General features: G+C 39.3%; 7 protein-coding genes and 1 pseudogene across 7 annotated transcripts; 3 read left to right on the forward strand and 5 right to left on the reverse strand.

Annotated features, from left to right (window-relative positions):
- Window positions 1-25617: 25617 nt before the first annotated feature.
- ergic3 (ERGIC and golgi 3) lies at window positions 25618-42435 on the reverse strand. The gene is made up of 13 exons (XM_085354452.1): window positions 42305-42435; window positions 40660-40730; window positions 39663-39750; window positions 39441-39560; window positions 38100-38196; window positions 37842-38007; window positions 36917-36974; window positions 30875-30906; window positions 30620-30716; window positions 27004-27068; window positions 26707-26843; window positions 26340-26395; window positions 25618-26220 (listed from the first exon to the last, which is right to left on the reverse strand). The coding sequence occupies exons 1-13, from the start codon at window positions 42390-42392 to the stop codon at window positions 26141-26143; spliced, it is 1155 nt and encodes a 384-aa protein (XP_085210578.1). The 5' UTR covers window positions 42393-42435; the 3' UTR covers window positions 25618-26140.
- On the forward strand, window positions 27848-31019 carry romo1 (reactive oxygen species modulator 1). Its single transcript, XM_085354451.1, has 3 exons — window positions 27848-27963; window positions 29568-29698; window positions 29996-31019. Exons 2-3 carry the CDS (start codon window positions 29568-29570, stop codon window positions 30102-30104), a joined length of 240 nt encoding a protein of 79 aa, XP_085210577.1. The 5' UTR covers window positions 27848-27963; the 3' UTR covers window positions 30105-31019.
- A 1777-nt stretch (window positions 42436-44212) lies between the features above and the next one.
- On the reverse strand, window positions 44213-46453 carry hesx1 (HESX homeobox 1). The gene is made up of 4 exons (XM_085353523.1): window positions 46351-46453; window positions 45416-45525; window positions 45185-45286; window positions 44213-44398 (listed from the first exon to the last, which is right to left on the reverse strand). Exons 1-4 carry the CDS (start codon window positions 46451-46453, stop codon window positions 44213-44215), a joined length of 501 nt encoding a protein of 166 aa, XP_085209649.1.
- A 2827-nt stretch (window positions 46454-49280) lies between these two features.
- Window positions 49281-49970, forward strand: LOC146632524 (E3 ubiquitin-protein ligase TRIM17-like). The gene is given in 2 exon segments (XM_085353524.1): window positions 49281-49291; window positions 49352-49970. Coding segments are annotated over 2 exon segments (630 nt in total).
- A 214-nt stretch (window positions 49971-50184) lies between these two features.
- LOC146632525 (zinc-binding protein A33-like) lies at window positions 50185-50735 on the forward strand. The gene is given in 2 exon segments (XM_085353525.1): window positions 50185-50434; window positions 50437-50735. Coding segments are annotated over 2 exon segments (549 nt in total).
- Window positions 50736-51853: 1118 nt separating this feature from the next.
- cyc1 (cytochrome c-1) lies at window positions 51854-58360 on the reverse strand. Its single transcript, XM_085354453.1, has 7 exons — window positions 58252-58360; window positions 56509-56699; window positions 56132-56258; window positions 55784-55941; window positions 55533-55693; window positions 54570-54670; window positions 51854-52638 (listed from the first exon to the last, which is right to left on the reverse strand). Exons 1-7 carry the CDS (start codon window positions 58330-58332, stop codon window positions 52534-52536), a joined length of 924 nt encoding a protein of 307 aa, XP_085210579.1. The 5' UTR covers window positions 58333-58360; the 3' UTR covers window positions 51854-52533.
- Window positions 58361-75398: 17038 nt separating this feature from the next.
- LOC146632527 (uncharacterized) lies at window positions 75399-77054 on the reverse strand (annotated as a pseudogene).
- Window positions 77055-95721: 18667 nt separating this feature from the next.
- LOC146632528 (uncharacterized) lies at window positions 95722-139710 on the reverse strand. The gene is made up of 7 exons (XM_085353526.1): window positions 139586-139710; window positions 138861-138939; window positions 138509-138553; window positions 137446-137575; window positions 137100-137246; window positions 136862-136949; window positions 95722-95830 (listed from the first exon to the last, which is right to left on the reverse strand). Exons 1-7 carry the CDS (start codon window positions 139708-139710, stop codon window positions 95722-95724), a joined length of 723 nt encoding a protein of 240 aa, XP_085209652.1.
- Window positions 139711-144179: the final 4469 nt, after the last annotated feature.

A 144179-nucleotide genomic window follows, 5' to 3' on the forward strand; every position in this document is an offset into this window, starting at 1 on the left:
CAAAATGTGAAAAGGGGCCGCCCTCAAAGGTTAACTATTGCACCTAAAGTGTGGGTTTGCAGCCACGTTGACATTTAATGCAAAAAGCTGGAGTAATCTTTAAACTTGAGTTCGATTTTGACCACTCCTTACTGAATACGTTTGAACCGCCTGCAGGGCAGGTAGTAAAGACGTGCCTTTTACCAAGATGTTCCATTTACCGCAAATTCCCTGGTAACAAAATATTGTTACATTACTGATTATCAACAATAATGAGTTCATGAGGTTGCCAGTCTGTCACAGACCACTATTCACACTTAACTGGTGATGATTAATCGGTAATTTAGAATCACCAATGAACCTAACCCCTGTGGACTCTGGAAGAACATGCAAACTCCACACTGAAAGGCCTCAGCCAGGTGGAGGATTTGAACCCAGGAACCCAGTGCTAACCGCCATTTCACCATTCTGCCCAATAATGGACATTTAATAGGCTAATTGCGTTTATAACAAGTGATACTATAGTTAAACTGCAGCTCAATAAATGAAATTTCTGAGACCTTCTACTGTCTTTTATCATGTTCTATCCTTTATGTTCATAAATACATGTGGTTTGAACATGTCTCTTTTTCTTTTTTATTTAATCTTTGGATAAAAGCATGATACATTGCCTGCATCAGCTGACACTAGTATAGATCAAGATAACTTTTTCCCCACGTGCACACACATGCACACACACCACAATCCATTTGAAGGGGACGTGTTTGGATGCTTATCCATCCTCTCCATATTTGGCGGCTTTTTGCAGTCACACACATTCCCCTGCTGCTCCTTCTCACCACGACTGGGACAGAACCCAAGAACCTGACGACCTCCCTACCCGCCCCTCCTTATCCTGCTTCAGCAGGTTCACTGGGTGATCTTCTGGGAATCAAAAGCACCAGCACTGTTTTTGGACAGCTGGGCAGCGGGAGTATTTCTTTCTCCCTCCAGGAAAAGTGACGAAGTGTTCACAGAGTGACACTGAGCCTGAACTGTGTTTGGCCGCACAGCCATTCTATATTTGTAAGGTTAAATGCCAGCCTGCTCTATATCATATACAACTTATGGAAAAAAATACAAAAAGAATGACCTTTCTCTAGAGTTTACTTTGGAGAAAGTTCCTGTCACAAAGCCAAAAACATGCACCTTTGTAAAATAAAAAAAACGTATTTCAGTGATCCACACGGCACTCTTTCACTCATGATCATGTGTTTAAGCAGAGGTGGCACCAACACTGCTGATTGGCCGGCTATACTGTAGCAACTGGCCCCACCTTCACTCATGCAGCTGTAGCATGCCTCATTCAGAGTCCTCTCCAAGAATAAATGTGCTACTATGTCATCAGAGAGAATATGATGTGTCCAATGCAGCTGAGTGGGTCAGGTCAGTGAAATCCTCCACTCGCTCTATTTCAGGCAGGAATCTGCTGGCAGGAGTTTGCTGCCTCGACACCCCGGAGACCAAAAAAAAAAAAAAGGCTTCGTCACAGATTCTACACCTGACTCTGCTCTCTAGATAGCCATCCATGCCTACTCCTCTACACTTACATACATAGCTTTGAAGGGCTGTACTGTTCGAGGCATTTGGAACAGTTCCAGATGTTTTTGACTGCTTTTTGAATTGTATTTATATATGAATGAAATATTACATATGGGTGCTGTCTTCCTTAAGCTCCTGTTGTCTAGCAGAGGCCAAGGAGTTGCGCAGTATCTTAGCTGTCACCAAGGACTACACTCTTCTAGACAGAAACTTCAGATGTTGTGTCTGGAAACTGCTGCAGCCAGTCGCCTAGTTTGAGGGTTACAGCTCCTAATGCTGTACCACTGGGACCACTTTGGACTTCCACATCTGCTCCAGTTGTTCCTTCAACCACTTACTTCTCAGTTTTCTCATTCTCTTTCTTTCTGATATTGCTGTCAACTGGGATCTCCACATCTATCAGTACTGCTCTCGTCTGCTTCTTGTCAAACACCGACATTTGCAGTTGGTTCGCCAGCAGCTGCTTATGTGTCTGGAACTGAAACTCTCAGAGGATATTAGCTCTTGTTGTTCTCGGCCACTTTAGGAGGTGTATGCCATCGGGACTTACAAACTTCTCATCCATAAGCAGCACAGATGTGGCAGACTCTCGGGGGAATCTTTGCACAGACAGTCCTGCCATTTTCACGTTCTTAGTCCTAGTCTATGTGTGTCTTGTTCCAGTAGCCCACCTCTTATTATGTATTTCTTGGTCCTCGACATCTGACCCAGTCCTTGGTTATGGCAAAAGGGATAGTTTCAAACTCAAAATCCTTTGGCATCCAGGGATTTATTTTAATATACTTTTTTTTTGAATGAGTCGCCCAGTTTTGGAGAAATGCAAGCCTACTGTAAAATATAATGGAACAACGTGCCACTTTCTGTGTGGTGCTCAATAAGCCAAGAAATGCATCTGAAAAAAAAGATATTAGAAAATATCTTGCAGAAATGATCATGGGCTTTTTTTCTTTCTAAATGACACTCAGTAACTGTGGCACCGTGTCACACTGTGGAAACAAACATCCAGCTACTTACAACGCAACTGTATTCAAACACTCAGCTGACCTGTAATGTTAGCTGCAGGCTTTTACGTCAAACTGCTACCAAAAAAGATTTTTTGTAGTAACTGAGTCATGATTTCTGGAAAGAGACGCTGCTGATGAGTTTTTAAAATGCATTTTTGGGCTTTTCCACTACTGTCGGTAGAATGCAGGCTATAGTCAATGTCTCTAAAACGGGGTGCGCCACAGTAATCTAGATGGATAAGGAGCACTAAAGGCCAGAGGAAAAATGCTCAAATTAACTCCTTTTAACTTCTCATAGAAATTTACTCAGTGGCAGCACTTGTTTGGGGCTTAACCAACATGTAACCAAAAGCACACCATGTTCCCTAGCCTTAATCAAACTCATTGAATTTAGGATTGGTCTGTGTCTCCTGTTATGTGTTCTGACCTTTCCTTCTTAAGGTCTCAGTATGTTTAAGTTCAGTTTTCACGGAGTACTTTGTTAAGTTGTTGAACGCGATTTTTATTTGATTCCGTGGTATTTATTGCAGGAAGCCTCACAGGTTGTAAACTCAAGCAGTCGGTCCTTCAGAGCTCTTTAAACACACACACAGACACACACAGTCAGTGCAGAGTCAGGCTGACACAGCTGACGTGGCGTCCACACAGCATGTGGAGGAATGTGTGGAGGGAGGTTAAGAAAAAAAAGGGCTGAGAGTTTTCAGTTGAAAGGATCTGAAGGGGGAGGGCCACATTTAAAGCGCTCTTTCTCACTGGCACACATTTTGAGCCCTTACACAGGCAAAAGCACTACAACCTAAAGCTCGTGTGACAACCCTGTGTTTGTATTTTTGAACGCTTATGTGAGTGACTGAATAGGTGGCTGCAGAAAGCTGATTGGCCAGCATGACAGCTGTGGTGTCAACAGCCAGCTTGTGGGCTTTTCTCTTTTTCAAACCTGCCCCCATCATGTAAGCAACACCTTTTGTGCAGCATACTATGTGCTTACTATGTGCGTCATAGTAAACATGAAAGTCAAAAGTCAAAGTGCATGAATTCAACACAGTAAGTTGTGCTTTTATAAGTTTTCAACTTGGAGACAAAAATGTAACTTCTTATTTTTTCAGCATCTCCCTTTAGGGGTCACCACAGCAGATCATCTGTCTCCATCTTTTCCTAGAACCTTCTTCTATTAGTTGATGATCCGCGTGTTTGATTCAGCAAAGACTTTACACTAGATGCTCACCTGATTCAACCCTCATCATTTTTCTGAGTTTTGGTCTGGAACTAGGAGCACACTGGCTTGTGGCCCCATGTGGGTGGATTGTTTAACATCTACAAAAAATCTCCACCACACTAGTGACATATTATTAGTATCAAACCTGAAGCTGCATCACCACCATCTTCCTACAAGCTCCAAATTGTTTGGAGGGGCGTGTTGCGGTCCAGTCTGACCACACTCCCACATTTTTAAACATGCGTACAACAAATCAGCCTGGTTCTTCTCTTTTGGTGTGTGGTAGGTGTATAGCTTTAAATAGTCAACTAATCATTATGAGTACCTCATCTGGGTACTTGTAGCGTAGTACATGTAGCTATGCTTGTTAACATGAACATGTAGGTACTCGAGTATGCGGTATGAGGCAATTCTAAATACCCTCATGGAAGTAGTCAGAGCTGCATATGGAATGTGTAGCATTTTGTTATCTCTTTTCTCCTGTTTTTGTATGTCAGGCTCTGTGGTTTTAAGCTTTGGTTTGACCTTGGAGGTATTTTAACATAGGCTGAATAAGCCACATGCCCATAAATCTCACAAATTCTGCTGGAAAAAAGACAAGTAATAAATACTTGCATTAGCTTTTAAAAGCTATGAAAAATGGAGTTTCACTTCCATATTGTGTAAAATGCACAAATGATTCACCTCTGGCTCCTTGAGAAAATATGCAATGAAGTTGCAAAGTTTTATTGTTGCTCAGGAGGCTCATGTTCCTCACACCCACAACCAGGACTACATTTACATATGCACTTATGAGCCTACAAACATCATGACATTCAGAGGTGTAAAATGGAAGAGAAAAACAATATTCATGGCCAGAGCCTGTACATTCCTATTGGGTTAAAGTAGCAAATAAAACATAATCTGCTTCACCATACAAACCAGTGAAAGCTGCTGAATAAGGTCTAATTTGCTCATGATACCTATGCGCTGGTTGGAGTGCTTTCACAGCATGAATCTGCCCCCCTGAGAAGAAGCTGCTGGAGCCACCATGTCTGCAGATTGCACAGGACAACAGGAGCAACATGTCAGGATCAAACTGCATGATAGGAGTCTGATAATGGCTTTAGTCCAACAGACAGTGTGTCAGAAGCATGAGCGAGCATAGACCATGACATTTATCCTCTGGAGACAAAGCTTGATGAAGATTAAAGCACTCCTTTTTTCTTTTTCACTACTCTCCCTAGTCAGAGTGTAGCCTACTCAATCAAAATCATTTGTAGTTGCCAGAAGATCGCAAAAAGCAGTTTGTAACAGCTAACAAGTTATATTATGTCACAATATGTCTAAAATGCCAAGTTTTAATGAATACATAGAAATCAAACTTTTTTTGTGCATGCCTACACCCATCATACTCATCACTAGATTTGAAGGTGGTAAAGAGTGATGACATCTCCAGTCAGCTCTGACTTTAATTGGAGGGGGAAACTGCCTGTAGGTCCCATAAGGTCTGTTTGACCACTGAAAAACAAGCATAAGAGGGTGATTTTGAGGTCAACTTGGAGCTTTTTTTTAACCTCCTGTAACCTGATCTTAGTGTGAAGCACTTTGTGATTTTTATCTGTAAAATGTGCTATATAAATAAATTTTACTTACTTACTTACATGCAAAGTGTCACTGCTGAATGGCAGGTTTTATTGCCACTGCTTAAACCCTGACTAACTGCTTTGCCTCTCCCCATCTTTGTGCTAAACTGAGATAGCTACTTGCTGAAGAAGTGTCAAATTTAGGGTCATGACAGTGGCACTGGTATTCATATTTCTTGTGAAATAGTAAAATGATATTGAATGGTAGGGTCACATGGTGTGTAAGAGGGAGAAAAAAAACTACAGGCTGGTTTTCTGTGGTTGCCAGTTTGTTTGTAATTGGTAAATCATTTGTTTTTGCAGCTTGTACTATTATCATTCAGGTCCGCCCACTTTCATCTGTCCTGCAGCTCTTCGTGCATTTCTTGATCACACGAGTCCAGACTCACCGGTTCACCTGTTCTCTGTAAAAATGTCTGAAATGTTTCAGTAGTCTTGTCATGTTACTATGATCCCAGATCCTTAAGTGTGTTAAAAACCAGAAAGAAAAAGTAAATCAATGTCAGAATTTTAATATTACATGTAAGACTATCTTAACACGAACTTGGCTTTTGCAGTGTGTGGATGTTGCAGCACACACCTCTAGTTATGGCTGTGGCATATCTTTAAATTATAAGTTGTTAGGGTTTTTTTTTTATAGCTGACATTAACTGTGGGGATTTTTTAAGCCTCAAGGGTTCTTTAAAGTCATGAAACTCCTGCACAACCTCAGTTGCATTATTTCAAAGACACTTGATCTATTATTGCATTTTTTCCATCCATTTACACATGGTTTTATTGCACTAAAATATTTTCCAGTTGCATATCGGGAAAAATGTTTCCCCTCCTATGACTCTATCTGCAACAAACAAGTCCTCTTTGTTCTGTTTCAGCTTAGCAGCAACACCATTCAGCAGACCATGACTTTCTTAACTTGCTGAGAAACTACACCAGGAGTTTGTTATCTTAGCTGGCGTACATTTCTCCAGACATGTCTTTGATTAAATAGCTGTATTTTTCAGTCATTCTCCAAGCTAGCGCTAAAGGTCCTTCTTCATTACAGACACCAGCACACTTGCACTCTGACCCAGGTTGTTTTTTCATCATGAAAAGAACAGCCCTTTCGTATGCTGTAGCTGGAAGATGGGCATCTGCAGCATGAATCTTTTACCAAATCAGGCTAGCATAGCGTGCATAAACAGTAGTAAAACTTTAGAACTTATAATTTGTACAACCACTCTTTGCATTTGTTACTCCCTTATTAAGGTTTATGCAGAGCACCGACCAGGATCTACTCATGCAGCAGTGTTTTAAAGTGCAAAAAAGAATCTTATGCTGTACTCCAGGTATTGTTAGCAATACCAATGGCTAGGAAGCAACACACTGACAACCTAGCAAGACATTTTCAACCTACTGATTCTGGAATATGGTCATAAGTGGGACATCATTCCCAGCCTTAACACTCAAGATGTAGCATAAAGGTTCCCCTCTTTGGCTGTTTGCTTCACCTGGCATATTTAAATGGATTTGAGCAGAGGCAAAATAAGGTTTTCTGGACATAGACAAGACTTATGACCCTAAACTTAATAGGGTGTTGTATGTATGTAAAGTGCAGTGCTGGACGATGGGTGGCACGGTGGTCAGCACTGTTGATTCACAGTAGAAAACTATGAAACTCTGAGGCCTTCTCTGTGGGAGTCTCTATGCTCTCATTGTGGCTGTGTGGGTTTAGTTCCTCAATCCAAAGACATGCACCTTAGGTTGCATAGCAATTCCAAATTGGCCGTGGCTACAAGTTAGATGTAGTGCATAGAATAACTAAATGTATTGGTAAATTCCAGTCCATTTCCATAAAGTCAAGTTTATTTTTGATGGAATGTTTGAGACCAGGAACACGCTGTTTACTTTACATGGAACCTCGTGCATTTTTTGGTGCCCATATTATCAGGTTAGGGAAGCCACAAGGTCTGCATGACTGGGTCTCACCATAAATATAAAGTAAAACACCTGGTAAGTTATTTAACCATGTATGTTATTAGATCAGAATCAGGACTGTCTGTGGATACCACACGTTTGAGCCACAGCAGTTCAGTGAGGTGGCCTGCCACGCACAGTTTAAAGGGTACAAACCCTGCTTATAAGGTTTCACATTTTCTGATGAGTTTAAAAGACCACACCTCCCAGTGCAGCATCTTTGAGTTCAGCAGATTCTGTAGTTCTGCTGGCTTCATCATACTGTGACCTTCAGCTTTTTCATTTGAATATCCCAGTCTGTAGTCTGAGCTGTGGTGGGAACATTTTGCTGATTTGAATCACTTAATTCAGTTTAAAGCTCTGTAGCTGTTGTGTCTCATTGTAATGGATTAGCCTATACAATGTGCACAAAGGTAATTGCTCTCATACTGACTTTTTAAATAGGCTTTTAATGAGTAAATAAAGCACAGTGACTCACAGATGAACATGGTCCTTTATAAGTCACCATTGAGGGAAGCTCACTGGTGATTCATTTCAGTCAGCTGAACAAAGACAAAAGACACAAATCCATCCACAAATGCAGTCCAGATGCAGTGGAGTGTTTTTAACAAACACGTGTTTGGAAATGTAAAAAACAAAAACAAATAAACCAGCGAGGATTGTGATGAGGTAATGGAGATCAGGTGTGGTGAATCACATTAACTGATTCACCTCCTGTTTGGAGGAGGTGGGCGGACTGAGGGAATCCAGAAAGGCAGGGAATGTCGGAAAAACAGGGAGGGACCCTGATGCATTAGCATTTTAACAATTTTGGGAAGACGGTGCATGATATAAAGTGGCGCACAATACGGTTTCAGGTGCAATTCATAACAGAATGTTGTAATGAAAAGATGATTGTCCTAGGAGTACAATACGTCATTTACTGAGTACTTTAGAGCTGTGCTCATCACTTTCAAGTAGCACCAACAGGAAACCTACACCCCCACCTTCAAGACAAGTGGTAATTTCATATCCCACTTGTCTTGGTGCCTGTGCTGTGAGGGAAGCTCAGTATAGCCAGGATATCATTTCCTTATTTGGTTTTTCTTACATTACCTTATCAACTCAATAAATCAACTTGTGGTCTCCCAGTGCATGCTCTTTCCCAGTGCACGTTTGCGCAGAAAATCCAAAGAGGTTTCACAGTGCAAATGAATAATACTGGATTAAAGTTGGTGAGCTTTAGACACTGTGGTCAGTAGGACTGGAAAGATAGCAAAATGTCAGCTATAAAAGTGTAGAGCTAGGGATGTCCTGTTGAATTATATTACTATTTAAGGCCTAACATGGCTTTAGAGTTGCCATAAGACTGTATGCTGTATGCTATCAGCACACGCTTGATTTTGGACATGTTTACTGATGCCACGTTAGTATAACAAACCCAAAGTATTAACAAAGAACAACTAATTAATTGTAAAGTGTTTTATCCTAATGTCATTTCATCCAAAATTGTGAAATTACAAGAAAGGGCCTCAAAATCTGACTTTTTGCTGGGTTGACTGAATGGAATATTAGCTTAATATTACATTACGGCACGTAGTTGTCTGGCCTGTTTAAGCAATGTTATCCACTCTGAGTGTTAGCTAGTATGATAAAATGACTAAATTAACAACAATCAGAGAAATAGCTATTTTTTTGTGATATATGGCTATAAATATAGAGTCAGAGAGAATATCTGAAAAAGTCTATAAAAGAATGTTTTTGGGCTTTTCTGTTGAATGTTAGCCTCTGTATTATGTCACAGGTCAGCTGATGGCCAAAGCAGACGGGAGATGGACTCAAATGAGACTGAAACCATGCAAGTTTAAAATACGCAACCAACTCTGAATGTGTGCTATCATACTGACCATGTATTACTATAGTAGAATATAATGATTGCACAAATTCATAGTCACTAATGACACTTGTCACTAGTGCTGGGAGATGCTGCAAATTTTGGTATAGATCTGATACCAAGTAAATTAAGAACAGTATTGCCGATACCGATACTTTTAACCTAAGGGAGCTTGTGTAGAGGAGAGGAATCTGTCTTGATGTATTCTGTCATTTAAATCTGCCATAGGCTATAAAGAATTAACGTGATGATATTTCTTCATTTTAAAAAAAAAGATAAAAATGTATTTAACACAGTTCAGTGGGATACAGTGGGGTTAGGTTAATTGGGGATTCGAAATTGTCTGTAGATGTGAATGTGAGTGAAACTGACTGGCTGTCTCTCTGTGTTAGACCTGCCACAGACTGGCGACCTGTCATCGTGGAATTGCAAAAGAGAATGATGGACAGTGGGATACATACTGGACTTTGAGGATAGAAACAAAGTATCGATTCACTTGCGGTAGTATTGATCCGATACTGATACCAGTGTTGGTATCGATACAATCGATATTTGGATTGATCTGCCCACCTCTACTCATCATGTTTTGTTTAACAACAACAACAACAACTAATAATTTCCATAATTTAAGTTGAACAATAAAAAAAACCCTGTAAATGCATTATGAGATAATGCATTTACAGGTGCCTACACAGGTGTGTCCAACATTTTCTGCCTTTTCTCTCTCCTAACACTTCTCAACACCACAGGATCCACAGGAGGATTTAGTGGAGGCTGAAGACTCTCTACAGTAAGACAGTATGCTGACCTTGGGTTTTTCAAGTATTACCCGCTTATTATTTGTGTTGTTTCACACAAATGTGAAAGTGTGAATATTTCATGTTTAAAGTATTACCAGAGAAATGTATTTCCTTTTGAAACACTTATCCTCATGCTAGTCCTCTTAATTATTTTGCTGCCAGTTGACATCACTGATTGTCACCTCTCAGTCTCCTTCTGACCTATCAGAAAGTCTTACATTTAAAAGTTGATTTAATTTCTCAATTACAAAATGAATCTCACACATCCTGTACATCACCTACTCTGGAGCAGGTTAGTTTTGCAGCAGAAGTTGCCCTTGTAGTGTACAGTGTACTCTGGTAAGCACCAAATCCATTTGTTAAGTGAGAAAACCCAGTGTTAAACCTGAAGTAACCCCTCCAAGCCCCTAATCCTGTTTCGAAGTACAAAACTCTGTTTTGGCTGCTTACACTAATATTTCTCAAAAAGCTGAAATGTGACCTGGAAACATCCCAGTGTGTAACAGAGGGTGTGTAACTGATTTAACAATAACAGTTTTGTCAGCAGTCTGATCACAGCCAGCCAGACATGTGCAGACTGAATCCATGCTATTTAAAGAACACTGAATGTAGAACTTCGTAATTATGATTATTATTGTTTGAAACATGTATGTTTTGGAAAAACCCGAAGTTCCTCCTCAGAATAGTTGATGGTAGACTGACTCATTAGACAGCTGTCTGTTGCCTTCAGTTCCTCCTTAACAAAAGAAAAAAATAAAATAAAATGAAAAAGAGGGATATTAAGAGTCAGGACTGACTCCTAATTCCTCAAGTTTAAATATAAAACAGCTTGTTAGGATATCATGAAGTGAAACTCAGACAAAGCAGTCTGAGATATGTTTCACTTGGGTTTTTTTTTTTTCTCATCAGAGAATTAAGCAAACCAGCAAAAAATAATAATACTTTGGTTTTAATTAAATAACACCAGTTCTCAACAGCAGTCACTGCAAATGTGTTATATTGTAAGTTTATACCACACAATATTAGTATCAGAACCCTACTGACTACATGATCCTCTATGAGCAAAAACCTGGCAAAGGTGGGGAGAAAAAACTCCTTTTAAACAGGAAGAGATCACCAGCATACCCAGGCTCAGACAGAGGCAGCCATCTGTTGTGACTGGTTGGAGCTTGAAAGACTATGAACAACATCCAAGTCAAAATCCAAACTACGAGAGCAGAAATAAGAGGTGCACGCAAAAAGTCTTGGGTAAATGCATGGGGTGAGACAAAGAGGGAATTGAGAAGAAGTGTTAAGGGCTTCATGGGAAGACCTGCAGTCAGAGCACATATCTGATTATGGATGTGACAGTTTTGACAACAGGAACTCAAACTCAGAATAGGAGCTGGTTTAACAGGAGACGGGCCTGAAAACTAAAAGCTCCATCTCCCATTGTGCTTATAGAAACCAGAACTATATGTATGGAAAATGATTTTCAGCTCAATTCTGGATTTGACAGGGAGCCACTGAGGAGCAGTTAATAAAGGGGAAATGTTCATGTCTTTCTGGTTCTTGTTAGTGCTCTCTGTTTTTTGGATCTACTGAAGGTTTTCCAAAGAGAACAACAAAAAATGACAGTACTGTAGACATATGTCTGTGAAGGTTCTCAGTCATCCAGGTCATCGTAGTCAAAGGAGCTTGCAAAGAAAACCGTCTGGACTTCTTTAAGTTACATGAAGACGTTTCACCTCTCATCCGAGAAGCTTCTTCAGTTCTAAGGTCAAATTTGACCTTAGAACTGAAGAGGCTTCTTCAGTTCTAAGGTTCTAACGTCTGGACTTCTTTAAGTCCAGACGCTTTTCTTTGCAAGCTCCTTTGAGTACTGTAGACAGTATCATTTGTCAGTAACGACATACTAATTATTTTAACAATACATCGAAGACTAAATCTAAGATAACTGTTTAATGTGTGAGTTAAAGGACGTATCCTGATCAACACACTGACTCCAAGGTTCCTCACAATGGTGCTGGAGGCCAGTTCAATGCCTATTAAAGTATATTTCTGAGATTTTGGGAGCAAATGCAATGACTTCATTTTGCTTTGTCTAAGTCTAAGCATTGGTATGCCATCATCTTGAACCAAGTGTTGCAGAATAAGCACTATGTTATAATAACTTCACAAACTATAGAAACAGATATAATGTTTAACTTGTCTTAAACCAAATATCCACTTATACAACTCACAGGAGAAACACTGTTAATTCAGGGAAGGGAAGGTGCACAGATGCATACTATTACGGTGGTCAGGATATAGTACTAAAATGAAAGCACAGTACATAAATGATAGTCTATACAATGGTACAGAAGGGATTTGTAGATATGTTGTAGAAATGAACAGCACGTTTTATATTTACAGCACATTTTATAGATTGTTTGGCCCCACTGGATATTTGACTGGTGCTCTTTTAATATCACCATGTAGCATCTTTGTCTTAAGCAATGCTTAGAAAGCAGAAATCAGGAAATGATCAATTTTTTAAATTTTATTTAACAATATCATGACATTTTCATTACTGTATAGTGGGATTGGGGTGAGTTATTCATATGAGTCAACATGTTAACTTACACACTTTCCTGCACTTAATTCTTTATCAATACCTAGTTGACCAATAACCAAATTCATATACCATAGTAGTTTATAAAAATCAACAATGTGAAAAGTGACATGCTATAAACAGTTTGAAAATCTATAACACTGAACATTTATTTGGTATTTACTCATGTTAAAGTAATGACTTTTTTAACTACCCACAGGAATGTTGGAAATCAGGATGTTTTTTTTCCATAAGCTGAAAAGCCCAGAACAACCTCAGCGTGAGTCATTACAGATCAGAGGCACAGTAATGCCTGAAAAATTAAGAATAAAATGATGGTCAGCTTTTTTTTTTTGGTGCTATTTGGTGCATGTTTGATATTTTCCTTTTCGTTGTGGGGAGAAATGAACCAGCTTCGTACGACAACCATGAGTCAATGAAGCTGTCTGTTCATCAAGGGAAGTATGGTCATTTTTAAAACTGTCTGCATCTAGCTGGCAGAGGAAATCGGTAAAGGAAGTTCATCAGTCATCTTGTCCAAAATCCCTTTGGTCCACTTTGTCGCCTGTTACCCTGTGTGATTGCTGTTGAGACTGGACAAAAGTGACAGGATACCCAAAGGAGGAAAGGTCCTCCTGTCCATCTAACGTTCACACCAATTACCCGTTGCACCCTTTGTTTGGCTGCGTTAGATGCATATCGTGTTTTTTTATCTAGAACATTGTCTTTTATGAACACTGGCAAGAGGACTTTCCTGAACTTTCAGGAAAGGGGAAGTTTGTGTACAATAATTTTGTTTCTTATTCACTAAAACAAACAAATAGCCAGTGAAAAATGAAAGAAAGCTAAACAATAAAACCCCAACAATCAGACGACCCTCTGTTAGCAAGTACTTGGTGACAATATAATGGAAAACTCCCTTTTAACAGAATAAAAACCTTCAGCAGAACCAACATCAGGGAGGGGCAGCCAAGACACACTGTGGGAGAGAGCCAGAGATTAATAGTAACTAATAATAATTAAATGCAAAATGGTTTCTAAACACAAGTAAAAAATGCATCACTGGAAGCTTCCAGTCTGGCCTATTTTAGCGCAAGGTTCAGCATCAGCTGATCCAGCCCAAACTATTTGCTTCATCTAAAAGGAAAGTTTTAAGCCTAAAGGTTCCACAGAAGAGAGGAGTCAAAGATGAAGGCTCTGCCTCCTAATCTACAACTATTCATTCATATCTCATGTTGTTGAGCTAATGAGCCAAATTACAGGAGACCACATTATGACAATCCAGAGGACCACAGAAGTAAGTTCACTATGCAACACCATTGCTTTGTACTTGGAAGTTACTTTTGACATTGCAATCTTGCATCTACATTTAGTGTAAACAGAAGGAAAGATTCATGCCAGATTACACTAAAATACAGACTCACATCCTTATTGAGGATCACATCTTTTAATAGCAAGCATAAATGAGAGTAACTAACAGGGCTGGAATAATCCAGAGAATGTTCCACCTTTAGTTAATAAATAATTAGGTCCAATAGGTATTTTAATGCAAAACAGCCTGCTGTCAAGAAAAATACATTTTCATGGGCTCCAGCCTGGCAGTCCTCATAGCTGATGCCACACAGGCAGTTAATGGTTCAGCCAAATAAAACAAATACCAAATATACCAAATATAACAACTAATATAACAAAAAAAAAAAAAAAAAAAAAAGGTACAGATGCTGTAAAACATAAAACTACAGTTTTTATTACATTTTTATTTTAAAACGTACATCTGTATGACGTGTTAGTACTTGTAAGTTATCTGGTTATGCATCTCACAAAAAATAGAAGATGTTTATATTGTCCAGGTTATACAGAAAAGTAAATGCAGGTAAAACTGGACAGTTTTACTGTGGTGCACAGTTTACAGTGATGGGCGTTGCACTCTGGTGATGTTTTGGGGTAATTTTCTGGTCACACCTCCAGTGCCTTTTTAGCTTCATTTAGCACATTTAGGACATCAGCGGGTAGTTTTATTTCAGTGAACAACAATGCTGTAACAGTACCAGTGCTTTTTGTATTCTGGGAAGTTAATAGAAAGCCAAACTTAAAGCTTGTTGTGTTCTACAATAGTTTTCAAACACCCAGTGTAAACCTGGCTGAATTGCCTGAAAGGTGGTTTTTTTTAAATTGTCTGTTAAATGCTCTGACTCTTGTTCAACAACATTAAATGACTGTATTTAAATTGTTAGGTGTATCCTAGACATGCTAAGAAATATTCAATTTGCAGCTCAGTTTTAGCCTTAATGTCTAGACACTTGTGAATCACCAAATCAGTGCTTTGCGCTGAGGGAATTCACCACCTGCTGAAGCAAGTAGATGCGGTTTATATTGAATGTGTAGTAACTTGGCAATTGTGTAATAAGAGATAATCCCACCTGTTATAGATTATTTGTAATTCATCAGATTTTTCTTTTCTGTGTAACAAACTGAGCTCTGCTCTGTCCATTTTCATTCCTGGTTTCCAGACAGAACATCTGGTCCCCAGAACTACTGACTACGCCTTTCATTTTTCTACCAACAAACCACTGTGAGAGGTTTTTCCTGTGTGTGTGTGTGTGTGTGTGTGTGTGTGTGTGTGTGTGTGTGTGTGTGTGAGTGTGTGTGTGAGAGAGAGAGAGAGAGAGAGAGAGAGAGAGAGTGCGCGCGCGCGCATCCCAAATCCCAAAGCTAACATCCGAAGCTAGTAGATCCCAGCTGATAGTTCAGCGGTTCGCTCTGATGGCATCACAATCCAGAGACAGGAAGTTGGTGGATGAGTATGTGGAAACACACAAACACACACACAGCTGACAAAGAAAAGAGAGAAAGTATGGACTTGATGTGCTTTTAAACCTCAAAGAATCACTGGTGTTCATCAGTTTTGATGGTTTTATGTCATTCAAAGCTTTATACTAAAACACAGACACAAGAAAAAAAAAAAAAAAGACCCTTACAGCCCTGCTGTTGTATTTAATCTAAGAGTACAAGCTGTACCGTAGTAACAAAAATATAACCATAAGGAATTGTACCAATTTAACAGCTCTACACCACGTTTGGCATGTTTGGCTTTTCATAACCTACAATTACCAGCTGAACTGGCACATGGGAGGACTTTGCTCTCAGGGCTTTCTGCCTGTCAGACTTAAGAGATTTTTAATAGTGCTGAATGTGTCCATTCAAACTCAAACCAAGATAATTTTTCTGAATCAAATCAAGTATTTTGATGCCTAACCCTAACTGTGACGGAAAACTTTATTCTTCTAATAGCAATAAAGGTTGCTATTGATTTCACTGAAGCTTGTTGCCCAGAGATTGAATTCTGGAAACTATTGTGATTCCTTTAATGCCATCATTGGGTCAAAATTAAAATTTATTAGCTTTTATGACCAAATACCTATGAAAATGATTAAAATCAGATGTATTTTTTAGTGTTTAGCTCAAACAAGAAGGAGATTGCATATTATATAAGATAGTACAGCACTTGAACAGTTTGTTTAGCATTTTGTAATTTATTTTATTTCCTTGATCCCAGTAAAATGAGCTATCCATACATTACCCAGCACAAAAAAAATATTTAAAACTACTGTCACAATCAGGAAATATGTGCGCTGCACTGTGCAAATGTTCATGAACCAAAATGAATCTGGATTAAGAAGGTAGTGCAGTCTGCATCGTATCTACCTACCTGTCACACCCCCATTTCACAACATGAGGAAACAGCTTTACCTGGAGGTGAATTGGAGAAAGTGGTGAAGGTGTTTTGAGAAAGAAACCTGCAGCACTACGCCAAATAAAGCAGGACAAAATCTCTTTTTTTTGTCACAGTACAATATGAGCCACACTCCACTTTTCCAGATTTTACTGGAAATGTGTTCTTGTAATAGCTTATAAAAAGCACTACATGTACATGGAAGTGTTGAAGTATAGTGACCACAGCACACAAACTATTCCAGGAATTTTGTCCACTTTATCACTGATGCAGTCAAACTTGATAATCACAGTCTAAAGATCACAGGCAAACCTCCCCGAAGAGGGAGGAAGAAGAAAATCTAAGGGTAAGCGAGAGCAGAAGTGGGAGATGTTCTACAGTAACATTTAATCTTATCTCATTTGTTTATAAAGTCGTTCCAGTGCATGCGTCAGTTTTCTGGAAGCTGCAAGGATGGGAAATGGGAAGGCAGAAAAAAGAGAAAACTATTCCTTTTCATTCCACACAGGGTGGGAGACATAATGGTTTAATGGAAGTGAAGTAATGAGATCGTTTCTAGAATAACAGCGACTGAGAACAGTTTTCCTTTTTTTCCTTTTTTTTCTTTTCTTTTTTAAACAAAACAATCAGACTCTGTTTCAACCAATTTCTTTGTTTCTATTCTTTACTCCCTTGACTGTTACAAAACATTCTGTACAATTCCAGATCTGGGAAATTTTTCCTGAATCGTATCTGAGGTGTTTTCAATAATCCGAGGGCTAAAGGAAATGAAAATGTTACCTGGTGGGCTGGTGTGTTTGCTGTGTGGACCCAAAAGTAGACACAAGAGAGAGGTAAAGAGGGAAATGGAAACACCTGGGGAAACACAGCTGATAAAAATCAACATGATGCCAGAGGGGAAGCAAAACTAAACACACTGAACATGGAAACACAAGACTTTCAAAATAAAGCAGGAAACACAAAGAGAAGTAAAACGGGACACACATAGGAAGGGGGAAACGGGCAACACCAAAATAATAAACAAAACAAAGCTAAACTGATTAAATAATAACTGAATAAAGACAGTATGACCTCCTTAACTTACTCAAAAACAGGAGAAAACGGGTGATTAAAAGAAACGGCAGCTCATTCCTACCCACTCCACTTCCTCAACTGTCACCAAGTGACCGCAGCCAGCGGCTGCCACAGGTGTACTGCTTGGACGTTGGGAGAAACACAAGAACCTCTCTCGCCGCAGCGCTCCAGCCTCCATTTAATGGGCGGGTCCTCCAGCTGGAACCAGTCACTCCTGAGCTTGATTGCACAAAACAAAGACATACAATGCAGGTTCGTAACATGGGCATACATGGCATGGCTCTGGCCTGGGAGCTCCTTGTCATTGTATGTTTATATGTGGGAAGCTGGAAGTGGTGAAGGCAGCAGGAAGTGCCAATCAGGCCTCACTGACAACAGATCATACTTTAATTAGGTATAATGAAAGGGTGAGCTGGGGTAGAAGTGGGTTGCAAAGCATCTTGCAGATGCACAGCAGCTGTAGGCAGGCTAAAGCTGCTTTCTTTCTTTCTTTCTTTGTTTCCAATACCACAATAAGGCCATGCTGCTTGAAATATCTTAACCCTGCAATGTCAAGTGTGTCATATTTTATACATGTGGTTTCTAGACCTGTACATTATAATTTTCCATTAAAAAACCTGAATAAATTGCACAATATATTGTTATGCAATACACAAAACAGCCAGTTTTAGCAAAAAATATGTAAATAAAACCTCCATGCATCCATCCATCTATCCAGGGTCATGAGGGGGCTGGAGCTTTTTCCAGCAACTACAGTGTGAGAGAAGGGGTACATTATGGTTCAGGCTTTACAGGGTTAAAGTTAGATTTCTTCTTTTTCTCATCTTTGCTGCTTAATCCCACAGACAGAAAACTAGCAGAAAAGGTTTCAATTTTTAATCAGTTCCAGCCTCTACAGTTTGAGCGCAGCACACATCTGGCATTTCCAAAGCCACAAAATACCCTAAACACACGCAAACTCTGTCTGACCTTTTGTCTCTGTGTGTGAAGATGAGCAAAAGTCGATAATGATAATTTAAGGTTATCATAAAATGTGTCTGTGTGCTTGTGCGAGTGTGTGTGTGTGTGCGAGAGGTTTACAGCATGTGAATTCACAGCCACAGAAGGGTGTGTGCTGAAGGGTGGGACACCGTATGAGGTACTGCGCGCGTAGGTGTTTAATTAAGAAGATTTGTTGTAATCTGTTCTCAGACTTCACAAATAATAAATCACACATGAGCAAGAAAGACGAGTTGGGTAAGAGTTAGTTTGTTCCCTCAGTGGAAATGCTGTTATAGCACTTACTGCCAGCAAGTGGAGACCTCAAGTGACTTCATCCACACTGAAAAAGTATGTGAAAAAGTGCACAGATGAATACAAACGTTTCTACAGTATCATAACAGCTTATTTGGCCTGTTTAATTTCAGTATTGGGACATAAATGAGTTTGCAGGAAACTCATAACATTACCCAACACATTAGAGTGTATGAAAATTTCACTCTTTCCTCATGAGATCCAGACAGATGTAGGATATATGCCAGATCTGTCATTTCAACTCAAATTGCAGATGAGATGCAGATGAGGAGTTGCAGTGTGAAAACGGCCGAGCTCAACCCTTCAACTGCACTGAAAAAAATGGCAATACCATGCACACATGGTAAATTTTTTGTTTGTTTGTTTTTTGGGGGGAAATTGCAAAAATAAACAGCTACATTAATACATATTTTAAGAGGTCATGTGATTGTCTTAGATTATCTCTGAGCTGGCAGGATTATTCTGAAAGTTACTGACAAAGTGATTCAGAGCCACATGTGGATGCAGGACTTGAGATGAAATGAGATTTTTAATCTCAATGAGATTTTGTACCTGGATAAATAAAGGACTAATAAAAACAACCTGCCAAAGGAGCATTCTCCAAAAGTCTGAATCTCTGCTGTAGGGACGGAGCCCACTTTTTCAAAGATATTCCCGCATTTGGTGTTTTGATGATGCTGGTCTGGATGCTTAAATAGGGCACGCCTACTCGAACAATTTAGTAATCCCTTGTGTCTGGTGGATCGGGCTTTTGAATTCATGGAAGAGACCACTCCTGCCAGGATAGAAATGTTTCATCATCGGATAGAGGGGATTATTTTATGAAGAGTTCAGATGACTTAAAGTAAATCACAGATGCAATGGGCCATCACAGTGTTAAAGCACAACAAAAAGTGACCAAAGGTTAATCTTTTCAATAAAAAAAAATTATGACTGCGGGTCATCTGACAACATCTGACCAGTGGTAAATAATCTGGCACTTAAATATCACCTTTTTACTAAAAATCTCATTCACAGAATTACACACAGATTAGCAGACAACCTGCTCTACTACCTGACCCACAGCCAAAACCCGCAAATCACCCACTATAAAAACAAGCTGAACCCCAGGCCAGCCATAAACTCAACCTAACATAATACATCAAAGCCTGAAAACAATCCCTAAACTTATCTTGATTTTACATCCACGGTGCCACCAGCTGTAAGTGCTCTTAAGCTGCTGACATTTCGCAACTGCACCAGGAGCTGTAGTCAAACCTGACCTCTGAACCCTCTTCAGAAACCAGTCTGACTTGACAGCAGCACTTAATGCAGTGTTAAAAGGTTGTGCTCATTTCAAGCATTTTTTTACACCAGTGTAGGACTTTCCACGCCCAAAAGTCTGAGAGGATCCACTTGGGCATAATGTGATGTCAGTTTAACCATCAGGGCAAATGTTGGGCTCAAATGCGCCCTCTAATTCATTAATTTATTCTGACACATGCAGATACTACATTACAAGGGCACCAATAACACATGCGAAGTCCAGGCAGACATCAGTGAAACAAACAGCTACTTTTCAGTATAATCCAGGGAGCAGAGATCAGGACAATTCAGCCTGAAAACACAAACAACAACGCCTTAAACCTAAGACCTTTCAGGTGTCACATCGTCCCTCAATTTAAACCCAAAGATGGCCTCAGGTTGATGTCTCGACCGCCCAAGACAGAAAGCAGGTAAGCCAGAATAGTAAATATTGTAAGATAACATCCTCCATCCATTCTCTTCTGATTATCCGATTCACGGTCGCGGGGGACCATATTGTTCTAAGTATACAGCTCTCGGCTGTCTGGATCAAGTTGGCCCTAAAAATACTATTAAACACATAATACTTCAAACTGTTAAGCACTAAGCAAGTCTTTTAAGGCTGCAGTGTTGTGTTTGTCATAGAAAACTTGAAAAAAATAATTTTAAAAACTCTGCAATTTAAAATAAGATCATCAGTTCATTAAAAACAGTTGAGTTAATTAAGAAACTGCTTTAAATGTTCACAGATCTTCACCAAAAACACAGTCATGGGTAGAAATCTCTTACAACCACATCTGGATGGGAAATGACCCCACATAAAGTCACGACCCAACAGCTGAGGCAGGGCTTTATGAACTGAATATGCACTTTTGTTTCCTCTGGGGCTCATTAGGTACATGCGACTGAGTTCACATCACTCACAGAGCACTATGACCCAGACACAGTTATATTTCCAGTATCCAACTACTGTCTGTGGACTGTAACACTGAACTGCTCAGCCTTGCGTGGCTCTGACACACTCTCACACACACACAGGAAGTTACTCAAGCAAGCTGTAATTTCATTCAGATGCTCCATCGCTCTGTGTGTGTGTGTGTGTGTGTGTGTGTGTGTGTGTGTGTGTGTGTGTGTGTGGACAGTTGAAACAAGTGGACTGGTTGAAGTATATAGTCGCCATCTAGTGGCTGATGTAACTACTGCCAATTAAGAAATAAGAAGGAAAGTATTTAATACTTTATTATGTAAAGATGGAAAAATAATAATTCAGCAGGACAATTAAAGTCACAAATCCCAGCTCTGCTATGATAAAGGCAAGCCAAATATAAGATGCTCAAATCTCAGGAGTAGTAATTTAGTGCTTTAGCACTGTGTGTCTTGAGCATCTTCCAGGCTTTTGCCTTACTTTGGGGTCAAAATGTTATAATTAAGAAAAAAATGTTAAAAAAAAAAACCCCAAATAAAACAAAACAAATTAATGTATAAAGGCCAAAAATAAATAAGGAGGCCAGTCTATGTACAAGCAAAGCCTACCCACCAAAAGTTCAGGCTTCAGCTCTAAGGACTCGGTTTCAGATATTTAGTTCTGCTCATCTCCCTGTATGATGTCTTTGACAGCCAATTAGTTGAAAGCCAGATTAAAGGGAGAGGGAGGTAAAACAGCTTGTTTCAGAGGACAATCTGAGAAAATGCACCACAGATGGTATGAAAGATGGATGTAGCTCCATCACCTACTGGTTTCACAGGTTCTGGTTTGAATCCTTTGAAATTTTTTGCATGCCCAATCTCTGAGTCCTTGCAGCCTGTCATAGGGCTAATGCAGGGATTCAGAGATTTTCAATTGGACATGCAAACAGTTTGATGCGACAAATCATTAGCCATTGAGTGTTTCATAGCACAGATAATCCTCCATTTTTTAAACATAGTATGACAAAAATTTATATAACAGGCTTAATTTCTCATTCGGGATGAGTTCAAATGAGTAACTGAGCCCATAAACAAACAGAGGTCAAGATAAGATCCACTTTCCCATAGACTTCTATAAGACAGGAAGTCTTTTTGGAACCACAGCTATCACCATCAGGTGGCTTTCAGATAGGATGCAAGTTTTAGACACTTCAGCACTGGTTTAATTTTTCGGACATGGAGGCTGTGCCCATGTTTGTCTTTAGGATCTCCACACAAGAACACCAAGGCATAAGATAAATAAGGATTATTTTGAACTGTTGACCATGTAAAGCTAATCTAGAGTCCAAGAACCAAACCATGGAGCTGGAAATAAGTATAATAGCTCCCTATGAAAGATCCAAACTCTGCTTCTGGTTTGATTTGATTAATTGTACAGATTGTACTAAGATTACATTACAATATTAAAACCAGCACAGTGATGCAGTGTTGGCACCGTCCCCTCTCTCTAGGCTTTCCGGCGTCCTCCGCGCATGTTAGATCTAAATTGGCTGTGGACGTGGGGGTGTGTAGTATAGGGAGTACCCTGCCTCTAGCATCAACTCTATCCCTCCACTCCCTTCAGTTGGATAAGAGGTTAGGAAAACGGATGGATGGAATAAAAAAAAAAAAACCAACAACAACAACCCACACACAGTGGAAGCTGGTGTATTCAACATTTATTGTCTGTCATTTTAAAAACTGTTTGAGGACAATCAAAATATAAATACATTTCTCTCTGTCACTCTCCCTCTCTCTCACATACACACACAAACACACACACACACGACCCCTGCCCCTGATTATGATGTTAAAAGGTGCAACAAAACAACCATCAACAACTGAGAACAACCGGGATCTTTCAAAATCAACCAGATTTCAGAAGCTTTTACACACAGAGAGATCCTTAGAGTATACAGTCATAACAAGCAGGACCCACCACACTGACATGAGCTTCAGTCACAGATTCACACCATGTTTTGCCGTCCTCCTAAGACCATCATGACTCAATATGTGGAACAGTTAAAACAGAAGGTGGGTATAACTTGAACCATATTTGAGAACAAGTTTAAACTTGGACAGTTTGATCAGATTTGATCAAGTAAGAACTGTGAAGAAGTTATTTGCATAAACAAACATCAATACTGGGAGGAAATCTGGTAATGACTTTGCAACTGACTTTTTTTGGCCAACACTGCATTGACAGAAAACTGAACTTTGAGTTTAGAGGTCCAGTGAGACTTTGAGGGTTTCCAGCTTTCCTTGAACACAGCAGGAGGGAGAGCTTCTGATTCCCAGTTCCAAGCTGCAGAATCTAAAGCTAAAGATACCCAACACTGGACTGAAAGTTGGTCTTCCCCCAAAATTATGAAATGAACTAAAACCTCAGTTCAACTCAAGGCTCAAAAAAGCTCACAGCATGTTCTTGAAATTGTTCATCATTGATGTAAGCCGAGCCTGAAAAGATCGTTTCCAAACCAACGATTTCAAACCCAGATTTCGGTTCAGTCTGATGATCTTCAGAATAAACAACAGGGGCGAAGTTCAAACTGGCAGAAACATCTGGACACCACATGGTGACTCAACATGTGAGTCAGGAACACAGTCAGACTCAACCCAACATTTACACGCTCTCTTCTTGTGGTTTGAAGCTGCCTGCTGACCCCTCTCATTTAATGACTGAAGCTTTTGGGTGAGAATAACACTCGGGTCACGGGGATGAGGAGGAATATCGTCATCTAAAGCTACTGGCTGCACCAGATTTTTAACATCCGCATTTCACAAACAAACAATAATTTAACCGCAGTCTAAGTGAGCAGATTTATTTTTAGTTACCCCGTTGTATGAGAGAAATAGACAAACCTCAGCAAATCAACCGCTTCCCTCGGTATTCTAATTCAAGAATATCGTTTTTTGTGTTCAAAGTGTTGAACTGTTGGATTCAGCCCCTCTCCTGAGGCAGTGATCAGTGCATCTGCACATATCCCGAAAACAAAAAATGATGGTAAAATCATGGGAAAGATTTCATTTCCAAGTCACATTATGGGAAGAGTCAGGGGTCATTTTGGCCTCTAGGGAGGCAACTTCCTCTAGAACCGTAAACGAATTACAACAATTTTCTGTTGACAGTCGCTATAAAATGTCATGTGACCAAATCTCACTGTTCAGGTTTAGGGGGAAAAGAAAGCTGAATGACTAAAACGGTCAAGGGAATGCTGAGGAGAGGAGGATATGTAGAGTGCAGTCTGGAAGATGTGTCATTAGAACCACAGACCACCAGTCAGCTATTGTGATTCATCTTTGTATTTTCTTTCCAACCCGGTGAGATGTCATAGCGTCGAGTTCTTACACTAACCTCAGACCAGTAATCCTCAGACTCAGATAGTGTCCCTATGTGTGTAAACCTGATGAAAGTCAGACAGATGGAAACGGTGCAATTAAACAAATATTCCAGCAGTAAATCCGAGGGAGTTTTATTCAATCCCCATTAGTTTTCCCTCCTCGGTTATCAGGTGGGCAGAGAATCAGTCCTGACATCTGTTTTTTAGCCGCCATATGTAGAATTTTTAAATTAATGACTCCTTCAACTTCCAGTAATAGTTTTGAGGCATTAAATGTTATAACTGTTAGCAAGAAAGTAAAAATTTTAATCACGTCTTTGAATTTATTTATTGTTCAGCAATTCCAATAGTTCTAATGCTGTGCCGAAAGAGGGGTGAGTATCTGAGACAGCTGTCTCTGATGGTGGAATAATGATGGAGGACACCGACATGAGGCTATTTTAAGTCAACTCAAAAAAGCAGATTGAAAAATCAGACGTCTTTACATAGTGTCTTTAAATTATGTGGGAATATTTGTAGTGCTCTGATTTTATCATTTCGTTTTTTCCCAGCTACACACAGATTGAGGGCTGGGCTACACAGCTTTCATTTATACAACACTGAAACATTTCTGTCATCTATTTAGCACGCCTGTGTTTTACTCCACTCAGGTCTTGCTTGGTTTATAACATGGCCAGGGTATTTATACAAGCTCTGATAAAGACCTGCAGGCCACATCGCCAGAATAAATTGGTGAAAATGACATTTTTCATCTTTTCACCGGACATTTTGTTTATGCGCTGTATTTGAACTTTTAGACATTCAACACAGGAACAACACTGAAACTAATATACTGGGAAAGTGCATCTCAGGAATCAACTAGGTGTTAGCGTGACTCTTTTTTTTGGAGGGACAGAGGGGTTAATTACATTTTAGCAATATTTAAACACTAAATTCATCTTCTCACTTGTACAGAAACAGACATAAAGGGAACATGTGATGAGAATTTCCAAGTCAGACTAAATTTAATATTTTTCTTGTTAATAAATCCCTTTTGAAAAGACCAAAAGCAACAAATGTGTGACTATCTAAATATAAAATACTAAAAAAAAAAACCCAACTGCCCAGTTACTTCTTAAAATAGCTGGTTAGTTAGCTTCATTCATTTGATTTACAACTGTTATTCAAAACAGCCAGTTGGCAGCAATGGAGCATGGTTGGTTTAGCTCTTTTTGTGGAACTTGCTGAGAGTAAGAAAGATAAAATAAGACAAACATAACCAAAATAATGAGTTTGTAATCTCAAAAAGTTTGAAGACCAAGACCACGAACTGTATTTTACATGATTGTGACTTTTAAGGCCTACTGGAGCTTCAATTTTATAAAATGTCATCAGTGAGTCCAGGTTACATGAAGTGAATAAGTGATAGATGGCCTGTCTTTCTTATTCCTCTAGACACTGGGGTCAACCACGATTCTCTAACAATCATTCGGTGTAGTGATCTGACAGTGGACCGGTGCGCAGGTCCTTTTTCCCCCCGGAGGCTGGGTGTGCATCTGCTGCTGTGCTTGTAATCAATCACAGAAAAATCAATCTCTGATTCTGTCTCTGTCCTGTGTGGAGAGGAAAATTCAAAAACGCGCAAGTTCCTCTCCAGACTTTTTCAAGAACAAAAAGAGAGGCAGAGAAATTTAAAACCTGGACGATTTAAAACTTCTGTCTCTCTCTGCATTTCTCTCCCTCGACCTAAGAGAAGACAGAGAGATGGAGAGCTGTGCTCCCGCTTTCAAACTTCTCCCTCCACCTTTCTGCCCTTCTTCTCTCTGTCCTTCTGGCTCTGTCATTGTCTTGGTCTGTGGTGCACCGTGGAGGCCACTGGGGAGCGCTGTTAGGATGTCTTCCCCAGCTCTATCTTCTTCTGGATGGCACGAGCTGAATGGTAGATGAGCGAGTCGATCAGACCGGCCACTGCACAGGTCAGGAGGCAGGATAAACACAGAGACACAGTTTGATTACATTTTTAATAATATATACATATTTTATTGCACAGGTAATAACACAAAGCATATGTAAATAGCACCACTGACCTGTAAATACTCCTCCAATAATGGCACAAACTCCTGTTAGGAAGTGTGTAAAGGACCTGAACAGCGAGAGAGAAATTATTTGGTATTTAGATTTGGCAAAAAATACATAATGATATCCTGGTATTCTCGCCAGCCTATCTGAAGGCTAGACCGTCCCCATTTCACAGCCTCGCACTTACAGCCTTCCCGGTCTTTGAAGGACCCGGCCCACGTAGACTGTGAAGGCCGGGTCCTTCGAAGGATGCGGCCTATGAAGGTAGCTTGAGTCTTATAGATGACCTTTTTACATTGTGGCAGAGTCACAATGTAAAAACTTATCGTGTTTGAAAAACGGTCAGCAATAATGAAAGCTACTGTTACAACTTGCCTGTGTTTCTCTGTGAATTTAACCATCATGGGTGACAGCTCATATAAAACAAAGACGCCTGGCAGCCCCTGGTCTCCTATTAGCCCGTTGGCCACTTTCTCGTGCCTGGTCACTGAGAACTGGTTTGTTTTTACCACCTGGTGAAAAAAGTGAAAACCGAAACACAACAAAAACCTGAGTAATCCAGGCTGTAATTTATGTGTTTGTTGTTGTTTTTTAATTAAATAACTTCTTAAAATCACATATTATGCTTTTGGTGCATTTGAAGAGTAAACATAAAGAGACAGTTCGACTAACCTCGCCGTCAGTTTTCACGTAGATGGTAGGAACAATTTTCACAAAATACTGGTACATCATCGATGCTGTGAGGAGGAACGTTTTTACCATTAAAATATGAAAGCAGTCACATTAAAAAACATAATAAAAAAATCTAGACTTCAAACCCAACCACAGCTCTATTCTATTGTCTCAGATATTAAAACAAGTGTTCATGACATGTTTTATATTTAGGACTATTTTTAATTCAGTTTACAACACAGTACAATCTGACAAACCCTAAAAACAGAGTCACACACACACAGTGAAGCTTACAAAGCTGGATCACAGCATGTCAAATAACTTCAAATGAATGCATAGAACTAGTTGTTTGAAGAGTCCTTCTCCTGACAATATTTTTATATTTCAGCTTTGTGCCACTTCTCATCTATACCTCAGGAAATGAGACACTTTCTGCTGGCTGCTAAGATTGATTTCTGGATCACAGGCACTAAGGACAGGGAAGACCAGGAACCGCAAATCCATTATTATATCCCAAAGAACCAAAATGTTTTTGATTAGTAAAGCTTTTTGTCAGAATCTTGAAAATTACAGGAGGGGGTTCTGTACTCAAAACATATTATTTAAATTTGGATTAAATCTACATCACAGGTTTTAAAAAACTGACCTTAAAACAAAGGAGTAACAGTGATGTGTTAAAGAACACAATAGTGTGAATGCATTCACACAATTAGCTGCTTAATGGAAATAAATGGGAAAATTGTATTAAATGTTGTAATAAAACAACCACAGGATGGCGCTGTTTGCTCCCCCCTCCACGTTACTGTAGCTCTTTATAACCTTCCTCTATCTTTTCCTTCTTCCTCTATCCGGTTATGGAGGTCTGCTTGAAAGGCATTTAAAAGCAGCTGCGCTCAAACTCACGAGAAACCTGAAGTTTCAAATCTAAAACCCCCCTCCGTTTTAAACACACAATTAAAGGTAAGCGTGACTTCGGAGTCATTCTTTTTAGAAATCACACAGTCGGTGGGACCAGGCCTCGTCTATCTGTCAAGGCCACAGGTGACGTTAGCATGCTAAGCTAACATAACAAACCACACGGAGAGAAAAAGGTGAATTTGACAGGTTTCGCAAAAAGGAGACCACACTTTCCTTTGTTATCTTTGCTTACATAAGCGCCCTTAAACGGCAAACGTTAACACGCATGGACAAGCTATGGACAAGCTAACATTAGCCTAGCATCCCAGCTAGGGAACAGAGTAAGTCTACGACCTGATTTGTATTAATGCGAGTCAAGGCAACAGATTAAAATGTCTTTAAGCTGTAATGGTTTTAACTTGAGTGACTTAAATTACAGATTAATCTCGGGTATGTTTTTATAATATTTACTGGCAACGATGCACAAGTGTATCCAAAAAGTCAGTAAACATACAGAAATGCGCACAGCTGGAAAGGGTGACGACTAATTGCTGATGGTAACTGCAGAGTAGTGGAACGCGTGTACAACTGGGATCACTGGGTTAACTCTGTGACCTTAAGGCAAAGAAACCCAAAACACAATGTACATAATTGTTATACTTGAATACTTTCATTCCAAAAAACTCAAGGTTCTTGCCGCACTTTGTGAGCTGTAATGACGACCCTGCAGTGATCTGAGATTGTTTACAAGCTTCAACCTGAACATTTACCCCTGACAGCTGCTCACCTACATCCTTGCAGCTATTCTTAGATTTATATTAATGCAGTTTGCACTACTCTTATACAATCTCAATCTTTACTCTTCTTTAACACAATTTTTAGTTATTTTGTTATCATTCTTGTGCATAAATACAATCTGTTATCTTGCTCTTCTAGCACTAGTTTTCTTTCTATTTTGACATAAATCAGAGGTATTGAAGCCTCTGACACCTGAATTCACAAGTAAAGTTCAAAGCCCTGGTTGTGCCACTTAAAGAATAATATTCTTCAGAAGAGTACAACCCAACATGTAATTTTCTCATATGGGGATAATATTGTTGGCTGATATTGCCAAGAAGATTACGTTTACTGACAGCGCTGGCTGAGATTTATTTCACGATGTTTACATTTTTATGGCTAACATGAGGAAAAAACATCTTGAACAGTTCATGTATTTGGGTACTGAAGTACTTTTTCTCCTGGCAAAAAGGGGGAATGAATAGCTTTATCAGACAAAACATTTGAATACTAGAATCAGCCCTGAGTTTCAGAAATGGTGAATCATAAGTTGCAATCTAGAACTTGCATTGGTTAATCTAATCAAATGGTCAACAAAAATGATATGCTATAAGTTTTAGTAATTGTAGTGCATTTACTTATATGGCTTTGTAATCTGGAGTGTTTCTGTTGCCACTGTTTCTGCAGATAAAATAGCTAATATTGATGAAATTAGAAAATATTATAATCTCACAAGTCATCATTTGTAGACCTACCACAAGCCGCTTTTCACAGAGTGAATTAAGGATTCCAGAGGGTCTGTTTTACAATTTTTGAATAAGAACAAATACATAAGATGATAATTTATCTAGCTGGTCTTTAACCTGTTTTTTTGTTGCAATCCTCTGTAGATGCCGGTGGCTGTAGGTCCATATGGCCAGACCCAGCCAAGTTGCTTTGATCGGGTCAAAATGGGCTTCATGATGGGTTTTGCAGTAGGAATGGCTGCTGGTGCCATGTTTGGTACTTTCTCCTGTCTCAGGTAGGTTTGAATTTGGTGTGGGAACAAACTATTTATATAAGATGTAACAGTATTGTGCTGCTCTAAGTGGTAAATACAGACAGTGCATTTTGTGCATCAAGATGTTTTGCTACAATAATTGAAAAGAATCTTATTAAAAATGTGTTTTATGGAATTTTTAAATTTGGTGTAAATGCTGCTTGCTTCAACTAGATGAAGAAATGAAAGCTTTAACATTTATCAATCTTGGGGCTAAATATGGAGTGTCTCACTCTAGGTCACATGAATAAAAAGTAAGACTGTTATTTCTCTTTCCAGGATCGGCATGCGTGGCCGGGAGCTCATGGGAGGAGTAGGAAAGACCATGATGCAGAGTGGAGGGACGTTCGGCACTTTTATGGCCATTGGTATGGGTATTCGCTGCTGAAGACAAGAGGAAAGACCTATATACAAATATTCAACAATGAGACTCTTCAACTATTTCCAGTCACAGCTTTCTGTCCATTCAGTGCTGCCATGTTCTCAGCCAACAGTCTAGTTTTGTCAATAAAAGTTCAAATTCGTGAAATGGTTTTCAGGGGGCATGTGATTTACTTTTTGATGCCTTTAAAACAAACAAACAATTTGTAACACAAGTAATTATATTTAGTTCAGTGACACAACAGGGAAATACTTTTTCTTATCAATGCTGGTTTCTTTCGGTTACCAGCCAACCTTCTATTTTAAACATGAGCGGAAACCTGGAAGTTCACAAATGGCACATCTCTAACCACAGTTAAGAGTTTGGAGGAGTTGATCAATTTGTCACTGAACAGTTGTTTGACAGGTTAGTCCAACTTGGAAACATTAATCTGAGAAGTAAACCCTGAATCGTTTGAGAGCAAGTGCCAGGCTGCTCCTGCAGCACTATTGATATTAAAAACAAGAACTTGTATCACTCACCCTGTGGTGCTGTGACATCAGTCCCATCCAGGGGGTTAACAAGACCGGGGTAATCTTTACCAAACGACAGGTGTTTTATCAGATGGGTCATGTTTATCTGTAGAAAGAGAGATTACAAGTTAGCGGATCTCAGAAATTTCTCTGAGTAACTAGAAATAAGCATAAAATTTCACTGCTGAAACAGCCAGATAGCTTGGACTGTAACATACTTGCAGTATGTATTATGAGAAATGATCAAGAAAATATGTTACTTACATTGTCCAAGCCAAAACTCTGCAGGTCGTGTACTGCAAAAGAAACAAAACCACTTTAAATCACTTACTAAAAAGTAAAAAAAAAAAAAAAAATGCAAATACAGGCCATGTGTAGTAAATGAAATAAAATGTGTTCAAATCAGCTTGTGTGATTGAGTAGTGCCCCTTTGTTCAGCTGTTTGACTCAATTTGTGGATGAATCTGTGGCTCCCTGGCACAAAAGTTCATTCCAGAGTTGGTAGATATCTGTCAAATACTGGAGTATCTAAAATGGGATAAATTTAGGGCACTTTTATGGTAAGGAGGTTGGATTTAGAGGGACTGACAAGCAGCAAGTTCTACAATGGCTCCACAGACAAACTCGTCACCTTTTTGGAAGAACTACAATCACACAAACAAGTGACAGCTGCACAGTGCAGAAGCTGATCAGGGCAAACTCTAAAGCAAACGCCAAAGGTTTGAGTTCACCACATGCTTAGCAGTAATGTATTACCCCTTTATTGCAATTAGTACTTGTATGTGCAGTAATAAAGGTACTGGTTTAGTAAATCTTATGACAAAAAAGAAAGTAATACCTCTTCTAATTCAGAAAAGCATATTTAAAATACCTTCTTTTTTTTTTCTTATACAAGCTGTAAGCCTGGTCCAGTATAATAGGTGCCATTATGTATTTGATCAATTTGAAATTTTACTTCTCATACACAGTCAGGGGACTAAAACAGCACAGAGACCAGAAATGTTAGGTCCACAGATGCTTGCCATTAATATACACAATGTAACTTGGAGCTTCGATCATCAAGCAAAGAAGAGGAGCAGTCTACAGATGTCGAGTTATGTTGAACCTACACAATCTTTCCATTTTCAAACTTTAAAGATGATGCTGACTTAAAGGGAGCCGATTCTGCTTTATTCCTGCTCCATGTGTTTTTTTCTTGGACTCTACTGCAGTAGTTTTGCATTATTTACAGTCAAAAATAATTCATCTTATACTGAGTGCAACTCCTCAGTTCGCCTTCTCTGTGAAGTTCTCCCTTCCCGCTCCCTGTAAGCCTGTTGTGCTCACAACTAAAGTAAAAGGACTACATTAGGGACATCCCCCATTTCTAAACACAAAGCCAGTAGGGGGGAAAAAAGTGAAACTGAGTGTTTAGAAGGCGGATCTTTTGTCTCACACCATTACTTGTGTGCTGATCTCATTATTTTAAAGTTCAGCCATGTTTAATAAGAGCGTCCACCAGTGGAGCAGTATATACTGTCATACACACACACACACGTGTGTGTATGACAGTATATACTGTCACACACACACGTGTATGACAGCCAATCAGAAAAGGCATAATAGGTCCCCTTAGAAGTAACAAAAGGCTTTACACAAATGCAGCCGGACTCCCCAACACCCATCAGCAACACTCCCCTTGAAATCCAACACTTGTGTTTTTTAGCTCCTGCTTTTTCATCACGTTGCTTAATTATAGCATAGGTGTATATATATATATATGTATATATATATATATTCACAGTAAGTACACTGCTCAAAAAATTAAAGGAACACTTCTTTAATCAGAGAACATCATCAAGTTAGTAAAACTCCAGTTTTAGCTGCTTTGGTTTGAATGAAATTAACAACAGACGCACTAGAGGGGCAACAATGAGACAACATCCAAGACAAGAATGGTCTTACAGGTGGAGGACACTAGCATTTTTCCCATCTTTTTCATTTCTGACAGTTTTTTGTTATATTAGTGTTGCATTTAGCTAGAGTCAGCATCACTGCTGGCAGCATGAGGAGACACCTGGACCCTACAGAGGTTGCACAGGTACTCCCAACTCCTTCAGGATGGCTCATTAATACATGCCACTGCCAGAAGGCCGTCTCCCAACACAGCCTCAAGAGCATGGAGGAGATTCCTGGAGACAAGCAGTTACTCTGGGGGACCTGGACAGGACTATAGAAGTTCCTTAACCCATCAGCAGAACCGGTGTCGGCTAATTTGTGATGAAGCAGGATGATGACAGCCAGAGCTAAAAAAATGACCTCCAGCATGGCACTGGTCTGAATGTCTCTAGCCAGGCAATCAAAAACAGGCTACCTGGCACCGTGGAGCCTGACTGGCATTTGCCATAAAATACCATACTTGGCAGACCCATCACAGGTGGCCTGTGCTTTTCACAGATGAGAGCAAGTACATGCTAAGCACACGTGGCAAATATGGAAAGGGCCCAGAAAAGCCACACAGAGCTCTACAGGTTAGGCAAAAACACCCTGACTGCCCTTGGGTATGAGGATGAACTCCTTGGACCCATTGTCAGACCTCATGCTGATGTGTTGGGTCCTGGGTTTGATTTTGGAAAAATGGTTGAGCCTTTTTCACTTTTGTTTTTCAGGGTGTCTTTAGCTAATGTGTTTTCCCCACATTTTTTTGAGCAGTGTTCTTCATTATGTGCAACTATTTATTGTAACAATAACCAGGCTAATAAACTGCATTAAAGCTGTTCTTCAAAAGAATAAAAAAAATAAAATCTGCAAAAAAGGATGGACTTACTTTCCACAGCGTGCACTACAGAAAAAAGAGAAAAGAGTCACAATAGTAATGCAGGTAGACAGCAAACCATGTTACATTAATGTGGTTGGGCATGTCAGTAGGGGCTGCACAACTTTGACAAACTGAGTTTTTATGCTTAATATTTTTAGATTTATAGCATTAAGAAACTAATAACTTAACTCAGGCAATGAAAACAAGCTCTTTGTGTTTGTGGTTTGGCTGTTTAGGAGTATTAAAAGCTTAACTCCATTATACATTTTGATTTATAAGCTTGAGATTTACAGCACAAAAAAATATCCAATTGAGGAGGATTATATTTGTCAGCTCTAAAAGGTTTGAGCCCCTTGTGATTTAGAAAACAGTTTGTATCCTGTCGGAGTAATTGTGCAGTCCCAGACACACACAGTACAGAGGGTTTAAGGTCAGTCCAGGCTGGAGATGATTTGGGACCAGAGTAAGGATGAAGCTGGTTTATTTCAGCCACAGCCTCGCTTACAGTCCTCAAGTGATTCTTGTCTCTTGTTTCTTCTGATAAGCATTTAATATTACACCGTTGAGATTCAGTCATGATCTCACATTAGCAACTTAAGAACAAAGGTCAGTGTTTTATGTTCCAGATTAGAGCTGGGCGATATATCGAGTTTTTAAAAAATATCGATATATTTTTATACGAGATATAAGATGTGACAATATCCTTTATATCGATATAGTCTATGTTACGTTATAATTATACTTGCGGAGCCGCAAGTTTGCCTCTCTTTCGTCCACTTTCGTCTTTACGCAACGTTACTCGGCCTCGCCTCTCCTTCACTGAACACAACTCCCCCTCCTCCCCCATCGCTTCACCTGCAGGAAGCGACAAGATGGACACGGCAAATCCGTTAACGAGTTACTGCGCATCGCCCCGTGCGTGGGGCTGGACGGCGTCAACGTGTTAGCTAGCTAACCACGCTAACGAGCTAACCACGCTAACGCCATGCAGCCCAGAGGGGCTGCACGGACTAAAATCCTTTCATTTTCTCAAAAGTTGACAGCGCGCCTTATGTATCAATTCTGGTTGTGCTTGATGGCCGCGCACCGATTTTATGTGGAACACGGCGCTCAGCAATCTGTCAAAAAATGTTTTAGTACGACTTTGGTAAGCTACGGAGCTGCACCGCTTGATGGATTGTCGGAGCATTACGGCTGAGCCTCGCGGAGTGATACGTACTGTGCTTCAACGTAATATTACCTTACTGTGTATAAGGACCATAAATGGCACCTGTTAAGAGACGTGGTTGCGAAGCGGATTTCAAACTCCAGGTTGTCAGTCACGCAGTACAAGTTGGGAACAGAGCAGCTGTGAAATCTGTCCTTGTTATAGTGCTCGTCTTTTAGTTTACATTTTGACCGCACAATGATGAGCTTTTTGTTATGCACAAAAACAACATTGTTTTCTTTTATTTATGGAGCATTATTTAATAAATGCTCATAATTTATTTTTGAGTAAATTTTATGTACATCTGCTCTATGTTAATAAAAGTGCCTGTGTGACATCTGGGACACAGCTTTGACTAAGAACTCTCTTTTTGTTCTTACTTTATGGCTTTAAAAAAAAAATATCGAGATATATATCTTATATCGCCATCCAGCTAAAAAATATCGAGATATGAATTTTGGGTCATATCGCCCAGCCCTATTCCAGATAGGAAACTAAAATCAACAGTGGAAAGTGCAGTAAAACGTCAGCTTCCTTCACTGTTTTACCAGCCAGCCAGGTTTTTACTAAAACACATTCTTTATACTTTTAAATTTGGTATTCAGACAGTTTTAGAGTCAGATCAGAAGTAGTGTTGTGGCAGATTTGCCAAATAAAAATAAATGTTTTTAGCATGTGGTAGCTGGCTACTGTTAATTTCCTGCTCTGGTACTCCATGAGGTCTAAGTCATCAATGAGAATAAGAAATGCCCTAACCCACTGTTATTGTGTCTTAGCTGAAGATGTCCAACTTCCACATCCTGATAGTACACATAAGCAATTTTACTAAATGAACCAGTCAAAGCATAAATAGCAACAAGTGTCTTAGACCTCATGGGGTGACTGTACATATGAGGGAAACATTTAGCAGGCAGACAAAAAAAAAACAACAACTTCCAGTCACAATAATGAGCAAAATGCATACACAATGATGGCAAACACAACAGAAACACAAGGAAGAAATGAATAAAAGGAATAAAAATGTAGACAAACACTATGTGAGAGGTAAAATGATGAGAAAATTGCACTTTGGCTGAAATAAACTTGCTACGAACAGTTCAGAACAGCTTTGTTAGCTCCAGAAAAAAACTTTGGTTTATCTACAAACTCAAAGTTCAGCTATCTTCTAAAGAGAAACCTCTGAGTACAGAATATGACCCCCATCAAGAAACACTGCAGTCAGCTTTGTAAAACCTGATGTGGGTTCAGTCAAACTCCCAGGCAATGCATGAAAAACAACACGAATGAGATGCAGTGTCACTCGTACCTCTTTCCATTAATTGCAAAGCACGAATAACAGAATGTATTGTTTTCTGCCTGTGAAATCATAAAACCTTTTCAAAATAAAAGACTGAAGATTTCAGAACTTAATGGATTTTAGATAATATAACACACTGACCATTGCCTTTTTCAAAATAAAAAAACCAGCCTAAATTTACATTTTGTATCCGCTGACCGGTGAGTCCGTGTCTCAGATCCTGTATTGGTAGACATGATCAGCTGACTGCACTGTAGCAATCCCAGCTACTGTATGTCAAAATCTTCATCACTGAGCTAAAATCAGTATTCTCAACAAAGCAGTCTGAATAGTGACAAATTGCTGTCATATTTATTTCACAAGTAATAAATACTAAAGCCAAAATGATTTATATTTATTGTTATTATTTTACATTTTTCAAAATGTAAAATAATAAGCAAGCTTATTGTGCATGATTTTCTGTTTTTAATGAACAGATTTAGATGTGTGGCTCAATGTGGACATTTGATTGATGGATGGCTGGATAAATGAATAAATACAGACAGAGAGACTGATGAACAAACATACCCATCAAAGGTTTATAAACACCCTTATGATAGCGTCGTAAACTTGTCTGCTAGTCACTCCAAATTTATTTGGAAAAATATAGTCACAGTGATTCTTTCTGTTTAATTTAGGTGTCGTTCAACAGCGCAGTGATGAAATCCAGGTGAAACACTCCAGACTACAGTGTTCGTCTCAGATCACTGCTGAATTGTCTGTGATAAAATATGTTGGGTGTCTTTGCCTATAGAAACATCAATTCATCAAAAAGCTTCTTATTTAGAAGCTTTATGCTTATCTTAGATCCCAACAGTTCTATAGATTCTGGCTTTTTAAAGGTATTTTGGGCTTCTGACTATAATTACATACAAAGCTCTGCCAATTAGTAAAATAAAAATAAACTAAGGGTGTTAAAAACCTTTGGTTAGGTGTGTCTGTGAGCTGAATGGAGTGGCAGCTTACCGTGGACATGAGACTGCTGGAAACTTTTTCCTGGAGCGAAGTGGAAATTTCCTGCCACCTAAAGCATAAAAAACCCCACCACAAAACATGAGACATATGTATACATAGATATATCCATTTATTAAATTCACTTTGATAAAAATGTCAAGTGATAGCATTGCAAAGGAGTTTTTGTTTAAACCGCAGTTACATTTATAACATATTATTCCTAGTCAAGTCAAGTCAAGTCAAGTTTATTTATAGAGCACATTTAAAAACAACCAAGGCTGACCAAAGTGCTGTACAGTAAATACAGATAAAAATACAATAGAACACAATTTCGTAAAACACCTCGCTGATCAAATAAAAAATAAATAAACAAATAAATTAAACCTTTCTAAAAGCCAATGAAAAGAGGTGAGTTTTAAACTCCTGTTAAACTCTTTCTTGCAAAAACGCTACAAAATTATTATTTTTTTTTCAATATTATCTTGTTATATTTTAACTTTGCTCAAAGATCATCTCAGATCATCTTCCACACAGTGGTCCCAATAACAGGGCACAACATTGCTGCATTAGGCAAATAAGGCCAGCTTATGACTGAAACTGGTGCTCAAGGAAACGGCGAATTAAAAGCCACACAGACAAATAAGAGTGACATTTACTTATGTAAGTCTATTAATAACTTTCAAAACAGTTTCTTCATAGGCTGGAAATTCTGGATCTTGCAATACAAGAACCAGCTACGTCAACATAAAGTTACACAGTTGTGTATCATTCTGAGACTTTCTGAGTTGTGTCATCCCAGGTATGACATACTACTGATGACTACTCATCTCAGTAGTATTCTCGTTCTGAACACTGGATGTCCTCCCGAGAGATAACAAGCCTGCTGATCTTTGACAGCCCTGCCATGTTATTAAGGATGACGTGTAAGACTTCATACCTTGTTGACTTCCAGGAAGCCGTAAACCTGACAGCCTTCATTCTTCTGCTCCTGCATCTTCTGAGTGAAACCCTCTCTTTTACATTGCTCGATGGTGTCTGCACTCTTGAACGCCCAGCCTCGCCGCCGATACGCTTCGCGCACATCATCACAGGTGTTGCAGCATCTGGACACACACACCAAGAAGAACCAAGGCGAGTTAACACAGGGTCATACAGTAAACAGAGACAGAAAGAGCAGCCTGTGTTTGTGTCTTACTTGAGATCTTCAGTTTCAGCTCCGTAGCAGCTCTCGCATCTGTCTGGGTCCAGCGTGCTGGGATCAAACACTTCGCCATCATCAGCCTTACCGAGCTCTGAACAATAAAACACAAAATAATCATGATGATTAGCAGCCAAACAACATCCCTACTTCAGCACATAACTCTGAGGAAGATAAACCCTTTCTAAATTACATAGTTGTGTGTTTTTTTATATATATATGTCAGTAAAGAGACCCAATATCCTGTCAGTAATGCAAATATGACAATATTATAAAAAATATAAGAAATGCTCTTTTTGTACAGATTCTTGTCATCTTCATATATTTGTATTTTGAGGTTAATAATGAGACCACATAAGCAAAGTTACAGATGAAACTGACAAATATTTCCAATTGATCATCCTTGATCATCCTCAAGTTGAAATCTGATATCAGAACAGACCTGAGCAGCATCTAAGCAAAACAAAAGGTTCAACTGCTCCCATATTATAAGAGCCACAAACAGCTTTTAAGTAGCGGTGCCTCCTGCATTCACAGTATTGTTGACTGAGGTCTTCTATAGAAGAAATACATATGAGCTTATACATCAAAGAACTGTAAGACACTCTCTTTGTAAATCATTTTCAGAATGCTTTCATTCTCCTGGCACAATAAAAGAAAGAAACACTCCCAACAAGTTTCACCATGCATTCCTTTATCTGGGAATTAAAAACACTCCATGCAAACATTTTTCCCAAGTGGTGCTTCCCCAATTGGAATCTTTCATTTTTAGTGTTCTGCCAATAACAGATATCCACCTTAGTGAGAGTGAAACAGTCGACCAATGATGCTCCATTAACAGGAATTTCCCAAAAGTCCCCACAGTCAGTGGTGCTTTCTATACTAGAATGCCGAGAAGCGACTTGACTTCTGGATTTGTGAGCATACGTTTCTTAATTTTCTTAGGGAGTGACAAAACTATAAAATTCCTCAATATTTCTGACTCTGGAAACATTAATAAGTCACAGATCTTACGTGTGTATCAGTGATGCATGTTGATCACTGGAATGTTTTTATGTTTGAGAAGCAAAAAAAATAAGCAGGAAAATGGAACGAGTTTGCTGACTCATCGTCTGTTTTAAAACTATGCCCAGAGAATTTTACAATGCAGAGGCTCTGCAACAAGAAAACAAGCAAACAAACAAAGGAAAAAACTGAACAAAAACAATCTAACAAAAAAATCATCACATTATTTGTTAATCCACTGCGCTGCCAAACCAAATATGCACACCTCCACACACTGTCCAATCTGCTGAGCAGTATCAGCACCTTAATGGTGAGCGTAACATCAGCTTTTACCGTGCTTTTCTGCCTCCTGGGTGACAGGTTTGAGCTCTTTGTCCAACCGCTGTTTGAACAGATTGTGTTCAACGTCCAGCTGCTGCTCACCAGCCACGTCCATTGCATCTATACTAAGATCTGCCAAGAGAAAAAGCAGATGTAGGTCTTTATCATTAACATATGTTATGATTAGCATGCTAACTTCATCAGTCTGGAGCTTCTTGAGAAAAGAGAACTTACAGGCACACGGCATGTGAGGGAAAATAATATCGATGTTGATTTTGAGTTTGTCTCCCCGTGACGTGTCGACGTACAGCTCAGGATGGACCTGCCGGGCACAGGTGATTGTTAACTTAGTCATCCACGTAAAACAGAAACACCAGTAAAAACAAACGTATTTAATCAGTCAGGGAACAATTTATCTCTGATGCTTTTTGTTTTTTTAAACACCAAAGAAACAGAAAGTTAGTCTTCATTTCTGCACTAAACACAGTAGAGATTCTGAGAAAACCCTGGAAAAAAATTGTTTTTGTTTGTCCTTCACACTTGTGTGTGTAGACTTTTAGTCTATTTCACTGTTTACATGTGCAGACTCATCAGAGCAGTCTAACAGGTATTTCAGGCCATCTTTATCACCACAGTCTGTACCTTTAATCATCGGGAGAAAAAATTAACACAATCAGGATCTTGGAAACCACGTCATCAGTGTCAGTTAACTGGTATCAGAGGAAACCAGATTTATGATTATGGTTCTTTGCAGATAATAAATATGGATTCATTCATAATGGAAATTTAATTGGAAATTTACTTTATCAAGGAGAAATAAACTGAGACACTGCACTAAGCCCCAGTATGAGACTTAAGTTGTCTGCTGTAACCAAAAGTATTCGTTTGGTATCATATATGAGAACAAGAACAAAAATAATCATCATATTTAGAGACAAGGCAGTAAATATTTTCTTACATTTTACTGAAAAGATTTAGCTCTAGTTCTAGAATATTATCTAGAATTTGCACATTCAAAAATAATTGTGAAATTTCTACTAATGAATTTTCTGACATGTTTGATTAGACCACTGGCCTGCACATGTAGAAGCTCAGAAACAAGTGTAAAAAAGCAGATTTGGAACTAAAACCTGTTATTTTTTACTTTGTGTGCCAGGTGTTGGGTTTAATTTCACAGGGTGGAGGATGACACCATCTAAAGAGGACATCAAAATAAAGTGGATAAACTCACCTCTTTAGTCAGATAGTATTGCAACTCAGAGACAAACAGGATTAGCATGATGACACCACTGATTATAGTCACTGCAGAGACAGAGGAAGTATGCATTTTAACACCACACAATATCACATTTCTGTATAATGAGAAAACTCTGAACTATAACCAAGTGATTACATGAAAGGAATACGTGTACAACAATAACATGGAAAAGAAGCAGCATTATTGTTACTTGTACCTTCTTTCCAAAAGTAATCCAATATTCATATATCACCTAATTCTGGCATATACAGACTGCATATATACATACATAATATGGCACTAATAAGTTCATAAACTAGCCTACACCACAGTCAGCTCAGCTGGAATACTGGATAGTACTGAGTCAAAGATCTTCTGCTGAATAACTACATCTAGGTCTAGATATTTTTTGACACCATTACATTTAATATTTACAGAATACATTTAATATACATAATGTACTCAATTGTGCAGCATGGTGGCACAGTGATTAGCACTGCTGTGAAGCAGCAGTGTCAAGGCGATATTGAAATTTGGTCTTGTCCTTTGGCATCACTAAATGACACGCTGGGTCAACAGTGAGTCAGAACTGATGCTCCCAAATGCTCTTTTTTTCAAGGATCATGTTCTAACTTTCCCTAAATCTAAGCAAGTAGTTTTCAGTCCCTAAATCTGAATAGCAAAAGCAAAAACTGTTTGAAAATCAAATGAATTAGCAATTGAGGAAAAACGATGAAAGTGGAAAACACAAAGGTCCAAATGTGAGCCGAACCTCTGTCTACTGTGATTCTTATGTTTGACACCCCTGGTTTAGATGATACAAATACATCCCTCTTCTTCTTCCATATTCACAAAACAATGTGTTTTGACAGTCATTTAACAGTCACCAGTTTAAAAAAATCCCCAGATTATAAATAACAATAGCCCTGTTGGAAGATCAAAAAGACTAAAAAGTCTACTATACCTCACATTATTTATAAATCATCCTCTACACAATTTTAGTTCCTACCAAACTACACAATACTGTTGTAGTTCACACATCATGATAACAAGACTGTCTCTAAGCAAATGTCTGCATACGGCGTTATAATAGATATGTTGTATATAACCTTTCTAATGATGCTTGTCCCATCTCTTATGTTATTGTCATCATAGTATAATTAATTTAGTTCAAGCCTTTTCACGTCTGTTTTTACCTCTTGAATTCCCTCTCTCGAATTAATAGTTTTACTCTATAAAAACCACAGGAGAATGATTACAAACTAGTCAACAGTCTTGTAAAATCATGAAAAATCCCCAACAAGTCCTTCACAAAAAGCCTGTGACACAAACTCCACAAAATGTGTGATTTTAAACCGGTTTCTCTACATTTGCACCCACACTTTATGCTCAACTGTTCTTGAGCTAGCTGCATCGCTACTCTGTTATCGGAAATGTAAATATTACCGGCATCTATTCTGCTTGATTTCCGGCTTCCCTTGAGTTGCCACAGGCATGCTAATACTGTAACTTTATTCATGTGTACTGTATTTGAGCACTGATAGGAGAAATGAAGCAAATAGCTGTGTTGTTAGCCGCTGCAGCTAACAGGCTGTATGTATGAATGGCTGCTGCTCTGTGACAAATTAAAGCCTCTCACCAGTCGCCCCTCCCCACGTCTTCACTCGGAAATCCTCCAGAGTTTTAGGATAAGCGTCAAACTGCTTCAGTTTATTTAACGTGTCCATTTTCTAAACCTCCAATCACCCGCTACAAAAAATGTTACCGACAGATTCCTTCAGACACACACACCAGCCCTCAACTTTCACTTCCGGGACACGCGAGGGGCAAGCTTGGGCCAATCAGCGTCGGCCGCGTATTTTTTTTTCTTTCTCCTTGCGTTCCTTGTTTTCTTCATTCAAAGGTCTACCTGTGGACACGCTGGTTTACATACAGTTGCATACATTTTACAACAATAATCACCTTTGTGGTGATTATCAGTAGTTACATTTAAGGCTATTGGCAATCAACAACTGCATTATAATTAACACCAGTAATAAATAAATAAATAAGAAAGAAATATTAACGATTCATTAATACAGAAGATATCAAGAAATTCATTATTTATTTGACTGTGGCCAGTTATTTGTAATTTTTTATGCTTTGATACTTTTTGGATATTTCCCACATATGTTGATACTTATTCATACTTGTTTCAGTTGATGTATCAAATGTCAGGCACCAGAAGGAGCTTGTATGTTTTTGCAGTTCATGTCTGGGTTCAGGCACAGCACTGTGGTTTCAAGTTACTCAGTGGCTCTAATTTGGCTTAAGGCGTAAAAATGCTGTCTCACTTTGTTAGTCCAGTGTTGGACTGGTGGATGGTGACATGTCCAGGTTGTATGCTCTTCAATGCCTGTCCCTGAATGGGTTGAAAAAAACTGAGAAAGAGCCTAAATTATTGATCGTATCTCCAGACTCCCCAGAACCAAATCCAGTGGTGCATCTTTTGAGGTGGAACAAGCTCAATCCATACATCCTACAACCCAGAGAACCCAAAAGATCAGTGCCCATATCGTAACATGAGATACAACACTCCAGAGTCCTGGGTGAGAGCTATTTTGGCTGAATGACAGAGGCCCAGCTTCACTGTTACGCAGTCTTTCACCACCAATAAGGTGGCAAACCTGCTCAAGTCACATAGTTAACTGTTCCTGTGAGACACAGTAGGGATGGGAAAGAGACATATTAATAGTAGGTGTTGCAAAAGTCAAAATCTGAGCTGGAAGCACTACAAAAATTTCATGCTTGAGTGTGGACATAGTTACTCAACATTTGAGGATTTGTGGAAGAGGTGCAGTGGTGAGCACTATTGCCTCATAGCAAGAAGGATTAAGGTTAGAACAGTTTGCATGTTCTCCTTGGGGGTTGCAGATGCATGGGTTTTCTCTGGATGCTACCAAATTTCAAAGACATGTTAGGCTAACTGGTGAGTCTCATCTAGATAAAAATGTTCAAAGCGATGCATAGTCAAAGTAGCATTTAGTAAGGAGTATTTTGAGCTCTCAGTAAGCACAAAATATAAATGCTGGCCCATTGCTGCAAATGTGCTAAAGTAAAGATTCACAGTGCAAAAAACAAACAAACACAAGACTCAGTAGCCTAATCGTTTTTAATCAAAATGTGCATTGCTAATAAAATAAAGACCTATTTACACAGTGAGACACAATAAGATTGTACAGAGACAGCATTACACAGACCGATCTACAGCAGATCTCACTAAACATTTTTACTTCCAAATCTCCAGAATGTCAAACATTATATTTTATCAGTATGTTCAACTTGAGGAATTTATTTTCAGTGCCAAAAAACAATTACCTGTATTTGTACCACTAACTGAGATAAAACAGTGCGAAACAACTCTGACATTAAATTGTCTCCATTTTTTTTCACTGTCATGTTTTTGAACAGAAGAAAGACAAAAGACAGAACCTGGAAGAAACTGATGATGTGTGGAGCAGTAGAACAATAAATCCTGCATAAGAGCAGGAACAGAAAAAGTCCTTAGTCAGCCTTCTTTTTCTGCCTCAACCTGAGAGAGGAGCTCTCTGTCACCTCGCCTGCCCAGCCTGACCTTCAGATGACCAATGACCTCATGTCCGACCCCGAGGTCAGCCACAGCTGTCTGAACCAGCTGCAGTCGGGTTTCTCTGAGCGAACGCCTCAGTTTGGCGCGTCGATTTTGAAACCAGATCTGAGAGAGAGAGAGACTGGGTTATTCTAAGTGGACATTTGATATTTTTTCTTATATATACACACATATATTATATGCACTAAGTCTGCTAAATACTGATACCCTAAACACAAAGCCCCAGCCTTAAAAAAGTAACTACATGACACAGAAACTTATTTTGCAACAGTTAAGATAGTTCTGCTTGGTACTATTTATTAAAACACTTTTCAACAGTGCAGACATGGTATTTCTCATTTTCATAGTTCTGATAGTCTGGGTAAAGATTCAGTTCAGTTGGTTTAGTTGCCGCTCCTCCCTGAGCCTGGTTCTGCTGGAGGTTTGTTCCTGTTTAAAGGGAGTTTTTCCTTCCCACTGTTGCCAAAGCACTTCCTCATAGGGGATCATATGATTGTTGGGGTTTTTTGTTTTCTTTGTAGTATTGTAGGGTCTTTACCTTACAATATAACACTCGTTGAGGCAACTGTTGTTGTGATTTGGTGCTATATAAATAAAACTGAGCTCAATTGAATCTAATTATTTATCAACTCCAACTCTAACATGGCAGATGGCACAGGACTATGTGAAACTTAAGCACACACATCCAGATCTGTTTTCTAACATGTAGTGTTTAAACCTCACAGTTGACCTATAAGACCTGCAAACAGTTTGATGGATGAAATCTAAGGAGTTTCAGGGGAAAAGCACAATCACTGGGTCCTGAAATTAAATATAGTAGGAGCAAGGACAGGGAATGACAAACGTGAAGCGGTAATACATTTGGTTTTTCAATATTCTGTATGAAGCTACCTGTATTCTGTCCTCATCCAAGTTGAGTCTCTCTGCCAGCTGTTCCCTCAGCTGAATACCAGGATAACAATTCACCTGAAACACTGTCTCCAGTATATTCACCTGGGAGGATGCACACAATGATATTAACCCAGGAAAAAACCTGTATTTCCTCCTATAATAGATGGATGTCGTGATTACTGTATCATAATTGAACAGAATTATTGAAGAAGTGGCTGATAAACTGATTACCTGGCTGGTGGTAAAGGCAGTGCGTGGTCTGCGTCCGATATACCAGTTTGATGTCGGCTGGGAGTTTAGCTGCTGCTGTTGTTTTCTGTTCTCGCTCTCCACATTATTTTCTGGTTTAATGGAGAAAAATAAAAGAGCATTTCACATTAATGCGGCAATTATAATCAAACGCAACATTTAGGCAGCATTAAGCCAAATTCTAAAAGTAACACTGGAAGTAAGATTTACTTTTCACACTGATGAATCTTACAAATGCAAAATATGAAATATATAATTTAAGAAAAATTATGTAGATAAATGTAACATAATAAATTATGCTTTACTTTGGCTTGATTTTGAGTTTTGTGTAATGAGCCAGAGAAAGCTTAGTTTAGTGGGTTACTTCCAGTCTGTTGCCACTGCTCAACTGTAAAATAAAAATGAAACCTGGTATGAGGGACAACAAGAAAGGAACAAGCAGGAGAACAAAGAAAGACATGAAAGAGAAGAAAAATGCATGTTCTTCAAAAGCAATGGATTTAAACATAGACTAATAAACTCAGTTTGTTTCCTGTACAGCAATAGGACATAAGGAATCGCCCCCAATCAGGTTTTAAAAAAATACTGAAAGTGTCAGACTGAAATACTCAAAGTTTAGTATCAACTGGAGGATGTTATGTTACAAAAATTACAGACTGAGCAGTTTTATAATGACACAAACATGAATCAATGTTGTGATTCAGTGTAATCTAATTGCAATTTTTTCTACAAAAAAACCAGACAAAAATGAACCTTTAAACCTAAACTTTAATATTACATATGATAACTGGTTTAGTTTAGATTTTTTTGTTTTTAAATGCTTTGGAAATCATGTCGTATTACAGACCAGAGGTTAGCACTTCATCAGTAACAAACAGACTACCCATTACTAACTCTTCAGACCTTTTGTTCCTTACCTGCCCAGGGTCGGTGGAGTTTCAGGCAGTTTCCGGGTCTTTCCAAACCCAGAATCCGATCAATGGAAAATGCCAGCCTGCTTTCAACTGTCACAGACGCCATAATGATTACTCTGACTTATAAACAATCCTGAAAGCCGAGGGCCCCCGGCCTGCAAACAACAATCTTATGTCGTTGTAAAGAAAGAACGAATCCAAAAATCAAGCAGTAGTTGATCGCACTGTGGTCCTTTAGCTCTGTAGTCTAAAATAAACTGAAGAGGCCAGTGCCTGTTTTAGTCTGAGGTGCATGAAGCAGCAGGACAACAAACTGATGACTGCTGGTTTAAATGGGAATGGGAGGTTTACAATGGTCACCAATTAGAACTAAGAAGTCCTTTTTTCCATGTGAATAAGATTCCCCGAGGTTCCACATAGGAGCTAATCTCAGCTAATTGTGTCTGTGTGACCTAAAGACAGCATAAATATTTAACTCCAGTCAAATACAAGACGGCAAAAGTATTTGCAAAATTCACAGGAAACAAAAACAGCTCATCTGACAGCATTTGTGCAAATGTGTAAGTTTCTCTCCCAGATGATAAACTGTATGAGTGTATGTGTGAGATTAGGTTGGGAAGTCTTTTTTTGAAAACTGCCACCATGAAACAAATACAAAGCAACACTGACTCCTTTTCTTCTAAATTAGCAAAGTAGAAAATCAGTTTAGTTTTCACAGTAAAAAAAACCTACATCCTTCTGTTACAAGACTGAGGCAGAAGTTAAACTAATAATAATGATAATGATAATAATGATCCAGTGAGATCCACTAATGCTATTAGCTTAATCTGTTTGTGTTGTGATGCAGATGAAGCTCGTAGTGTCTGAATGCAGTCTGAATCAGCAGGCAGGAAACCCTTTTCAGAAACAGCTTAGCTCCTAATGAAGGCCTAGGGCAGCTTTAAATCAACAGCACACTTGTTTGTTTATCCATGAATGAAAGGTGGGACGGATGTGACTACATGCAGAGAGAAAAGCCACTTAAACTAAACCTCAGTTTGACTGTGGCCGTAGAGTTGAAGCAATATTTCAACATTACTTATCACAAGGCCGGGGACAAAAGAAGAACACCTTCCTTGGCTTTGTCCAAATTTAAAAATAATGAGAAACAGAAATGTAAAAACAGCAGTAACAGCTTCTTGTTTTCTCTGTAAATGGTTTTCAGAAACATTTCCAGCATTGTTTAAAATGGAAAGGTACAAACACTGCCAACTCCCAAATGGCATTTAAGACCCCGTGTGAAATCAGTCTCAGATTTCGTCTGTTTGCACTCTGCGAGATGTGGAGATTCAGCAACACACAGCAGACACAGGGAGCTTTAAAAGAAGGGAATACTAATTATCTGTCTGATTTAAAGCATCAACACTTCCTCAAACACCAGCATGAGGTCGAAGACAGACACACAAGGGCCAAAATAAAACTCTACAACCATCAAACTCTGGAAACAAACACAGCCAACATATAAGCACCACAATTTTTAAACAACAATTTAAGTATGTTATCTTTAAAGCACTAAAAAAAAAAAGAACGTAATCAACATAATAAGGAAAATAAGGACACACATAGCTTGTGATTCAGGAGGATGACAGGGTATGTGGCTATGTGTGTCGTAAATCTGTCACTTTCAAAGGTATGAATACAGTATACATGCTAAAATCCTAACATTGTGTGTGAGGACACATAGATAACATACCAACAATTTGAGGACATGACTGACACAGTGTGTACTCTAAGTTTTTTTTGTGCATCTGTAAATGCTATTGTTGCTGTGCTGTGTTTAAAATTTAACATAATAAGTGTTTTCTTTGTCAGTCATTTCTGTTACAAATTACATATTTTTCAACTAAATTTGACCAATAAAAACTGATTTTGGTGCCTTTAAAACACCATGATGTCACACCCAAATGCTACACATAATTCTGTTTTGCATTAAAATATCTTTACACTCTACACAGGCCAGCCTTTCTCACTTTATCTCCGCTAGTTCCTTCTGCAGAGCAGCATATCAAAAATCCCTTGCACATTCCAACATGTTCACTAGAAAATGAGGGAGTGACAAATAGTTCATGCCGAGCAGGAAGAAGGGTGAGTTACAATAAGTGAAAAGATTCCTCTCTTAAATAAAGACTGGAATTCATTTAAATTGGCTTTGGAATTTTACTCCTGTTTGCTGAAACAAATGACTGAGACAACCTTAAAATACAATGAAAATAATGAAAATAAAAAAATACATAGCAGTAAACTGGTTACCTTATCTTGTCTTATCTTATCTTATCGTTAATAACAGGGTGGAAGTCTATTTTTGTCATGTGTGGAAGAGAAAGCATATTTTGTTAATATTAATTCCTTATTTTAGCTCTGAATATATGACAGTTCCTAACCCTGTGATGCTAAATGTGTTGTATTATTATTCATTCACTCTGCATCATCAATGTGAAAAACTACTGTTTACAATCACACACATGCAGTTTTTTTCCAGTGAGGAATACATTATACAGAAATGCCAGATATAGCAAAAATTATATTTAATATTGGTATTTAGTTTATTTAAAAAATAACAGAAGGCTTAATAAAAAGTTTGGTTCTCAAATAATTTGAACTGAATTTTGTGGCAATTTTTTCATGGTTCAGCCTTTACAGAGTTAAAGCTCCGCCCCTTATGTAACACACTTGAGATATTCCAGTAACAGTTTGTCGTTTTTCCGCATCTTGCTTTCCACCCCTATCCCCTCCCGCCCAGCACACACACTCAAGTGACTCGAAACTTTATTTAGCTCAGGCAGATCACATCAGCAGCATCTACTGTGAGAGAGCAGGAGGAGGTTCCATAATTCTGGCACTTCAACCTGCTACAACACCGTATGCTGAAGTTTGCTGTAAGTTTTACTGAAGGCATGATCCAAAGGTAAAGTAAATATCAGTGAGGATAAAGTTGTGACTGACTACATTCCTTCTATGCTTTCAGATTCACCCAGAGAGAAATGTCTTTCAGATCAAATGATGATCTGTCCTGTCCTGTCTGCCGTGATATATTTAGAGATCCTGTTGTCCTCTCATGCAGCCACAGCTTCTGCAAAGCTTGCCTGAGGAACTGGTGGACAGAGAAACGAATACAGGAGTGTCCAGTTTGTAAAAGAACATCATCGAGGAGTGACCCAACTTGCAACTTAGTATTGAAAAAACTGTGTGATTCAGTGTTACAGAGGAGACAGAGGAGAACTTCTGCAGTGTCTGAGACCCTCTGCAGTCTCCACGGTGAGAATATCAAACTCTTCTGTGTGGACCATCAGCGGCCAGTATGTGTCGTCTGTCTGCATTCAGATGAGCACACCAGACACAAATTCAAACCAATTAATGAAGTTGCATCAGTTAACAGAGCTCACCTCCAGAAATCCCTGAAACCCTTAAAAGAGAAACTGAAGCTTTTTTAACAAGTTAAAGAAAACTATGAGAAAACGGCAGAGCATATCAAGGTCCAGGCCCAAACCACAGGGAGGCAGATCAAGGAGCAGTTTCAGAGGCTGTGCCAGTTTCTACAAAAAGAAGATGAAAACAGAACAGAAGAGTCAGGAGATTACAGATAAGATTAAGGCTCTGAGCAGAGAGATAGACAGTCTTTCAGACGCAATCAGTGAAGAGAAGGAGCTGAGAGCTGGAGACGTCTCATTCCTGCAGAACTACAAGATCGCAACAATAAGAGCTCAACGGCGCCCCCTGCTGGATGACCCACAGCTGGTTCCAGGAGCTCTGATAGATGTGGCCAAACACCTGGGCAACCTGGCCTTCAACATCTGTAACATGAAGAAACTGTTTTCCTACTCACCTGGGATTCTGGATCCCAACACAACAAATCCAGAACTCGTTCTGTCAGAACATCTGACCAGTGTGAGACGTGAAAGTGAACAGAAGCTCCCTGACAACCCCGAGAGGTTTGATTACTGTCGCATTGTTCTGGCCTCTGAGGGCTTTAACTCAGGGACTCACAGCTGGGACGTTGAGGTTGGAGAAAGCGAGGACTGGTTTGTGGGTGTTGCTGCAGAGTCCATTCAGAGAAGGGAAAGCGCCCGTCCTGTTTATGGAGAATAGGATGCTTTAATGGTAATTACATAGCACGGTGCTTATCGGATCCCTCGTTGGCTCTTACACTGAAAACAAAGCCCAGAAAGGTCAGAGTTCACCTGGACTGGTACAGGGGAATACTGTCGTTCTTTGACCTAGATACGAACACACACACTTTCACAGAGAAGCTGTTTCCATATTTTTACACTGTAAATGTGTATCCACTGAAGATAATACCCAGGAAAATAGCGCTAAAGCCCTGGTCAGACAGTATTAGTGTAGGAGTCTAAATCCATTTTTTAAAAAGTAATTAAAGGATTTCTGTTAGTGTCATATTCAATGTTGTTACGTTTGATGTGATCAATATAAAGGGTTAGCATTTTTAAATTGGTCAGATTTCACAACTCATTAGTTTAAGAAATATTTAAGATTCATATGCAAATTATATATTTTTTGGCACTTAAAGGTGGGATAATTATTTAGTATAATTAATTTATGCATTCTATGTGTGCTTATTATTGGATGCTATTTCTATATAAGGTTTAATTTGGACATGCACTGAGAAAGGGGAAAAAAGGCACTTATTGCATTTTTAAGAATTTTGTAAGGGTTTAATATGAAACGTATCACCGCCATGACGTTTGGAAATATCTTGGTATGAAGTAAAGGGCCTCAGTGAAGTTTATCAGAGTCTCCTGGATCTGTTTGTCTGGAAGTGTGGATTCCATTGAGGGAGGAACTTGGGAGTATCGCGCTAAGGATTCATTCATTAGGATTTACAATTAGTGTTGACTGAAAACCTTTTGTAGCCATTCCAGCTGTCATTCAAATACATTAAATTACAGGTTCTACACCAGCATCACCACGTAGCTGTGGGAAACATGTACTTGAATGTATGGATTTAATCATAGTATAATGTGCCAAATTGAATGTAAGTGCAAATGATGCCATTCAAAGTATTGGAAGACGTATTTAAATATCTGAAAATTTCACTTAAAAATAAATTAATCAAGTGCAATAGAATATATTTATTTAAAAAATATATTGTAATTTTTCCTTTTAAGTTCCTTTCTAATCATGTCTTATTTCTACATACTTTGCACATTATTTGAAAAATCTATTTTCCTTTAACATGGCTAATGTGTCTGAAAACAAAACTTCAGGAGATGTGTTGAAGTGCTTGGAAAAAAAAGTCTTAAATGTTACTTGACATCAATACAATATTGTTTGTTTCAAAATTTATTTCAAACAAAGAAATCTGAAGATTTGCGGCAGTGTCATCTATATAGAAAGAAAATGTAAACGGTTTATGTGACTGATTTTATTTTTCTGTAGTTTAATGAAATAGAGTTGAATCAGACCAAAGAAGCCATGACGTTTCTCTCTGGAGGTCAGAAGTCGGGAGATTGTTTAATGAATATGTGACAAAGTTTAGAAGCAGAACGTCACAGGCAGCATCTAAATGTGTGAATTTCGCTGCTGTCTGAAATAAAACACATGCCCACAGAAAGGTTCCTTTAAGATAATTTATTTTGTACAATAAAACTGAAGTCTAGAGCATGCTTTGTGGAGAAGACTGTGGAAGAATGACTTCTCACACACCCTGGATGTTTCACTTCTCACCACTTGCATTGCTATTGAGTATCTTACAAAGATGGACAGTCAATCAACTTAGCAGTCAATTGTGACAAAGAGACTGATACGAGATGTCAAAACAGGAACTGCTACCAGTAGTTAACTCGTTGCCGATCAAACAAACTTTGCAGCAGGTGCGTTCAAGAACACCACAAATCTGAAACAAACATGAACCACAATATGCAGGATACTTAACAAAAAACAAAAAATTTCATAATATTTGTTCTACCATGCCACCAGCTTAGTAAAAAAAAAAAAAAAAAAAAAAAAATCTGTAAGAATAAACATAGTACATCCACTCCAAGTTCTGTTCCACCTCTCAGAAAGGCATGTTTGTGTTTGTCAGTAATTATGTGGCTAAGATCATCACACGGTGAGCATTGTGGGGTCATTGAACGCAGCCCTCTCCGTTTTCGGCCCAGGTTGGGGTGTGTGGGAGGCGTTTTGTTCCATTTACTTAGGAGGCCTGTAGGCGATCTTCCTGCTCTTCAGCACAGACCACCTGTGTCTCTTCATGTAGTAGAGCAGAGGCACAATGATAGCTGAGCCCATCAGCAGCTGATAGGAGAAAGAGAACACAAACATTAACCAATGCCAAGATCCATGCTTAGACATGTTTTCTATGTTAGTATTTTTAGTATTTAGTATTTATTTATTTATTGTCATTGTCAAGAACAATGAAATTGCATTTGGGGCTTCCATACAACCCAAAAAAAAGAAGAAAATAATAAATACCCCTTAAAACCCAAGTGTACATATTTAACCCAGTGTGACTCCAATGCAATAAGACAATCCTTAGCAATAATGTTCGTAGAAATTCAGACAAAGACCTGAGAAACATGACAAAATACAACAATGCAACCCATTCAATATTATTGTACTGTGAGATATGATATCAGATATGATAGTTATCTATTTAAGAAAGAGGGGGGGGGGGGGGGGGGGCAGGAGGGGGAAGAGAATAAAGATATGATGCACCAATGCAGACCAGTTCATTGCTATTAAGAAGTTGGATATGGTTATTGTCCGTGAGAGGGGGGCAGAGAGTTCAGGAGCCTCACAGCCTGTGGATACAGGCTGTTGGCCAGTCTGGATGTTCTGGCCTGTATAGACCTGTACCTTCTCCCTGAGGGCAGCAGATGGAAAAGGTGGCGCGCAGGGTGATGTTGGTCCCGCAGGATACTGTGCACCCTCCTCAGACAGCGAGTGGGGAAGATATTACTGATCTCTGGCAGACTTGTTCCAATAATTCTGCCAGCTTCTTTCACCACCCGCTGGAGTGCTTGCTGATCGGCCTTGGTGCAGCTGGGGAACCACACTAGAAATCCATACGTCAGAACGCTGCTGATGGCACAGTTGTAGAAGTTCAACATCAGAGATCTGGGAATGTGTGCGCTCCGCAGTCTCCTCAGGTAGTAGAGGCGCTGTTGGGCCTTCCGTACAACTGAGGTGATATGGTTGCCCCAGGACAGGTCCTCGGTCACAGTTACCCCCAAGAATTTAAAACTGCTCACCCTCTCCACCGCCTCACTGCCAATGAAGAGAGGCAGATGGTTGTTATGACCCCTCTTCCGGAAATCTACAATGATCTCCTTGGTCTTTTTGGTGTTTAAGACCAAGTTATTGTCGTGGCACCATGACTCTAGTTGTTGCACCTCTGTCCTATAGTTTGTCTCATCATTGTTGGATATAAGTCCGAGCACTGTGGTGTCATCTGCAAACTTAACAATGAGATTGGACGCGCAGGAGGAAATACAGTCATGGGTGAAGAGAGTGTATAGCAGAGGGCTCAGAACACACCCCTGAGGGGCACCGGTGTTGACCACAAGGGTGGAAGAGGTGTTCTTACCCACTCTGACACTCTGTCTACGGTTAGTGAGGAAGTCCACAATCCAGTTGCACAGAGAGGAGTTAAGTCCCAGTTGGTGGAGTTTGGGACGGAGTTTGTATGGCCGGATGGTATTAAAAGCCGAGCTGTAGTCTACAAAGAGGAGCCGTGCATAGGTGTTCCTGTGTTCCAAGTGCTTCAGTAATGTGTGCAGCACTGTGGCGATCGCATCCTCGGTTGACCGGTTCTCCCTGTATGCAAACTGGTGCGAGTCCAGGGATGGTGGAAAAGCAGCTCTTGTAGTAGATCATCTCTGTTGTATTGAAGTAACCCCAGACTGTGTGAAATAATACACAGTACCACCAAAAGTGCAAAAGTGTAGGAGCTCCGGGCCGCTGCGTCTGTGCGCGCCGCCATCTTGCAATGTTTTAAATATTCTTGAGACGACAGGAAGGTCACATAAGAAGTTGTACAGTTTAGTGCATGACATAAAAACTTATTTTATACCCACAACATGTGTCCTGTAAAATATCTTACAGAGTTGCATGTGTTGATTTAATTAAACATATCTAAATTTGGAGTATCACTCAATTAAGAATGGGTGTCATTTTAAGTGCTGGCAAAGACAAAAAATAGGCACTCCAGTTGGTGAGAGGTGTACCTTCAGTCCCATGCGTTTGCGTTGGTCATGCTCGGGCTCAGCAGCCCACCTTAAGAAAGTACACACATCCTTAGCAACCTGACTCATGGTGGCAGGGGTTCCTATAAGAAACCAAGAGAACAGAAACCATCAGCAACACTTTTTTCATTTGTTCCTTCCAACCCCCCCCTCCAAACTGTCATGCTTCATTTATCAATGTAATAACAAATTACTTTGCAATAAAGTTATTGAAGTCATTTATGTGCAGCAAACGAGTTAATTTAACCAATTTAGCGCACTGGAAACACTTAAAATATGCTACTCAACACAGCAAATGGATTCACTCAGGCCTCACTCTGAGTGCCACAAGTCACAAAGAGGCGTCTTTCTGTCACAGCCTCTCAGAATGGTGAACAGATTTTGATCTATAAACGCCAGTGTTTAAAAAAGTAAACCTGCGGAACGACTGGGCAATATTTTCTGCCAGAAAAGGATACATTGAGCAAAGAGCTGCAAGTGTTTTTGAAATCCATGAATTTCAGAAGACTTCAGACAAAAAAAAAGCCAATTAAATGCTTGTTACTGTCTATTTGGTGAATTCCCACATTCATTTCCATCCACCATTATATTTTATGACGATTTTATTTTTTAAATTCGCCTTAGACAATATGATCACTACTGAGCAATCCACCCTGCACTCTTAGTTTCAAACTTGAGTCACAGCTAACCAGACAGCATGGCCCTTGCAGTCTCCTATGCCCCTACCTGGAAGCTCATTAGGTGCCTGCAGTGAAACCCAAAAACACAAGTGTATGTATATTAAAAGGTAACAGGAAAGGCATGTTTTGCATGTCTTCGTTTTTTGGTTCACTCCAACAAACTGAAACTCTTTCTAAAGAGGGGGAAAAAAACAAAACAGAAAATAGTGCTCCCATTTCTGTAGCTGGAGAGAAGATTATCCAAACATGCACCTGCACTTCTTACCATCATCATACTCCAGAATTTCATTGTAGATCGGTGGGGCCATGCCAATAGCCTGCCCAGGGAAGTAGGGGTTGTAGTAAAGTCCCTCTCTCACTATCACTCCTGCAGGAGGGTCGCAGTAACCCGTCAGCAGGCTGAACACGTAGTCTTCTCCTCCGTGTCTGCAGGGAGCAGAAGGGTGAAATGAGTTAATGCTAAGGATACTGCAGATTTTGCACCTTTCAGAGCAAACACAGGTTTTCAGGACTTACCTGGCGTTCACAATGTAGCTAAGGTCTGGAGGCAGGGCGCCATTGTTGGCGGCCCTGGCTGCCTCGGGGTTGGGGTAGGGCTTTGGGAAATAGTCTGACAGCTTTCCTGGCCGGGTGAACATCTCGCCACTCTCATCAGGACCATCAACTACCTCTACCTAAACACAAATCATGAGAAGAGATGGGGCACCACCTACGGGCAGAACTTACTTCTACAGATAAAAACAATGAGACAATTTATAAAAAAAAAAGATTCGGTCTGACTAAAATACCATTATGTGATTAAATTAGAATATTGGCAGAATCAAGACTATTCACAGGATCACATCTCCCCACATATAGACTCACCTCTTCAGCGATGGTCTTCACCTCGTCCTCTGTGTGCGACACTCCCACGAGGTTTCTGAAAGCCAGGTATTCCATACTGTGGCAAGCTGAGCACACCTGCTTATACACCTGGTAACCACGGCGAATACTGTGGGAGGCAGAGACAAAGATATGAAACATAACGAGTTATTTTAAAAGAGCTATCTGAAACTGCCAAAACAGACTTTCAATGAAAAATTCAGTCTGTATAAAGAAAACAAACGTGAATAAAGTGAAATTCTCTGCAAACTCAAGTCTTCAAAGCCAGCTAATTTTTAGTGGCAGTTTTACATTCAGTGCCTTTCATCACTCAAAGGATGTTTACAAGCACTTGAACAGTCTGTATACATTCAACTCACCTAGCATGGTCCAGAGAGGACAGAGGTCCAGCGTGACTCCAGGGGTACTGAGGGGGATGAAGCTCCAACTCGGATGCTTTAACCGACTGGTGCAATATCAGTGCAAGCCCGGCTCCACCGGCTGTGACCACACCCAGCGTTGTCAGGGCAACCTTCTTCCCCCTTGGCAGGCTGGCGAAGGACATGCTGGCCTGTGAATGGAAATAAGCACAAAAAGTTACTTTAACAAACTCATCCAATAAGGGTAATCTACAGCCGACTATCCATTAGATTAAGTTACTTTAAATTATATTAGAGCTGAAATGTACTTTGCTTGGGCATGGCGCCCAAGTCTACGGGGCTACTGGATATCCAAGCACATTTGACAATTTATTTTTTGGTCTGAGTACATAATTATTTTTCAAGTTTACAGTTTCCCAGTGAGGCTAAGGTCTTCCTGCTTTGTGTTGACCTTTTGGCTGGTATCCTTCAACATCACACAGCTCTCTCTGTGGACTACAAGAATAATTCTTGTTCTACTCTGAAGAATTGCTATGAGCTGAAGGCCAAGGCTGAGTAAAACCTGCTGCAGGTAAAGAAGTTTGTGTGCAAGGTTTAGTTAATTGAGTGGCCCTTTTTTTATAATCCAGTCTGGTTGTCCTTATGAAACTGCCCTTCACAGCTGATTTTGTAACCAGGTGTTAATGGCAGCATGCGATAACAGCATCCTCACATCAGCAAAACAAACATAACACACCAACCTCCACCTCTGACATAAAATAATGCATGGCAACATTAATTTAGGGTACTTTATTTTAGTTAAGGAAGAAAATCAATATAGTAGTTAATAGCCTAATGATTGGCATGCATGTCATTTACTAACAGTAATGCTCCAATTTAGCCATTTCTCGCTATGCCCTTCTCCATCTCTACTGGGATACTCCCTCTGATTAAGCATTAGTAAATAAGCAAATAGAGTTTGGGAATCATATCTTCGCAGTCTGAAGATTATATCCTCAATAATCAAAACAAAATGATCTCAAAGAAACTAAAGCTGAAAAACGTCTCCTTGTCCCTGAACTAGGTCACAAGCTCAGTTGGGGCCAAATGACAATTATGTTCAGCTTCTTAGGTATTTTCGGTTATATCCATCGTCTGAAACGCGCATCAGTGAATTGTAGACAGGGCACAGATATTTAGTTTGGCGATTGAAATTGAGGACGGTTTTTATTCACCGGAAGTCCTTTCAGTCCTTGAGATGCTAACTCTTTAGCAAGCTGTTTAGCTCAGCGACTTCAGCGGGTGTCGTTACTGACAGAAGTCAACAATCGCGACCCACGCCAGCTGAGTTTAAATATGCACAAATACAGTGGCCAAACAATTCACATTAATCTTCATGCATCGCTGGCCAACGTATATTTTAACCACGTTGCACGTTTGCCGGGTGCTGGACACGACATCATGGTTTAGCTCACCGGCTAGCTTCCTAAACACATTGAGGAGAACCTGCTTTAAACTGTCTTTGGCATTTCATTTTGGAGATACTGATGCCGTATCACTATCAAGAGGTTATGAGTGATAAAACGTTTAAGAAATTAAAGCTACAGTTGTTGGTCAAATCCTAAAAAGTGTGGGAACACGAGTGACCTTGTCTCACCCCGCTGTCCGCACCAAGCTAACCTTAGCCAAGACACCTCACAGCACCGGTTTTCTATTAAATCGTGTCCTAAACACGTTCATGTGTGATAAATACTACTACACTACCTTGGAGGCCCTGAGAGTTTTCGGGGTGCTGAGGAGAGCCCTCCCCTTCCCCGATAGCACTACCGCTCGTAGCGCCGCCATCTTCTTTGCGGTTCTCGCTCTGCTCTGGAAGGAGTTGAGGCAGATAAACAGCTTGTTCCGGTCTGAAACTTCAAAAATAAAGACGGCCAGTGTGAAGCGTTTTGGCCTCAGTTGTCAAAATAAAATCGCTGAGACCATGCCCTCCATATCTACAATGTATGAAAAAACAAGGGAATTACTGAATACTGAGTACGTTCAAATTACTCTAGATTTATTTTGAGTTTTGCATAATTTGTATGCAGTTGGTTTATTTAAGTAACAAATTTCTGACATTTTCAACAGCTAGTTTGCCATAAACTGTGGCATACAATATTTCAGAAGTCAGTAAACGCAAGACAGAATACATGTGTGTAAATAAGCGAGAGAGAGATGTAATAATGAAGCTGCAAGGAACAGAGGTAGAAGATTTTAAATACCCAGACAACCACTCACACCTACAGACAGTTTAGAATCAGTAGTTAAACTAATATGCATGTCACTGCACTGTGGGATGAAGCCAGACTGCCTGAAGAGAAAACCCACCCAGACACATAGAACATCCCATCTGGACAGCAAATTCAAACCTAGGACCCTTTTCCAGTGAAGTAATGGTGCTAACCACTACACCATCCTAGTACTATATAATACATTATATAATATAAATGTACATATTTTCACAAATTAAGATATAAGAAAGAAGTAATACAACTTTATGCTTATTTATTTATTTTAAAATAAATACCTCTGCAAGTGGAGAATATGGGCCTATTGCAGTGGCAATAAGTAGCGTATTGCGTATTTATTTTCTTCATACTGTCTCTTATTATGAAGGTAGATACAAAAGTACACCGGATCTATAAGATGCTAGCTAACTTGACATAAATCTTACACAACTAATTTACACAACATTTTTTTTTTTTGGGACGGGGGGGGGGGGGGGGGGGGGGGGGGGGTGTGTGTGTGTTAAGTAACGTTTATTTGTAACATTCTGTCATTAATAACATAAAACTAGTATTTACAGATTTTACCCTTACAGCTTCTTTCTGACCAGATTTCTAGCAATGAATGAAATGTAAAGTTGTTTTTTTTTTTGAAGAAAATGTGAAAATAGCCCCACCTAGTGGCCGCTCCAGGAGTTTTCAGACATCCATCCATCCATCCGCTTCCGCTTATCCTTTTCAGGGTCGCGGGGGGCGCTGGAGCCTATCCCAGCTGTCATAGGGCGAAAGGCGGGGTACAACCTGGACAGGTCGCCAGTCTGTCGCAGGGCGACTTTTCAGACATTTTTACCTAAATTGCAAAGGCTGATGTCACACTTCTATCTGCTGCTATTTTAAACTTTTTTTCCCCTGTAGGCTGACCTATGGCACTGTGAACGACTGAAAGCATGGTGAAATTTAAGGCTTTTACTTTTTAAATCAAATAAATCAATAAATCAATAAAGTAATAAGTTATTAATTAAACTAAGATCTTTCAAAGCTACAGTCCTTTTATAACAAGAGCTTTCTTTGTACCCCCTAAACTGTTCCTACATGAAGTCATATTCATGATGAAAAGATTTGTTTTCTTTCTTTCTTTCTTTCTTTCTTTCTTTCTTTCTTTCTTTCTTTCTTTCTTTTTCATGTACTCACTTTATTTATCAAAGTGGCAACAGTGAAGCTTCATTTTAACCATAGGGTCTCCATCCTTTGCCATCCATCCATCCATCCATCCATTTTCATCCGCTTTGTCCGGGGCCGGGTCGCGGGGGCAGCAGCCTAAGCAAAGAGGCCCATCTAATCTAGTCCATCCTTTGCCCTTTATGCATATTTTTAAGGGATTAAAAAAAACAACAACAATATGAACAGAAGGAATGATTACAGAGAGCAAATTTTCTCACATTGTAGGTGTGGTACCTGCAAATTCCAGAAGGTGGAAGCAGAGTTACAAAAAATAGAATTCACTTAATAAGTTCATAGTAAAAACAAATAAATAAATATGAGCAAAAAATACAATTAAAGATAAAAAACAGTAGATTTCAATACAGATATAATAGATTTATGGGACTTGTTTTTAATTGTGAACACAGAAACAGGAAAATTCTCTGCAAGCATGAAGCTATAAAAACCCAAATATAAACAAAACCATTCAATAAAACCAGAAATATACTATGACCCCCAACATATTTTGAAACAAGTATAAACCGGGGAAAAATACAATTTTTTTTATTGTGTGTAATAGTAGGTGTTATTACAACATGAATGAATCTTGTGTCTCCAGTATAGACATGAGACATTTTTCAGAAACACAGATGAAGAAAGCAGAGCTTATCTAAATAATAAAACAACAAACATCCAGCTTGAAATATTAAGATACATAAAACATCTAACTTGTTTAAATGAAGTGAAGTTCATTGTAAGCTTAACTGCAGATGGATGTTTGCTGTTTAACAGCAGGCAGGTAATAAAGTATTAATCAGCCCCAGAAGTCACTGTCTTTGCTGGTGATTGTTGCTTGAAAGAAAAACTATTCCAGTTCAATTCGGTATTTTTTTTAGTTTACTTCTGTTGCACAGGTACCATTTTGCATTTTTGGGGGAGACTGGCCTGCAAGGCTGTATTTCTCATACCGTGAAAGGTCACCAGAGATTCTTTTTCCTGTTTCAATTAATATTTGTTTTTTGGTTATTTTTTTTCAGTAACATCTGTGCAGTTGTTATCTGGCAGAAACTTGAATGTAAATCTTGCTTCTTCTTCCGGTTGTGCCCTTTAGGGATCGTCACAGCAGTTCATCTGGGTCCACCTCACCCTATCCCTAGCACCCTCTTCTGTCCCACCAACCCTCTGCATGTCCTCCTTCACTACATCCACAAACCAAAATATATATTTTTTGCCTTTTAACTGGCTTTTTTTTTTTTTTTGATAGGTACAGCAAAGGTCGAAAGGAAAGTGGAGGGAAAGAGAGAAGGGAAGACATGCAGCAAAGGGGCACGGCTCGGACTTGACCCCGGGTCACCCGCTTTCAGCCATGCGGCATATGGTCACCTGCTCATCTGATTGAGCTAAACCGGCGCCCGGCAACTCGATATTTAACATCCTTTGTCGAATACATGCACTATTCCTTCTCTGCACATGTGCGAACCATCTCAACCCCATCTCTCTAATCTAGTCAACAAACCTTCTCCACCTGAGCTGTTCCTCTGATGTAATCATTTCTGAATTTGCTCATTCTGATCACAGTGAAAATCTCTGCATCTTCAGCTCTGCCACCTCCAGCTCCACGTCCTGTCATTATTGCAGGTCTCACTACCATCTTGTAATTCTTCCCTTTCACTCTTGCTGCTGTCCTTTAATCATGGCTCCTTTATTGTGGCTCAAGAGTTGGGAGTTTGTCTTGTAATAGGAAGGTTGCTGGTTTGAGCCCTGGCTTGGACAGTCCCGGTCGTTGTGTCCTTGGGCAAGACACTTCACCCATTGCCTACTGGTGGTGGTCAGAGTGCCCGGTGGCGCCAGTGTCTGGCAGTCAATGCGCCCCAGGGTGGCTGTGGCTACAATGTAGCTTGCCATCACCAGTGTGTGAATGGGTGGATGACTGGTTTTGTAAAGCGCTTTGGGGTCCTTAGGGTACGGTGGCCCCTAGAGACAAAGCACGTACAAACTCCAAAACACTTGCAAACTCCAAAACACATGCAAATTCCAAAACACATGCAAACTAAAAAACACATGCAAAGTCCAAAACACGTACAAACTCCAAAACGCTTGCAAACTCAAAAACACTTGCAAACTCAAAAACACATGCAAATTCAAAAACACAACGGAAGTGCTCCAGGACGCTAGGGGCAGTGTTGAGCTTTTGTTACCTAGTAACTACACAAGCCAGGAAGTACCAATGACCGGATTTGGGGTTTGCAGCCTTAAAGGCCGCATTTTAAGGCCGATTACCTCACAGCGACAAGAGAAGGCTTTCCGAATTCAAAGGCTGCCCGAAATGCGGCCCTGAAATGCGGCCCTGAAATGCGTCCTTAATTTCCCTGAATTTTAAGGATGGGTCGGTGTAGCCTTCATGGCCCAACATATCCCAGACTTCATAGTGCGGTGGTGGTGTGGATAATTTTGCCGGAAAAAAAACGGTGGAAGCGGAGCGGAGGAAGTGTAAACTTTCAGAAGTAAGTACTGAATATTATGTCACTTATTTATACGCAAATATTTTTTTAATGAAGAACATGAAACCATTATTGTTGGCCACATGTCGGGAAAGTTGACATTAGCGATGTTTGTACTTTCAGAATTAACTTGGTTTTAAAGCCTTTACTTTAATAAATATATATATAGTCGACCTTAATCTTACAGAGATGATTTTGTGGATAATTAAAGTCAGTCATATATCCACAAACACAACAAGCTGAAAGTCAGTGATGCTGCTCAGTTCGCAGTCATGAATATCACAGCACAAGCAGGATTCACTGCACTGTTAATGTTAGCTATGTTATATTGCTGCCTCTGTTCGGTGGTGTCGAGCCAAACAGACTTTAACGTGTGTTTGAACGAGCTGACGGTTCACTCGTTAAGCTGAAAGAAAGATGCTTTAATCACAGCAGTCACACATGTGTCCACTGTACCATCTGGGAACTCTTCTTGTTTTGTAATAACACAAACTAAATCCTCCTTCTTTTGTGCTGTTTTGTAGCAGTGTATACACCTGAGACTTTAACCTGTCTGTCCTGCGCTCTCTCTCTTTTTCTTTCTCTCTGATTGTGGAATAAAAGTATGAACATGTGTTTATAAGTTACACTTGTGTTTGAATCCTGCAGCTTATCACACATTTGATTTCCATGTGTGACAACTGCAAGTGTCCAGAGTGAGGACAGACTGAGGGACCCACTGCTGCACATCATCTGTGAGGCTTTGCATCCCTGATGATCCACCGAACTCAACAGTGTGTGAGGAAGAGGAGGAGGAGGAGGAAGAGCCAGCAGCAGCTGACAGATGGAGAGAATAGACAGACTGTTCCCTGTTTGTGAAGGACTGCTAGAAAAGTTTAACATAACTAACTGTCTGAATCAGTCTTATTAGGTAATGTTCAAATAATTTTATCCTCCCAGTGTTTTCAGTGTGGGAGAAAGTACTCAGGGCCTTCAAGTTACACACTATGAAAGGCAGCAACAAGTGTAATATTCAGAAACCTAAAGTATGTATCTGCAGCAGAATGGAGCTAAAAATAAATGTTTGTTCCAGTTCTATGAAGCTTTGAGTATTTTGGATTAGTAGCACTGCTGTGTTTGTTGCATCATATTGCTGTAATTGTTTATATGCTTTATATATTCTGAGGTAAGTTGATCTATAGTGTTACATCATATTCTATAAGGATGTTATGTGTTTGTATACTTTCTGCCCAGTTTGACCCATTTAGCAGAAGTCAGCCTGTTTAAGGCTCTGATATCTATTCTGTATGACTTAAAGCAGTTATGACATGGTCTGATTTTCTCACCCAATAAAGGAATATTTCATATATCAGTCTACTCTTCATTTTATCAGAAACAGTTATCACAGCTTGTACATTTTCTTTTTATAAATATATGTAAGCAATGAGCCAAATTTAGTAATGGCAACATACTGAAGTAACAACATTTGTCTCTGATATATGATACACCTATATATACACTGTCAAAGATACTTGTCTTTGAGTGAAGATTTAAGGTGATAAGACATAACTGCAACTTGAATCTGTACTGGTCAGTATTTGACACAGAGTTCATGTTCACTGCTGTAATAGCTAATAATTAATATAATAACTATAATATTGGCCATATTATATTTACATTACCAAAGTGATATGACTTTAGTCTCATGAACAACATTAGCTAATTCTTATTTACTAACTAATCTTGAAATAACTGTTCAGTACAGAAATGAAGCCCAAAAATCATGTTTTACTGTCCTGTGGTCTCAGCCTCAGATACTTATCAAACCACACAAAGCTCTTGTAGAAACAAACAAATGAACAAAATATATTCTCCCTCATTTCTGTCAAACCAAGTTGTATGACACGTTTCCAGCGGTTAGTATCATGGTTGCTAGGCAACCTGGGAAGTGCGACAGAGACTAGACCGTCCCATACAGACAAACTTGCCGTTTATTTTGCAAATAGAGCTCAACACTGCCCCTAGCATCCTGGAGCACTTCCGTTGTGTTTTTGAATTTGCAAGTGTTTTGGATTTTGCAAGTGTTTTGGAGTTTGTATGTGTTTTGGAGTTTGCATGTGCTTTTTAGTTTGCAAGTGTTTTTTAGTTTGCAAGTGTTTTGGATTTTGCAAGCGTTTTGGAGTTTGTACATGTTTTGGAGTTTGCATGTGTTTTTTAGTTTGCAAGTGTTTTTTAGTTTGCAAGTGTTTTGGATTTTGCAAGCGTTTTGGAGTTTGTACATGTTTTGGAGTTTGCATGTGTTTTTTAGTTTGCAAGTGTTTTTTAGTTTGCATGTGTTTTTTAGTTTGCAAGTGTTTTTTAGTTTGCAAGTGTTTTGGATTTTGCAAGCGTTTTGGAGTTTGTACATGTTTTGGAGTTTGCATGTGTTTTTTAGTTTGCAAGTGTTTTGGAGTTTGCATGTGTTTTTTAGTTTGCAAGTGTTTTTTAGTTTGCAAGTGTTTTGGATTTTGCAAGCGTTTTGGAGTTTGTACGTGTTTTGGAGTTTGCATGTGTTTTTTAGTTTGCAAGTGTTTTTTAGTTTGCATGTGTTTTGGAATTTGCATGTGTTTTGGAGTTTGTACGTGCTTTGTCTCTAGGGGCCACCGTACTTAGGGACTAGTAAAAGCACTATACAAATACAGGCCATTTACCATGTTAAATGGACTGATTTTTGTATAGTGCTTTTCTACTCTCGTGAAGCACTTAAAGCACTTTGTACAACATGCCTCATTCACCCATTCATACGATCACTTTCTTATGCTTAAGTGTTTTTCTATCTGATATTCACACACATTCATACTCCGATGGAAGCATTGGAAAGCAACTTGGGGTTAGTATCTTGACCAAGGACATATGGCATGCAGACTGGGGCAGCCAAGGCTCAAACCACCAACGTTCCAATGAGTAGATGGCCTGCTCTACCTCCTGAACACAAATCACCCCTCACAGTTGTCTCCACCTAATCCACACAGCTTGTACCGTGTTGTTTGCCTGTCTTGTGCATTTTCTGTTGCCCTGGATGATTGACTCCAGGGAGATACATTTGTCCACTGTCACTATCACAACTCCTTGCATGTTCATGTTCTCATTCACACACCTTCTGTCTTACTTCTTCTTGCTTTCATTCCTTTTTCCTCCACATAATGCCTCCCCCTCTTCAGATTCTCAGCTACCAGTTCCATACTCACTAAAGATCACAATGCCATCAGCAAACATTGTAGTCCTTGTCTGCCCACCCGTCTATTACCACAGCAAACAAGAAGGGGCAAAAGTCACATCTGTAGAGCTCTTTATGGCATGAAGCCATACAACTGCTCACCGATCACCAACTCTCTTCTTAACCTGCTTCAGCTACTGTTTCCTGTAGCTTCTCCCTCATCAGCATTCTCATCAGCATTCTCCCTCTGTAGTTGATACAGCGCTGCACATCAGCCATGTACTTGAAAATTGGTACCTGTACACTTCTTTTCAATCCCTCAGACATCCTCTTGTTCTCCAGGATTGTGTTAAATAATCTGATGAAAAAGTCCACTGCCTGTATGCTAGACAGTATCATCTAGGTCAACTCCCTGTCTGCTCTTCATAACCGTGGAAACTGGAATGTAAATAAAGCTCCAGATTTTTTTTTTAGCATGTTTGTTAAAAAAAATAAAAAACATATGACACTTAATTTAACAGGTATCTCTTCCACAGCATGTCTTTTGCCCTGTCTTCTTCCCCCACCCCCCTCCCTGAGCCTGATTCTGCTGGAGGTTTCTTCCTGTTAAAGGGAGTTTTTCCTTCCCACTGTTGCCAAAGTGCTTGTTCATACTATCTCTGTTGTTTTATTGTAGGGTCTACCTTACAATATAAAGTGCCTTGAGGCGACTGTTATTGTGATTTGATGCTGTATAAATAAAACAGAATTGAACTGAATTCAATTGTATGGCAGTAACAAGGCCTGGGTGCAGCTACAGAAATGTTTTGAAACAACAGAGGGTTATTACCTTTTCACAGAGGCCCAGGTATAGACAGCATTTTATTCCCTTTATAAAAGAAATCATTATTTAAAAATTGAATTTTTATTTACTCCGGTTATCTTTGTCTAATATTTAAAATTTGTTTGATGCATGTCTGAAACAAGTGTGATCTTCTGTAATGCTGCTTTTTGTCCCTATGTATGATTCCAACAGCTTTAAATAGACAGTCTTGGGAGTTTTCAGGATGCAGAAAATTACTAAACTAATCACTCGCTTTCTCAAAAAATCAGCTGTGAACATCAAGTACATCATTTCTAAGAGGTCAGAAAGAAATGTCAGTGCACGTGAAAGAGGCCTTCATTAGAAGGATATAAAAAATAAACTCATCAGACAGGTAGCAAAAACTACAGGAGTGGCTAAATCAACAATCTGCTACATTCTCAAAAAGAACAAATACACTAGTCAGCTCAGCAACATCAAAAGGCCTGAAAGACCACAGAAGTCATCTGAAGTGGATAATTACAGTATTCCTTTCTGGGGAAGAAAAACCCTTCACAACATGTATCCAAGTAAAGAACACTCTCCGGGAGATAGGCGTGTCATCGTCACAGTCTACAATCAAGAGACACCACCATGAATGGAAATACAGAGGCAATACAGCAAGGCGCAAATCACTGGTTACACTCGAGAAGAGCAGGTTAGACTTTGACAGAAAACATCTAATAGAACGAGCACAAAGGGTGGCATGATGGCTAGCAGGATCACCTCACATCCTGTGTTTGCATGTCATCCCTGTGTCTACGCGGCTACTCCCTGGGTACTCTGTCTTCCTAACACAGCCTAAAGACTTGTATGGGGTTAATTGATGATTCTAAAAACTGACCTTCGACGTGACTGTGAACTGTCAATAACTGTCTGTGTTTTTCATGTACTCCGCCTGTAACAACTGGGACAGGCTCCAGCCCCCCACAGTCCTGAAGAAATTGCATCAATGGAGTCTACAAATTTCTCTAAATTTCTGACACTTATGTCTTCCAATGGAACCAGGTCGCTAGTGTTTACTGATGATGTGACTGCTGAACGAAGCAGCTGGATGAAAGTGAACACGGCTCTGCTCTCTGCTCAGAATCAGCTAAATGCTACAAGACTCATCAGACAATGCTGCACACATGCAAATGGACAATGACCCAAAGCATACTGCAAAAAACAATCCTACCCACATATTGCCAGTATGTTCAGTGAGCAGTACTCAGATTCAGTTTCTGTAGTAGAAACTGTTCTGATCTCATTGTATAATCAAACTGCCTTGTTGAGTTCTCAGTTCTCGCTGAGTAAATATATCCGCTGAAGACTACATTTATTTTTGCAGGTGTGTGTCTGTGTTTGATGAATCAAACACATGATGGGATACTGCACACAGCAGCAGTTTTGCCCATCAAGGCCCCTGATTAAATATGGGAGCTCACTATTGGGAGTGCGGTACTGCTGCTGAACTCTACCATCAGATCAGAGGAATCCATCGCCGCAGTGTTTTTTCATTTAACTCGTACGTCAGGAATGATTTTTTTAGGTCAAAGGATGTTGGTGTGGGTTCATGAACAAAGAGTGGGATGCTTTCATACTTTTATTGATCTGTATGAATTTAACTGAACTCTCAGCGTGACAGTGAGGTGAGCTGCAAAGACACATGAGAATACTAAACAACACCTTACTTTCAGAGCAAGAAGCAATCAGAAGACAGACAAGCAAAGTTCACATGGTTAAAAACTTGCAATGAAAGTAAACATAATAGAGTGTGGAAGAAAAAAGCACTTTACTGATAATCAGAGCAGCTTCTTTCTGTTGGTTTCTGCATTCTGCAGCAAGCAGGCTATAAGACTGCCAATGTTACACTGCAAGGGATAAGAGACTAAGTGAAAGTACCTTTACTGTAGATATTTGTCTTGGGCAGCCAGAGTGGTATTACAAGTATATGTAGATAAGAGTTACATGCTTTTAATGTGAGCAGCTAATTAGTTATCTAGCTCGCAAACTGATGTGCAGTGCACAGCGCGTCTTTGTTTGGTCGTTTGTTTAACAACCTCAAAGTGAGACGTGCATATGTTAAGATGTTAAATAAAAAGAAGGCAGCAGCAGTAATTACACTGTGTTGTTGACCACGCTGAAAGTTGGTTGCATAGCCGTCCGCTGTATCGCTCAGTGAGACTTTCTACTGTACTTGTGATACAAAGCTGAAATCATTTGTTACACACAGATTCTCAGTCTGACCAAGAGTCTCAGCTGTGAGCAAAAGATGACGACCAATAAAATTCCAAAAATATATGTTATTAGCTAAATTGCTGAGGTCAATAGGAAACAATATCTGCTACAATGTTTAAAAAAATGGAGGGATAAAACTTTTCAGTGCCCCACTGGCAAAAGGGATAAAACACACAGTGCAAGGCCAGGGCGAGCTATGTCACAATCTGTAAGTAATAAGCCGGCAATCACCCCGGCCTCAGCAAGCCAACTCTGCCTTTAGGCTGTGGTGTATAGTTGGCTCTGGACTCCACAGAGAGACAGAAAATATCAGCTTCAAATGCTTCTTAACTGTACAACTCACAGAGCAGCAAACTGTCCAGTCTGGGCATAGGACATACCTGCACAGAGAGATAGAAAATACAACAGCATTGTTTGCAGTACGGACAATAAGTAGACTATAGTTTGATTGGCTGTATGAAAAAAATTCCATTCTACAGTAGACATGTGTGACACACCATAAGAAAAGCCAGCCAAAGACCCAGACTGAGAATCCAAGCACAGATGGAAGAGAAAAAGATCAACTCGACTTTCTGATATTTCCAATGTTTCTTATCTTAACTCCTCTGTCTATGAAAAATGCAGTTTATTGAATAGTTTCTGATGCATAAACTGCATATAAACAATGCACTATTTTGCCCGAGGTCTTCACCCAGCAAACCTCTCAGTTTTGTGAGGAAAATCCCCACTCAGCAGAACCACACACAGCCTGGGGGTGCAGCCTGGTCAGTCAGCCAGCGAAATTTGCTCCCTTGGTGATGGTGGCAACTTTTGCATCCTTAGCCTGTGGCAATAACAATGTGTGGTTTGTGATGATCGATGGTGTCTTGTAACCCTTCCAGAGCCTATATGATAAGTTTAATGATTCACAAACATATTACAAGTGAATGCTTATATAACAAAAACAACAATCAACCTACAATGTCAAATGAAATGAATGAAATCAAATTTGGTGGCTGGATGCATTTCCAATCCTTTCAACCATAGACCTCTATTTAAAATTGTAAAATAATACATTTCGCTTGAACCAAACAACAGAAATATACAGTATTTCCTTCTGTTTCCCATTGCACAATCCTGGTGTGTTCTTTAAAGTAACAAAAACAACCCAAACAACACCCATTAAATACCCCCCAGTATCACTGAGGTGGAACAGGTCTGCCAGCAGTCTTTCAACAGTCATCCTCTGTTTTTGTATTTCAATGCAGGAAACAAAAAATGGCAGTAAACGGAAAAAATAGAAAAACAAAATAGAAGAAAATTTTGAAATGATCATTTTTTGCATTGGAAAACACAAACATGCAAACTTTTACATAAATAACAAAGGCATTGCTTCTGGGAAAGGAGATGGAAGTCAAATTTACATTAATTGCCCATTTTTGCTTTTACAGCGTAAAAAAAGAAGAATTTAGTTAAAAGTTTAATGATGCTTTTCACAATGGATTCTTTTTAACAATTATGGTGTTCAGAAATGTTTATATTCTACCTAAAGACATTATTAAAATGTAGCGTGCCCTTAACATTCAGACAGATTTGCTTTATTTCGGATGCACAATTCAATTTTCCTATTATTTATGAATTTACAACACTTCATGTATTAGTTGCTCTCTAGTTTTGACAGACATTGTTGTGAACAGTGCACTCATGCATTCTGTGCAGCTCTACTCCATAGAGACTGAAGATGAGCTGTTCAGTCATCATTAAAAAGGTTGCGTTGTGCAGATCTTTTAAAAGAGAAAATCTGCTAATTAAAATGAAAATAACCCAGATTAGCATTTGTACGCCGATGGCTGAAGTAAATGACACATTGCATTATTTTATAGTTTTCTGTCTTCTGTTTAGGGGCAATGGTTTTTTGTTCGTTTGTTTTTTTCAGCTACAATATCTCCTTCTTTGAGGCAGTTGAGACTGTCCATAGCAACCATCCAAACTTCCCTCTCTGGCATGGGACAGCCAGAGAGGGACCAGTGTTTCCTTGGTCAATAGTTTAAAAATCAGACTCGGCTTTTTGTCAGACTCAGGGACCACAGTGTTGCCCGGTTTCAAAAATGGCTGTTTTGATTTTCATGAAGGACACGCTCTCACGACTCATCAAGTGATGCCTCTGACTAGCCAGTCGGTGCCATACCATCTGTTGATGCCACGTTTTCGGATTGCCTCAGAACGCTTGGAACCACAGCCGAATAGGTACCAAAAAACTACCTGGTAACAGGTACTACCACCTAATTGAAAACCCTAAAAACTGTGCCCAGCCAAGTGTTAAAGGGCTAACGGTGTCCTTTGCATCATCTGTATGGTGTTGCACTTCTGGTTCCAGTGAAACAGGTCTGCACTTCTATTCTGTCAAATATGGATAACTTGTCATATTTAAATGCATTAAGTATGTATATTTTTTAAAATGCAAGATTAGTGCTAGTGAAGAACTATATTTTAACTTAAGCCACAACCATTTTAATAACTATTAGTAGGTATGTTTGTGCTTTGTCTGACAGTGAAAACAAGGGAATCAAAAGGTAAACACAAAACTGCCAAAGGCTAATTTGACCATCAACCTTAAAGCACAGATTATGCATATACAACACATTCTCATTGTGGAACACATTTTGACAAATGTGTCTGTCTCATCATTACTGTCGTCACCATCGTTGGATTTACTGGGTACGGAAATTTTCCCCAGCAAGATAAAATGGTTCAGATTTAGACATAGAATTCTGCATCAGTAAGTTGTGAGGTGGTGAGTGCATATCTCTTATGAGACTCTTTCTATCCTGTTTGGGTTCACTTCTTTCCCCAGGTCGTTATTTATTTATTTATTTTTTTACTTTTGCTTAGTTGTTATGTTTATGAACTAAAGTGAGCTTGGTTTATGTTCAGGAAAATATTATATAGATAAAAACGACACCCCTTCGCAACAGCAACAATCCACATTGAAAAATTATGAATCTAGAGTGATGATCGCATCTCATTAATGTCAGTGTATTATGGTACCAACATTAGAGACACTAAATGAGAACACTTTGTAGAAACATGGTGGACTTTGTGGAAAAAAATCTGCTTTTCTGTTGGTATAAAGGGCCCATTGTAATCCTGACAAAATATATAGACATATTTTTCAGACATTATGTATTGACAATATGAACACCCTAAGTCCTGCACACAATGGGCTTTTTAATGAGCAAGTATAATCTGTAACAGTTGTGAATTGAATTAACTGGGTGGTGAATTGCAACACATTTGCAATGAAAGATGCATACAGAAAGAGAGGATTATTAAAAAAATGGAAAAGATCAATATTCAAACAGTGGCGAGCAGAGCTGACAGCTGAAGTAATTATCTCAAATCATTTTCATGGATGATGTTGTGTAATTACAGACGTGCTAGCTGTCGTGAAGATTATGGGCTGTACAGGGTCTGGTTTATTTGTTCATTCAGATGAATTGTGCTGAGATCCTTATAAGCGCTTCTATCGGCACGCGTTACTTGGGTTGTATCAGTTCTGTTGTATAAGTTTAAATCACAGTGAGAGGCTCTTTGACAGGCAAACGTATCTGCTTTCCAAGTCCATGACATCTGAAGCATTAATTATAATGATGAGTGCAGATAAATAGACTTGAAAAGAGCAGGTGACTGATTTAACAGCTACATTTGACAGTACATTTTTCCTCTCAAATGTACCTCGGGGGCAAACTGCCCTGGAGACATTACAGTTTTTTACAGCCGCTAGGACACATGTCTCAATACTTAGGTCACTTTTGCAAAACTCTTCACACAATCCTCCTAACTGACCGTCAGCTTGGCAAAACAGTTCATTTCACATTCAAAATGCACTACAACTACCAAAACACTTCATTCAGGTCTCAAATAACCTCATTCTTCCAGAACACTAGCAAAGGGTGACAGCCGACAAACACACTTTGTCACCCACAAAACAATGACCTAAAAAACACTAACAACATGTAGCATTACACAGTGTTTTCTTGTGTAAAACAAGGACACATCTCTGTTTATAATTTCAATATATGTTACTGGAATGAATCAGACATCATGCAGAATTCGTTAATATTTGTTTATGTATTTTTATTTTTTTGCACTAAGTAATCCCAAAATACAAGAATTTGTATACACACCATCCACTGATACACATACAATAGTAATGCTAATCTACTCGGTCTTCTCCATTTGGCCACAGGTTCTCATCCACATCACATTTTATGTCATCTAGGGCAACACACCTAGGAAAGAATCTTCTGGCTGCCAGAATTGAAGGAGTTGAAAAATTGAAGGAGTAACACCTGTGTAGATGTTCATCTACAATGAGAATCAGCTGTGGCTGGTTAAACTGCATTTTTAGATTTAAAATATGTTTCAATAAAATATTGCTGTTGGATTTTGCTGTCTTTTCAAGTTTTGCATTGTGTTATTGTTTTGGCCATAAGTTTAACAGTTTTGAAAACAGTATGTAAGCACATGCAAAATGTCCTGTACGTACAAAGATTTTTGGCAGTTGTTGTGTCTGAGTGAGAAGATGATTCATGAAATTTGAGAGATGTAGTCATTGAATGCATTTTGTGCCAAAACAATGATAACTGGTCCTCAGTTTAGCCCACATAGACTTCTGTTGTGCTCACTGTGTGAGGAGTTTTGCAAACGTGACCTAAGTATTGAGAAATGTGTCCTAGCGTCTGTAAAAAACTGTAATGGTACTGTGTTTTTTTTTATGGTTTTTGCTTGAAACTGGTTTTCTCTGGTTTTTGTCCCATAAGTCCACAATTTTTAGTTTGAATTTTTGGTGGAAGTTGCTTTTACAGTTTTTTCTGAATGCTTAAACCCTAACTGTGATTCCTGTAGCACGATCTCTAAAACTATTCAGACTTATAGCAAAACCACTCACTGAGTTTGCAAAACTAAAAGCACAAAAACTGCTTTGCACTCAGTTTGCAATTTTGTAACACACACTTTGCAAAACTGTAGGCACAATTCACTGCACAACACTCAATTACCAAATTTCCAACACACTCCTAGCAAAAGTATACACATGTATGGCTATCATTAACACTAACTTGCCAACTGTCTGGCACACTTTCACATGTGAAAACTTTTTTAGATAATTCGTTCACTTTGCAATCAGCCTAAGCACTATAATACAGGTAAGCTGTGTGTGCGGAGTACAATGGAGGGAGCAGAAAGAGTGAGAAGTAGAGGAGGCCGAGGAAGAGGACGTGGAGGTGAAGAAGTAGGATGAAGAGGACGACAAGGACAAGGAGGAGCAAGAGGAAGACGAGGAGGGGGGAGAGGAAGGGTAGGAAGAGTAAGAAATAGAATTGCTGATGACATCAGAGCTACAATAGTGGACCATGTAATCAACCGTGGAATGACCCTGAGGGTAGCTGGCCAACGGGTCCAGCCTAACTCGAGCCGCTACACTGTAGCAAGTACCATAAGGACATCTTGAAATGAGAATCGGTTAGTACAGTCACTTCGCACAAAGATTTGTAGCACTGCCATATGCCAATGAGAAACACACCAATACCATTGATGTAAAAATACTGAAATTGTTACTTTACAGAATTGCTAGATGACCAGATGCTGGGGGCAGAGGAAGCATGTTCACTGCAGACCAAGTAACCCATATAGTCATTATGGCGATTGCAAATAATCCTATACTTGGAAATAAACACTTGTGTTTGTTTTGATGTACTTGAAGTTTGGATCCCTCTATGCTTATGGATCTATGACAGAAGTATGAGCTCAAACTGACATAGCCTACCTTGTGCACAGAGAAAGCAAAAGCCAGATGTGTTTTGTATTCATACCATCAGTGTGCAGTTGGCGCATTGTGTGCTTAGTAGATGATGGCTTGTGTGTACTGTTTGATACGAAAACACCATTTTTACGAAGGTGTGAAGAGTTAATCTAGCTGTGTTTGCTTTTGCAAGAGAACTACAATGTTTTGATTATTGGGTGACAGGTTTTCTTATTTGTGTGAAGAGTTTTGCAAAATTAGCCAATAGTTACAAAAAATGTGCTTAAGCAATCAGAAAAAACTGTAATATCCACTAGATTTTACAGTTTTTTATGATTGCTTAAGCACATTTTTTGTAACTATTGGCTAATTTTGCAAAACTCTACACACAAATAAGAAAACCTGTCACCCAATAATCAAAACATTGTAGTTCCCTTGCAAAAGCGACCACAGCTAGATTAACCCCTCACACCTTTGTAAAAATGGTGTTTTCGTATCAAACAGTACACACAAGCCATCATCTACTAAGCACACAATGCGCCAACTGCACACTGATGGTATGAATACAAAACACATCTGGCTTTCGCTTTCTCTGTGTACAGATGTCAATTTGAGGTCACACCTTTGTCATAGTGTCATGTAAACATACAAGGATCCAAACGTCAAGTATTGGTGTTTATTCACACTCATCAAAACCAAGACAAAGTCAGAACACAAAATAGGAATGCCACAAATAAAAGGAAAAAAAAAGACAATCAGCCTACATCATGTCGTCTTTCTGGGTCCGGCCACAAAATTTCGTCCACATCGCATGCGGCATCCTCCAGTCCAAGGCACCGGGGAAAATATCTCCTTGCATGCCGTATCCAGGCCTGACATGATGCCTGGTCAATATCTCCACATGCCTCCTCCATTGCCTGTAAAAGGGCTACCTGTTGATGAGGATGACGGTCATACACTTTCCAGCGCCAGGCAGAGAAGAACTCCTCGATGGGATTCAAGAATGGAGAGTATGGAGGGAGGTTGAGTGCCATGAAGGATGGGTGGTCTGTAAACCAGTTGCGGACCAAAGCAGCCCTATGGAAACTAACATTGTCCCATATGATGACATATCGGGTCTGCTCTGGTCTCTGAACAGTGAGCATGTCATGCAAGGTGTCCAGGAATGCAATAATGTGTGCAGTGTTGTATGGGCCTATGGTTGCATGATGGTGAACAACACCATTTTGGCTTATAGCTGCACACATGGTTATGTTACCACCACGTTGTCCTGGGACATTGATGATGGCACGGTGTCCAATGATGTTCCTGCCACGTCTCCTGGTTTTACTGAGGTTAAAACCGGCCTCATCTACAAAAAGTAGCTCATGTCCCATTGCATCTGCTTCTAGTTCCATCACTCTCTGGACAAGACGAAACAAATGCAACACATCAGGCCCATGCACAGCACTACAGTATGCACTTCCAAATTCAGAACCAATGACACTAGCTTACCTGCACATAGTCATATCGCAGTTGCTTTACACGTTCTGTGTTTCTCTCGAAAGGAACTCTGTAAATTTGCTTCATTCTTATTCTGTGGCGCGCAAGTACACGACTTAGTGTAGAAATGCTTGCACTGTGTATATTTTGAAAGATGGTGTCATCATCCATTATGCGCTGCTGTATTTCACGCAGTCTTATTGCATTATTGGCAATCACCATGTTCACTATATGGGTCTCCTGCTCTGGAGTGAACATTCTGCCTCTGCCCCCAACATCTGGACGTCTAGCAATTCTGTAAAATAACAATTTCAGTATTTTTGCATGTATGGTACTGTTGTGTTTCTCATTAGAGTATGGCAGTGCTACAAAGTACTTACCGATTCTCATTTCGGAATGTCCTAATGATGCTTGCCACAGTGTAGCGGCTCAGTTTAGGCTGAACACGTTGGCCAGCTTCCCTCAGGGTCATCCCATGGTTGATAACATGGTCCACTATTGTAGCTCTGGTGTCATCAGTTATTCTGTTTTGTACTCTTCTTACCCTTCCTCTTTCCCCTCCTCGTCCTCTTCTTGCTCCTCCACGTCCTCTTCCTCCAACCTCTTCACCTCCACGTCCTCTTCCTCCAACCTCTTCACCTCCACGTCCTCTCCCTCGGCCTCCTCTGATTCTCACTCTTCTCGCTCTTACTGCTCCTTCCATTGTACTCCACATGGACAGCTTACCTGTGGCCTGTTCATAGTGCTTAGGCTGATTGCAAAGTGGACTAATTATCTAAGACAGTTTTCACATGTGAAAGTGTGCCAGACAGTTGGCAAATTAGTGTTAATGATAGCCACACATGTGTATACTTTTGCTAGGAGTGTGTTGGAAATTTGGTAATTGAGTGTTGTGCAGTGAATTGTGCCTACAGTTTTGCAAAGTGTGTGTTACAAAATTGCAAACTGAGTGCAAAGCAGTTTTTGTGCTTTTAGTTTTGCAAACTCAGTGAGTGGTTTTGCTATAAGTCTGAATAGTTTTAGAAATTGTGCTACAGGAATCACAGTTAGGGTTTAGGCATTCGGAAAAAACTGTAAAAACGCCAAACCAAAAACTATACATGTTTTCATACACCCAGTGTCTCTTGTTTGTTTCTATGGAAATTGATAAATGCTGTAAATGTCAAAGCGACATTTCCTCTGGACAGAAATGTCTCCCTCTGGATCCTGGTGTACAAGCTTAAAAGGAAGTCTGAAACAACCACACACAAAAAACAACATGCACAAAAAAACATGTAATGCACATTATGGATAATGAGTACCAAATGTACTTTTATTGCTCTGAGGCCAGAAAAGTCACTGCCGCTGGATCCTCCGGGGTGTCCTTTGTTTGAAGTTGCGCTGTGTTTTTGTGCTCAGTCCCTGTCATTTGGATCAAAGACAAGATTACTGAGAGGCATTAGCTCATCATTACACTAATGCATGATTTCTTATCTGTAATTTTGTTTTTCTGTCTTTGTATATTCTCTGACAGGCCTGTTTCATATCACTTAATCACATTTTGGCTGACCTGCTCTGTCTTAGAAGTCATTGTTTTCTCAGGGTTTTTTTTTGTGTGTTTGTTTTCAGTCACCAAAGATTTTCCACCGCTCAAATTTTGATATTTGCAATATTGCAATATTGATACCTCTTTCATAAATGATGAACTTCACAGAGCTTTGGTTCTAATGTACTATGCCATGTTATGCACATGGGTATATAAGCTGAATTTTTTATAAGTGAGCCCTGAACAGCATTCGTATGCATGTTCATCCGTGACTGTCTATCAGCGCCTGATGTGAGTACTTACAGTTTTTTCTGAATGCTTAAACCCTAACTGTGATTCCTGTAGCACAATCTCTAAAACTATTCAGACTTATAGCAAAACCACTCACTGAGTTTGCAAAACTAAAAGCACAAAAACTGCTTTGCACTCAGTTTGCAATTTTGTAACACACACTTTGCAAAACTGTAGGCACAATTCACTGCACAACACTCAATTACCAAATTTCCAACACACTCCTAGCAAAAGTATACACATGTATGGCTATCATTAACACTAATTTGCCAACTGTCTGGCACACTTTCACATGTGAAAACTTTTTTAGATAATTCGTTCACTTTGCAATCAGCCTAAGCACTATAATACAGGTAAGCTGTGTGTGCGGAGTACAATGGAGGGAGCAGGAAGAGTGAGAAGTAGAGGAGGCCGAGGAAGAGGACGTGGAGGTGAAGAAGTAGGATGAAGAGGACGACAAGGACAAGGAGGAGCAAGAGGAAGACGAGGAGGGGGGAGAGGAAGATGAGGAGGGGGGAGAGGAAGGGTAGGAAGAGTAAGAAATAGAATTGCTGATGACATCAGAGCTACAATAGTGGACCATGTAATCAACCGTGGAATGACCCTGAGGGTAGCTGGCCAACGGGTCCAGCCTAACTCGAGCCGCTACACTGTAGCAAGTACCATAAGGACATCTTGAAATGAGAATCGGTTAGTACAGTCACTTCGCACAAAGATTTGTAGCACTGCCATATGCCAATGAGAAACACACCAATACCATTGATGTAAAAATACTGAAATTGTTACTTTACAGAATTGCTAGATGACCAGATGCTGGGGGCAGAGGAAGCATGTTCACTGCAGACCAAGTAACCCATATAGTCATTATGGCGGTTGCAAATAATCCTATACTTGGAAATAAACACTTGTGTTTGTTTTGATGTGTTTGAATAAACACCAGTACTTGAAGTTTGGATCCCTCTATGCTTATGGATCTATGACAGAAGTATGAGCTCAAACTGACATGGCCTACCTTGTGCACAGAGAAAGCAAAAGCCAGATGTGTTTTGTATTCATACCATCAGTGTGCAGTTGGTGCATTGTGTGCTTAGTAGATGATGGCTTGTGTGTACTGTTTGATACGGAAACACCATTTTTACGAAGGTGTGAAGAGTTAATCTAGCTGTGTTCGCTTTTGCAAGAGAACTACAATGTTTTGATTATTGGGTGACAGGTTTTCTTATTTGTGTGAAGAGTTTTGCAAAATTAGCCAATGGTTACAAAAAATGTGCTTAAGCATACAGAAAAAACTGTAATTAGAAAGGGTAGGACAAAGTGACACCAACTGTTTCTCAAGATAAGTTTTTGTTTGCTTCGAGCACAACATTATGCTGCTGATATGCCGATGTCTATGTATTTGAAATGATTTGATTCACAGCAATTTTTTTTTAGCTATGACTTTTCAAAGTTAAAGTGTTCTCGAGGCTCTTTGCCATCTGTGCCTGATTCATGGTTGGGTGGATTTGAAGTCACATAAGGCTACCAAGAAAGTTACCAATCACAACACAGCCATCTACCTGATCCATCTGTGTGTCAAACCCCAGCACTGAACCCATGTTACACACATGTTACGCACAAGGCCCTGTTCCTTAAAGGGAAAGGCTGGGTCAGCAGAAAGCGAATCAGAGCTCATGAGTTAAACATGAGCATCGCGTGCATGTTGTCACATGGATAAATGAAAGCTTGACTAGACGAATCTCGAGTGATGCTTCAAAGCATCGGTTTTCAACTCTCAGCATGTCAGTTGGTGATATTTAAATGTGTCAGGGGAAGCACGTGTTTCCACTTGTGAGCAGTCTTTAGAAAAAGGTAAGCTAGCGAGTCGCTTCTAAGCTTTACATCCATACAAATGCCCTGCCGGCCATATGGGGAAAGGAGTGGTTTTGATCTTCTGTTTGTCCTTTAAGCACATTGTTACAGCTCTACAGCAGTAAAAAGGAGGTTGTGTGGAAAGGTTCAGCGTATAGCAAAATCGGATTTGTTTTCACTTAAATGCTTGTACAAATATATACATCCTCGTACATACACATGTACCACATACTTACTCATACCAGTGACTTTGCATGACTTTCTGATGATTTATGCAGCCATCAAAGTGGCACAGCACACAGGATCACTGAATTTATTAACAAGCAGTGTAGACTGAGCTGTGTTAACCACCCAACATCTTGGAAACTCACAAGCAGGTCATTTTGTGTTTGTGACTTTGGTGGATTCTTAATTCAGACGTGTAGAGCGGGCATGAAACTGTCTCCTTCACCTCCCATAACACTGAATAATTAAACTCTGAGCTTTTAGGGATGAACATCATGTGGCAGAGGAGACAGGGAGCAAAGGGAGAGAGGAGAAGTGGCTGGTGGGAAAGGCTTAGATGGCTTCAGGGTGGAGGGGTGGAGATGAATTGAGAAGAGTGTTGCTGTTGTTTCTTGTTTTTGTTGTTGTTGTTATTTTCCATTAAGAGCATGTTTTTGTTATAATTCTAGTAGTGACATGTTTAATTGAGGAACTAGCATGTTTAAAAGAACACGGGATCGTAATGTGAGTCTCCAGCAGAGATTAAAGATGTTCTGTGCATTCCATGGTTTGTATTAGTGTCGGCAGTTTAACGCTGCACCTGTTGTGGCTTTAGCAGGCCTACTGTGTGCCGGTGCTTCACTCCCACCGATTCAGCTGCCATCCATTTCTCCTGAGAAACCAGCCCACGCAGCAATTACAGTTTTTTACAGTCGCTAACAAGCGCCTACCCATACTTCAGATACTTTTTCTAAACTCTTAACACAGACCCACACCTACAAAACACAATTGGCCAAATGGATAATATCCTTCCCAAAAATACACTTTGTTAAATATATACTAACTCCTCATTTCAAAATTAGAACACATCGTTCTCTGCACACACTAACTGTACAAAAACACTATAAATCTGACTCAAAATGAAATTAGTCTGTCAAAGAATAACACTTGTTTTCACTTCACAAGGTACATGCAGTCAATCAAAGTACACCAGGTTTCAAAATACTGGCTATTATTGACATTACAAAAACTGCATAGACTTTTATGTTTCAGTTTCACAGGTATTTGCATGCGAAACATGCAATCCACCATATTGACACCAGAAATGTCTTGGTTGGTAACTGTATGTCCACATGTACAGTAATGTTCACATTCAAAAGCATTCCAGTAAAAAGCAAACAAGTTTTTGTTTCTTTACTGTTTACCACAGGAGGTACAGTAGAAACACGGTATGATAGGACAGAGAAAGTTTTACAGTATTGCTTACAGTGAACAAAATATCCATGAAACACACAAGAGCATTCTGAACAAAAAAACAACAGCAAAAAGCCAAGATAAAAAGGGGGGGAGGGGGAGGGGGGCTAAAAAAAGGCAAAAGATTTGCATCTAATCTCTGCGATCTTCAGGGTTAGGCCACATGTTTTCATCAACATCACATCTGATGTTATCCAAGTCGATGCACCTGGGATAAAACCGCCTGGTATGTCGGATCCACCGACATATCATTGCAGAAGCAGAGGTTTTTATACTGTATCTAAGGTTTGGAATATTGTTTTTGCTATTGTGGGATGTTGTGTGTTAACATTCGTAGATACTACAAGAACAGTCCATAGTTTTGTTGGGAGGTATAACTTGTCTGTTAAGAAAATGTAAGCATTGTGGAAATGTGTTCACTGACTGCATATTGGGTGAACACGACATGAAATGTGTGAATGGTATGGCCACAACAGACCGATGCTGTGCTAATTGTGTTTAGAGTTTTGCAAATGTGACAACTGTTTGGACAAACGCTTGTTAGCGACTGTAAAAAACTGTAACTACACAGCTATAAAAGCTGAGAAGACGAGCTGCCTGGTTTCAGAGTGTGAGTGCCAGCTTCAGTACTGTGGTGAGCTTGAGGTGTGTTTCTAAACTGCTAGTGAGTAGCTGTGTTTGTTTGCCTGTAGAGTTTTCCACAGTAGTGCGCTTTGCTTCAGTGCTTTGAGCAGCTGTGAGCAGCAGTTACCTTTTGTTAGTAGAAGTGCTTTTCAATGAACCATTTGTTAACACCTTGGGCTTGCTAATATTTTGTTGTTAGACTGACATAAAATGATACATGTATTTGTGTTGCATACAAATGTTCATTATTTGGATCTTAAATTAATTCTTGTTTGGATTCTGGGCACTTCTGAATTGCAAAGATGCCAACTGACAGATAGATATGTTTTTTTTATTAACTCTTTATAGTGAAACAAAACGCTGGGATAAACACACTGACACAAATAACCACTTATATCTACATATCTTTACATATGTATTGTAACCCATGTCCAAAAAACATGTAACAGAAATTTAGTTTCTCTTGTGCTCTTGTGGGCTTCCCGCATAGCTTCATCTTCTATTTCTGGGAGTCTTGTTCTGACCACATTTACTAGTTTTCCTTATTTGCACTGTAGCTCTCATTAACAGTGATTGTCTTCGACATTAAGACTGGATCTATTTCCCATAGAGGTTGATGTTTGCTCTCAGTGCAAGTTTAAAGTTTGAAATCGCAGATGTGTAAGTGCAAGTGGTGACGGCAGAAATTCAAGAGATCAAAACAGAAAATCTGGACATGACGTGCTCAAGACATAATAAATACAAAAGAGGACACACTCATGTGACACACGGCTGCATTATCTCATCATCTCATGAAGATATGTAAATATTTTTATATATTTTATATTTACACGAGATAAAAAATCATTGACAGTGTCAATGACCACGATTAGTCCCTACGCATTCACATTTTGGCTCCCATATCAGAATTACTGTCTCTCTAAAGACCGTCTCTTGCTCAATCTACTAAACAGTAATTTGCCTATAAAGCAATATTGTAGTAATTAAATAATGGTGATTTGCAGAAATATTAAATCCACTGGACTTCAAAACTATAGAGGAAATCCAGCTGTGTCTTGCTCTCCTGCCCACTGATGCACTTTCAACTTGAACCTATTAGACCTCCACCCATGTAGGACTGAACAGGTGAGTTTTAAATGTAACAGTCACAGAGCAAACTGAAGCTGAGAGCAGAATGAACCACCACTGTGATGTGCTGGTTGTTTCCATTACACGGAGCATTATTGCTGTCACGGTCTATTTGCCTCACCTGTTCGCACACATACTCTAACACACACTCTGCCCCTCAGGCCCAGGGCCGGCCCGTGGCATAGGCCGTATAGGCAAATGCTAAGGGCGCCGTCCATCAGGGGGCGCCACGCCAGTGCCACAAATGTTGAAAAAAAAAAAAAAAGAAGTTGGTACTATTATTTCTAAATACAAAAAATAATCCCACGTTAATTAAAATGCAAAGTAAAGCTTATTTAATAGAAATATTATTTGTTACAACATTACGCCCCCCCTCCCCGCACGGTGCGCCCCCTCCCTTCCCGTATCATGGTTCCTTTTGGACGTCGCCACATCAAAAAGTCAACACAAGATGTCAAAACGGCCAAAACTGTCAGGTGCCCGGGGAAGAAAAAAGAGAAAAGAAGAGGAGGAGAAACGAGAAAAAGACAGAGGTAGGTAACGTTAGCCTACATGAAATTATTTGTCTGAATGTGATAGTAACCTAAATTTTTAGCATTAAGCTAATGTTACATGATTCGCTAATTGCTAATCAATAAATAGCTAGTTAACTGTTTTAACGTCAGTTAATATTGTGGAGGGGGCTAAATTGTTATGGAAAATAATAATGTAACGTTAGGTAATTACAGTACTCCCACCTTTCCCACCATTCCTCATTTGTATTCATCTTTCAAGCAGGTGTTTTTTGTTTACATTGTTATTGCCTTCTGGTTAGCTAACGTTTACCCTGCAGGTAATAGTCACTTTTCCACCCCTGTATATATTATAGTTGTAAGCCTAGTTGTTAAAGTGCACATCATTAATGTTAATTAAGCAATATCACATGAGAGGGAATGCTGTTTTTTAATATGAGCACTGCTGTGATTCGGTCAAAGATAATCATAACATAACATTCTCATATGATATTATACTGTTACTTTGCATTCTGCTATTCAGCATTTCACTGTAATGATGACAATAAATTGAATCTAATCTAATTTGCATATCAGTTAACATCATACATATATCTCTTTGGTTTTTCATTTATATTATATCATTTCATTTTATTCCTGGAATCATATGTTTTTATTATTAGACTTTAATTCTCAGTGGTGTCACATACTCCTCTCTTCAGATGCACTGTTGAAGTTTCTAAATCCCACCCCTGGGCCATCTACCACATCTACCGCTGCTGCCTCCACTTCAGCAGCACAACCCAGCCATGATGCAGCAGCATCAAGCGGTCTTCCTGTTGCCTCCACCTCAGCAGCACAACCCACCAGTTTTGCAGCAGCATCAAGCGGTCTTCCTGTTGCCTCCACCTCAGCAGCACAACCCACCAGTTTTGCAGCAGCATCAAGCGGTCTTCCTGTTGCCTCCACCTCAGCAGCACAACCCACCAGTTTTGCAGCAGCATCAAGCAGTGTTATTGTATTTCATATATTCATTTTTTTATTTTTTGTATTCATTTATTTATTCATATATTTTTTTATCTTGTTAATTATTCTGATTGTGAATTTGCTTTCTTTAAGTAAAAAAAAAAGGTCAAAGACAAAGCTATTCGGTTTCTTGTGAGTACATACACTACACTGCCGATGTAGGGGGGCGCCACCTAAAATCTTGCCTAGGGCGCCAGATTGGTTAGGGCCGGGCCTGCTCAGGCCACAGTGCTTATAAAGATTAAAGGCTTAAATGCAACTCACAGACAGAGAAACAGAATGGTTTGATACATAAATACAGAGGGTGGACATCATTAGTAGAATAATCAAAACACCCTCATTTTTTATTCTAATACTGCACATAAATTAACTGTGTATATATTCTAAAAACACCATGGGTCTTTAGTTACCATAGTGCTGTTGTTACTGGCCGGTAAACCCATGTATTGTAAACCCATTATAAATCCACTGAGTAATAATTTCTGACTTCTGGGAATTTCTGCTAATAAACTAAAAAAATGTTCTTGATTGTAGTATTTTCTCCAGAGCTCAGAAATGGCAGAAAATCATAGAAAAGAAGAAGAAGGAATCCGATTTCAAAGCAATTTGCATTATTCATCAACACCTACTACAAACTGCTGGAGGGAAGGCTCCGGGTTTATAATGAGAATATTACTTAAAGAATAATGCAACTTACCATATGCTGCAACTTTTCCAAAGAACAGCTTGAGCCGATGAAGTAAAGTCTAAGGTCAGCCTTTCCTTCCTCGCATATCTCCTCTTAACTCAATGTCTTTATAACTACATTATAATTTCTGTATGGACAGAAAGAGTTAGGTGGTTAGCACTTTTGCCTCAGAGCACGAAGCTTCAGAGTCCAGAGAGTACATAGCCTCAGGTTCAGTTTCAGCTGAGATGGGCTCCAACTTCCCATAACCATAGTTAGATAAACAGTTAAGAAAAATGATGAACAGGCGGATGACAGATGTAGAGGGATTTACAGCAACAAATGTTACTGTAGGTTGTAATAATCTCTAGAAGCCTTTGGGGTTCGTTTTTTTTCATACGACTGTTAGAGTGCAGAAAGTGTCAGTCACTTTTTTGTAAGCATTAGGGAGAAACTGATGCAAGAGAACACTGTTGGCTGAAATTTATATCCCATTAATACAAAAGTTGATAATATAATACTGTATAAACACTGGAAACGGGTACATCAGTGAGACAGCTCAGGCTGAGTTGGTTTGGACGTGTGAAAAGGAGGAATACTGCATAATATGCAGTATTCCTCCTTTAAAGGATCTTGAATATGGAGCTGCCAGGAAGGAAGAAAAGAAGAAGACCACAGTGGAGGTTCAAGGATGTAGTGGAGGAGGTCATGCTGAGTGTTGCAGTAGGGGCAGGTGATTCACTGAGGTGACCATTAACAGGAGCAGCTGAAAGATATAACTGCTCACTTTTACCAATCATCATTCACAAATACTGAATTTTCTGGTAACTGTTTTCTGCAGTTGATTGTGCAGTGTCAATCTCGTGCTGGTTTTTGACTACACAGAATCAACCTGATCAAAGCCCAGTTAAGATGGTTTAGGTTGCGGCCAGCAGTGGGTGACACAGTGTGTCATAAAACATTAAAACATGGATGTTGCATCTGGGAGGTCACAGCACGGGTGGAGTCGTACCTGACTGCTCTCTCAAGTCTGGCATGGTTGACCAGTATGAGCACAGAGCGCTCTGCCAAACGCCTTTTTTCCTACCACTCACCTACGTACAACTGCAAGAACTGGTGAAGCAAAAAATGAATAACGCTGCCAGTGTGTGTTAGTCAGAACTGTGAAATTGAGTAACACAACACAGCCAGTGTTGTATACACCCCTAAAGTTGCCATTGTCTGTTTACATTAAAGTCTTGTAAGCATGATTGATCAATGGGTAATGTTTAGTCTGTCACATCTCTCAGACATGTAAAGGGATGTAATAATTAGATGAGATACAATGACCACTGATTACCTTCATGTACTTCATAATATAATGGAATGGAGAGTACACATTCTTTAGGACTCATGAAAGAAATCGTAATTAGAAACAATGAGAAACATTGCTTTGCCCTCCTCTGCATCTTCTCAGAGCTTTCCAAATTTATTTTGCTATGCCCCCAAGGTGGAACGAGTGCTGTAATTGGTGAGAACTGTCCCATTTACACACTTAGGCGCACAGCAGGAAGGAGGAAGCTGTTGTGATGTCGATAGCGATTACAGCTACAGGTTAAATCTCCTGAGCCGCAGATCGACCGAAGCTCTCTGCTGACTGTTGTCACCTTAAATGCAATCCGACAAGAATGAGCAGCAAAGGAGAGAAAGACAAAGTTTTACCATGCAGCTGCCACAGTTTGGTCTCTGCTGCTTTCTGTGCTAAGAGAATAAAAAAATGAAAGGAGTCATGTTCAGACAGTCAGCTGAAATCTGTTTCATCTGCACATCAGGTATTTATTTAATTTTGCATTATACATCATAACCAGATCACTGTTTACTTTGCAGCTTAACACAGACATAAACAAACCATAACATGTAGATTGATATTTAGCAATTTCAGGTCGAAGAAGTACAGTTACTTCCTTTAATACTTCCTTACATAAATAAAAGAGCAAAAGCATAAAGGGTCATATTTTTCTGATCACTCTTTGCATGCAAATAATTATCATGAGCACATCTATAATGATAAAAGCCCCATCCGTATATGAAGATCAACATTTGGGTAAAATAAATGAAGCTAAAAAACCTTTTACATGGAACATGACTAATGTACCCCTCTGCTGTTACACCCATTCTTTAAGCAAGAATGGTTTCCTGTTGTATGTAGCAGACTGCAGTGTGGCATAAGCGAGCCAGGTGGGGAACACTTTGACCACACATTGGTGGACATACATGCACATGACCAATAGAAATGCAGAGTGACAGGAGTGGGCATTTATAGCACACATAAAAACCATGAGTGATCATAAAAACTTTTTTGGGGGTCCCCTCAAACCTAGTAGTCAGTGCAGTGCATAATACATTTTATTGTGAAAGGGCTTTAATGCTGACATCCCTTAAACCTGCATTAATGGGTGCCAAACAAGTCGTCTTGCTGCGTCAGGAAAATAACCCTCTCACTAATTAAAAGAAATGAAATCTTATTATTGAATATAGCATAATGCTCCTTTTGCTTATTGGATAAGCAGAAGAAAATTGATGGAGTTTGTCATGTATTATATTATTAGGTTTGCTTCAGTCCACCAAACAATGATAGTTGTTACATCCTTATTTATAGAATCTATGGTACAATTGCAAGAGGTTCCTGACGGGTTACTGGTCGCACAGGATCAACAGCCAGGTCTACATTCTTTCTGCTGGGATCATTGCTAATCCATGAAGTGTGTCAAAGTGAAAGAAGAAAGATTATTGTCAACAACGACCATCACACACGTTACATAACTACATGGAGAGGACGTTGTGATATCTTTAGAGGGTGTGGATTCACTGAGTTAAAATATGGAAACTGTGTCTCAGTAAAAGTGTGTCTGAAGGTGTGTATGTGTGTGTCAGTATCAGGATCAGAGAATGACAGTTTTCCTTTGGCCCAGTCCAGATGAACTCTGATCCTCTGAAATCTCTTTCTTATTGAGAGAACAGTTGGGGGGCCGTCACTGGAGTTTGCTGTGTACTCACCATCACAGAAAACAAGTTTTAATAAGTTACATTTTTTGTCTTCACTGTTGGCAGATCTCGAAAAGACTCCTAGTGCCCAGACTGGACTGTCTCCAACTTCAGCATCCCAGCTGTGAATATCTGAGTTGAAGCCCTCAGAGCCGAGGACGGAAGGATAGAGATAAATCCTTTCAGGGTTTTCGGGAACCTTCTGTTTCCTTGCACGTCTCACACTGGTTAGATTTTCAGACAAGACGAGATCTGGATGAGCAGTGTTTGGATCCAAAATCACAGGAGTATATGAAATAATGTCCTTCATGTTGCTCCAGATGTTGAAGGACAAGTTACCCAGGTGTTCAGCAACATCAATTAGAGCACCTGAGACCAGTTGAGGAACATCAAGCACGGATAGCTGCTGGACTCTTTTCACTGCAGCTTTGTAGTTGTGTAGGAAAGAGATGTCTTCAGCTCTCACCTCCCTCTCTGTGGCTCTGATTGTGGCAAGGTTAATTTGGATAATAACTGTCACAGTCCTGGGTCTGCGACCCAGTGTTTTGAGTTTTGTACTATTATTGATCTTTGATTTCATCATAAGTTTTCACTGCTAGTGTCTTGGTTTCATTTTTCAGTATTTCCAGCTTCCTCGTTCTTTACTATATTATGACTTCTAGTCTTTAGGTTTTGATCATGTGCCTCCCCTGTGTTCTGTGTTATGTCTACACCTTCCTGTCCCACGTTTCAGGCCTCTGTGTTCTGTCTTCATTGTCATCCTTGCCTCCATGTTTGTGTGTTTCCTGCTTTACTTTGAAAGTCCATGTCCTATGTCAGTGTAATCTGTTTTGCTTCCTCCCGGTCTCTTCTTGTCTGATTAGTGTCAGCTGTGTCTCCCTGCTGTGTGGCATTTCCTCGTTTCCCTCTGTGTGTATATACTGTGTGTGTTGACCTCTGTTCCTCGGCAGATCGTCTGCGTTATCTCTGCATACCTCTGCTCATCATCCCATGTGTATCTCTCCAAGCGTTTCGAGGTTTCAGGTTTTCTGTAGTTCTATGTTTCCAGTTCCATGTCTAGCTGTCCCCAGTTTAGGTTTTCGTTAGTTGTTTTGAAGTGTTTTTGCATCCAACAATAAAGGCTAGCTTTTTGTTTATCCTGCCTCATCTCCGTGTGTCTGCGCTTGGGTCCTCACACGTTTTGCTTCACTAACCGTGGCAATAATTTTGATTATTAAAACAACTTGAAATAAAAAGTAATAATAATGTAAGCTTTAATAACATAAAACATGATGAAAGCTAAAACTAAAACTGTAACAGAAGCAAGAGCAAATGCCCTGCTTGCTGTTTTAATTAGCAACATCCTTTGAGCTGCATGTGTGACATTATGCATTTTATTGATATATTGTAGATTAAAGTAAGTTAACAGCAAAAACAACTGTGCTTATTATAATTTTTAATATACATGGCCAATATACAACAACAAATAACAACTTTCCATATTACAGTCACTCACCATATAACTGTCCTTGCTGATCCAAGATTGAGGCATTAATATCAGTACAATGTGATACATGGGGAGCATGCATCATTAAGGCAAGATCAACAGTCATTCCCAGCTCCATACAGTGCTGTGAAAAAATATTTAACCCCTTCCTGATTTCTTAGTTTTTGCAAATAAGTCACTCTTAAATATTTCCTATCAGGAAACAAATTTTAATATTAGACAATAATAACCCAAGTAAATACAAATTGCAGTTTTAAATGATAATGTTATTTATTTAGAGGGGAAAAAACCTACCCAAAGCCACCTGGCCCTGTGTGAGAAAGCTATTTTTGGTTTCAACATTTAAGCTGAGTTTAATTTCACAACCCACACCCAGGCTGAATACTGCCGGACCTGTTGAATCAAGAAAGTATTTAAATTGAATTCACAACACTTTATTTTTATTCTTTTGATTCTATTAACTTGGCTTTGTATGATTTACAGTTTAATACGATCCTTATTTATCTCACACTGCTTCTTGTTTCAGGCCTTCAGTTCATCATTTTTCTGGAAAAATGGTGTTACCATGAAATAGACCGTCTTAACTACTGAGATTCTGGATTATAAAATATATAGGTTAGTGTTAGTGTTAAATTTAACACATAGAAAGTATCAAATGGAGAATTGTAGTCACCACTGATTGTCTTTGGTCCTACATACTAAACTGAATGGGAAAATCAGTAATTTCTCCCACTGAGAGTGTAGTGACAAAAGAGATTGTATGAGTGAGAATGTAAAAAGAGATGAAAAGTGAAACTGTCTAATTACTGTGAGATAAAACAGTGGATGACTTGCAGTCACATAAGTTTATATTTCATATTGATCCACACTTATTCAAGTTCTTTGAAAATTCTACATTAAATTCACGCCACATGGAAGATACCAGTCCTATTGTGCTAAAAGAAGTACAACAATAACACAGTAGAAATCTGTGATCAATACATGGTGCCTTAAACTGTTATTACAGTGTTGCTGTTCAAAGAAACCGGCTGCTGAGAAACCTTCATTTCTTGGCTCGTATTATTATATTTCTCCTCCTCTGCTTATCTGTAAATAAAATGAAAAGATAATAGTAAAACAGAGAATTCAGACATTTTTTTTCTTTGCTTTCCCTTAACCGCAACCAGGTGAGGCAGATGGCTGCCCTTCCTGATGTTTTTGAGCGGGATTTTTTTTAGGCTTTTTTTCCCATCAGTACTGCCTGACGGGTGCTTATAGAGGCTGGTTCGGCTTCTGTCTTTAATATTGTCAGGTCTATACTCACAATATTAAGTGCCCCAAGGACGACTGTAGTAATCTAGTGCCATAGAAATGTAAGTGAATTACATACTTAGTTATTAATCACACAGCATATGGACAGTGGGAGATTTGTGATGGGACATGTTGACCAAAAAAACTAAAATAAATTCACGTCCTGAAAAAACAATGACATTCTTTCTGATGCTTTGATTCTCTCTACTATATTTTTCTGAAACTTCAACAAAGATAAGAAGGTTTACTTTGCAATTTACACATAACAAATGATTATGTGAACTATGTTTTCCTCATATTTCTCTTTGGATTTCATTTCAAGTTGAAAAGCTTGAGAGCAAATTTAAAGAGCAACATTGTTGGAAATCTTGTGTATATCATGTAAACATTCATTCCTTATTAGCATGTTAGGACTGTTTGATAACTACCTTCACTTTACCCATCACCAGTGGCGTGCTGTGTGAAAGAAGTCTTTGGGAAGTGACTTCTGCCACATGCAGTGCTGCAGGTCTTGCTTATAAAAAAAGTAGTGTAAAGTGAAAGTACATTTCAACAGTATTTCAACAACAATTATTCATATTTCTCACAGCAAACTGGAGGTTTTTCTAATAATAACACAGTAATAAATAAAATAAGGTTAGCATTCAAACATAAAAAGAGCTTTTGAAAAGTTGTCTTGAAAAGTTAGTTGCCCTTTTCTTCTTTTTTTTCCTTAGCTACATTTCACATGTAAACCATTTCAGCTTTAACCCTCATTTTTTCTCTGTCTGTTTCTCTGACTCTGTCTGTTTCTTTGAACTTCTTCATCTGGTCTCCTCGCAGAGTTTTCTGTTTTCAGACATGCTCTAAACAAATTATTTAATTGGCTGAGGAGCATCACATGAGGTGAGTTCCAAAGCACAGAATTGGTTTGTGTGTGTACTGTGACTACTATAAATACAAAGGACAGATTAAGCCTTGTTGTAATTACGCTAAAAGTCACACTGTCACGGCCAGGGGGATCAGTGTCCAGCTGATCAGAGGTTTTTTTTCTATCTTTCTCTCCAAACTTCCACTCTCTCTCTCTCTCTCTCTCTCTCTCCTCTTCTCTATCGCCGGGTTCACGTTGTGGGTTCACGCCCTCGGTGAGAGGAAACACCTGAGTCTAATCAGGGCGGCTAGCATTTAAGCCAGGAGGCGACTGCTGTTCTTCGCTGGATTGTTGTCTGCCGCGCGTTAGTGAAAGTTAAGTCTACAGCTAAGCTAAGTCAAGTGTTTGAAAGTGAACTGTGTAACTAACCTCTTGGATTCCCTCCCTGTGTGATTCTTTGTGTCGAGTGTGGAAAAGTGAACCTGTGGCCGTGAGTGTGGAGAGTTTGGAGAACGCGTGACTACCCCCTTGGATTTCCCCAGAGCCCCGTCCTTCACTTAATTGTATATTGCACTGCCCTGCACTGCCTGTAAAGACACTAGGTGGATTCTGTAAATAAATTATTGTGTACAGCTGATTCTGGAGTCCCGCGCTTGAGTCCTCCCCGTCGAACCGTAACACGTACAGAGTAAAATAAATACGGTGCATCAAAATCTAGTAATAGGTCTGGATGGACCACAGTCCACCTGTTGGTGACCTAGGGTCTACGCTATCTACCCTGGTAGTGGGAAAATCTGGGAATTGTTTAGATAAACATCCACTGTTTGCAATTACCATATACAAATATGATGCTACACAACACAATATGATATGTCTTTTTCCTAGATCCTAATTACAGGGGAAGAAGAGCAAAGGTGCTCAGAACGCTCTGTCTCTAGTCAGTCCCTTTAACTCTTCTGGGTGAATATTGAGGCTTTTCTGAGAGACAGCTGAGAGACATTATCTCTATAATAAGTACGGATTCCCGAAATACCTCATCAGGAAGCATCCAAGTCAGACAAATGTACCTCATCAGTAGGCCCCTCAACAGGAGCTCTAGTCTGCGCCCCTTCTGAGTAACTGAGCTCCTCATCCTATCTTTAAGTGTGAGACAAGACACCTGCTCTGATAATTCGGTCAGTATCCACGGCACATGGCCGTCTGTGAGGTTAGGAAAGAACATCAACCAGTAAATCAACAGCACATGCCTTCAAGCTCAGCTTTCTCTGCACCATAACAGACTGTATATTATACAGTAACTGCACTGCTGGATGCTGCACCAATCAATCTGCCAAGCTTTCACTTTTCACTCGTTAACAAGACCCTGAAGTACGTGCTTCCTCCTGTGGCAGCAACCTGGACTCCACTCCTGCACTCCCCCTACTAAGAACCATGGTCTTGGACTCAAAGGTGGTAACACTCATCCCAGACATTATATTATATTATATTATATTATATTATATTTGGGCTCATGTATCCATATCTTATCGCAATTGTATGGTGGCCCAGAGACTTCAAATTAAAAAAAAACTACACAAAACAAGACACCAGACACAAAATCTCACAAAACACAATGCAAGTTTTGGGGAGACAATAACATGATGAATAATGAATAATGTCATCTACAAAATGACAAACCAAAAAATGCAAAGGACTGCACTGAGATACACTTAAAAGAAGCAGAGGCTTTTTCTGTGCCTTGAGGATGACAAAGATGCAAGGTAATATGTGTTTTATCACATTTTTCATGTAATAGTGTAGATACATGTTTGCTATTAGCCACTTACTGTTAGCTTGTCACTTCTGCAGCTGTTCTGTGACATTATTGTCTCCTCCAAAACAATTACGTTGTTCTTTATTAAACTTCCGTTGTGTTTTTGGATGCTTTTGCAGCCTTTTTACTACTGTGCGGTGGTGTTTTCTACTTGGTAGTGTTTTCTTAAGTTGTAGTGTGACCTCTTTGACCTCTCAAGGCCACTGTATATTTGTGTAAAAAGGTCTTTTCAAAGCTTATAGACATTTATCAGGAAGTACACACTCACATCTTAACCGAGTCTTTATTCTTCAAATCTACAACTGAAGAATGAAGACTCGGTTAAATACAATAGTAAAATACGAAAGAAAAAAATTAGTTTCAAAATTTTACATTTTTCCTGTTGTTCAGAAGTAATGCACATGTTCAAATGTGACCTAGATTAATGATAGTTATCCAACCTTAAAGTGTGATTATAAACACAAAACAATATCGTGCAGGATCAGCCTGATATTATTTGTATCCCACTGTAACTTTACTGTATAAAGAGCTAACATCTCCAAAATGTCAGGAGTAGTTAGTCATTACAAGAAGTGTTTGTGAACTAAAAATCAAGAACGTGGGATACTGTTTGAAGAACCCAGCCTGTGCTCCCGCTGACGGGAAAACCAATTCTGCAGGGGAGACCTACCTTGGCATTTGTGCAGGTGAAGCCAAAGGGAAGATATGCTTTTCCTGGATGATTGAGAATGCATCAAGACATGATAGCCTTTAGTTTTTGTACTTCTTATGCAATTGTATCCTCTTCTTTTTTACCTCTTTGTGGCACTTTCTTTGCTCTCCATCTTGTCCGCAGCCATTTCTGCATGTAGATAAATGCAGCCATCCTCATTCCTGACTGCTCAGTTGAATAATTTTCTTCTCCTTGGCCTTTATGTTGAGTGGGAGCTGTTACTCAGAACAAATGACATTTTAGGTCTCTGTTGCTCAGGATGAAGAAATGAGTAGCAACTGGCTCTGTGAAACGAGATGGATCGCACAAGTCGATCAGTCAATCTGCTGGGTTCTGTTAACGAAAGAAAAATCCGATGCAAAATTTATTATAAATTTATTATTTAAATTATGTTAAGAAGAAACATGAATAATGAGTTTGTCTCAAAATAAACACAGAATATTAAAATGTCTTTGTGTGTATGTGTGTGTTAGAGAGAGACTGATTACCTGGAAGCTCTTACAGACAGAGGTGAAATAGAGGGCAGAATGCCTTTCTGGAACAACTAAAGAAAAGATGTAAAATGAGAAAGGATTTGACAGACAGACACAAAGAAAGAGACGAGAGAGACCAGATTGAAAAAAAAGACAAGAGAGAATATTTAAAAAAAGACATGAAGGCATGAAAGAAAACAAGTGTCAAGGTGAAGAGAAGAGAGCAGACAGCCTGCCAGTGACATTCACATCCAAGGCAACTGCTGCTTGCCCTTTTCAACAAGGCACACACACACACACACACACGCACACACACACACACGCACACAGACAGACACACACACACACACACACACACACACGCACACAGACAGACAGACACACACACACATACGCGAACACAGACAAACGCACGCACGCACGCACACACACACGTGCGCACACACACGCACGCAGATAAACACACACGCACACACACACATGCACGCACACACACATGCACACAGACAGACACAGACACACACACGCGCGCACACAGACAAACACACACATGCACGCACACACACACGTGCGCACGCACGCAGATAAACACACACACACACACATGCTGTGAAGAAGGTGAAGATGTCTCAAATATGAAGGTTGACAATATGACATCCATCATATATGGATGTCATATGTGGTGGCTGTCGAGCAGCTACCTTCAAAAGTCAGGTGAGAAGTCTGTCACCGGTATCTGGTTGTCATATTTATGAGGAGGTAGTTGATTGTGACACTGCCCCCTGGTGATAGTAAACACCTGCACAGCTATGTGTAGGCTCTGATGCCGGCCCCTTAGTCACAATTTTTTCAGCCAGGAGTCTGTAGCTTGTGTACCATTATACACACTATTTGACTTTCTATTAAGAACTCCTTTTTAAGGTTAAAGAAATGATTGACTGCACTAAATCACCTTATAAATATGAATCCTTCTTGTGACAAATATTTATCCCAGCTTAAAAAGGATGACAAGCTGTTCTTTACAAGCATCCATATGAGACCAGCTGGGATTGACAGACCCATCTCACACTGTCATAATGTGCTGCATCACAGGACCAACTCCAAAGGACACCTTATACCGTTCACCTTCTTGAAACAGCAGGGGCATGGGCAATGTGGCAGTCTTTGCTTCTCTGGGAATAGGAACAGATTGGCTCCATATGAGATAAAATTCTGATTTGGGACCACAGACTGTTTATAAAAGATATCCTTTCCTGGTCTAAAAAGTTGGTGCAGTTTACTTTTCTGAGTTTGCATGTTTGGTAAAGTAAATAAGTAGTAAATAAGTCAAACTAAATAAGTAAAAGGTATCATGCAGCTTGTAGTATATAGTGCTTACATGGTTTGGAAGACCAAATATGTTCCATATAAATGCCAGTTCCTAAAAGGAAACCAATGCAAGAAAAGGCACGGTGAATTAAACCAGAGAAAACAAAATTGCTTTGAAAAAAAGGAAAGAAAATTAGAGCTATAACAGAGTAGTGTTTCAAACTAAAGATGTTGCAAACCTCCAAACTTATTTTTTGGGTCAGAGATTATAAACAGCCTTCTTTCCTGCTCTTTGTTTTGAATTTAATCTGATCATAGGTCGTCACCAATTCTTTGTCTTTTAAACCCTTTCCAGACATTGCTGGCAATTACATATGCAGTTTCTGCCAAGTTGGAAAACAAAACCTCTGATGTATAAGATCTTTATTTATTTTCATGGATCTATTTAATTTTATTTATGAAGTCAACTTATAATACTGGGGTGGCCTTAAAGTTCTTCTTCACAGAACAGAAGACATAAAGTCAGATTAAAAGTGAATGTAATAGAAAACAACTTAGAACAAATTGCAGGAAATGAGGTCGCTGTGTGTGTCTGCATGTGTTTGTGCAAGAAACATTATATTTATTTTCTGACCTCTTTATTCTGTGTCCTCGGGGCTAATGTCAGTATTCAGATCACACAAAGCCATGAAATAGATTCAAACTTAAACACTACATCTTAATCCACCATTTGTTTACCCAACTGAAAATGTGGAGCGTTTTCTACATTTCATACACACTAGACACACATGGCGAATACAGAAATGCTAAAGACATTGCACTCAGTTGTGTGATGGAACAGAGACTTTCAGGTCAGTTATTCAGCCATCCAAGATGAACTTTGCACAAAGTACAGTATATATATGTGTGAAAAACCATATATATATGGATATATATTGTGATTGTTCTGTGGTCTCAAAGGTACGGTGGCCCCTAGAGACAAAGCACGTACAAACTCCAAAACACTTGCAAAATCCAAAACACGTACAAACTCCAAAACACTTGCAAACTCCAAAACACATGCAAATTCCAAAACACAACGGAAGTGCTCCAGGACGCTAGGGGCAGTGTTGAGCTCGATTTGCAAAATAAACGGCAAGTTTGTCTGTATGGGACGGTCTAGTCTCCGTCGCGCTTCCCAGGTTGCCTAGCAACCATGATACTAACCGCTGGAAACGTGTCATACAACTTGGTTTGACAGAAATGAGGGAGAACATATTTTGTTCATTTGTTTGTTTGTTTCTACAAGAGCTTTGTGTGGTTTGATAAGTATCTGAGGCTGAGACCACAGGACAGTAAAACATGATTTTTGGGCTTCATTTCTGTACTGAACAGTTATTTCAAGATTAGTTAGTAAATAACAATTAGCTGATGTTGTTCATGAGACTAAAGTCATATCACTTTGGTAATGTAAATATAATATGGCCAATATTATAGTTATTATATTAATTATTAGCTATTACAGCAGTGAACATGAACTCTGTGTCAAATACTGAGCTTCAGTACAGATTCAAGTTGCAGTTATTTATATGTCTTATCACCTTAAATCTTCACTCAAAGACAAGTATCTTTGACAGTGTATATATAGGTGTATCATATATAAGAGACAAATGTTGTTTCTTCAGTATGTTGGCATTACTAAATTTGGCTCATTGCTTACATATATTTATAAAAAGAAAATGTACAAGCTGTGATAACTGTGTCTGATAAAATGAAGAGTAGACTGATATATGAAATATTCCTTTATTGGGTGAGAAAATCAGACCATGTCATAACTGCTTTAAGTCATACAGAATAGATATCAGAGCCTTAAACAGGCTGGCTTCTGCTAAATGGGTCAAACTGGGCAGAAAGTATACAAACACATAACATCCTTATAGAATATGATGTAACACTATAGATCAACTTACCTCAGAATATATAAAGCATATAAACAATTACAGCAATATGATGCAACAAACACAGCAGTGCTACTAATCCAAAATACTCAAAGCTTCATAGAACTGAAACAAACATTTATTTTTAGGTCCATTCTGCTGCTCAAAAGCTCAACACTGCCCCTAGCGTCCTGGAGCACTTCCGTTGTGTTTTGGAATTTGCATGTGTTTTTGAGTTTGCAAGTGTTTTGGATTTTGCAAGTGTTTTGGACTTTGTACGTGTTTTGGAGTTTGCATGTGTTTTTTAGTTTGCAAGTGTTTTGGATTTTGCAAGTGTTTTGGAGTTTGTATGTGTTTTGGAATTTGCATGTGTTTTGGAGTTTGCATGTGCTTTGGAGTTTGCAAGTGTTTTGGAGTTTGTACGTGCTTTGTCTCTAGGGGCCACCGTACAAAGGTGCCTACAGGACTACATTTATAGTAAAAACAATTTATAGATTTTAAGGCTGGTCCACCAATGAATTAATGCATGCAGAAGTTGCATTACCAGCAAAAAACAGCAAAAAACATATGAAGTGCACTCCAGGGTCCCTGGAAACAATTAAGCTAGGTGGCTCATAAATATTTACATATAAATGTGTTAATAATTTCTGTTTAAATGCTTTCCTGAGATTATTTTCAGGCTGACTTAAAATATTTCCCTCTGCTGTTACTGCAGCTTACTGCAACTTTTGCATATGTGTCCATACGAGGCAAAGTGCAAAATGGACATGGTCAACAGCGTGTCTATTACACGCTTTTACCATGCAATATGCAACAAAAATATAATGGACTCTATGTTCTGACACCTTTCTATCAGAACCAGCACGAACACTTCTAGCAATTTGAATTCCAATAGTTCACCCTTACCTTCCAATGACCCCGTCGCCCTTCATTGGACCACTTTTATAGATATTGACTAATACAGACCAGAAACACCACACAAGAAGTGCAGTTTTGGAGATGTCTAGAGATCTTAACTTGGCCCTTGTCAGCGTTGCTCAAATCCATACACTTTCCCATTTTCCTGCTTCTAACACATCAACTTTGAGCACAAAAACTAACAAGTGCCATGATAAAGAGGACGAGCTAATCAGAGCCTCATGTCTATAATATGACATACCCCTCCTAATGCTACATCTCTGCGGTGGCAACCTCCCACACCAGATGAATGCATTCTGACACCCCCTAATAACTAGGAATGGATTGAGAACACACAGAAAGCCAGCGGCACTATCCTGACCTCCAGCCTCACAAAATCCAATCTGATAGAGCATTTGCACAAAGCCTAATCTATGGATCTGATTTCACAGCTGTTACAGCTCGCTCAAAAGACCACAACACTGATTTAGAGCCAAAGAAACGCCATTTACTAACAATAAAGGAATAAAAAATGTCACGTTTGAGGAATGAGGAGAGGCAGGGGAAAGGAATGAGAGACTAAGTACAGGAAGAACCAACTTACCAAGCAACCGACAGCAGAAGACACAAAGACACAAGGGAATTGGAAGTTTTACCTAAGTTTGTGGTTAGATTCATTTTGCAGCTTTGCTCATAGTAACAATATCGAATTAAATATAAAAATTATGCTACTGCAGGGACATTTTTGTTACCACTTTGAGCTTCTTCCATGAAATGATGCCTGCATGACTAATCCTGGGACAAGTTAAGGTAAAATGGCTAGGGATTATAAAGTGCCTGGTTATGGGATATGGTTGAGGGTGGTGTTGGGGCATCATTCATCTTTGCACCATGTAAGTCAGCAGAAATGGCATGACAAGGAAAAAAAAAGATAACATGTAAAATTACTTTACATGTCAGTCATGCAACATTTCATGATAGCGGGCTGGCTTTGAATTCTCTTGTACCCTGCCTCTGAGCATATCTTGGTATATTACCTTTAATATTTAAAAGTTAAGGGGAACATTACACTCTTCATGTTTTTTTCTCTTTGTCAGCTCCATTCTGCCTCAGGCTCATCGAGTCACACTTACTTGCAGTGGGAGGTTTTGGGTACGGCTACACAGCAGCTTGAGATTAAACTCATTATTTACTCCCCCTTATGTCAAAAGAGTCAGTTAACAACATACCAACCTCAAAACAACCTCAAAAATGTAAAACATTCAAAAACAATTTTACACAGAAAAAAGAAAAATGTGTGGTTTGTGATGGATTTTGTGTGTGTGACTGGTGTACCTTGTACCTCCATTTTTAACAGGACTACCTTTACACCTTAAGAACTTTTGGCCTTTTTCCCAGCTTTCACATGGCTGCTTGAGGATAGTGTCTTTGTTTTAGACTAAAACTCGCCCTTTCATAAACTTGTGGTTGGGTCCTCACAGTTACTCAATAAACATAAATGTGTATTAGTATTCCATGATAATACTTTATTGTTATCTGAGTCTGATTCATTCAAATAAATGCTTGAATAGCTTGAGGGAAGGAAACAATCCATCTGTGATGAGGTCTGGGTCTGTACCAATGAACATCATACTTAAAAAGAAAGGAGACCATAATAAGCCCTTTTCCACAAAAAAATATTCAAAGACATTATTTTTCAATTAGAGTACATCAGAAGTGAATTAAACCTCTGGGCACAGATCTAGTCAGTTAAGAGGTAGAGGAGGTTGTTTGGTTGATACATTTCATTTTCATCAAACATGTGGCATCCTTTCATTCTTAACACATTACCCAGTCATATCAGTATAGATATACAGAATATTTTTCTTTTTCACAGTTAGATCTGATGTGTATTCAAAGTGTCCCTTCCCATATGGTAAAGATATATATAAATCTTATAAAGTTTGTATCTGTCTTGTGTGAAACTTGTATGAAAAGCATATAAGAGTGAAAACAGATATAAGATCCCTTGAAAAATTAAAATTATATAATGAAACTTGTATGTTTTGGATACTTACTAAAACAATATATGAAAGTAATGAGAAAGTGGCCACTTTCATGAGTAAATCATGTAAACCTTATATGATTACTCATGAAAGTGGCCACTTTCATGAGTAATCATATAGAAGTTTTTACTATTTCTTTTCCATATGGGTTTAGGAGTCTATGTTAGTCATACTGTTCATTTTGCAAGGGCGTTTCCCTGCCCCAAAGAACTAGACACAGAATGTGCTTCTTTCCTTTGATGGCATGCTGGGGCTCTGCTTCAGATTTGTTATTTTGGCTCAACATATGTTGAACATGTGAAATTAAATAAGTTACATATGTAAGTGATGCAATGTTTGACTTAAAGAATTTTACCTTTCTGGAGAAACATAAAAGTAGGGTGACAGGGGAGGGAGGGGGGTAAAAGAGTAAAACTGTAGAATACTACTACTACTACTGCCCATTACTCCTCCCAGGGTATGGGCTGCCAAAAGTAGATCTCCAGAGTTTTCTGTCCTGGACCATTCTTTCTAGATGGGTCCCGTTGTAGCCCATCTTTTTTGCTTCTGCCTCGAGGTCTCGTCACCAGTTTTTGGTCAACTTACTTGAAAAAAGTAATCAGTAACTAATTACCGATTACTCTCCCCAAAAAGTAATCCTGTTACTTTACTGATTACTTATTTTCAAAAGTAATTAATTACTTAGTTACTTAGTTACTTTTTAAAAACACGATTTACAACCTGAAGAGGTGATAAAGCGATGGATCTTTCAGCCCAATTCTACTTTTTCTGGATAATCCATCATACAAAATGTAATCAAATGGAAAAGTCTCTTTTTAAAACTTTTTTTATTAGTTTTAACCTTTTAACTTTATGCATCAAGCAAAAATTTAATTATATGCAACATTCTCTGACTGGAAGAAATTTTTTTAACATTTAAACTTATTTTCTGCACATTCCAGCACATAAAATATATTTCTTTTGTGTGTTTACACTCACCCTTTCAAATAGATGCAAGTAAAACACAGCAGAAAATAAATAACATCAAAGACTAGCGGTCCTGTTGCTCTATTTTCACCTGTAAAGCAGGAGTGGCATAGGCGGAGGTGTGCTTTGGTGCAGGTGTGCCGCAGCGGTCAGTGGAAGAATCCGCGACTTTCTCTGTGAGTTTCCCATTACGTCGTAGCGCACTCGGTGCTTGCTTGGAAGTTTAGGGGGGGGGTTTCGCTTTAAAAAGAAGTTTTCTTCCCACGCACAACGGACACTGTTTTTGTCACTTTTTATGGAATCAAACTCAAAATAAGGTCTGTACTTCCACGACCCGTCTAGGGCCAGGCCATAACATGAGTGAGGCACTCGCTTCCCCCCCAAGACCCAAGCAGCCACAAGAAACAAAACCGGTAGATACAAGGTGATTTATTTACAATGTGAAATAAAGGAACCAAAACGGGAGTGTCAACACTTCAGGGTGAGCCAAGGCCAAAACAATAAACAAAACAAATCTACACAAATCCCGCACCCCTGACCTTACCAAAACAAAGTCAAAAATAAAGACAGAGTCTGACCTCCTTAACTAACTCAAAACAGGAGAAAACGGGTGATCAAAAGAAACGGCAGCTCACCCCTACCCACTCCACTTCCACAACTTTCAAGCGCACTGCAGCCAGCGGGTGCCACAGGAATACTGCTGGGTCATGAGGAGAAACGCGAGGACCTCTGGCCACTGTAGCACTCCAGCCTCCTATTAATGGGCGGGTCCTCCAGCTGGAACCAGTCACATCGGGCGGTGTATCCATGCACCAATCGGAGCAGGGCCCTGGCACAGCTAAATTAACATAAAAAAACACAACACCTGCACAAAACAAACACATGGACATGCCAGTTCGTAACAGCTGGATGAAGGTGACTCTTGCTTTGCCAATCCTTGCCTTGCAAAGTAGAAGAATGACTCAATAAACATCAAGGCTAGCTGGGTGGGTATCTAGTTGGAGAATGCTTAAAAGAAAAGCACAGCAAATTGATTAATGCATTGTATTTCCTATAGCCCCTTAAAAATAAAAGCCTCCTGCTTATTTGTGAGTAGCAAGCTTCGGATGTGAAGCTGGTTAAAATCTTTGTTGTGCTTCAGCAGTGAATTCACACAAGCTCTGATAGACTTACAGTGGCATGGTGATATCCTGCGGATTCTCTGGCTTCCTGCATGTTAGGTTAACTGGTGATTCTAAATATGCCATAGGTGTGGATGCTGCTGCACTGAATAAAAAGCTGTATGAATATATGGATGCGAATTGCAGTGTGGCGTGGTGTGAATAATCAATAAGACTACAAAATCTCTACATACATGGCATTTCAAAGCAAACAATATAATATCTGCAACCAGACACGAGAAGTACAGTCTTGGGGTATACATGGTACTTGAACATATTCCTCTTTAAACAAAGTGTTTATATATATATATATAAATAAACACTACATCTGGTTTTCTTCACACAACAGTCAAAAGCATCCTTGTTCTTTTAAAATTAGTTGAGATTAAGAAAACCCCAAAAGAAAACTAAAAAAAAAACAAGTAAGAAATAAAACAAGTAAAGAGTGAAATCCCAGAGGTAGTTAGTTAGTTAGTTAGTATTGGCTGATGTTGAGCTAATGGTGCTAATAACACATTTACTCACTATTCATCTGCTCCTAATTTCTGCTCATGTATTTAGGCCTCTATGATCGATTGCAGCTCGTCCTTTGATAGCTGCATTCTTTTTAAGAGCTAACGTTTTATAGACCTTAGTTTCAAATCATACACTGACATAATGCATCTTTATTCAGCCAACATGTTTATTTTCTCTCACTTTTTTGTTTCTCTTTAGCACTTTGCAGATGAGCACAGAAAACACACTCAGAAATTTGCTTGTATTTTAAGAAAAAAAAAGGTATGGGCATCATTTGCAATATTTTAATATCTTAACTTTATTTTCCCCAGTTTACACAAAGGTTCTCCCTAGCATAAATTTTTGTACCTAAAGGCAATCATGTGTGCCTTTCTGATCTAAATGTAGATATGAGGTAACCTGTATTTGTCAAATAACAAAATGCAATTGGAAACTTTAAAGTTTTACCATTTTATTATTCATTAAAACTAAATCAAAAACATATATTACCTCCTGACAACTTATATTCTGCATCTGTGGGAGACTTTCAGATTTTATAGGAAAAGATGAGACTTTTATTTGGACAGAGTCAGAAGTTAACAAAAGGCCATCAAGCCATCTGCCTTCTTCCTTTTATCTAATTCAGGATCTCAGGTTTGGGAGCAGCTGGAGCCAGCTTTGAGAAGTGGAGTATACCCTGGAAAGGTTGCCAGTATGTCAAGAAACAAAAACAACTAGCCACACTTATGGGATCAAATTAGAAAACCCATCATTAAATAACATGTGTATGGTCCGGTCTGTGCTGCCTCTCTGTTTGGTGATAATTTGAGATGTGCTTAGTTATGCACTTTTAAAAAAATGTGTATTGTTTGTATTGTTACTTAAAGGTGCACATTTGTGACCAGAATTAATGACTGACCTCTATAAGGTAGAAACTAAAAGGGTAAAAACACCCCCCTGTAAAAAGTACAAAGTCTATACGTTTTTCCTGCAAAGGTACTATGAGGTGCTTTTCTGAAAGCTGACCTTCTGATATGTATATTAGTACCACGTGAATGCATGGCTACTTTTAATCAGGATGTGAGCTGTCAGGCTAGAGCAGGCAGAGGTTAAACTTTTAATCAGGGCTCACATGATCTGATTGACTAGTGAGCTCATTCTATCATTTGTCATATGTGAATATCAAACTGATGTTTGACATAATGACCCAATTATCCTCTGAAAACAAATCCAATGATTGCTACTTAGAGACTTTTCTGCTTTTACATGGGACACTGCTTTAGATGCAGATCTGGAAACAAGAAAGAAGAAAAACTAAGTGAAAATGTTCTAGAACCAATGTCAGAAAATTAATCAGAGTTATAGAATTACAGGCATTTGCACTTTTTTTAAAATCAAAGAGCAGATTAAAATGCTCATGGACACTACCCAATATAAAACTGACAGATGAAATCTTTTTTATCAGCGTTAGTTTTCAGAGATTTTTCAAACTAAAGTCAACAAAATCATCCACTTCATGTGTTATTATGCTTTAAAAAGCATGGAAACGCTTGTGCAGGCGAGATCTATGTCCCTGCTGTGGAATCATTAGACCAAACACTTTGAAAAGTAATAACTGATGCTTATGGTTTGATGTTTTTAATTTTGAAACTCAGCACGACAGTACGTCGACACTGGAGACAGCAAGTGAAGTGTCAGCAGCTCAGGCCTCTAAATTACACCACTGTCACAGTAATTCGATGACATGTTCTGTTCCATGAAAATTATATTAAATCATATTTATTAAATTCCATATAAGATTTTTTTTGTAGTTTGGTCAGATATTTCTGTATCTGGAAGGCAGTGAGAGTAGTAAGTTAATATCTAGATATTGCACTGCATGCTGAGCTGATATTTCTCACATAAAGAGACCATTTTTTCTCAAATTATTATTCTCTTACTCATGGAAGTGGGTTTGTTTAAGCATAAATGCTTAAAATGCATCAACTAGTTTCAAAATATGACACCAATTGAGATGATATTAGAAAGCAACAGACAAACTGGAAATACTCAGTGTAGTTTAGACCTCCATGCAGGAGGCAGAGCACATAAAACCTACTCCTTTGTTATAAATGCACTGGATTATTACCGTCACTATTCTCACATGCACAACAAACATCACACAGATTTTCTATTAAGAAGTTGTTGTTTTAAAGACTGTCCCGAATTTGAAAATGTGGCACAAAAACAAACCAATGGAGGCCCAGTACAGTGCAATCAGATGAAGAGTTTATTCAGAACACACCATGGGAAGAAGCACACAGCATCACATCAGCAGACTTCTTCGCCCAAAAATACACAAAAGAGTTGCTTTTATAACGTCAGGGTTAAACGCCCCTTCTCGTGTTCTAAGAACATAATTTGCATCTTAAGAACATTATTTGCATCTTTTACAGACAATGATCAATTTTTAGAGCTAAAGGCAGACACAGAAGTTCCTCTTTCTAGCATCTTTTCCAAATATGGCGATGATTTCAGGCCCTGAAGGCCCCCGTGGACTTGCCCTCCTCTCTGACACATCTTCTGTCACCTGTTACTAAGCAAACTCAAATGCAACAGGTTGCTGAATAGATTCAGGCCTTTGCTCAGGCCTGTTCCTAGATTGTATGTATTATATATGTTTTGCAAGCGTGTATGCAGTTTTAACCCTCTATAGCTCCAAGTCACTTACACAATAGATCGTCCGGACATCTCGCCAAACAAGGCTTATGACCTTTCCTTAAAGGTCATAAGCCGGCAGGTTTAATAATTGTGGCTCAAGAGTTGGGAGTTCGCCTTGTAATCGGAAGGTTGCCGGTTCGAGCCCCGGCTTGGACAGTCTCAGTCTCAGACACTTCACCCGTTGCCTACTGGTGGTGGTCAGAGGGCCCGGTGGCGCCAGTGTCCGGCAGCCTCACCTCTGTCAGTGCGCCCCAGGGTGGCTGTGGCTACAATATAGCTTTCCATCACCAGTGTGTGAATGGGTGGATGACTGGATGTGTAAAGCGCTTTGGGGTCCTTAGGGACTAGTAAAGCGCTATACAAATACAGGCCATTTACCATGATTAAAAAGGCTAAAGCTAACACTGAAACTAAGAAACACTAAGGATTTTCAAACAATGAAAAGTAAACAAAAAAAATCCTCTCTGGAAACAGAAACTAAACTTTTTTTTTTTTTGAATCTGCGTTCGACTACTCCGCCTAGGCTGCACTGTCGAGCGCAGATCCACTGAGCGCTCCACACAGACAGCATAGTCAGAAGGAAGAGCGCAGGGCAAGCTAGCGAGACAGAAGTTAAGCTCTCCTTGCAACATGGCAAATTGAACCTCCCCCACCCTCATTCAGATCTGGTGTTTGGAATTATTTTGGTTTTCATGTGAGGTATGACCCTGAAGGTAAGCGCTCATGGACTAAAGTAAAACAGTATGTTGGATGTGCCACGCAATGCTCAATTACATGGGTGGGAGCTAGTGTGTTAGCGCAGTTAGCTCGTTAACGTGTTGGCCGTCTAGCCCCATGCACGGGTAGGGTTGCCAACTCCCTGAAAAATAAATAAGGGACACCTCGTGGCCAGGGCCGGGCGACCCAATTGTCTTCACCCTTCCCAGTGTGGTGAATTTTCTAGCTCTTTTTTTGTGTGTGAAATTATTTTTTTAACCCTTTGACTTGAATTTGATTTAAGTAGATGTGTATTCTTTGTGATATGAACACATGTGAAACAAATGATAATTTAGCCATTTATTTTTAGCTCAAAATGACAACATTAACACAATAAAACAGGTCTCTTTCTTAAACAGAAGCCTGTCATGCTTAACTTTTGAGAATATAAGTAAATCTTTCTTTAAAAGAACTCTGTCCTGCTTAACTTAAAATAATAGAAAACAATAGAAAGAAAAATATTCTTGTAACAGTGCACATTTAGTGCATTTAGTACAATTGGCTTCAGCTGAGGTATTATTTCAGCTTTTCTAATGCTAATCAGCTGCTCCTGTTTGTAAACCCGCTTGTTCCCATGATTACGCATCTTAACTCATCATCATTATTCACCTATGTATTACTTTTATGTATTAGTCATCTATTTGTTGTAATCATCTATCCTTGCAGTTGTTTATTACACAAAATAAATTATATTATCACACTTCTGGCCACATAGCGCTGATATTCACTGCACATGCCCATATTAACTTTTTCCAGCCAGGTGTTTTCCTTTTCCCATTCTTCCCTTTGTCTGAGGGGAACAAACATTGCTGCTCTAATGCTGGGCTTACACCGTGCGGTTTTAGGCCCATTTTGAGCCGATTTTTGAGTGATCGGACCGATTTTGGCCTTCATCGTGCATCGTGTAGTATACGTGGGGTAACGAGAAGTGATTAACACCTCACGACCAGCTCCCGATCATCAATCGCTCGTGAGGTTCTCACCACAGGCGCTCACACTGCTCGCGCGCAAACACGTAAACGTTGGTGTAAAAGATGGAGCAGCACGGCTGTGCAGCGTGTGATCTGGACACAAGCGATGGAGGCACAACTTGTAGAACTTTGGAAAGCTCATCCGAGCCTTTTCGATGTGGCATCACAAAATTATCACGACCACAACAACCGTGAAAACAGTTGGATTTACACTGCTGCTCAATCACAGCTGCCTGATGAGTGTTTTTCATTAGCAATTTAGCAAAGTTGATGGTGGTGGTGTGTGTGTCTGTGTGAGTGTAAGACGGAGAGAGAGAGAGCGCGACAGATTTTCTGTTATAACCTTCATGTTATGGAGGCACAGTGTGAGCACTCAGGTCGCATCAGAGCATCGGGCGGTATAGTGTGAGACCCTGCATCGTGACCTACCAACTTCTAACCCCTGCGAGTCAACCGTACAGTTTGAGCAGGTGCTGAATAACGTGACTGAAAAAATCGCACAGTGTTTGCCCAGCTTTAGGTGTACTGTCGTCCGAGACTTGCACCGCAGAGTCGGCGTTTGTTTCCCTGTTGGCCATGCTTCTTGTTGTGGTCATCTGTTGTCTTCCGGTATTTTCTCCGTAAGCGACCTTTCCTCGACCAATGAGATGAGCGGTAATCTGAATTGTCATACTCGAATTGTCATAAGTGTGCTGTCAGCTCATTGGTCACAAAGCAGGAGAGGGGCTGGGAATTATGTTTTCAAACAAAGCGTTAATTCCATTAAAAGTTATAGACTACTTTTGATTCTCACTGTATTACGGGACAAAGTGCGTCCCTTATTAGCTCAATACGGGACGTGTACTTTTGTTTCGAAATACGGGACGATTCCGTATTTTAAGGGACGGTTGGCAACCCTATGCACGGGGCTATCAGGGGTAGCTCGTTAACGGAGATTTGCCGTGTTGTGGCGTTAAGGTCATTTTAACGAGGTTAACCTGAAAGCACTAGTGGGAACACAACGAATATGACTGCACATCGACGTCCCAGGGCTAGCTATTTTTCCAGTCGGGCTACCAAAATCTATCTCTGCCCTGCCCGTCGGGCTATTGTAGGAAGGAAAAATATATGTCAATGCTTTTGCATTCTTTCGGAAATGTAGCTGGGTAATTATGTCATTGGCATCGGTGAGCCACTGTCAATATGTGACATATTGAAATCGCGTTTGAATTTGCGCTTGTTTTTTTGCTTTCACTTTGCAATCGTGTGAACTGTGTATAGAGAGCGACAGCACTGATCTGTGAGTGATGATAATTTGTGCACCAATTCCTCTGACATTGTCTTATTAATCGTTAGCTTACTACGCAAACATGACAAGTGAAATCTCCCGCAGCTTAAACATGTGAGAGGTTGATCGCGCAGAGGATCGCTGAGCATTATGTGAATGCGTGTGTAAAAGCAGCAGGATATATATTTCAGTTCTGCTGAGCCAAATAAGACAGGTCAGGGTGAAGAAGTGACAGCCAAAGAAAAGCTTACCGCAAAACGGAAAAGTTATGACAAATCAGACTATAAGGCAAAAAGAAAGTGCAGCTTTATGGTTTCATGGACAAAAGAATTTCTGTGGCTGCGAAATGATGAGCTAAATAACCAGGGGTGCACATAAGTGGTCCGCAGGTGCGCATTCGCTGTCAAAATAAAAAACACGCACAAGTGTTAGGGTTGAACTTAAAAACTGTACTTTTGAGTTAAAATATATATTTATAATTTTAATAAATGACAAATTAACTCATTCACTGCCAGCCATTGGCAGTGAATGAGTTAAACCCATTGACTCATTCACTGCCATTGACGGCTATAGACGTCAATCAAATCAAATCAAATCAAATCACTTTTATTGTCACATCACATGTGCAGGTACATTGGTACAGCACATGTGAGTGAAATTCTTGTGTGCGAGCTTCACAAGCAACAGAGTTGTGCAAAATACAATAATGTAAACAAGCAAAATACAAGAATGGCTACATCTGAAACTAATAAATATATGTACAATATATAATAGTATATGCATTTCTGGATGTGTATACTAAATATTTTTCTACGTGTGTGTGTGTGTGTGTGTACACATATTTTACAAATTAAATAGAGTAAACAATAAATAAAATATATAAAATAAAATATACAGAGTGAGACATGTGCAAAACAGTGGCATTACTGTACAGTATGGAGTGCATAATGTTAAAGTTCCAGTAGTGAAGCTGAGGTGTCTATGACGTGTTCAGCAGTCTGATGGCCTGGTGGAAGAAGCTGTCTCTCAGTCTGCTGGTACGGGACCGGATGCTGCAGAACCTCCTTCCTGATGGAAGTAGTCTGAACAGTTTATGGCTGGGGTGACTGGAGTCCTTGATGATCCTCCCCGCTTTCCTCAGGCACCGCTTCCTGTAGATGTCTTGGAGGGAGGGAAGCTCACCTCCAATTATCCGTTCAGAGCACCGCACTACTCGCTGGAGAGCTTTGCAGTTGTAGGCGGTGCTGTTGCCATACCAGGTGGTGATGCATCCAGTGAGGATGCTCTCAATGGCACAGTGATAGAAGGTCCTGAGGATGCGGGGGCTCATGCCGAATCTTTTCAGTCTCCTGTTTTGTTTGTGTGTACTGACCACGTAAGATCCTCAGCCAGATGTACACCAAGGAACCGGAAGCTGCTCACTCTCTCCACAGCAGCGCCGTTGATGGTGATGGGGGTGTGTACTTCTCTGCACCTCCGGAAGTCCACTATCAACTCCTTTGTCTTTGCGACGTTGAGGGTGAGATGGTTGTCTTGACACCAGTGGGTCAGGGCGCTGACCTCCTCCCTGTAAGCCGTCTCATCACCATTGGTGATAAGACCCACCACTGTAGTGTCGTCCGCAAACTTCACAATGATGTTGGAGTTGTTAGTGGCTGTGCAGTCGTAGGTGTAGAGTGAGTATAGGAGAGGGTAGAGCAGGGCGATATGGCCAAAAATATTTATCACGATATATATTTGAAAATTTGCGATAACGATATAACCGACGATATAATTGATGCGAGACAAAATACAACTCCACAACATTACTAGCGCAAAAAGACAACCTTCCATTTATTTTCACTTAAACAAGAAGCTGGTTTTTATGTACATTAAAGCTTTATAAAAATGTAACAGTGCAAATGCAAATTCCTTGCTGAAAGTTTAACCAAAGGCATTTCCAGTAGAAATGGGCTGACATATCCTGAGCATAACCATGTATAATATCCACTGAAGTTAAAAAGAGGTGCTTTGCAACATTAAACTGCAGTGTGCAGTACGCATTTTTCGGACCATAAGGTGCACGGGATTATAAGGCACATTAAGCGAAACAAAGCAGTCAGATAAATCAAACTTTATTAAACTCATTCTTCTTGCTTCCTCCACTTCTGTACCATTGATTCATTAATGTTGAATTCTCTGGCAGCTGCTCTATTCCCATGTTGTTGCAGTATATTAATGACTAACCTCGTATTGTGGATGGATTATCTCAGTTGTTCTCCTGACTGAAGTTTGGTCCGTTTACAGCATCCTGCCATGCGATTGCATTTGTTTCTAACCATGAAGAACCTTCACGTTAACTTTTATAAGTGGAAAAGTGTTAGTGTTCGTCCTCCAGCTTCACTGTTTATGTTATGCTAACATAGCTGTGTCGCTAGCGATCACGTAGCACATCATTATATACCAGCTAGCCCAACTTCAGTAACCCTACAAACGTCACTGCTGTTTAGTTTCCTGTCTTCATTTATGTTGGAAGTGATAGCAGAGCTGTACGTTTGATTTTTTTTCAGAAATCTCTCAGTCAGAACATGCAATATCATGCTTAGGTAACTAGCGAAACTAGCGAGCTAACTTCCGCTAGCTTCCTGCTAACTTCTAACTCCGTTAAATGTAATAACTTTTGTTTTCATGGATGCCTGGAAGTTAAACTTTATAGTTACACCTGGTAAAGCAGCAATGCTGATCGTTTTATTAAAGATGAAAGAATTTAGACAGTTTTTAACTCTAAGTGATGCTGCAGTGTTGTTTGACCTGAAGTATACGGAGTTTAGGACCCAGATTACTCCCAGATTTAAGAGCATCTTAGTCCGACAAATACGACAATAACAACGGCCGCTTGCATGTTCTGCAAAAAAAATGTGCTTTGTTGTGTATCTGACGGACAAACACCAAACCAGTTCCACATCACGGAAGTTGCACCATTTTTACAAACCAATTCTGGTTCATCTGTTTCACTCAACAATCGGCCATGTGCGTATGAAAACAAAGGCACTGCGCATGCGCGTTTTACTCCCATTCTATTGCGATATTTCATTTTCCTATCGTTGCCTAACATTATACCGGTATTACCGTGAACGGTATAATATGGCCCAGCCCTAGGAGAGGGCTCAGTACACACCCCTGTGGAGCACCAGTGTTCAGTGTGATGGGGGATGAGGTGATGCTGCCCAGTCTGACCACTTGGCGTCTGTCAGACAGGAAGCTAAGGATCCAGCTGCAGAGGGAGCTGCTCAGTCCTAGATCCTGCAGTTTCCTGTCCAGCTTCGAGGGAACGATGGTATTGAATGCTGAGCTGTAATCTACAAACAGCATTCTCACATAGGTGTCTCTCTTCTCCAGGTGTGACAGGGCAGTGTGTAGTGTCAGGGCTATGGCATCATCAGTGGACCTGTTGTGGCGGTATGCGAACTGTAGAGGGTCAATGGCAGTGAATGAGTTAAAAAGGCATGAACATTTTATTTTGTATCGAAAAAATATCGAACCGTGATACCAAAGTATCGAACCGAACCGAACCGTGAATTTTGTGTATCATTGCACCCCTACTCTCGCCCCAGCCGGCAGTCTGTCCTTCCAGCTCGGGTCCTCTACCTGAGGCCTGGGAGCTTGAGGGTCCTGCGTAGTATCTTAGCTGTTCCTAGGACTGCACTCTTCTGCACAGAGATCTCACATGTTGCTCCTGGGAATCACTGCACCTATTCATGTAACCCTTCTCGCTGGGGTTACTTGCGTAATAGCATTCCAACAACACCCTGTTTTCATCTCTTGTCCACCGATGCCTTCTTGTTCCAGTAGCCCACTTCTCATCAGAGTGCCCTCAAGGGGTCTCAACTCCTCAACACCTGACGCGGACCTTGTTGATCCGGGCGACATCCGAGCCGGCATGACTTCATATTAATCTCGCTCACTCATGTCTGCGGCAGGCTCGCTTAACATGGGGGGGCCTAGCCTTAGGAGGGTCTAGCCTTAGGACCCTTCCTGGATACAGACGCCCCAGGCGTGTGTATGTGTCATTGGCAAGTTACAGCTGCTGATGAATGCTTCTGAGCATGTGAGAAAGCTTTGAAAAAAAAATGAAGCAAAAACCTTCAAGCAAACCTTAAGTGTTCATTTTGGGTTGAAAAGGTAAGAGCTGCGTAATACAAACAGCACAAAGCTGTCTTGTTATACTGGCAGCAAACACAAAAGTATTCTTCATAATTTGTATCTGACATGTTTGCTCAATAATCATCAACTTTTCCCCTGTTTCATTTAAAATTCTTCCAATCGTCTTTCCATTTTGCACTTTGCTTTACTTTCTGAATAAAACCTAAAAACCAGAAACAGCCAGTACCTTGTTGTTTTGCATTACCGCCTCATACTGTACATATTCACATTCACCAATCTGAAAACGAGCTATCTAGATTCATGATACTTTTCATAGCCCACCAAATAAGTAGTTGACTGATTAGATACAAAATAAATTAAGCTCACCATTTGATGATTTATTCTGAATCAAAAGCTTAAAGACCCACTGATTCCCCCCCCCCAAAAAAAGTTACTTTATGGTGTGAAATCAGTGCTGCTTCTTAACTACATGTGGTAGAACTACCTAAAACTGATTTTTCCTTGTCTATAGTACACTGTTAAAAAAAACATCCTAAAACAACGGTAATATTCCGCCTTTTTCAAGTGCCGCTAAACATTAAATTAGGAACATGGTAATGTGATTAAACAATGAAATCATCTATAAATAGGAAAAAAAAACATCTTAAAAAAACGGTAATGTTCCGGCAGCTGGGGCGCCAAAATACGACCGTAAAATAGCAGAAAATAACTGTCCCATAAGAATACGGTTATTTTCAGTAATGAAAATAGAGTTTGTTGCGCTAATTTGACATGGGATTCTGCCTTTTCCAAGTGCTTTTAGACATTAAATTAGGAACATTTTTACGTGATCAAACAATGAAATTACCTATAAACAAGGTCACTGAATGTGGAAATATGAATCATAATACGTAAATGTACAGAAATATACAGTTAACAGTTGGTTTAAATAATAATTGATTGCATGCCCTGGGACAGACTGACATAGGCGAGGCTGCCATATCGCACCATCGGCCCCTTTGGCCATCACTAGTAGGCGGTAGGTGAAGAGTCTTGACCACGGACACAACGACAGAGAGTGTCCGAGCCGGGGCGAGAACCGGCAATCTTCTGATCACAAGGCGAACTGCCAACTCTTGAGCCACGAACGCCCTAACTAGCAATGATAATAATACTTATGTGATGTAACACAAGCTTATAGGGATCATGTTATATACTTTTCCATAGCATTACATTTGAATTCAACAGTTCAATATTTCAAATAACGGACAGATATTTGTGAAATCATGATAAATTTGTGAATGTATTTTAACAATCTAAATATGCATATGTACAGACAGATACATTTAATAATCGTGAAAATTATGTTGTATTACATTACACTGATTTAACGTTAATTTACATTCAAAATGTGAAGTCAAAGTCTATTATAATCCTTATCTTTATAATCTCTTCTGCTATTTGCACATTCTTTACTGTAAATTCCTAAGTTAATTTGTAAATTTTTGTAGTAAACTGTAAATTGTAAATATTGTAAAACTTTTCTTCTGTCATTTAATGGTCGGGCATTGTACAGCTACAAGCATTTCACCCCCATGTCATACTGTGTATGGTTGTGTGTGTGTGACAAATAAAATTTGAATTTGAAATTTATTTACGTAACTTTAATGATATTCTAGAAGAACAGAACATTACTGTAAAATGCACAGTAAAATACCTTCATATTAGGGTTTTTTCCTACGGTCGCAGCCATACCCGCCACCTTGTTGTTGTTAGTTCACATTCATTGGCTGATGCTTAGCATCATGTTATTTATATTAATTGCAATTCCTACCGCTACATTTCTTTTTCAAAATTTATAATTAGCACAGCGTGTCCGTGCAATGTTTTACATTGTGGCATGCAGAGAAATCTTAAAAAAGAAGCTCACAGAGAGAGATTGCGCTTGTTCTATAAACCCAAACTGGTAGGGGGAGCTCTTTATTAAAACACTTGCTGGTGCTACAATGTGCCTCAAGGTTCAACAACAGCACAACAGAAGTCACTCATGGTACAGCACTCTCTCTACAAAACAACAACTGTCAGTGACTCTGCACCACGGCGTAAACACAACATTCAAGATAACAGTTAAAAGTAACGTAACCATAAACAATAAAACAAGAACATCTAAACAGCAGCACATGTCCCAAGGCATGATGGGAGACATTTCTGGATGTATTTTTACAATCTAAATATGCATATGTACAAAAAAATATATTTAACAAGCAAGTAAATTGTGTTTTATTACATTTACAGTGATGTTACGTTATCTTACATTTGACATGTCAGATCACAGTCTACTTATGTAAATGTAATGATATTCTAGAAAAACAGTACACAACTGTAAAATACAGTAAAATAATTTGACATTACTATTTTTTGGAACAGTGTAACATAAGCACACAAACATTGAAACAAACACACACACACACCTTTTGGACGCTGTCATTAATTCTATCAGTCTCTCGCTGACACACATGCAGACTTGCAAATGTATCTCTGTCACACACACTAACTGGGAAAGATCATTTCCCTGCTTCCTTCATTAATCCTCCCATCATGACACACACATGCCCAAGCGAGTTGTGTTGGTGTTGAAGGAAGTCTGAGCTTCCTGAATGTTCCGGAGGGACCACTCCATTAGATTGTCTGCTAGCAATTAGCATGAGTGCTAATGACAGGACAGTGACTGATGGTGCATGCACATTGTGTAAACACAAAATACACACTGCTATCCATATGCACACCACACACAGACACAAGCTCTCTTTCTCACACACACACACACACACACACACACACTGTATTAGTCCTTCATCATTCATCAGCATTGATGCTAGCAATTAGCATTACTGCTAACAACAGCAAAATTATGGAGTGTGCATGTGCGTGCATCCACACACACACAAAAAATACTTCATTATTTCCTCTGTAAGTAATTAGCATTAGAAGTACTGGGCGCTCACACACACACACACACACACACACACACACACACACACACACACACACACAGAGAGACATGTTTCCAGGAATTTAGAGGAAAAGTAAAATTTAGTCTAACATTAACCACAATCACAACTTTCTGTCTGCAAAAATGTCTTCACCTTAACTTTTATTTATTTATCTATCTCCATAAGGAAAACAAGACCCCATAATATGTAAACTGTGTAAACACATTTAGGATCCCACTGCATGAGTACAGGGGCGGATCTAGAGAAATTTTCATAGGGTGCCAAGAGGGTGGCAAAGAAATCAAATGGGGTGGCAAAATCAAGGCCTTTTTTATTCAAACACATATGCAGGTGGTTACATATGGTTAAAATGATTCAAATGCAGTAAGTATACACGTTTTTCATGTAAATATAGTCTATAACTTAATTATTGTCTGTAGCCCACATAATTAAACACTTTAGTTGCATAAAACATGTGAGTTTTGATTTTATGTACTGTATAGTCTGAATAATAAATAAATATATAGCCCAATAAGTATAAAATCCAGAACGCTACACGACATGGGGCGGTTAATTTACAAACACAAGTCTAACTTAAGTTTCACACTTTTTTTGTTAGTAAAAAATCAAATTGTTACATGTTTAAATTACACAAAATGTCAGAAATCTGCACTGTCATTAACACAAATTTAAACCTAATTTTTCATGATTTGTTGGATTAACCCTCTGAGGTCCGAAATACAACCGGCTATTTTTGACTGCTTTTGAGTTTACGTTTGTATTTCACCCTCAAATTGTTTCAATTTATTTTTTTTCCCATTGCCTTGTTTGCCATCATTCTTTTCAGCTTAACCTCACGTGTCTGAATTAAGTTCTTTTTTCACTAACATACTGCATTAGTATTACTGAGCTGAAATCATACAAAGAACTTAAAATCCTAGTAGTAGTTTTTTTTTTACTGTAAAGAAAAACACAGACGTGTTGAGTAAATTATTATAACTTGAAATGCAAATATAAATTGTACATTTTGAAAACTTATGCACACATTTTGTAAACATATACAACTAATTACCTAAAAATGCAGCCAATACACCTGCCGAGGTTTTTTTTGTACAACCATTTAAAAATATTACTAAAACTAAAATGAGAGAACAATCAGGTGTCGCAATAAGATGCCCCACAATTGATGTGTGCCAGTAAAACAAATTGTTTGTCCACCAAAAGACAGAGGAGAACAGCACAGGGACAAACCTGCAGGCCTGGCAACAGGAGGTGGTTTTTCGCTGGTTTTCTACTTGGTGACAGTATTTACACTGCAATCTGCCTTTGTGACATTCATTAGTGCCCTCACTGACACGCAAAACAAAACAACGACTACACAACAGAACTACTGCACAACACAACACACTAACGATACACTCCACGCTAAACGTCACAAATCTCCTACATCTAAAAACTCTCTCTCTCTCACTCGGTCTTTCACTCGCTCGCTCGATCAGTCTTGCTGCCTTTACCTTCACTCCCAAAACTTTCCCGTTTTCCTTAAAAACCGAATCCCACGTGACTTAAAAAAAAGGTCGAGATGGTACAATTTCCCACCGATAGGAAAGAAGTGGGTTTTCTTTCTTACTGTTTTCGAGCTTTCCTTAGAAAACGCTTAAAATAAAATTTACAAAAACACACACACACAAAAACGTAACAACAGTATTTAGAAAAACGCATGGCTTATATATATATATATTTATCATAACTCTGGATTTACTGGGCTGTAATTACAATTTAAAAGCCGATGTATACTTTGAAGTCCGAATTTTCAACTTGGGCTAAAATAGAGACTCAGCGTGGCTGCAGCTTGTTGCTGTGTCAGTTTACAGTTTTTTACAGACGCTAGGACACATTTCTCAATACTTAAGTCACTTTTGCAAAACTCTTCACACATTTCTCCTAACTGACCATCAGCCTGGCAAAGCAGTTCATTTCACATTCAAAATGCACTACAACTACCAAAACACTTCATTCAGGTCTCCAATGAACACATTCCTCCAGAACACTAGCAAAGGTTGACAGCCGACAAACACACTTTGTCACCCACAAAACAATGACCTAAAAAACACTAACAACATGTAGCATTACACAGTGTTTTCCTGTGTAAAACAAGGACACATCTCTGTTTATAATTTCAATATATGTTACTGGAATGAATCAGACATCATGTATTTATGTTTATGTATTTTTATTTTTTTGCACTAAGTAATCCCAAAATACAAGAATTTGTATACACACCATCCACTGATACACATACAATAGTAATGCTAATCTACTCGGTCTCCTCCATTTGGCCACAGGTTCTCATCCACATCAGATCTTATGTCATCTAGGGTAATACACCTAGGAAAGAATCTTCTGGCATGCCAGAATTGAAGGAGTTGAAAAATTGAAGGAGTAACAACTGTGTAGATGTTCATCCACAATGAGAATCAGCTGTGGCTGGTTAAACTGCATTGTTAGATTTAAAATATGTTTCAATAAAATATTGCCGTTGGATTTTGCTGTCTTTTCAAGTTTTGCATTGTGTTATTGTTTTGACCATGAGTTTAACAGTTTTGAAAACAGTATGTAAGCACATGCAAAATGTCCTGTCCGTACAAAGCTTTTTGGCAGTTGTTGTGTCTGAGTGAGAAGATGATTCATGAAATTTGAGAGATGTAGTCATTGAATGCATTTTGAGCCAAGACAATGATAACTGGTCCTCAGTTTAGCCCACATAGACTTCTGTTGTGCTCACTGTGTGAGGAGTTTTGCAAACGTGACCTAAGTATTGGGAAATGTGTCCTAGCGTCTGTAAAAAACTGTAAATCAGTTATTGGATTTGGTGGTGCAGCGTGTCATTCCATTTCCAGAGTGCAACAACCAACCACCTGTGTGAAATCTGAAATTCCTATGGTGTGCTCTGGTACAATCATAAGCGTCGCTTGATACTGAAAAAAAGAAAAAAGCCGGTCTGCGCTATGGGCTGAACCATTTGTTAATATTGGAGGGGGGTAACACTATGCAATATATTCAGTTTTAGCATTTATATTCACTGCTAACTGTAACTACGCTCACAGTGTTAATGCTGTCTTTTTTTTTTAAATAAATAACGCTGTCATATGCAAAACTAGGGTGGCACTTGGGGTGGCAAGAGATCATTTTAGGGTAGCACTTGCCACCCCACCCTTCTAGATCCGCTCCTGCATGAGTGACCCAGTTCTTCTCAGAACTTTACCATTGATTGCACAGCGATCAGTAATGCTGCCACTGAGTAGAACGAGGCTCTGGGCGTGACTAAATAACAGATTCAGTTCCCTCTAGACCTCAATGTTAAAGGGTAATCCACAACCATGATTTTATAAGCTTTAGAGACATCCTTCTTTTTCTGTCTCACTTAACAGATGAACCTTTATTTCTACATTAATTTCTGTGCAGTTCACACCAATATTGAGAGAAGCAAGCAAGTCACACTTGGTTACTCACACTCAGAGGAATGAAAATAAACTAATTTGTTATTTATTTTCAAAGCTGATATAAATCTTTCCATCTGTGTCTTAAATAAAGAGCTGGAGCATGGAAGTAATCAGTTTAGTTTTGCATAACGCCTAGCAGGAGGCTCCTTTCAAAGTTAAAAATTGGACTCAACAACCCCAACAAAATTCATTATTTATATTCTGGGTGACAGAGCATTTCTGCTGGAGAAACATAGTGTCTTGGCAATGCAGAGGCATTACTGAGTGTTTAGCATTTTGTTTTTGCAACTATGAGTATAATTATGATAAATACTCTAGATGTGGAAACATTCAGTAGTGCAGAAGGATGACAAGAATAATTCTCAGTCTGTTCTAATGGATCCTTCCATCCATCCAGTGCTTTTTATTTAAGTCCAACTTAAACTGTAAATAAAAGTGTAAATAAGTCATTTTCTTCAGCTGAACACGTGTCACAAAATCCTGCAAACATTGCATTAGTAAGAAATTTTACATTGCATAACTTTTATTTAAGAGCACAATTTAGTGCGCATTGTTTTTTTTTTGTTGTTTTCTATTTTGTTGAAAGAGGAGGTTAATCCATTAGTCGGTTTGAACAGCCAAATTTGAGAAGTTATTGTACACTACCAGTCCAAAAACACAGTTATGTGTATAACATAACACATGCAACATACATGTGTATAATGGCAATTCTATTCTATTCTATTTTATTCTATCCTATAACACAAAGACAGACACAGCTGACTCATGTTTATGAGAATGGGGGTGAATAACAAGTTAGTTAAACTTTTATTTTGTTGAAAACCAGTTGTAACTCATTTATTGTACTTTTTTAAATGTTGCTTTTATTATAGTCTGGTCACATATACTGGTACATTTATTGTTATGAAAGTGCATAAATGGATAGACAGTAGACCAAAACAACAAAAGATGCAGACCAATATTTCTTGATTGTGCAGGGACCAGAGAGAATTCTTCTCAGCAAAGTAAATGAGGTTAACTAACTCACTGACAGATACAGTGATCAGTGTGTGTTGGTGTGTGCGCACTCTGTCACCTTGACTCTAATTACAGGCAGACATTGTAATAGAGTTCGAGTATGTGCGTGTACAAGATGTATTGCAGGCTTTTCTGTTCATCAGCATGTGCATGTGTGTATGATTGGGCGTGTGGGCAGCATGCGTGTGTGTGCGCGTATGTGTATGTCTATGTGTAATACCACTTAGCATTGCAATTACTGCAAAGGTAAATCACGCCCTGTAAAAAAACAATGTTGGGTATTTCCTGTTGTTGACGTTGTCCGTCATTTTAGATCTACCAGATTGAAACACCGCACACTTTGTATTTGCTGTAAAAAGGTGTGTATTAGACCTTTGATGAAAGATCTACCATCATCACAGTGGGTAAAATGCAAAAAAATAATAATAATAATAATTTTAATGCAACACTACATACACTTAATGAGAAAGTACATAGTACAGAATAATCTCTAATTTTAAACTTAGACATAGATAAACAATGATGTTGATGTTGTATATTGTCGCTTTTCCAATAGAACCAATTAATTTTTTTTTTATTATTGCCTCACAATAAATGACTACAAGAAAAATCTTATCATTTAGGTCATTATTAGGGTGCAATCAAAGATGTGATCGGTGTATTTAGTCAAAACTTCTACTTAGCTTGGTGCTAAGTCACACACAAATACTGGACAAAGCACCTAACAAACCATAGTGAGTCTAGTCTCCTAACTGAGAGCAGGGGACAATGCGATTGGCCAATTTGGGTGTTCTATATTTTTAGAGATGTGACAAGTATTTGTTTGTTTTTGGCTGTATTGGGTCAGCAAACAAAAAGGTTGTCTTATACTTACTGATACTATTCAGTGCAAAGATAAATTAGACATTAGGCACAAATTACTTACATGCATACAGTCTTCTGTTGGTCAGTGTTGCTCAGAAGACAAACTGTTCCTTGTCTACAGAGTCTGGATATTCTTATATCTGCAAAGATTATTATATTTATACTGTCAAATCTACACAAATATTATGAATAATAACGCTCACAAGAAACTGGGACTCATCCGCTCAATCAGCCTTCTTAACATATCCAGTTATTGTATCAATGTCAGCCCATCAGAGCAATTACTGATTAGATGGTGTTAATGAACTCTAGGTCTGAATAGAGTCTAATTGTAGTGATCTTTCTTTCTATTGTGAAGATTTAGTTTTGACTAATAAGAGCCTTCTTGAATACATACTAAATATCTGTGGCTAGATGCTACACAGGGCAAACAAATCATTATAAATTGTACTATTGTTGGGAAATGTGTGTGACGGGACTTGCAGTCTGTTTTTTATTGATTTTTTTAGACCATTTTCTAGAAGCATTGTGTGGTGTTTCTCAGCTGCAGAGGGAGAGGTGGAGCAGATTGGTTCAGGGAGCAGTGCTCCTTGGAGTTGATTAGCACAGCTGCTGTGCATTAGGTAGTCTTTTCCCTTTCTCTTTAAGCAGCATGGTCGGCGCTGTCATGAGATGGACAGTCCTCATTGGAGCATGGCATTTGTGTTTATTGTAATGTGTTTTCAACTTAAGTCTGTCTCAGGCATGGTTAACTGGATCCTATGTTCCAAAAATCAATCATCTTAAATGCATTATTATAAAATCAGAGAAATGCTTTTTTTTGTGCTTTTATGTTTGTTTGTTTTTGTGTACATTTTTTTCTCTTGGAGATAGTTAAGGGAAATTTAACATGAAATCTAAAGGCAGTTCTCTTCCTGAGAATAAATTAGCCTTTGACGTGCCTGCTGGAGCCAATTGCTCTCACTCAAGACAATGCTTACTATTCTTCCAGACGAGCTGTATTTTAGAGATTGTGCTACTAGAAGTGTTTGTCTGCCCAGTTTCACTAATAAATGGTGCCAGGTCCATTTTTCATGGAAGATAACTTAAACAGTACAGATGAGATTATGAGGGCAGGAAGTCAGACACAGGAATAGTATACACAATCCATTCAAATTTCAAAACCAATAATTATGTACAGACTGAAGTGTAATTAAGTGTAAGTGTTATTGGCAATAAATCTTGCACCATTGGAAAACCTGTTTATTTCCCCTTATTTGAGGCTATATTTATGAGGAAAATGCATTCATAGGTTGAGCAGCAGTGTTAAGTATGTGGGTTTTACCCATGAAAAAATGAAAGAACCATTAACAGCCTGGCATCTCCTCCTCATGCTGGTCACCAGCTTGGTCACAAAAATTTTCACTGGGGTTGAGGTCAGAACTGCAGAAGAGTCAAAAGTTTAGAATTTCTTTTGGTCCATAAATTGATTCCATGATTTCTTTTTAACTCTAATTGCCCATTTGTATTATGCTTTCATTTCAGAGTGTGATGAGACATTAAATTGCATAATGTTCAATAAAAAAGTGGAAAAATTGGGTTGTTCTAAAACTTTTGTTACTTTATTAACACAGTTTCTCTGCTGGATTCCTTAATTATTCATACTGAGGATATGAAACAAACAAACAACGAATTTGTATCAAATGTTGATAAGGTGTACACACCCAGCAACACACTAGGGCTTTAAAGCACAAACATGCTGCACAAAGTCTTCTCAGTTCTTTCTGTTCAGTCTGACCTCCAACCTCTGGTGTCCCCTTTAGAGTCTTCCATCCTTCAAAACTGCTCAGCAGACACAGAGAGGACCATGTGCAAACTGAATCTTTCACTTTGCAGTACAGAGGCTTCCCATCAGTTTTTTGTAAAGTGTCGAGGTCAGATGACCCTTATTGTATTTTCATGCTTTGCTCTGGGCACTTCAGTGGAAAATGTTTTGACACACTCCCCCTGACGCACTCATAGACAGGAATTTGCATTTGTTTGTGTATGTGAATCATTTTCTATGTTACTGTGGGTGTATGTGTGTTCACCCCAGGCGACAGTTAATAAGATGAAGTATTAATTAACAGTGATGTATTTGGGAACATTGGTTGATTTCTGAACGAAGCCTTACTGGTAAACACTTGACTAATCAGAAGCATACTACTTTAGCCTCTAATAGTAAAATGATAATCAGCTCAGTGGCTGAACAGACACATTTACTTTTTTGGTTAAGCTGAAGCTATGGTGTTACATTACATTTAAAAAATATCTGTACATTCTTGTTGATGCCACCATGTTATGTATGGCACTTGATTATCTGTGACATTATACTTTAATGGAGTTGAAAATCTTTGAAATTGTGACATAAAGCAGTATATGCAGTATAAAGGGAAGCTTTATACTGCATATACTGCTTTATAACACTTCTTTGTTATGTGGTTAACAAAGAAATCTTTCCTAGTTACACATTTCCAGGTTCAATAGCAGCTTTGCTCTGTTCTTCTGCCAGGAAATATTGCAGCCAACAGAAGCCAGTACTTAAAAAAGTTCTCACCTGAGCTTGCCTTGTATATTACACTGAAATGATTACATCCTTGAACATTCAGAGAAACTGTATTGCTTTTTGTAGCTTAATGAAAAAAATATGTTTTTTATGCTCAGTTTTACTATGTTTACTACACTGATGACTTTTCTGCAAGCCTGGGACATGTTTTCAGTGGAAAAAACAGTCATGCAGTCAGAAAAAGTGAAATTGAAAAACAAATTACATTTGATGTCAACAACATATTTGAGTAAAAAACACATTGAAATTTTAATTTACAGCTAATAATTTTATTCATGTGCATGACTGATTTAAAAAGAGCACCCAAGAGAGGCTGAGCCTTAAGGAAAGGAAGACACAGTCTTTCACCACTATGTGAAAGATTGTGTGCGCAAACAGATACACTAAGAATAATATTTCTCAATGTAAAATTGGCAAGAGATTGGAGAGGATTTAGGTCATCACACATCCCTAAAGGACCCGCGATCAGAGATGCCACTGACATATTGCAATGTTTTCATTAAAACCATAAAATACCATTTAATTATAAAGGGATTGCCACTAATACAGCAAATGAGTCTCAAGAGTGCTTAATGCTGAAGTAAAATCATTGAAACTACTGCATACTTTGGTATCTCTGGTGATAAAATGATTGCTGCTAAAAACTGCATTTGTTTAAACATTATATTTTCGGTTATGGATCACTGTAAACATCTTCTTCTTAGCTTAGTGTGCACTCACCAGCCACTTTCTTCTTAGGTACAGCTGTTCAACTGCTCATTAATATAAATAGCTACATTTACAGAAACGGCTGATCTACTGGGATTTTTCCCCACACGATGATCACTAGTTTTTACAAAGATTGGTCTAAAAAAAGGAAATTTCCAGTGACCAGCAGTTCTCTGGGTGTCTGGATGCCAGAGGTCATATTACAATGGTCAGAATACTTTGAACTGATAGGAAGGCAACAGTAACTCCGATAACCACTTATTACAATGAAACATGACGATGAGTTAACTGAACTCAAATTGTGATCTTGAATGCAACCAATAAATCTGCAGTAAATGCATGAAGCTGCTCTACAATATGGTCCAAATCTCCGAGGAATGTTTCCAGCACTTTGTTGAATCTATGAAGAAAGAGTTAAGATGATAAATACGAGAAAGTATTAAGGCAGTTCTGAAGACAAAACACAAGGTGGAAACAGTGATTTGCTGCAGTTATTTGGATGTTTACCTACATTACAGACTGGGCTTGAGGACCAACAGTAACGTTGTCCACATAAGGGGATGAGCAGACTCTTCTTTCAAAGAAATCTCAGATCCTTTAATGCAGTGGAGCCAAACATAAGGAGAGTTTCACTGGTCTGGCCCACTGAAGATTAAAGTGAGCTGTAAGTGGTCTACTATGTACTATGAGTTTGGCATCCCTGATTTAATATGTGCAGCAAAATGCTGAAGATCTTCTACCAATCTGTACACCAGACTACAGACACCTTCTGCAGTATTTTGCTGTTGTCTGCTGGGAGGCGGCATCAATGCTAGAGATGCCAGCAGGATCAACAAACCAATTCCCAAAGCTGGAACCATCACTGGCCAGAATCTGGAGGCATTTCAGTCAGTTAGGGACAAGAGGTCACTGAACAAACTGCTCTCCATCACAGACAATCCATCTCAGCTCCACTCTTCATTCCACACTACTGAGGCAGCAGAGCTCATTCTCCCTCAGACTTCTTCAACCCTGCTGCCATAAAGAATGCTTCAGGAAATCATTCGACGGTTCTCTGTGAAACTGTACAATAACTCTTCTCTCTGTGACAGGTGGACACACCTGTCAAGCACTCTGTAACATTCCACTGGAGTATAACCTCCTGCAGCAGTTTCTTAGATTTACAGTGTACATATTATTTATTAATGTAGTTTGTGCTACCCTCTTGCATAATCTCTGTGTTACTCTTTACTTTTATTCACTTTGGTATATATTTATACAGTGTTGGGAAGGTTACTTTTAAAATGTATTCCATTACAGAATACAGAATACATGCCCCAAAATGTATTCTGTAACGTATTCCGTTACGTTACTCAATGACAGTAACGTATTCTGAATACTTTGGATTACTTAATATATTATCATGCTTTTTACAACAACGTGAATGTACTATTGCTGTATGATTTATTACTATTACTGAAGGTCCACGACTCCGAACTGTAGTAAAGGGACCTCTGACTAATACGGCGGGGTCCCTGTCGGCTCGCAGCCGAAAAATAGCTTTACTTTGTTGTGTGGGTCAACTTTTCTTGCAAGAGACAGAGAGAGGCATTGAAAGGCTGCTCCAACGGAACTTATTGTTTTCGGAGGAAAACACGAACAAAGTGTACAGTTGAGTCTTAATAGCTTACTTACAACTGGGCTCGTCAGGCACTCTTCTTGGCTGAAGTGGTTATTATTATATTTACATGCTTCCAGCTCCCGTTTTTCCTCGATGACAACTCGTACCTTTCCACTCCCCTTTTTCTCCCTCCTCGCTCACAGACACATAACGTGTATGGCAGTCCATTCTCCCTGCAACACGGACTACACTGAACATGATGCTACATTCTTTAGAGCTATGCTTGTAGCATTCTGCCTGTTAGCTTAGCACAACAACAACAACAACAAAGAAAAGGCGCTCTCTCACCCAGGAAACACACAGTCGCAGAGAGAGAGAGCGTCGCCCTGTAACCATGGCAACCGTAACGCTGCCGCCTGGAACAACAGAACGTAGCTGTCAAACAAAACCCAAACAGTCCTGACCCGCGACAAAATGAAACAGGAAAGTACCGCAGTGTAATCCATTTATTTCAACAAAGTAACTGTATTCTGAATACCACCTTTTTAAACGGTAACTGTAACGGAATACAGTTACTCATATTTTGTATTTTAAATACGTAATGGCGGTACATGTATTCCGTTACTCCCCAACACTGTATTTATATATACAATTTTTGGACTCACAGTATAAGGCCCTCATTATGTGCCAGTTGCACTTTTACTCTAAGTATGATATTTTATCGTAGACTGCACTGTTTTTATTCTTTATCCTGTTGCGTTAACCTTTCTGTCAAAAAGCCTCTTGGCTAATTTAGCTTGTTTATTAATGCGGATTGCGGTTTTATCACTGTCTCTTTTTTCCAAGTACTTTGTGTAATCATGTATAGCTTGTTAGCATGAAGACCATTTAGGCTGAACTCAGAGGGCTAACAAGCTGGCTCATGCAGTGATCAGTTTAAGTGCAGTCGACCTATCACTTACATGTAAGCCCCACTCACATACTCAGAGACGTTATAACTGTCAGTGTGGAGCAGAGGGACTCGTATTGTGTTAGCTGCTTGTTAACATCTCCACCTTTTATCTGTCAAATTAGCCATGAAGTCAGAGCGGCAGAGATCATCCCAAAGGAGAGGATGGAGCAGTGAGCTATCAGGACGTCAGGTTCTGCACAAATGTTCACGTCAAACAAGTAATTTCATCTTTTCCCAAATTACTGCAGGTGGAAATATGGAGATAAGCACAGAGAGAATTCACAGAGCTCAGCTGTCACTGAAGATAAATGGGAGAATTTAAAATCATTTAAAGGTGCTGCATGGATCATTTTTTACCACAAGTATATAATTGTCTAATTAGTACTCAGTACTTGGTGCAATTAACTTGAGCAAATTAGATCACGGCATTGATGACTAGCCACCTCTCACTACCTTAAGTGTTGATGTTTCTACAAACCAAACCATTTTTTCATGAAACACTGCTCCTCTTTCCAGCCTTCTTTTTAAAAAAAGAGAAACATGCCTGTATCTTTTCACTTTCATCTTTTCAATTAAATCATCACAGACGACTTTTAATTTTGAGCCAGCGATAATGAAAGCATGTGTCTTTATTAGAATTCGTAGTTTTAGAAAACGACTCTCTTCTTTTTGTAGTCAAAATTTCAGCCAAGATCAAGATACACTATAATGGTAGTGAATATGCAGACACCTATTTCACATCCAGTGTAAAGTTTCTTTCTATGTCTTGGGCCAGTTTTCTCACAGTATGGTGGAATATTTAGATTTATGTTGACTTAATCAATGATATTTTAGACAGGGCTTTAGTGTGCTTCCAGCATGTCAGCATGTCACTTCCCATACAGCAGTAGTAGTGGCACATTTTACTTGAGCCACCTCATCTAACACTTACTCATTGTGTGTTATGATTATCCAGCGATCATGTTTCAAATACATGTGGTGTTAAAGATCATGATCCTTGCCATAATTGTTTTCTCTCTCCTCTCTCATCTATCTGTATTTGTTTGTAGTAGTCTGTGTTCATGGGTGGGATTCATCTCGGGTTCCCACCTCTGGTCTGTTATTCTTTGCTGGATTGTTGAACTACACAGTTTGTGAAACCCTGGCTTCTTCTGCTCTGTGTGTTTGTGCGGCTTCTGGATTCTCTTCTCCCAACCCTGAGTTGAGAAAGTGTGTTTTGTGGCTTATTAGATGTGTAGATTCCCTTCCCTCCTGGATGCCTGGAGCACTTTTCTCCTTTTTTGTATTGCATTATTGTGTAATTATTTCACTGTAAATGCACTGAACTTTGATTTCTGAGTCCTGTGCTTGAGTCTAACCTGCTTACCGGCTGTAAAAAAAAATCCTTTGTCTCCTCTGTGTAGCATCACCATCAAAAGAGATCTTGTCGAAAAGATTAATGTAGAGTGTTCAGGTACAAAAGTCTTGACCTATACAAAAGATTGAGATCTCCAACTGTATTATAAGATTGACTGCCAGCTGAATGCAAGCTGAATTACTGGCAGCTACTGACAGTCTGCTTTGATACCTTCATTTAATGACAGAATTTACTTAATGATTCATGTTTACACTAAGATGAATCCTATTGATTCAGTGAGTCAGTCAACTGTTTTGTTAAAGCTACATCGAGGCTTCCATGATAGCATTTACTACAGCTTTCAAGTAGCTGTGTTTTGTTACAGAGTGGTTTTTATTCTTGCGTGTTATTACCTAAAACCTTGAACTTAACTGTGGAGATGAGCAAGGACAGTGAAATCACCGCAGAGACACTGAGCAGTAAGGTGCTTCAAAAACATTACGAACAAAACAAGAGTTTATTAAACCTCTTTAACTGAAGGTCATAATCACGTAGTGTCTGTAATGTTACACTACATGGATAAAAGCAGCCCATACTCATTTCTGAGTGTGATGCAATGCTGTTTTTTTAAAGTGAATAGTTAATGCACAAGGTGCGCTTTGGCCCTGGTTTGCGACACACCAGTGAGGAGCAGTTGTCGTTAGCAACTTGTCATTTTTGAATGTGCAGGATTGCTTTTGTGAAGGGGCAAGACACAATTTTCTCCTAATCATAAGCAAGTAGTCTGTAGGATCTAAGCCCCACCAGTATATGAAACCAAATAAAAATCATACAAATAAACAACTGAGGGAAATGAAAGGTAGAAATTTCAAACGCGACATTAACCACAGTGTCGGTCCATCGCTACCCTTCCTGGCTCATGATCCGGTGTGTAAAGGGGGCCATTATCTTTTGGCGGCCAGCATTGCCTCGCTCGATGAATAAAGGCCCTGATGCCAGAAGGCACTATGTGTGACACAAGTGCATCTGACAATCTGGAATTACGTGATGGCCCAGGATGAGAATGTGCTGCATAATCTAAAGAAGCAACTAATATCAGCGTATCAGCTGATATCAGCTAATAATCAGCGTTACAGGTTTTGAAACCACCTTGCAAGTTCTTCTCAGTTAACATTTAAATGATGAATAAATTCAAAATCCAGTTAACTAGCCTGGTGTTTACCGTGTACTGCCATTCAGAGCTTACTTTTTGGTTTGCTTTTAACTTTTAGTCATTGCTGAGGTGAGAAAATAATCTATGCTGCTGCACCTTCTATTATGTAATCATTTTTGTGGCACTGTTTAATGATCGTAGCTGCGGCAGACGCATAAAGATGATGACAATTCTTAAAGTTATGTCCAACGTTCTGATTGGTTGACTGACTGACTTTTACAAAATGTTTGAACATCTATAGATCTGAAAACTGTAAATGGAACTGTATTAAACTATATTAAGATGTGAAACTTTTACCGAGGTTATTACAGCCCTGTAATTACAAAGACCCTAATAGATCCTGATGATGCACCTTCTTCCATTTGTCAAATTCAGTGTCTGCCTTGCTAACACACAGCTTTGGTGCTGTGAGACTTGACTGTGTGGATAATTAGAAACTTGGAAAGGTGAGAATAAATAATCTGGCACTCCAGTGACTGTTAGTGTGATGGATGAATGGCTAGATGGCAAATGGAAGGAGACAAGATTAAAAAAAGAAGAATATAGATTATAAATGCTTTAGGAGAGTGCTGGTGGTGAAGGGGACTAATAACTGTATGGATTATAGAGAAATATTAAATACATTGGCATAATATATTGTAAGAACCTTATAAACCTGTCAAAAATGCCCCAAAAATGTTATTGGAAAAAATAGCAAGACAGGACCAAAAGTCCAAATTGCAATCTCTTTAATGAAGCCCTCATTTCCAGACAGTGCTAAACAATAAGAAAACTGTCGGATTTGCCTTGCAGGCTGAAAGTATTTGGAACCTCCTGCTAAGTGCAACCTGGGGAAACTGACAAGAGAACAGTGACAAGAAACTCAAACACAGCATGACAAAACCAACAAAGGCTTCTGAGAACTTATCAGGATGCAGGAGCTGTTTGAGTGGACATCAGGGTACAGGATGTCGCTCCTCCAAACCATGCATTTAGAGTTGACAATAAGATATTACCAAACACAATGACCCAGAAAATGAAACAGCGACCCTTTTTAATATTGCAACAGAGATATGCATAAATCTTTAGACAAACTATCCTTCTGAATATTCATCTTATAATCCTGTTTCCACTTCTGCCTCTGAATCACAAGCTGTTATTTGCTTTCTTTGATGGATCTTCTGAGCCTTGTCCATACAAGATGTGGCTGGTTTGCAGCCACTGGTCTCCAGGGTCCCGTCTGGCTTCATCTGACAGTTGGAAAGAGCACTGAGGGCCCTCAAGAGCCTGTCAGTCTGACACCTTTGTCAACAAACCGTTATATTAGCTACAATGATATGCACATATTGTGTGAGTTCATGAGAATCCATGCGTTTTGATGGATTTTTAAAATTATTTTTGGACTTGAAATAATGAAGGTTCTACTTCTAACACTTAGTCTTCATAGTTAAATGTCATGTTCTTTGTGCTAGCGTTAGTCCCTTCTTGCATCACCTGTACCATGTCTTGCCTCTGTGAGTAGTCAGCCTTTGTCTCTTTTTTTTTTTTTTTTTTTTTTTTTTCCGCCTGTCCCATTTGGTTCTTTAGCCATCAGAATTGTTGTCTGAAGACCAACAAGGATACCCAATGGATTTACTTTGCCAAATGGATCATCGTGGCATTGCCGTATTGGTCCATTTGGTCGATCTTTGTTTTTATTATTTATTATATTTTATTTTCAGATGTTACAGACGGGACAGACATGAGTGAGAGATAGGAAAGGGAGAAAGAAAGAGGAAGGAAAGGAAAAACAGAAGGGGAGAGGGACAGTGAGAAAGGGGGGGAGAAAAAAAATAAAAATCTCCTGGATCACCTGTTGAGAGAAGAATAGAAAACAAGCAAAAAAAGACAAAAAAACAAAACAAAACAAAGCAACATACTAAACACAACACCATCGCATTAATCTAGCTAAGTGTAAACAGCAGTAAATACTAAATATTCAATGTTGTTGTGCAGCACGCAGGACAGATGTGCTTCGAAGTAGCAGCCAAGAAAGGTGTAATTTGGGTCTACGAGCAGTGAACACCCGTGTGCATACCTGTGTGGATCAGCGCGCTTGTATTCCAAAGGTTTCTTCATGTAACGATCTGCTAGGGAGTGTGGGGGGGCCACAGCCCCGTCCTCCAGGGTGTGAAGCAGGTATGGAGGAGATCAAAACTCCAGACATCCAGAGGCCCCCAGAACACAAGAAACCATGGAAGACCAACAGAGGGGCAGCCGCGCCACTGTTCCAGTAAGAGCTGAGGAGAGTCCCAGATGAGGGTTCACTCAGCAGCCGCGGAGCAGAAGCCAGGGGGAGTTGCAGTGACGCGCCCGTGAGCTCCGCCGGCCGCCAGCTGTGCCTGAGTGACCGAGCCCCAGCCTTTGTCTCTGCATTTGTTTACCTTTGACCTTTGTTTAGTTGATAGTTTCATGTCAAAATCATAGTTTGCATCTGTTTATCTCCTTAGTTATGTATGTATATATATGTATATATTGTACTGTGGCTACATTGTAGCTTGCCATCACCAGTGTGTGAATGTGTGTGTGAATGGGTGGATGACAGGTTGTGTAAAGCGCTTTGGGGTCCTTAGGGACTAGAAGAGCGCTATACAAATACAGGCCATTTACCATTTACTATTCTTAGTTAGTGTATTGTCTGTCTTGTCTTAATGTTGGTTTATAATGGAGCACTGTAACAAAAAATAATTTCCCCCAGGGATCAATAAAGTATTCTGATTCTGATTCTGATTATGTCTCTTTGTTTGATACTCTCTTCCCGCAGCAAGTTTATGTGTCGTGAGTCTGGGTCTCTGTCTCTGAGTTTATTTTTCCTGTCTTATTTTGATAGTCTATTTTCTCACATGTGTTATGTTTAGTTTTGCCTTCTGTGCTTTGCCAGTTAGATTCTGTTCAGCCATGTTTATATCATCCGAGTTGTTGATGTAGCAGAACAGTAGTCGGTCCCGCAAGAGTTGGGGTTGTACTTAGTTTTTTGCAGGACTGTATGGCCTGCAAAATGTTAATAATAAGAGCCTGTGTAAAGTTTGCATGGGTTCTATTTTATCCATGCATTTGCACATGCACATGGGCACTACAGTGCTGAGTCCTGCTCCCGCATTAATTCACAGACCAACAGCTGATGGTGTAAATGTAACAGGAATGTACTCAAACAATGCAGGGAAGATGACTGTAGAAATGCAACAGTATTAATCTGTGCAGCTTTCAAAATGTTCATGAGGGAGAATGGATACACCATTTTGTTTGCTTGTGATTTCCCGGCGAGAACAGATTGCATGAATGTCATCTAAGATCTGTCATGATCCTGTTTCTTATTTATGAATATACATCAGTGTAAACATGCTGCAGATTGTAAACAACTTGTAGCTCATATGTACAGCAGATAACTTACTGAACATATATTGGACAAATATTTATTATTTACTTTTGTAGTTCAGGTTAAATTAATGTTCATTTTAAACTGATTTATGGACAAAAAGAAATCATGTCAAACAGAATATAAAAAATGATGGTTCAATTGAGCATGCTGGGGGTTGAGGAAATGAGAAGCAAGAGTCTGCCAGCTAAATCAAATGCATACAAGATAAACACACTAATAGGCTCAGTGAGGTTCAGAGGACTATATGTCAGCTGTCTCTCTGTACATCATGATGTGCTAGTGTTGATCACTGGAGGCCAAATACCTCAGGTGTAATGAGAGCAGGTTTCTAGTTTATAGTGTTTTCAGCAGCTCAGTGTGGTTGTTCAGACACATAATGATGTACATCTGTTCCCATGTTATTGCTAAATTAAAATAATATACAAAAAGCAAATAGGAATTAAAGTAAGTCATGCTCACGCAATATTTTCTGATTGTGGACAATGGAAACTTTACAAATAAACTATTAACAGCCACAGTGTAAGCCAAGAGATGCAATTTCATCACTTTTGGCAGATTATTAATAATTACTAAATAAATACTGCGGTTTCCTTTATTTATTACATTTTCTTATAAAGTGCACAAAGAGCTGTATCATTAAAGAGGCTAAATAGCCATATAATTTTCTCTTCTTATTTAATAGCAACTTTTGTACATTTCTATACTAATAGTGGGAACTATTACAAAATAGAAAATACACTGTATTGTTACACCCACGTCCTCCTGCTTGACACAGTCAGTCAAACTTAAGAAAGATCTCACTAGAGGACATTTGGCTTCCAGTGGTAGGGATCAACATTGCTGTATGTGCACAGAGTTCTGACTGACATACCATTTCCAGAAATGTTTTAATAAAATGTATATTTATCCAGGCTTTCTGGCTCCCACACAGGAATCACAACATATAGACACATAAATGAATGGGAAATATAATAAAGCATATTATGATCATGTACAAGAGTAAGACAGCAGTAAAAGCAAAGGTAATGTTATAAACTCTAATGTGAAGAAAACCAAAATAGAGTGGAAAGTCAATATTAATCGTTGAACTACACGTGTACAACTATCCAGCACAATAAACTCCCTTAGTTGTAACAGGAGCACTTTTTCCTAAAGCTTTTGTTCTTTTAGAAGCTTCAATTAAATTAACCCATGTAATTTGTTTAATGAGAACATAAAAAAGGACACACTGTCTGATAAAGAGGCCAAGAACTAAATAAACAAAGAATACAGCTACACAACAACACGGGAGAACATGGAAGCAGAACAGTAAAATATCTAGCAGCGATAATGCTGCAGGATGTATGTTAATAAATCTAATTACCTTGTTCTTTTAAGTTACCACTGCTTCTTTTTAATACACAATCTCCCCAATCTCTGTGTTAATTAAGGTTTTTGTGACTTGGTGGTCTGCGACTTAAAACACTTGACTAAGAATTTAATGATTGTACAGGACAACATAATTATTTGTAGCATTACTAAGATGGGGCTGTGGTGCTATGGTTGGCTGGGAGTCAGAGTTAAGAGTAGGCTTTATTTCCTACGTTTTCAAGCTTTACATCTATCAAAATTGGGTTTTTTTACTGAGCTCCATGCAGGGCTGCTCAGTTTAAGGGAGTGCTGGTGTCTAACTGGGTAAGAGGAAACTGTTACAAATAAAACGAGAATAATTTATTTTAACACAGTGACACTGGCAGTGTTTTCTACTTCATCAAAATGTAGGAAAAGGAAAGAGATCTCTGGGCTTTAACAAATCTTTATTGGTGAAGGATATCTTTAGCATAGTGAGACACTTTTGATCCACTATATAATTATGATGTTCCACATTATTATACTGAACAGCAGGGGGGAAAGACGAACCATAGGGCTCCAGGATGTCAGTTAAGGCTACAGCTGTCAACCTTAGAAGTGTGAAAGCAAAGGAAGAAATGGCTATTAAAGCAGTCTTTTTCTTTATTTATGGAGTCATTTAGAAAACTGATGTTATTGGTGTTACATGTTATATCACTATGGTTTTGTTTTTGTAAACAAAACCCATTAGAACACTCAAACTAAAAATGAAGAAACAATGTTTATATTTATGAGTTGTGATGACTGTGATGATAAAATCTAGCAACCATCTTCAGTCCGTGGATACATCCTGGAGCCAGGCCTGGTCAAAAGACCTATTTGCAAATGTCTAGTAGCCATGCCTCAACCCACATGAGTCTTGTGTGGTGGGTCCACTTAATGGGTGGCAATTTTTACACACAGAAGAAGCTCCAGCAGTCACTTCATTAGATACAATGTAAGTGGTTAAAACAAAATAAGCAGTCCCTTTTCTTCTGTATTCTGTGTGAACATGTGTGCTGAGTTTGTTCTGTAATTTGATGATAACTCTTAAAGCAAGATTATTCACACTTTAAATCACAACTAACCTGTAATGCAGGAAACAGACCTACTCTCAAAGCCTGAAACACTCAAAGGCATCACACTGCTTTTTTAATGATCACAGTCATTAATTCTGTGAGTAAAATGCTGATATCCACACACACACACACACACATACGTGTTTTCGTGATATATCAGTACGTATGACAAAAATGTGACAAATGGGAACGTGCCTTTCCGAAGGTCCTAGAGGCATGGGAATCTCAAAAAATTTGACCCATGCTTCCAGGAACACACCCATCTGTTGAGATTTTGGCTAGGGCTAAATTTTGGTCAAACCTGAATTTAATGCTACTTGTGAGGACACTGTCAGGTTTATGTGACTTATGAGTACCATAAGGTCACACACAGATATTTCATGTTTAGGTGAATTGTGAAGCCCATGGAAACACATAATTTTCAAGTATACATGACTTATAAGGACCAGGTAACGGTAGGTTCTGCATTTTTAGCTTGGCTCCTTTTGAGATTACAATATAATAGACATGGATGCACAATAGTAATGCTCACCAGTTGGGTAACTTCTGACAGAAATATCAGACATTTATGTGTTAATAAAACAGTAAATCTGAGCTGTGTAAAGACTTAAAAAAAAAAAAAGACATGGGTCAAATGTGGTCAGTCTACTTTTTAAGTCTTGATATTGTAATGCATTAATTCATTTTGTAGTGAATGTTCATGTGAATAAAAACATGGAACATTATCTGCCTTTTTTATCATTTAATTGCAAAAAGCACCCAGCATAAACCACAGATTTATGAGTAAGAACAATGCAATACAGAAAACTGCAATACTGACATAACTGTGGAAGTAACAAAGTATCTCTCTTGCTTGTTTCTTTTTTTCTTGCATCTTTCTTTTAATGCTATGATCCTGTTGTGGCTGTAGTACCTTATGACAACCCAGTCTCTGCCTTTCAGAGCTGCCGGCTCTGCTTGGAGGCAGCAGTCACATTCCTTTTTACCTGGTACTTTGCAGCTTTTTATGAAGTGAAACATGCCGCTCAGCAACCTTCACTTCATCATTTGTCCACTTGCTTCTCACCGTCCCAGCTGTCATAAATGGAAACAAAAGAAAATATCTTAATGTGAATGCAAGAAAAGATAGAAAATATTCTAGTTTATAATGTGAATACAAAATGTTCTTAAACCTTGCTTTCTACTGGAGCACTTTAAAGGAGCAATAAGCACAATTCATCATACTTAGGTTGAAGGAATTAAAAATGACTATGTGAAGAACTAGAGGTGTAATTACATCTGGAGTACAGCATGAAGTCACAATCCCTCTCTCTGTGTTGATCTCCAGCCATAGACTTTGGTTTGGTTCACAGGCAGTGCAAAACAGCACACCTAGCAGTGAAAAGATATTGCTTATTGCTCCTTTAAGGATGCTTGGAATGAACCATTTGAAGTGCTGTGTTCTGCTGGGAATCAAATAAGATGAAATGATTTATGATAAAAGCTCTGAATAGTGTCATGTCTGAAAACAAACTTGTTCTTTGATCACAAGTATATTAACCTAAAACATTTTGTATTTGGGTGCCTTTACCCCTTCTTGGTGAAGTGTTGCTAATGTTTTTGTTGTCCAGGGTGATTGAGGCAGAGGTGCCCTTCATGTTGTCCAGGGCAGCTGAGTAAAGCGTGTGGCTTGGAACCCCCGGAATACTTGGTCCTTGAGCATTTGAAAAGTAACAGTGAAATATGAGAATCAATGCATGCAATAGGTCTGTTTGCTTTTTTCTCTGCATTGTAGGCAAAGTCAGCGTTGGGCAGTGTGTAATTCTACATTAAGGGGCTAAGGGGCGATCGTGGCTCAAGAGTTGTAATCAGAAGGTTGCCGGTTCGAGCCCCAGCTCCGACAGTCTCGGTCGTTGTGTCCTTGGGAAAGACACTTCACCTGTTGCCTACTGGTGGTGGTCAGAGGGCCCGGTGGCGCCAGTGTCCGGCAGCCTCGCCTCTGTCAGTGCGCCCCAGGGTGGCTGTGGCTACAATGTAGCTGCCATCACCAGTGTGTGAATGTCTGTGTGAATGGGTGGATGACTGGATGTGTAAAGCGCTTTGGGGTCCTTAGGGACTAGTAAAGCGCTATATAAATATAGGATATTTACCATTTGATATGAATATTTTACATGTGAACATAATCTACTAATAATACTCATCACAGTGTGATTGTTTGAAATCGGATAGAGTGTTATTATCTTCATGACAAACATCCCTGCTGTTCAGTTTCAATGTAACACAAACTAGAGTTGTTGGTTCTACCAATTGAGAAAGGCTAAAAAAAAAAACAAATTCATGTCCTTCACAGCTTAAAACAATCTGAGGACAATGTAACACAGAAATATCAAATTTAGTAGGAATAAAGATCAAGCTGATGCTTTAAAGGGAAAGTTAGGACTAACAAATGATATGCCAATTTCTTTCTCCTAAGATGTTCACAAACAAGTAATGCTAATGTTGAATATGGGAAACTTTCAATCAAACTGATTATTTTAATATAATCAAAGGGCACTTAATTTATGCACTAGGCCCAACTGACACATATACTTGATGCCAAATACAAAAAAATAATGTGTAACCTGTTGGAAGAATGAAGTGGGTGTGTCACTCACCAATTGGTCTGAAGGAGGTTGAGACAGGACCTCGGCACCTGGTGTCTGCAACAAAAGACAACAATATAACGTCAGAAACATTCTCTAGTATAAATCCCGACTATTTAATTAACTACAGATCATATTTGTATCAGTGAATATTATTACAGAAGGATCTGACTTCCTTATACCAGATTCTATAGAAACTTAACACTGTACGGTTCTGCTACCCAACGATATGAGGACAGTGTAACACACACTAGAGTTGTTGGTCCTACCACATGAGGAAGGCAACTGAAACACACTCCTGTCCTTCACAGCTTAAAACAATATGAGGACAGTGTAACACACACACTACAATCACTGGTCCTACCATATGAGGACTTCTACTTTCCTGTTGGAGGTTGAGACACGACAGAGGGACAGCAGGGTAGTAGCTTGCACAAATGATTCTATTGATACAACAGGGAAGTGAGATTAATGAACTGAACGCAACAGACTCTTTCAAAATAAAACAGGAAACATGGCATGAAAATACAAACGTGGTAATATACAGCCCTAACATAAACTCCTTAAAACGATATTAATAACGTTAAGCCAAACTCAACTAACCCGCCATTAAACATAAGAAACTCAAAAACCTTAGAATAACATCAGAAACGCTGGGCCAGAGACCCAGACCGTGAGCAAATAACTATAATATTATTGATTTGTGCTGAATAAGAAAACATTAATATTATCATTTAAATCCCCCCAAGCATATCTTGTGTTGAAAAAAAAAAAGTGTGTTGCAGTTAGCTACACTGAGCTTAGACTGACTGTCTCTGCATTTGAAGATTCAGAGCACATGCAAGGCCGCAGGTCCCTTTAACTCCGGTGGGAATTTAAAAACAGTTAAATTTAACTTCTAATATCTATTGTTAAAGATAAATCTTAAGTAATTTTTTAGCATTTATCATCATTCACCACTTTCAATTTGTTCAAATCGGTTGTGTATTGTTTTAATTCCGTTTAACTAACCTTAATTAGCTTGTTAAACATACAACTTTACCTCGCGGAGCTTGCGTCGACGCATGGATATCAAAGGTAAATACATACCTCAAGATAAATCTCTCCTGAGTGCTGAAGGTCCCGGATGTGCCGTTCACGCAGAGCTCCGGCGAGTTTGTATCTTGCCGTGACCAGCAGCTCTTTGGTTGACGCTTTCGAACAATCAGATGCATCTTTACTCACTTTTTGACCAATCAGAGACGTCGTTCTATGCTCCACTGACGAAATGCTGCATCCTCTCACCAGCCACCGGTCTCTCCTCGTCCATTTAACAACAAAAACACAGCAACACGTGCTGGATTTGAGGTAGGAACACTTGAGAACTGTCACAATGTTTTGCAAACTGCTGTTACAGTTAATTTCGTTCCGTTAATTTGTTTGGTTCCTATTCTGAAGTAACACTTAATACACATGGGGTTAGCTTGCTGGTCTAGTTTAAGTTAGCATGGGCATGCTGTTCACTGATAGAGTAAGGCTAAAATTGTCCTGATATTGTCAGTGTGTTATCATAAACATGCAGCACCCCTAGACCCCCAAGTTAAAATACAGATAATAGATAAGCAATTTAAGAAAATAAGTATAATGTGTATAATAAATGATTTTACTGTCACTTTCCTGGGTCTGTTGACCCAGCGTTTTAAGTTTTAGTTTGTTTAGATGTCGATGTTTATTTATAAGTTCTTTAGGTTTGCTAAGTTCATTTGTTTATTAGATTACCCTTGTGATGTCTGTTTTATTGGGAAAGTCTTTGTCCTATATGCAGTGAGTCTAGTTTTGTTTCCCCTTGTCCCAGCTGTTCCTCATCCCCTCATTATCTCTCTGTGTACTTGCAGTGGCTTGCAAAAGTATTCGTCCCTCTTTTCCACATTTTGTCACATTACTGCCACAAACACAAATTGTCATGGTCCTGGGTCGGTGACCCAGCGCTTTTAGTTTATTATGATGATGATGATGATGATGATGATGATGATTATTATTATTGTTTGAGTTCTATGTGTTATATTTGGTCTGCCTCTGAGTCTGCGTCTGTGTCTCTGTCTATGCTGTCACCCCGTCTGTTTGTGAATCTGTCTGTTTAGTTCTGTGTCTTGTTTGGTTCCCCGTGTCTGAGTTTCCTGTTTTATTGTGAAGGTCTCTGTCTGATGTGAGTGTGTTCAGTTTACGTTTCCCCTGTCCCGTCAGCTCTGATTCCTCCCAGCCGTGTTGCCCTCCTGTCTCTCATCCCCTGATTACTGGTGTGTGTATTTAAGCCCTGTGTGTTCTCCTGCCTGTTACTCGGTGTCCTGCTCGGCAGCTGCCGCGCATCCCTTTGTCGTATGCACCCAGGTCTGTTATTTTAGTTCTTCCCAGTTTAGGTGTCTTCAGTTATTTGTCATGCCCCACTGCTTGTTTGCCACTACACCTTGTAAATAAACTTCACTAGCATTTTCATCCACTGCTTGCATCTTGGGTCCTCCTTCCTCCACACCACACGGCTCGCCTTCCCAGCCGTGACACAAATCAATTTTAATGGAATCCAATTGCAGCAAAAGGTGGTTCTACAAAGTATTGACTCAGGGGGCTGAATAATTGCGCACACCCCACTTTTCAGTTATTTATTTGTAAAAAATGTTTGGAATCATGTATGATTTTTGTTCCACTTCTCACGTGTACACCACTTTGTATTGGTCTTTCACGTGGAATTCCAATAAAATTGATTCATGTTTGTGGCTGTAATGTGCCAAAATGTGGGAAAGTTAAAGGGGGCCGAATACTTTTGCAAGCCACTGTAAGTCCTGTCCTCATTTGTTCAGTGTCAGGTCATCTGTTGTCTTTGGTGCCACGTTTCCATGTTCCAGGTATCTTTGTATCCATGTCAGGTTTCATGGTTTGTTTTTTTTTAATAAAAAATATTTTCCCCAGGTTAGGTTATTGTTTAGCTTCACCTCTGCCTTTTGTTTTGTAATCTTTTAATTTAATTAAATTTTATTTATATAGCGCCAAATCACAACAACAATCGCCTGAAGGCGCTTTATATTGTACAGTAGATCGCACAATAATAGATACAGAGAAAAACCCAACAATCATAGGACCACCTATGAGCAAGCGCTTTGGCGACAGTGGGAAGGAAAAACTCCCTTTTAACAGGAAGAAACCTCCAGCAGAACCAGGCTCAGGGAGCGGCGGGCATCTGCTGTGACCAGTTGGGGTGAGAAAAGGAAGACAGGACAAAGACATGCTGTGGATTAATAACAAGTATGATTCAGTGCAGAGAGGTCTATTAACACACAGTGAGTGAGAAAGGTGACTGGAAAGGAAAAAACTCAGTGCTTCATGGGAATCCCCCGGCTGCCTACATCTATTGCAGCACAACTAAGGGAGGATCCAGGGTCACCTGATCCAGCCCTAACTATATGCTTTAGCAAAAAGGAAAGTTTGAAGCCTAATCTTAAAAGTAGAGATTAATAAACGGCTTGCTTTCTGTTAATATTCAAATTTTCTTTCACGTTCCTTTGTGTCAGCATTTTGGGTCCACTCCTCAAATTCATACATATGTCTAACCGTTTTTCCCCACTCGGCGACACACCCGTCGGGGGTCAAACTCTGGTAATTGGCAATTCTGTTCTCAGACATGTGAAGCTAGAGACACCGGAAACCATAGTCAATTGTCTTCCAGGGGCCAGAGCAGGCGACATTAAAGGAAATTTAAAACTGCTGGCTAAGGGTAAACGTAAATTCAGTAAAATCATAATTCACGTCGGCAGTAATGACACCCGGTTACGCCAATTGGAGGTCACTAAAATCAATATTGAATCGGTGTGTAACTTTGCCAAAACAATGTGGGACTCTGTAGTTTTCTCTGGTCCCCTCCCCAATCAGACCAGGAGTGACATGTTTAGCCGCATGTTCTCCTTAAATTGCTGGCTGTCTGAGTGGTGTCCCAGAAACGATGTGGGCTTCATAGATAATTGGCAAACCTTCTGGAGGAAACCTGGTCTTATAAGGAGAGACGGCAGCTCTCATTTCTAGAAATATGGACAAATTAATTAAACCCCCCATAATATGACTATCCAGAGTTGGGACCAGGAAGCAGAGTTGCAGTCTTACACGCCTCTCGAGATATAACCGTCTCCTCTCTCCTGTTTCGTCCTGTACTTCTCATTTTCCCCACTTTCCTTTGGATTTTGTAAAACCATCGCCCTTTCCTCTCTTCCTCCCATTGCTTTTGCCACCTTTCCTTCATTTTCTATCGTATTCTACTCTTGAGCTCCGTCCTACTAACACTAATAACCATATCTACCATCGGTCTCCTTGTTGCTTCTTTTGCTGTCCTATCTGCCGTTTCATTTCCTTTAACTCCATGATGCGCTGGTACCCATAAGAATGTGACCATAAGCCCCATCATAATAATTCTGAATAATGTTTGCTGGATCTCTATCAGAATGTCAGGTCTGCATTCTGAGTGACTGTCTTGCAGACTGGCCAGTGATGAGCTCGAGTCTGAACATATCACAGATCTTAGTGGCTTTATTTCTTCAATCCACTGGACTGCTAACAATATTGAAACCATTTCTCCTGTGTACACTGATAAATCGGCACTGATCCTTTTCCCTACCGTGATATTAAATTCAGGAACAATAAATGCTATCCCACTTTGGTTGGCTGTATTCTTTGTATCTGTGTAGATTTTGACATAACTATAATACTGATTAATATATTCCTGCGCTGTATGTGAATTTTAGATAAAACCCCTCTCCTTGTTCTTTTTGTTTAACAATGTGAAATCTACTACTGCATCAGGGAGCATCCATGGTGGTATTGTAGGCAATGGTACTATTTGACTTGTGTTGATCTTGTCCAGATTAAGTTCAGCTGCTTTCTGTCCCACTGTCCACCCAAAGCTCTTCAATTCACTTTTCTCTTTTTCCCAGCATGGTTGGAAAACAGTTTTTGTTGGATGATCTTGACCATGTCCTTGTAAACTTGCCCAGTAATTCAATGTCAGTTGCTCTCTTCTTATTTGTAATGGCATTTCCCCCATTTCTACCTGTACTGCTACTGCAGATGTTGTTTTGAATGCACCTGAGCAAAGTCTTAACGCTTGATATTGGATACTATCTAACTTACGAAGACTTGTTCCGGCAGCAGAATTATATACTATACACTTCGATCAACCCGCTGGTGGGCAGCTCTGAACACCACATCCAGAACACCCTGGATTTTGTTGAGAAGGTGAGAGATGTCATTATGGAGGCAGATGAAACCATGGTCTCATACGACGTTACATCTCTCTTCACTTGCATCCCAGTCACGGAAGCGTTGGAGGTAAAAGAGATTACTGGATGACAACAGCCTCAGCAACAGGACCACTCTCAGCATTGACCAAGTGTGTTTGCTTTTGGAACTGTGTCTTCTTTCCACCTACTTCACATACAAGGGTCAGTTCTACAGGCAGAAACATGGGTGTGCCATGGGCTCCCCAGTTTCACCCATCGTGGCCAATTTGTACATGGAAGAAGTGGAAAAGAGGGCTTTGCTATCCTACTCTGGAACACCACCAAGCCATTGGTTCAGATTTGTGGATGATGCCTGGGAGAAAATCAAATCTCAGGACGTACCACAATTCATGGATCACATTAACTCGGTGGACCGACACATCAAA

The sequence above is a fragment of the Diplotaxodon limnothrissa genome, linkage group LG5 (genome assembly GCF_057381915.1).
Source record: "Diplotaxodon limnothrissa isolate DT_005_m linkage group LG5, D_limnothrissa_male_GT1.1, whole genome shotgun sequence".
Classification (NCBI taxonomy): domain Eukaryota; kingdom Metazoa; phylum Chordata; class Actinopteri; order Cichliformes; family Cichlidae; genus Diplotaxodon; species Diplotaxodon limnothrissa.

Bases quoted from the DNA above. Each gene is read 5' to 3' on its own strand.
- ergic3 (XM_085354452.1), bottom strand. From the start codon at position 42,392: ATGGACACGTTAAATAAACTGAAGCAGTTTGACGCTTATCCTAAAACT. The intron at 38,197-39,440 runs GTAAAAGCTGAT...TTTATTGTTCAG, and splicing joins CCAGGAGGCAGAAAAGCACG to AGCTCGGTAAGGCTGATGAT. The intron at 36,975-37,841 runs GTATGAAGTCTT...TTTATGCTTTAG, and splicing joins GCTTCCTGGAAGTCAACAAG to GTGGCAGGAAATTTCCACTT.
- cyc1 (XM_085354453.1), bottom strand. From the start codon at position 58,332: ATGGCGGCGCTACGAGCGGTAGTGCTATCGGGGAAGGGGAGGGCTCTC. The intron at 56,259-56,508 runs GTGAGTTGAATG...TGCCTCCCACAG, and splicing joins TCCTCTCTGGACCATGCTAG to TATTCGCCGTGGTTACCAGG. The intron at 52,639-54,569 runs GTACACCTCTCA...TTCTCCTATCAG, and splicing joins GCAAACGCATGGGACTGAAG to CTGCTGATGGGCTCAGCTAT.
- hesx1 (XM_085353523.1), bottom strand. From the start codon at position 46,453: ATGGCGTCTGTGACAGTTGAAAGCAGGCTGGCATTTTCCATTGATCGG. The intron at 45,526-46,350 runs GTAAGGAACAAA...CCATTAAACCAG, and splicing joins ACTCCACCGACCCTGGGCAG to AAAATAATGTGGAGAGCGAG. The intron at 44,399-45,184 runs GTAGCTTCATAC...TCTCTCTCTCAG, and splicing joins TGGATGAGGACAGAATACAG to ATCTGGTTTCAAAATCGACG.
- LOC146632528 (XM_085353526.1), bottom strand. From the start codon at position 139,710: ATGCATCTGATTGTTCGAAAGCGTCAACCAAAGAGCTGCTGGTCACGG. The intron at 137,576-138,508 runs GTGAGTGACACA...TACTTTTCAAAT, and splicing joins AACCTCCTTCAGACCAATTG to GCTCAAGGACCAAGTATTCC. The intron at 95,831-136,861 runs GTAAAAAGGAAT...TCCTATTCCCAG, and splicing joins AAAAAGCTGCAAAGTACCAG to AGAAGCAAAGACTGCCACAT.
- romo1 (XM_085354451.1), top strand. From the start codon at position 29,568: ATGCCGGTGGCTGTAGGTCCATATGGCCAGACCCAGCCAAGTTGCTTT. The intron at 29,699-29,995 runs GTAGGTTTGAAT...TTCTCTTTCCAG, and splicing joins GGTACTTTCTCCTGTCTCAG to GATCGGCATGCGTGGCCGGG.